Genomic DNA, 144,179 nt, shown 5'->3' on the forward strand with positions numbered 1-144,179 from the left:
TCAACCAAAATGTTGAATTTTGCATTGGCAATAGGTAAATTAGTTTAAATATCATCAACATACCACATTTTGCATTTTAAACTTGTTGGTATTGGTTACCATTACCATTTCTAAGCTTAAAGTTAATTGAGCAGAATTTTCAGTTTTCATACCTTACCTTTACTGTTCCATTATTTACTGTTGCAGTGGGAATTTGGAAAAATGATAAACATGAAATTTGTTCCTTATTTTGTCTAGTTGAATTTCATTTTTTGAATCACTCCATTTGGAGTTTTGTAGCTGAAGTTATGGTCCAAAAACCACAACTGGTCGGATTGAAAATTTTCAGAGCTGACCATATCTAGAGTGCAGTGAATAGTGACTGCAACTCAATTGTTGGATAGGTTTTGGTCATAATTTGGGGTAGGTTTCTTCATGAAAGTTTTTTGTCTATATCTCACCTTATTGCTGGTAAAATTTCAGGTCAATTGGACCTTTCTACATTGAGTTATGGCCAAATGAATAATCACTATTCATTTGGTCATTCTGCAGAAACAGCCTCCAGGTCATCCAGATTTGAGCAAGTTTTTGATCCACTTGGTTTAGTTTTATGGGCATGGTTTCTTCACCAAAGTTGTGACATTTTGTGTCTAGTTTCATGTCCAATTGTCCAAACACCAATTGAACCTCTACAATTTATGTTATGGTAGTCCAAACAGGCTGGACTCAGATCCAAACCTGCAGGTCACCATGGGCAGCCCACCCATACACAAATGCCAAGCCTCAACTCATCTTATTCCCTCCTCACACACATTAAAATGGTCACTAATTGACCATTACAATGTTCATATACCATTTCATGAGCAAACCCTAATTTTGTTCAAGTCTCCAAGTTCTCAAAGTTCAATATATGCATTAAATTTATAATTTCAACTTAAATCATGTCCTTAAACATGAATTGAGTGAGAGAGAATAAATTGGGCACTAACCTTAGGAGGGCAGAATTTTCCCTTCAATTTCCTTCACTTTCTTTAGTTTTCTTGGGAGCCAAATACTTTCCCAAGAGGTAAAATCAAGCTTTTGTGAAGAAGACTAGAGGTTTTATGGTGATTTTTCAAGAGAATTTCTAGTGAGAAGTTTGGAATAACAATGGTGAAGGGAGAGGAAAGGGAGAAATGGCTGAAGAAGATGATGAATGCAGAAATTGTTTTCTTTTTTTTCTCATTTTATCTCTTTTTAATTTGGCTTGTTGAGTTGTGATTGGTGGAGGCCTTCCTTATGACATCATGTGATGTCATATTTGGGTATTTCTTTCATTTTCTTTTCTTCTTTTCTCTACTCATTTTCAATTTAATTTTTAGCAATATTTATTCATATTTTAGATCATAATAATTATTTACTTAACTGGACAAGTCGGCCAAAAGTCACTTCTGAAGTTGAAATGACCAAAATGCCCTCCGTTTGGCTTAACAGACTAAAATTGTCTATACCGATTGAAAAATTTTTCTAAACTTTTTCTTGGCATTCTAATGCCATAGAACCCTTAATAACCCTTCTCTGGAGTCCCAAAAATTATTTTATGAATTTTCTCTTGGGTCTAGGGCTCCTAGTTGCGAGAACCGCAACTTCCCACTAGGTTACCCATCGCTTGGGCATCGGCTCATTTAACTTGGTTGTATTTTATTTCTAAAATATTTTTAAAATTTTTCTTATTAATATTTGAGTTAATTATGGTTCTTCACTTTAGTTTAAATATTTTTCCGGAGGTTCTAGCTATCTGGACCGACATTGGTCACCGGAACAGTAGAATGTACGGAGTTGCTAGCGGAAGGGTGTTACAAATTTTGGGTTGCCTCCCAAAAAGCGCTTGTTTATAGTCTTTAGCTAGACTTTGCTTGTTTATGGTCTGTCAGTAGGATGGTCGACGGTGTAATTGACTCCCATTTCTATGGGTTCTCCCTGAAAGTAAGGCTTCAGCCTCTGCCCATTGACCTTAAATGCTCTTGAGGTGTCACTCCATACTTCTACTGCTCCATGTGGGAAGACTTGGGTGACCTTAAAAGGTCCAGACCATCTTGATTTCAGCTTCCCTGGAAAGAATTTCAATATAGAGTTGAATAATAGGATAAGGTCTCCTTCTTTTATTTCTTTCCTTGCTATGCACCTGTCATGCCATCTTTTGGTTTTATCTTTAAAGATTTTAGCATTTTCGTATGCATCCTGTCAGATTTCTTCCAACTCATTCAGTTGTAGGAGACTTTTTTCACTAGCAGTTTTGAGGTCAAAGTTTAGGATCTGAATTGCCCAATAAGCTTTATGCTCAAGTTCAATAGGTAGATGATATGATTTTCCATAAACTAGTCGGAAGGGTGTTGTGCTAATTAGGGTTTTATATGCAGTGCGGTATGCCTACAGTGCATCATATAACTTCATGCATCAGTCCTTCCTAGATCTGTTAACAGTTTTCTCTAGAATCCACTTTAGTTCCCTGTTTGAGATTTCTACTTGGCCATTGGTTGAGGATGATAAGTTGTGGCTACCTTGTGAGTCACTCCATACTTTTTCAGTAGAGTCTCGAATTGCTGGTTGCAGAAGTGACTTCCTCCATCACTGATTATTACTCGCAGCGTGCCAAATCTTGTGAATATATTCTTCTTAAGGAACCTTGTGAACACTCTAGCATCATTGGTTGGTGTGGCTATTGCTTATACCCATTTTGACACATAATCAACACCAACCAGAGTATACTTGTTTCCATGGTAAGAGGGGAATGGGCCTACGAAGTTTATCCCCCATACATCAAACAATTCTACCTCAAGTATACCATGCAGTGGCATTTCATTCCTACTTGAAGTGTTCTGTTCGTTGGCATTGATCACAAGCTAGGACAAAGGATCTCACATCTTTAAACAAACGTGGCCAGTAAAATTCTGCTTGCAAGATCTTGGCTACTATTTTTGAGGTGCCAAAATGTCCTCCATATAGTGATGAATAGCAGTGATGAAGGATACTTTCAATATCTTCCTCTGGTATACATCTTCTTATCAGCCCATCATTACATCTCTTATACAGTAGAGGTTCCTCCTATGTGTGTCACACCTTACCCCTCTGTAAGGCATAACATGATCCCATACTATATCTAATGAATTACCGACTCCATCTACCAATAACCCATTAAGTACACTACAATGGATTTATAATAATTTTCTTACTTTTTGAAAGTGGTGAGCTTTTGTAGCAGGTATTAAAAACATTTACTTAAAGTTTAAAGACTAGTTAAAATTTTTGTCCATTTTTATTTTTATGAAAATATTGGAAAAATTTTCGGCAGAGTGTCGTCTATATTTGGGAAAAATAGTTCTTCAAACACCTGTAAAAACACTTTTAATAATTCATTTCATCAAAATCAACCACTACCACAACACAAATCAACATCATTTCTCCCAACTCCATAATTCAAAACAATTCTCAATTCAATTGTCTTTAAAAATAATATTAAATAACTTCATTCATTACAAAATTCAAAAATTAGTTTGAACATTACAATAATTTGCATTTCATTACATATCAAAATAATATTACAAGAGTTTTTGTACAACTGCTCAAACAATTTACATACATATAATTACATACATACATCAAAATCTAATGTAGAAGGTTATACCTCTAATATACCCAAAGTTAATCCCAATGAGTCTTCAAGGCGTAGCTATCGGCAATCTCACTCGACTGCTCTATCTTACTTTCATCTGCGACAGCATACAAAGCTATCGCTGAGTGGTGAACTCAGTGGTGCACAACCATGATTTAAAACATAATATACAATACCTTACCAAAATTTTAGCAAAGAATTTGGAAATCTTGAAATTCAATCAAAATTCTAAAAATCACAATATTCATTGCCAATAAAATAAATCATTTGTTAAAATAACTCTGGTCAAGAATTTCAATTTATCAAATTGTCAAAATTTTCATTGCCAATAATATTAGTCACTTGTTAAAATAACCTTGATTAAAATTTCAATTTGTCAAATCACAACTGAACAATAAAAATAATTCCTGCAATTATGAAAATAAACAATTATTTTAACAATTCCGTACATTCTACTGTTTCGGTGACCAGTGTCGATCCGGACAGCAAGAATGTCCGGAAAAATATTTAAACTTAAGTGAGGGACCATAATCAATTCAAATATTAATAAGAAAAATTTAATAAAAATTTTAGAAATAAAATACACCCAAATTAAACGAGCCGGTGCCCTAGCGAGGGGTAACCAGAGGGAAGTTGCGGTTCTCGCAACGAGGAGCCCTAGACCCGGGGAAAAAATTACAAAATAATTTTTGGGACTCCAGAGAAGGGTCATTGAGGTTCCTATGGCATTAGAATGCCAAGAAAATATTTAGGAAAAATTTTCAATCGGTACAGCCAATTTTGACCCGTTAAGCCAAACAGAGGGCATTTTGGTCATTTCGCCTTCAGAGGTGATTTTTGGCCGACTTGTCCAGTTAAGTAAATAATTAATATGACATAAAATATGAAGAAACATTACTAAAAATTAAATTGAAATTGAGTAGTGATGAAAAGAAAAGAAAAATCCATAAAAATGCCAAATATGACATCATTATGATGTCATTTGAAAGTCTCCACCAATTATAATTAAACAACCATATTATTAACTAATAAAAGAGACTAAATGAAGACCAAATTAACCAAAAATACAGCAGCCACCTCCTTCAAACCAGCCAAAACGTAGAGAGAGAGAAGATAGGGTTTCCACCATAGCCATTCTTTGCAAGCTTTCATTCTCATGCTTCCTCACCATATTTCCTCAAGACCCCAACACTAAAATGAATCCTTGGACCTAGAGGAAGTGTTTGGCAGCCAAGAGAGTACAAGAAAAGTGAAGATTAAACTTGGGAAAAAAGTGCCACTTAAAGGTTAGTGCATTAGATACCTAAAACTCTTTATTTTCATGATTAGTAACTTGAATTGAGTAAGAATTTGTAACTAAAATGAATAATAATTATGTGTATATATACCATAAATTTTGGCTGCCCTATTGAAGGAACAATAATGGAGTGTTTTGATGGACTTAAAGTGGATTAGAGATTATGTTAAAACCATATATGCATGTGGATAGTGAATGAGATAGTTAATTCAAGCATGTTGTGAAAACTCATATAGAAATTAGGGTTTTGAGAAGTGAAAATTTGACTTGGCTTAGGAAATTATTAGAGAACATTTTAATGGTCAATTAGTGACCATTTTAGGTAAGTTGACCACAATATGGACTGAAATAATGCATGGCAAAGTGAATGTGCAGGCTGCCTAAAGACAGCAGCAGGGTGACTGAAATTTCAGTCCACTTGGACTGCCATAGCTTTGGCTGTGCTGGTCCAATTGGTGTTTGGCTAATTGGACATGAAACTAGGCTTATAATGGCAAATTTTTGCTGAAGAAACCATACCCAAAAGACCAAAGCAAGTGGACCAAAACTTGGCCCCAATCCGGATACCCTGCAACAGCACCTGCAGAAATGACCAAATGAACAGTAACTGTTCATTTGGCCATTACTCACTGTAGATATGGTCAATTGACCTGAAATTTTTACAGCAACAAGTTAAGACATAGACAAACAACTTTCATGAAGGAACCTACCCCATATTATGGCCAGAACCCATCCAACCAAGTGACTTCAATTACTGTTCATGTTACTGTAGATATGGTCAATTCTGCAGATTGGCAATCCGGCCAGCTGTGGTTTTTGGACCATATCTAGAGCTACAAAACTCCAAATGGAGTGATTCAAAAAAGGAAATTCAACTAGACAAAATAAGGAACAACTTTTATGTTTGCCGTTTCTTCAAATTCCCACTACAACAGTGTCCAATGGAAAAGAAAAGTTGAGCTACAAAAACTGAAAATTCTGCTTCCCTTGGTTTGAACTTTGAAATGTTATAAATGCTTAATGCCAACAAGTTTTGAATGCCAAATGTGGTATATTGGGAGTGCCAAAGTCAATGTACATATTTTCTATCCAAAAGTCAACATTTTTGTTGACCAATGAGGTGAATAGTGACACTAAAAACTTGAAATTCACAAATTGAAGAATTTAAAGGTTTCAAATGCCCTAGTATACCTAACAAGATTGGTTTGGATAGTTTGGTATGCCAATAGGGTTCAGTTAGCAGTACTGCACATGGCAATATGCCATTCTGTGATTTTATGGCTTTTAGCCATTCTGACCTTGTATTGAGATTTGGCCTTGTGCCTGATATTATTTACACCTTGTTAGCTGTTCTGTTGCACACCGGGAGATGCATATGTGACCGATGGTGTGACGCCCCGAGGTACTTGATACCCAGTGCCAGTTTACCCGCTTATCCAGTCCAGTCGTCTAGTGTAGGTTATTTGGGCAACCAAATGAATGAAAATAGGCAAAGTAAAAGAAATAAATGAATGGATATACAAATACAAGACAAACAAAACATGCACATGCAATACATATTTATTTTCTGTTATTTCATGTTATTTTATTATTGCACTACTAAGCATTATTGCTTAGCGCGTTGCTTTTGCCACGCAGCGTGAGTACTGGAGAATCGATCGTGAGCCCAGTGGACCGTAGACTAGGTGAGTCCATCCTGCGATTGCACTTGCATGTGCATGTCACCTCACTACCTTCAGTGCATTGGTAGGGCACTAGGTGTCATTTTGTCATTTTGTAACTAAATTTTTATTTTCTCATATGCATTTGGATCTATGTAATGCACTTTGATGTTCATGTAAATAATGAAAGTTATGGTCATGAATGCAAAATTTGAGCATTTATTTGTTGTTTGTATATGAGTATTCTGAGAAATGGATGTTTGAGAAATGAAAAGGTTGTTGAGACCTGAAATTGAAAAATTGTTGAGATTTTGGATATTGGAGTTTGGGAATGATTGAATGTGAATATTGGAAGTGTTTTTTTTCAGGTTCCGAAGAACTGTTTTCTCCATTCTTAGCCGGTACTCTGCCGGATTTTCTTTAAAATTTTCGAAACCTCAAATAAATAATACTTTTGATAAATGGCTTAAATAAATTATATTTCACAAATTATATTCAAAAGCATGATATAAATTAATTAAGGTATATTAAAGTGTGCCGGTACACCGTGTGGCATTACTTACTCGGGTATACTGTACACGGGTAAGGGCATCACATTTAGTGGTATCAGAGCACGGTTTAGGCGTTTCTAGGCCTAGATTGAGTCCATACCATGCTTTGCATTTGTAAGAGTCGAGGTGACACTAATGCAGATCTGTTTGTTTTTTTTTTTTTCTTATTTTGAATAGGATATGGACCCTTCATCACAGAGAGCAGTCGAGGAAAAAGTGGAGAGTCATGCTCCACCTGCAATGGTGAGGCTGGGGCATGAGAGAATCTGCTCACGGCTCAAGCGAGCACCTTTCGGCCTCCACAGCCATGTTTGACAAATGGCCGATTTCTTGAGACAAATGGCGAGTAATGCCAAGCACCCCCACCACCACTGTTCCACAGAAATCACACTTGGAACGGCTAAGAAAGTTTGGGGCAGTGGATTTCTTCGGCAAGAGAGAAGATGATTCTGTTGCAGCCGAGAATTGGTTGAACAGAACAGGCAGAGTTCTAAAACAACTCCACTGCACTCCAGAGCAAAACCTGGAAGCTGCCATATCTTTGTTGCAAGATGATGCCTACGAATGGTGGGACACGGTGTCCAGTGAAGTGCAGCCAGAAGCTGTAACTTGGGACTTCTTTCTCTCCGAATTCAAGAAGAAATATGTGGGTACTGTATACCTGGAAGAGAGAAGAAGAGAGTTTATTAACCTGAGGCAGAGACAGTTGTTAGTAGCCGAGTATGAGAAGGAATTCGTAAGATTGAGCCGCTATGGAAGGGAGATAGTCCCTAATGAAGCTGAAAGATGTAAGAGATTTGAAGAGGGACTAAATGACAACATCAAGATCCAGCTCACTGCCTTGGGAATCACAGAATTTACCAAGTTAGTGGAAGCTGCAATAAAGGTTGAAAAAGTAAGAATCAGTGAGCAGACTAGAAGGGAAAGACAGTAGAAGAGGCGCCCAGGTCAGTCTAGTTCAGCTCCTGCATTTGGGAAGAAATTCAAGGGTCCTCCTGCACAGAGTTCAGGGCAACCACAAGGTCAGGGCCATTCTCAGGGGCCCAGGCCACAGTATACCCCTAGGAGAGGTCAGTCCACACCATCAGTGGGCAGCTCTCCAAGGATGGGGTTCAGGGGACCAGCCCCAGCAACTTCTGCATGTCCACACTGCTTGAAATGGCATAAGGGGGAGTGTTGGAGAGTGACTGGTGCCTGCTTAAGGTGTGGGTCAACAGAGCATCAATTGAAGAACTGTCCACGCAGAACTACTACAGCTGCTCCAACACAAGCAGACAGCACTGCTCTGCACCACGCAGAGGTAGGAAATGCGTAAATCGAGGCGGTTGGACCATCACGAGGCTGCATCGAGAGCAGCGAGAGGCTAGATAACAGACCACCTGCCAGAGCTTATGCCTTGAGAGCTCAGGAGGAGCAAGATGCCCCGGATGTCATCAGGGGTACGTTCTCCCTCTACAATACTCCTGTGCATGCATTGGTGGATCCAGGATCCACTCATTCATACATCTGCATCAACTTACCCATAGAAAGGGGGATACTAGTAGGGGAGAGTGACCAAGACATTCTGGTCACTAATCCATTGGGCCACAGTGTGGTAGTGAACAAAGTATATAAGGGTTGCCCGTTAAGGATTCAGGGGTATGAATTCTTGGCAGACCTAATTGAGTTGCCCTTCCATGAGTTTGACGTGATATTGGGAATGGACTGGTTGTCACGTCATCAGGCAATAGTTGATTGCAAATTGAAGAGAATTTCTTTGAAAACTTCTGAGGGTAATGAGATCACAGTTGTGGGGGAAAGGACAGATTTCTTATCCAATGTCATCTCAGCCACAGTTGCAAGAAGAATGATGAGAAAAGGCTGTGAAGCCTACCTAGCACATGTGGTGGATACTAGGCAGGCTAAGCCAAACTTGAGTGACATACCCACAGTAAAAGACTTCCTAGAGGTATTTCCTGAAGAGTTGCCTGGTTTGCCACCAGAAAGGGAAGTTGAATTTGCTATTGAGACAACGGATCTGACACCCATTTCCATTGCTCCTTATAGGATGCCACCCACTGAATTGAGGGAGTTGAAAACTCAGTTGCAAGAGTTGCTTGATAAGGGGTTCATACGCCCCAGTGTGTCACCATGGGGAGCTCCGGTCTTTTTGTGAAAAGAAGGATGGGACTTTGAGGCTATGCATTGATTACCGCGATTGAATAAAGTAGCGATGAAGAACAAATATCCGTTGCCTAGAATTGATGATCTGTTTGATCAGTTGAAGGGAGCAGGAGTATTTTCTAAAATTGATCTCAGGTCAGGGTATCATCAGTTGAGGGTGAAGGACGCAGATGTGCCAAAGACTGCATTCAGGACCCGATATGGGAATTATGAGTTTCTAGTGATGCCCTTTGGCCTAACAAATGCACCAGCGGCATTCATGGACCTTATGAACCGTATCTTCCATCCACACTTAGATTGGTTCGTAGTGGTCTTTATTGATGATATTTTGGTATATTCCAAGACCAGGGAAGAACATGATGAGCATTTGAGGATTGTTCTGCAAACCCTGAGAGAAAAGAAGCTGTATGCTAAGCTGTCCAAGTGTGACTTTTGGTTGAATGAGATTGCATTCCTTGGACACATAGTGTCAGCTGATGGGATTAGGGTGGATCCCAAGAAAATAGAAGCGATGATGGAATGGAAGCCTCCGGAAATACAATCGAGGTCGAAGCTTCTTGGGGCTAGCTGGGTATTACGTAAGATTTGTGAAGGATTTTCCTAATAGCCGCTCCAATGACCAAGTTGTTACACAAGAATGTCGATTTGATCGGAATGAGAAGTGTCGGACCAGTTTGAGAAATTGAAGGCTATGTTGACAGAGGCACCAGCAGTTAACAAAGGTCGTGAAATGACTTTGTGGTCTGTAGTGATGCCTCACATAATGGGTTAGGGTGTGTATTGATGCAAGAGGGGAAGGTGGTCGCTTATGCTTCCAGACAGCTAAGGCCACATGAACAGAACTACCCTACCCATGATCTAGAGCTTGCAACAATTATCTTCGATCAAGATATGGAGGCATTACTTGTATGGTGAAAAGTGCTACATTTACACATACCACAAAAGCCTGAAATACTTGCCAACCCAGAAGGAGCTCAACCTTAGACCGAGGCGATGGATTGAGTTCCTGAAGGACTATGACTGTGTAATTGACTACCATCCTGGGAAGGCAAATGTAGTTGCTGATGCTTTGAGCAGAAAATCCATGACAGCCTTGAGATCATTGAATGCCTGTCTATCTTTGATTCGAGATGGAGCTATTTTGGCTGAGTTACAAGTGAGGCCAATCCTGCTACAGCAGATTTTAGATGGGCAAAAGGCAGATGAAAAGTTAATGGCTATTATGAGCAAGATCTCAGAGGGAAAAGCAACTGATTATGGGGTGAAAGCAGATGGGTGCCTGTACTACAAAGGAAGACTGTGTGTACCAGATGATGGGGAATTGAAGACCAGTATTCTAAAAGAGGCACACCCTAGTGTATATGCTATGCACCCAGGAAGTATAAAGATGTATCATGATCCAAGCTTGATATTGGTGGCACAGTATGAAGAGGGACATAGCTGACTATGTGACTAAATGCTTGACATGTCAGCAAGTCAAGGCAGAACATCAAGTTCCATCAGGTTTGCTACAGCCTATACGCATACCTGAATGGAAATGGGATCGGGTCACCATGGATTTTGTAAGTGGTCTACCTCTCACCCAGAAGAAACATGATGCAGCATGGGTGATAGTTGATAGATTGACAAAGTCAGCACACTTTCTCGCCGATTAGGACCGACTACTCACTAGAGAGGTTAGCGATTGTATATCAGTGAGATAGTTAGACTGCATGGAATTCCACTTTCCATCATATCTGATCGAGACCCAAGGTTTATATCGAGATTCTGGAAGAAGTTGCATGAGTCCTTGGGTACACAACTCCATTTCAGCACAGCTTTCCATCCTCAGACGGATGGGCAATCAGAAAGAGTAATCCAGGTAAACAATTGAAACCAATGATATTGATACAAATATTGAATTAAAATGATAACAATAACGTGAAATATATGTCAGGTCCTTGAGGATATGCTGAGGAGTTGTGTCATTGAGTTTGAGGGAAGTTGGGACAGATACCTCCCACTGGCAAAATTTGCATATAACAATAGCTACCAAGCTAGCATTCAAATGGCCCCATATGAAGCACTGTATGGAAGAAAATGTAGAACTCCAGTGTGCTGGACTGAATTGGGCGAAGATAAACTGGTAGGGCGGACACGGTGAAACAGACTGAGGACAAAGTAAAATTGATCAAAGCTAATCTGAAGGTTGCCTCGGACAGACAGAAATCTTATGCTGACCTGAAGAGAAAAGAAATAGAATATGTTGTTGGCGACAAAGTGTTCCTCAAGGTGTCACCGTGGAAGAAGGTATTGAGGTTTGGAAGAAAAGGTAAGTTAAGCCCTAGGTTCATTGGCCCATATGAAGTCATTGAACGCGTGGGTCCAGTAGCCTATAGGCTAGCTTTACCACCAGAGCTGGACAAGATCCACAATGTGTTCCACGTGTCCATGCTCAGAAGATACCGCTTAGATCCTTCACATGTCATCTCCAGGGAAGAAATTGAAATACAACTGGATTTGACATATGAAGAAGAACCTCTACGGATCCTAGCTCGGGAAGTTAAAGAGTTGAGGAACAAGCAGATTCCACTGGTGAAAGTGCTTTGGAGGCATCACAACACCGAGGAGGCAACTTAGGAAAGTGAAGAGATGATGAGGCAATAGTTCCCTCAACTGTTTGCATCAGGTAAATTTCGAGGACGAAATTTAAATTAGAGGGGAAGAGTTGTAACACCCTCCCGGTAGCAATTCCGTACATTCTACTGTTCCGGTGACCAGTGTCGATCCGGACAGCTAGAATGTCCGGAAAAATATTTAAACTTAAGTGAGGGACCATAATCAATTCAAATATTAATAAGAAAAATTTAATAAAAATTTTAGAAATAAAATACAACCAAATTAAACGAGCCGGTGCCCTAGCGAGGGGTAACCAGAGGGAAGTTGCGGTTCTCGCAACGAGGAGCCCTAGACCCGGGGGAAAAATTATAAAATAATTTTTGGAACTCCAGAGAAGGTTCATTGAGGTTCCTATGGCATTAGAATGCCAAGAAAATATTTAGGAAAATTTTTCAATCGGTACAGCCAATTTTGACCCGTTAAGCCAAACGGAGGGCATTTTGGTCATTTCGCCTTCAGAGGTGATTTTTGGCCGACTTGTCCAGTTAAGTAAATAATTAATATGACATAAAATATGAAGAAACATTACTAAAAATTAAATTGAAATTGAGTAGTGATGAAAAGAAAAGAAAAATCCATAAAAATGCCAAATATGACATCATTATGATGTCATTTGAAAGTCTCCACCAATTATAATTAAACAACCATATTATTAACTAATAAAAGAGACTAAATGAAGACCAAATTAACCAAAAATACAGCAGCCACCTCCTTCAAACCAGCCAAAACGTAGAGAGAGAGAAGATAGGGTTTCCACCATAGCCATTCTTTGCAAGCTTTCATTCTCATGCTTCCTCACCATATTTCCTCAAGACCCCAACACTAAAATGAATCCTTGGACCTAGAGGAAGTGTTTGGCAGCCAAGAGAGTACAAGAAAAGTGAAGATTAAACTTGGGAAAAAAGTGCCACTTAAAGGTTAGTGCATTAGATACCTAAAACTCTTTATTTTCATGATTAGTAACTTGAATTGAGTAAGAATTTGTAACTAAAATGAACAATAATTATGTGTATACATACCATAAATTTTGGCTGCACTATTGAAGGAACAATAATGGAGTGTTTTGATGGACTTAAAGTGGATTAGAGATTATGTTTAAACCATATATGCATGTGGATAGTGAATGAGATAGTTAATTCAAGCATATTGTGAAAACTCATATAGAAATTAGGGTTTTGAGAAGTGAAAATTTGACTTGGCTTAGGAAATTGTTAGAGAACATTTTAATGGTCAATTAGTGACCATTATAGGTAAGTTGACCACAATTTGGACTGAAATAATGCATGGCAAAGTGAATGTGTAGGCTGCCTAAAGACAGCAGCAGGGTGACTGAAATTTCAGTCCACTTGGACTGCCATAGCTTTGGCTGTGTTGGTCCAATTGGTGTTTGGACAATTGGACATGAAACTAGGCTTATAATGACACATTTTTTCTGAAGAAACCATGCCAAAAAGACCAAAGCAAGAGGACCAAAACTTGTCCCCAATCTGGATACCCTGCAACAGCACCTGCAGAAATGACCAAATGAACAGTAACTGTTCATTTGGCCATAACTCACTGTAGATATGGTCAATTGACCTGAAATTGTTACAGCAACAAGTTAAGACATAGAAAAACAACTTTCATGAAGGAACCTACCCCAAATTATGGCCAGAACCCATCCAACCAAGTGACTCAAGTTACTGTTCATGTTACTGTAGATATGGTCAATTCTGCAGATTGGCAATCCGGCCAGCTGTGGTTTTTGGACCATATCTAGAGCTACAAAACTCCAAATGGAGTGATTCAAAAAAGGAAATTCAACTAGACAAAATAAGGAACAACTTTTATGTTTGCCATTTCTTTAAATTTCCACTGCAACAGTGTCCAATGGATCAGTAAATTTGAGCTACAAAAACAGAAAATTCTGCTTCCCTTGGTTTAAACTTTGAAATGGTATAAATGCTTAATGCCAACAAGTTTTGAATGCCAAATGTGGTATATTGGGAGTGCCAAAGTCAATGTACATATTTTCTATCCAAAAGTCAACATTTTTGTTGACCAATGAGGTGAATAGTGACACCAAAAACTTGAAATTCACAAATTGAAGAATTTAAAGGTTTCAAATGCCCTAGTATACCTAACAAGATTGGTTTGGATAGTTTGGCATGCCAATAGGGTTCAATTAGCAGTACTGCACATGGCAATATGCCATTCTGTGATTTTATGGCTTTTAGCCATTCTGACCTTGTATTGAGATTTGGCCTTGTGCCTGATATTATTCTGACATTGTTAGTTACATTTGCCTGCCGAGATGCATATGTAACCGATGGTGTGACGGCCGAAGGTACTTGATACCCAATGCCAGTTTACCCGCTTATCCAGTCCAGTCGTCTAGTGTAGGTTACTTGGGCAACCAAATGAATGAAAATGGGCAAAGTAAAAGAAATAAATGAATGGATATACAAATACAAGACAAACAAAACATGCACATGCAATACATATTTATTTTCTGTTATTTCATGTTATTTTATTATTGCACCACTAAGCATTATTGCTTAGCGCGTTGCTTTTGCCACGCGTAGGTACTGAAGATACTGATCGTGAGCCCAATACACTGCAGACTGGGTGAGTCCATCCTACAGTTCTGCACAGTGTCCATGTCACCTCACTACCTTCAGTGCATTGGTAGGGCACTAGGTGTCATTTTGTCATTTTGTAACTAAATTTTTATTTTCTCATATGTATTTGGATCTATGTAATGCATTTTGATGTTCATGTAAATAATGAAAGTTATCGTCATGAATGCAAAATTTGACCATTTATTTGTTGTTTGTATATGAGTATTCTGAGAAATGGATGTTTGAGAAATGAAAAGGTTGTTGAGACCTGAAATTGAAAAATTGTTGAGATTTTGGATATTAGAGTTTGGGAATGATTGAATGTGAATATTGGAAGTGTTTTTTTCAGGTTCCGAAGAACTGTTTTCTCCATTTTTAGCCGGTACTCTGCCGGATTTTCTTTAAAATTTTTGGAACCTCAAATAAATAATACTTTTGATAAATGGCTTAAATAAATTATATTTCACAAATTATATTCAAAAGCATGATATAAATTAATTAAGGTATATTAAAGTGTGCCGGTACACCGTGTGGCATTACTTACTCGGGTATACTGTACACGGGTAAGGGGCGTCACAAGTCAAGCATCTATAATGAGATATAAAACCATATCATGCATTTCTTTGTCCTTTTTGTGAGCATAAATCACAACACAATACTAATTCAAGATCAATTCCAATATTCCATAATTTTTTTATGCTCGTCACAATCCAAAACAAAATTTTGTATTTTATTTATGCAAATTGCCAGTCACAATTCAAAACATAATTCCAACGCAATTTTCCAAACATAATTTATCTAGTTCAAAGCAATATTCAATAATTGTTGAAATAATATTTCACAAAACTAAACTCATGCTTGCTATACCAATTTCAATAATCATTGAAATAAATCCCATAATTGACAAACATAGTGCATAAGGAAAAATAAAATCATTTAATTACATAAAATATTCAAAACAAATTCAATTAAAAACTAGTTGTGCATAAACCTCTTTTGTCAACTCAATTTGCTCAAACTTTCGTTTCTCCTTCGAATATCCATTTCCAACTGAAACACATAAATTTAAAGTGCTTCAATATCCATTTCTAATACTTAAATTCCAACAATTTCTTTACAGACTTATCCTACTTATTACGGTTTACAAATTTCAGGTCTTTCACATTTTTATGTATGGTGGCACTATTTTTGGCACTGTTCAAGACAAAATGTTGACTTTGTAACATCCTCACTTTAGCTTGTCTGTACAGTCTACTGTTCCGGCGACCAATATCGGTCCGGGCAACTTGTAACACTCCTATGTTCGGTAATGCGTTCTACTGTTCCGGTGACCAGTGTTGTCCGGACAGCTAGGATGCCTAGTACTACACTTCGATATGAGTGAGGAGACATTAAATAATGAAATACAAGAAAAGAAAATACAAGAAAAATAAAAAAAAATAATAGCAAAGAAATGTAACCAAGTTAAGCGAGCCGAAAATCCTAACGACGGGTGACCGCACCGGGAAGTCACAGCGTGGACCGTTGACTAGCCCTGGACCGCAGGGAATCCTGGAAAATATTTTTAGGATTTAAATAGACACAAATTGAAGTACAAATACCATTAGAAATATCAAAGAAAAATTAAATAATTATGACAAAGAAAAGTGAGAAATCAAAAAACGGACAAAACCTGGTGTTACCGAAAAATCAAAAATGCAACCCGAACAGGGGCATTGTGGTCATTTCACATCTCGAATTGTCTTTTGACCTAAATTTCCATTAAAAATAAATAATATTACACTTGAAAAATATAATGAAAATGTAACACCCTCCCGGTAGCAACTCCGTACATTCTACTGTTTCGGTGACCGGAGTCGGTCCGGACAGCTAGAATGTTCGGAAAAATATTTAAACTAAAGTGAGGAACCATAATTAACTCAAATATTAATAAGGAAAATTTAGTAAAAATTTTAGAAATAAAATACAACCAAGTTAAATGAGCCGGTGCCCAAGCGATGGGTAACCCAGAGGGAAGTTGCGGTTCTCGCAACTAGGAGCCCTAGACCCTGGGAAAAATTCATAAAATAATTTTTGGGACTCCAGAGAAGGGTCATTGAGGTTCCTATGGCATTAAAATGCTAATAAAATATTTAGAAAAATTTTTCAATCGGTACAGACAATTTTGACCCGTTAAGCCAAACGGAGGGCATTTTGGTCATTTCGCCTTCAGAGACGATTTTTGGCCGACTTGTCCAGTTGATTAAATAATTATTATGACATAAAATATGAATTAATGTTGATGAAATATTAATTTAAAGTTAGTAGAAAAGAAAAGAAAAGAAAAATAAGGAAAATTAGGGATAATGACATCACATGATGTCATTTACTTACTCCCAACCAATCAAATTTTAACATGCTATTAAATACCACTTAAAAGAGGATAAAATGAAGGAAAAAAATTAAAAAGCCATCAGCCATCTTCTTCCCTCATTCCAGCCGCACCACATAGCCATGAAAGCCCTCCATTTCTCTTTTTCATTTTAGCTTAAAGATCTCTCTAACCTTACCCCAAAACCCTTAGGTCCCTTCACTAAAATTGGCCACCCAACCTTGCTAAAGTGTTTGGCAGCCTAGAAAAGGAAAGAAAGTGAAGTTTAAGCTTGAGAAAATTCTGCCCCATTCAAGGTTAGTGCTTATTTATGTATATATCTCTCTTATTCCATGTTAGGGACTTAAAATGAGTATGAAAGTGTAACTTAAATGAAGTAAAACTTAGGTATATGTACCCCATGGAATTTGGCATCCTAGTGAGGGTCATGATTTTGATTGTTTTGATGGGCTTAGAGTGGACTAGAGAGGGTGTTTAAAGTGTATATATATATATGTAATGAATGAAAGTGTTTAACTAAGGTGTGTGGTGTGAATTGAAATGGGAAATTAGGGTTTTAGGAGAGAAACTTGGACTTTGCTTATGTAATGGTAAATGAACATTTTAATGGTCAATTAGTGACCATTTGAGGGAAGTTGACCACAACTTGAAGTGAATTATGGCATTGCAAACTGATTTGGTATGCTGCCTAGTGTAACCAGCAGGGTGGCTGTGAGTCCAGCCTGCTTGGACAGCCACAACTTTGGCTGTGTAGGTTCAATTGGTGTTTGGCCATTTGGACATGAAACTAGACACATAATGGCACAATTTTGGTGAAGAAACCATGCCCAAAAGTCCAAAGCAAGTGGACCAAAAACTGGCCCCAATCCGGATGTCCTGCAACCAGATTCTGCAGAATGACCAAATGAACAGTAATTATTCATTTGGCCATAACTCATTGTATAATGGCCCAATTGACCTGAAATTTTTAAAGCAACAAGTTAAGATATAGACCAACAACGTTCATGAAGAAACCTACCCAAAATTATGAGCAGAACCTATCCAACAAGGCAGTTGCAATCACTGTTCACTGCACCGTAGATATGGTCAGTTCTGCAATTTTTCAATCCGGCCAGCTATGGTTTTTGGACCATAACTAGAGATACAAAACTCCAAAAGAAGTGATTCAAAAAACGAAATTGAACTAGACAAAATAAGGAACAACTTTCATGTTTATCACTTTCTCAAATTCCCATTGCAACAGTAACTAATGGAATAGTAAAGTTAGGGTACAAAAACTGAAAATTCTGCTCCCTTAGTTTTAAGCTTAGAAATGGTATTGGTGATTAATTCCAACAAGTTTTGAATGCAAAATGTGGTACATTGGGAGTGTTAAAACCAATGTACCTATTTTCTATGCAAAATTCAACATTTTTGTTGACTAGTGAAGTGAATAGTGACACCAAAACTTAAAATTCAAAAGTATCAAATGCCCTAGTATACCTAACAAGATTGGTTTGGATAGTTTGGCATGCCAATAGGGTTCAGTTAGCAGTACTGTGAAGGAACGGAAGCGTGAAAAACACAAGTTTATACCATTGAATTCAAAAAATTTTCACCTAGGGTCACATGCACCATGCAAGATTTATTTTTATCTATTTGATTTCAATGATAAACAACATATTAAAACTCTTTTAATATGTTTTTGGATCTGTATTTGCCATTTAAGATTTTAAAATTAATCAGATTAATTTTAGAACCCTAGATTAAATCAAGAACGATTACACTAACCTCTTGATGTGCTGCAGCGTGTCTGTGCCTTTGAGATTCGTCTTCAGGACACCAGATGTTGTCCCTCTAGCTTGTCCACACCAAGAACACCTATGGCAGCCCTTGAACAGCTTCTAAAGCCTTTTCTATTAATTAGAAATTCAAGTTCTGCCTTTTAAGATATTAGAGATGTAAACAGGACACTAGAAACAATTTCTAGTGTTCTTAATTCAAGAGATTGATGGCTAATCTCTTTGAATTGATGAGAGATGAAGAGAAATAGCTGGAGAGGCTCAAAGTGGCGTGACAATTGAGAGGAGAGGCTGCTGGTTCTATTTTCTTTTCATAACCACACTTAAATAGCTAGGTTAACACATTAAACCCTAGCCACATGTCACCTTTTGATTAGCTCTAGGTTTAAGTGACCCAATCACATTGTGCCAAGTGTCAAACCTATATTTAATCTTGATTTTAATCATCTTACATGATTAAAAAACATTTGGCAAGCTTATGTGTAATCCCATGTCTCACCATCTCATGGTGTCACGTGTCACACTGTGAAATGACCAAAATGCCCCTGTGTCTTAATTTTGAGTTCTTAACCCAAAATAATTATTTTCTTCTTCTAATTAATTTATATCAAATATAAATTAATTAATTAATATCTATTAATTAATTTCTCATCAATTAAATTCATATTTAAACACTTTAAATATAAATTTAATTTATACTACACATCCAATAATCTAGATTTAGTTTCAAGTCATGCTAGGGACTTTGCAATTTAATTGCAAACCAAATCTATTTAATTAATCAATTAAACTCTTTAATTAATTAATTAAATCATATTTAAATAGGTGATAACTTGTATATGTGTGTGACTTACTAGGCTCATCACTAATTGGCAATGAGACATGATATCAACTCTTAATATCATCAGAATTATTTCTTACCATAAATGATTTCTCTAAATCATTTTATGAACCTCATAGACTATGGTTAACACCTAGCATAGCATGCTATGGCCACCCAATTAGTAATAAGATTTACCTTAAATGAACCTATAATCATATGTTACCATGCACTAGAATCTCTCTGTTACAAAATCCCAACTCAAGCTGGAGTCATGGTTTATGTCAACCTCCATTTGCTATGAATATTATGTTCTCTTTTAATTCCAGTTCTTGATTAAAAGATTTTTCTCATCAGAAACTCTTTTCTGAATAAATCTATCTGTCCTGGCCAGGAACTTGAAACATCAAGAACAATTAAATGAACATAGGATTTTAACTCTATTTACTTAGAGGAACAGATTCCATCTTGATCAACACCTACCTCCATATATAACTAGTAGGAGCCAACAGATGCCCATATACCCATACACAGTACAAGTATGAAAGCAGTATCAAACTCAAACTACCTATATACAAGATAAGCATGCTATCTCAGTCTAAAGATTATATGCACTGATATGATTTATGACAAAACATTGACAAGAGTAAACTCCATGTGCTTCTCATAAGTGTCACTGGTTCGGCCTACTTATCATGTATAAGTGCCTATCATGTTTGTTATATGGCATGAGACTCACCATTCCATCTTATTTATATCTCATATAAATAACTTGGGAACAAATATGAATACAATCTTTCTGGATAAGTCATGTCCTTATTATGAAGTATCCTTGATTGTGAACCTATTTATGATACTTTGTGCTAGAAATATTGTCACTCATATTCTTAACAACTTAAGAATAATATTTCTAACAAAATATCAATGGACCTTTTCTATTACACATAAATATATTATGTAAACGGAAAAGTGGAAATGCCTTTTATTAATAAAATATATACAAGATACATACTAAATGATATGCTCTAGGGCATACTACTAACAATCTCCCACTAGCACTAGAGCCATTCATTACAATACCTTAGACCCATCTTCTCAAGATGTCAGTCTAACTGAGCTTGTGACAAAGGCTTAGTGAATGAATCAGCTGGATTTTCAGCTGATGCTATTTTCTGCATGGCTATATTGCCTTGCCCAACTATATCTCTGATAATGTGGTAGTGCCTTTCTATGTGTTTGGATTTTGGGTGAGACCTTAGTTCCTTAGCCTATATGACTGCTCCATTGTTGTCACAGTGTAATGGAACTGCTGACTCAATGGAAGGAACTACTGTAAGTTACATCACGAACTTCTTCATCTAAGCGACTTCTTTTGCGACATCGATGCAAAGAATATACTCGACCTCTATAGTGGAATCTGTAGTCGTGCTCTGTTTGGAACTCTTCCAACTGACTGCACCTCCATTACAAATGAACACATATCCAGAGGTAGACTTTCTATCATCGATATCTGATTGGAAATCAGAATCAGTATAACCATCCAATTGCAAGTCTCCACCTCCATAAATCAAGAATAAATCCTTAGTTCTTCTCAAGTACTTAAGGATATTCTTGACAGCTATCCAGTGTTCCAAACCTGGATTGGATTGATACCTGCTAGTCAAACTAACAGCATATGCGATATCCGGCCTAGTACACAACATTGCATACATTAAACTTCCAATAGCCGAAGCATATGGAATCCTGGCCATCTTATCTCTTTCTTCAGGTGTCTTTAGAGACATCTCTTTAGAAAGGTAGATACCATGTCTCACTGGTAACAATCCTCTCTTGGAATCAAGCATGTTAAACCTCTTTAACGCCTTTTCCAAGTATAGACTTTGGGATAAACCTATTATTCTTTTCGCTCTATCTCTATAGATGCGAATCCCAAGAATATAGGTTGCCTCCCCTAAGTCTTTCATGGAGAATGTATTTGACAACCATACCTTTATAGTCGTCAACATACCTGTATCATTACCCATCAACAATATGTCATCCACATATAAGACAAGGAAAGTGATAGCACTGTCACTAACCTTCTTATATACACATGGCTCATCCTCATTTTTGATAAAACCAAAAGATTTAATGGCTTCATCAAAACGGATGTTCCAACTCCTCGAAGCTTGTTTCAACCCATAAATGGATCACTTTAGCTTGCATACCTTGGAACCATCTTGGGATTCAAATCCCCTAGGTTGTTCCATGAAAATGTTTTCTTCAATGTATCCATTGAGAAAAGCTGTTTTGACATCCATCTGCCAAATCTCATAATCATAGTATGCAGCTATTGCTAATAAAATCCTAATTGATTTAATCATGGCAACAGGCGAGAAAGTCTCCTCATAGTCTATTCCTTGCCTTTGGCGAAACCCTTTCGCTACTAGCCTTGCCTTATAGGTCTCTACCTTTCATCAGAACCAATTTTCTTCTTGAAAACCCATTTGTTCCCTATAGGTACAATACCTTCAGGTGGGTCAACAAGATCCCAAACTTGATTCTTATACATGGAATCAATCTCGGATTTCATAGCATCAATCCATTTTGAAGAGTCTATATCTGATATAACTTCTTCATAGGTAAGTGGATCATCTCTATGATCTACTTCTTCATGAGTAGACAACTCTTGTTCTTCTTCATGAAGAAAACCATATCTCACTGGTGGGTGAGATACCCTTGTTGTTCTACGAGCAGTGTAGATGTTTCATCAATGGGTATAGGTTGACTAGATGGATCTATATCCATCTGATCTGTTGGTTGGTCAGAATTCTCCAATTCTAACTCTATTTGCCTTCCTTTGCCTCCTTCTTGAACAAACTGTTGTTCAAGAAATGTGGCATCTCTACTTATCACAACCTTTTGAGAAGTAGGCAAATAAAAATAATATCCAAAACTATCTTTTGGATATCCAACAAATCGACCTCTTTCTGATCTAGTCTCCAATTTATCAGTGTTCAGCTTTTTTATATAAGCTGGACAACCCCAAATCTTAACATGCTTAAGACTTGGTTTTCTTCCATGCCATATCTCATAAGGTGTGGAAGAAACTGATTTTGATGGAATCCTATTCGAATATATAAAGTGATTCTAATGCAAATCCCCAAAGGAGATTGGCATATCGGTATAGCTCATCATACTACGTACCATATCCAATAAGGTACGATTTCTCCTTCGGATACACCATTCAAATTGTGGCGTTCTGGAGGAGTCGGTGAGAAACAAAGACATGCTCTCTCAATTATTCATCAAATTCAGTACTCAAATATTAAACTCCACGATATGATCGAAGAGATTTAATACTTTTTCCTGTTTGATTTTCTACTTCATATTTAAATTCCTTAAACTTTTCCAAGGATTCATGTTTGTATTTCATCAAATACAAATACCCAAACCTTGATTTATCATCGATAAAGGTAATAAAATAATGAAAGCCCCCTCTAGCCCTTTCTTTAAACGGACCACATACATCACTATGTATTAGTTCCAAAATATTTTCAACTCTTAGCCCTTGTCCAACAAAGGGTGATCTAGTCATTTTGCCCTGAAGGCAAGATTCATAAGTTGGAGTAGGCTCGAGCCCAATGAGGATAGAATCCCCATTTTCTCCAATTTTGCAATCCTATCTTCGCAACATGACATAACCTTTAGTGCCAAATATATTTTGAACTTGAGTTGGTTTTCACCATGGCATTGTATTCATTTAGATCACTTGCATTCAATTTGTGTTTGTCATTATTATCCAAATAATAAAGACCATCATTCATATAACCCGAACCAACATATTTATTTCCAAAAAAAATAATGAAAACATCATCTGTGATGAAATTCATAGCCATTTCTAGTCAAACTAGATATAGAAATGATGTTCTTAAAAGCATCAGGTACATATAAAATATTATCCAAACACAAAACATGTCCAAACATGTAAAAAGATTTAGATCCTATGGCTAAAGCTTCAACAGTTGAGCCATTGCCAATCCGGACTCTAATATCTTGAGAACGCATAGGCTACTCTTGTTTGCTAGTTCTGCATATCATTAGAAATGTGAGAACTGCACCAGATATCTAAAACCCAAGTCAGAGATGAACTATGAGTATCATCAGAATCTAAATAACAAGATATGGACATACCTTCCGAAGGTGTATCCTTCTTGTCCTTGGAGAAGCAAGATACTCAGGCGGTTCCTTTTCCGGTGCCCATCCTTTTGGCGGTGGAAACACTTTCCTTTGCCTCCATCGACTTTAGTCTTCCTTTTCTGTTTAGCTATTTTCTTGGAAGGACCGAGAATCGAGGTTTCTTTTTCTTATTGCCCTTCTTCTTGTTGGACTTTCCAGCAGAAGAAGATGCAACCAAAGCTACCTCTTTTCCTTTATTGCCTGGCATATTCTTTTGGGCAATAACCAACATGTTGAGTAATTCAGCTAAGGTGCATTCCTGTTTAGCCATATGGAAATTTGTCACAAAATTCCTAAAAGACTCAGGAAGGGACTGAAGGATCAAATCCGTTTTGTCACACCCTACCCCTCTGTAAGGCATAACATGATCCCGTTGTATACCTAATGAATTACCAACTCCGTCTACTGATAATCCATTAAATACACTACAAGGGATTTTAAAAACTTTTCTTACTTCTTTTACAGTGGAGAGCACTATTTACAGGTGTGAAAGACTTTGGTGAACTGAAGTGAAACAACTACCTCATTTGATTTATCTGGAATATCTGTAAAAATTTTGGCAAGGTGCCATTTGTATTTTGGACAAAACAGTTCTTCAGAAAACCTGTAAAAAGCACTTCAATATATTTTCAAATCTCAACTCCAACATTTTTATCAACACAACACATTTCTCAAGTCAAATCCACAGTGATTTTCAAAGACTAAGATACAAAGATATAACACAATTTTTACAAGCCAAATAACTCATAATTATTTTACAACTTTACTGTACAACTTAAATTTACAACTGCTCAAAACCAAGAACAAAATATACATACAGTAAATATACATTACAGTACAAAATGCCACATATGGTATACTCACTATACCCAAAATCTCTCGCTGGCGATTTAGCGACCTAGTCTGCGCCTGCCTATCTCTCTACTGCGACGGCAATAAAGCTATCATTTGAGACAATGTCTCAGTGGTGCACAACATTAACCAAATACAATTTTAAATCACAATTCATAAATCATATCATTAGTGGATACTTAAAACCATAGTTGATTTCAAGACAATGAATGTCATAAGGAATTTAAACTCCAATTCACAAATTATCAAAATTCATAATAACACAATTTAGTCAAATAGTTTAAGAATACCGTATTGCCAATTCATGCACAATTTGATCAAATAACTGAATAATACCTTTTTGCAAATCAATAACACAATTGATCAAATAACTGAATAATATCGTTTTGCAAATCAATAACACAATTCAATCAAATAACTGAATAATATCGTTTTGCAAATCAATAACACAATTGATCAAATAACTGAATAATATCGTTTTGCAAATCAATAACACAATTCGATCAAATAATTGAACAATACAATGTTGCCAATCAATAACACAATTTATGCCATGACACAATTTTTTTTCCGTACATGCCGTGTTGTACACCACGACAAGACATACTCACCCCAATAATCGAAATCAATGAGGGAGGAAGCTAGCTATCTAATGAGTACTCATCCATACTCACCTCAGACTGGGAAGTCAAAGAGGGAGGAACATAATCATACTCACCCCAGACTGATAAGTCAAAGAGGGAGGAATAATCACACTCACCCCATTAATGGAGGAGGAACATAGTATCGGTGTCATGCCAATTGTGAGTCAAAACAATTCGAAACATTTTATTCAAATGATCCGTAAGAATCCAATAAATTTCCAAAGTTATAATTTCATTCACAAAATGGCAACACAATTCGTAATTCACTTCAATTTCCACAAAAACCATTTACAGTGCTTTTCAATCAATAAGTATCCATCAAATACCATTCAAATAATTTTTCACAGTTTCAAACCATTCACAATGTTTTTCAATCAATAAGTGTCCACCAAACACATTTCCACAATTTAAAACAATGATATGCAAATAGTCAATATTTATTTCCATTGAAAATAATTCAAAAGAAACAGTTGTTGTGCACAAACACAATTTAAAACAATAATATACAAATAGTCAATATTTATTTCAATTGAAAATTCAAGAGAAATAGTTGTTGTGCACAAACCTCTGATATTTGTCTCCTGGTCTTGACTCGATTTCTTTCCCTTTTCTTTGAGTCCTTGTTAACTGAGAAACACAATTTGAAGTGTTTCAGTACCAAATTAAACTGTCTCTATCGATGGGGTTTGGTAAATAATGCACTGAACTCAATTATTCACTAAGTCACCTAATATACCGACCCTCATTGCGTTTTAGGTAAATTAGGTTTTAGTGTCATTAATATGTCACATTCGATAAGGTTTTAGATTTGGTATGTTTTACCAAAGTCACTTCCTTGCTTAGTGCATTTTAATGCAAATTCTTTGGATTCGAACACCTGGTTTGACCTAACCGGACGATCTAGTTCCCTCGGTTTTCGGGTCTCGGTCGAAACTACAAACTTGTAGATCTAGGTCTTATTGCACGCGGTGCAAAATTTCAGGTCAATCCGAGTTAAGTAGACCAAGTTATGGTCATTACACTATTGCTGGTCAAGTGGCACCAATTTAGTCAATTTTAGGTCAATTTGGTCAACTCTGGTTCGGCCAGTTTTTGGACCCGAACTTGTGCAAGCTGTTTGACTTGCTTATGGTCATTTCTGGGCTTTGGTGTCTTCATAAGACTTGTAGGTATGGGTCTTAACTATTCATGGTTAAAATTTCAGGTTTATTGGACCTGTTTTGAGTGAGTTATGGCCTAAACACTCACTGCTGCCCAAATGGTCAGTTTTCAGGTTTCAATTGCACTTAATCCGAATTGGTCATTTTTTTATGTCACCTTGCAAGCAGAATTTTGGTATGCTTTCTCAATGAAAGTTGGCACATTTTGTGCCTAGTTCCACCTCCAATTGGTCTCATACCAATTGGAGTCACACAATTCCATTTATAGCCTAAAACATATACTGCCCTTAACACATTTTAAAAGCATCAATCCAATTACACATTCAACAATTGCATCTTTACTTCCCAAACCATTTTGCACTTATACCATATCATGCTCATTCAATAGTTTACATTATAGCAACCTTGGGCAGAATACCATGAGCTTATATACACCATAGATAACTCCTAATTTACAATATCCAATTCTAAACAATTTTCCATATATTATTCCTAACCAATACATACAATTTACACTACCAATTTACCTACATTATCACCATTATTTCATATACATATGCTGCCATTTTTTTGTACCATAATTCAACCACTTTTCATGAACTTAAACATTACCAATCTTCACCATGAGGCTGCCCAAGTAACACATATACATCAAGCTTCCATTTTAACTTTTCAAACTTACAATTCAAACTATATACATGGTAAATCATTCCTATACATTTAAACACTTAATTCAACACCCCAAAACACCATTTACATGAAGAAATAATTCATTAACCTTGATATTCCATGGCTGCCAAAAACAGTACCTTCCAATAACTCATCAATTCTTCCAATTTCTTCCATAAATCAACTCCTCTCAACACTAACACAAACTTTAATGAAGCAAAATGGAAAACAAGCACTTACCTATCTTTGAAGCTTGTTAAATCTTCTTCAAATCTCCCCTTTTGCTCCCAAAATGCTGCCCAAGATGTGTACTTCAACTTTAGTGAAGACAACTTCCAAGAACTATGGCTAAAAATGGAGTGCATGAAGGTTGAGTGGGGTTTGGCTATGGAGTTTTAAATGGTGGTTCACTTGCCATGGATAACAATTTGAAGAATGAGATGATTTTTAGTGGAGAAATCTGTCCACAAGTTTTATAGGTGTCCCACAATTCATGGTTAGTGGAGCACTAACTTTGGATTAATGTTTAATTAATTTCAAGTTCCATAATTTGCAAATTTGCCACCAAACTTTCACTATTTATATTTCATTTCTATTTTTCATTTTTCATGCAGTTTTCAAACTTTAATTTCATTTATTTTTCATGGACATTTAGGTCAAAAACCAACTCGGGGTGTCAAATGACCACAATGCCCTGTTCGTTGCATTCCGATTTTTCAGAACACCGGTTTTGTCCGCTTTTTCGATTTCTCACTTTTCTTTGTACCAATTAATTAATTTTTCTTTGATCTTACTAATGATATTTATACTTCAATAATGTACTATTAAAGTCCTAAAATGTTTTCCGTGGTTCCCGCATCCAGTGGCGATCAACGGTCCACGCCGTGACCTCCTGCAAGGTCACCCATCGCTAGGTTTCCTACTGCTTAACTTGATCACATTTCTTTGCAATCATTTTTCCTTTGTTTTTCTTGTACTTTCTTTTCTTTTATTTCATTATTTTATGTCTCCTCACTCTCATTGAAGTGTGGTTCTAAGCATCCTAGCTGTCCGGACAACACTGGTCACCGGAGCAGTAGAACGCACTACCGAACTTTGGGGTGTTACAATTCTCCCCCCCTTAAATAAATTTCGTCCACGAAATTTTACCCAATAGCTATCTTACAATAGTCATACGTTTATTTTCTCCTGTCTATATGATCGTATAATCTTCTTTTCCTCAAATTTGTATAAGACTTTTAACAATCTAATACCACGTTTAATTTGTTTGTATAATACTAATCTCCTCTTACTATTGTGTTGTCTAATATTTCAGTTCACGTTCCTTCTTGAATGACCCTTGAGGTCATGTTAGAATCATTCATCAGTCATTGGTCCTCTGACCATTCTAGTCCATAGTCTTCCTCACATTTGCAATATTTCTTTGTTACACATGAATCAACTGTTCAATTCTCTACTTTCATAACTCTTTTTATCTGTCAATATTCTATAACTTACTTCCTTTTGTACTGAACTATAACCTTTCGATATTTTATCTTTTGAGTTTTAGATCCCTAAGTAGGATTTTCAAACTTATTTCTAATAATTAAATTATGTCCTGGCATAACTATGCCAAAACAGATGCAGTTGGAAACTATTAACATCTATGTGTACTAACGTTTAGTAAGTAGCTCTACACAATAATCTCAAGTTAGCATGTGAATCTGCGACTACAAGGTATAAACATCAAGAACATTGCATAGTTACTACGATACATCCCAATAGATCAAACTTGTTATCTTTTATTCTTTTTGAATTCACTGATATTCGAATCTTATTCTGATTACAATATCTATTAGCAATTTCTAACAGTAACCTCCTTGCCCTCATCTAGAGCAATTCCATTACTGCATCTTACATTTACATCCTCTTGCCTTACATTAAGTAGGCTCGCCAATTAGCTTATAATTTTATGGTGTGTCAGCAAATACTTTTCGCCGATAAACTCTTCCAAAACTAATTTCACTTCTTATCACAATCCTTATCCTAAAGGACTAGTCACTAATGCATCAAAATTTATTTCACTGACCTCCTCTACAATAATACAAGGAGATTTCATCCCGTTAGTGAATATTTATAATGTAATTTACTGTATGTATCATACATTAGATAAATTGTAGATAACGACATAAAGATTTCAAATTCATTCAGAAATTCACTTTAAAACCATTGCTCGATACCACTAAAACATGTCACACCCTACCCTCTGTAAGGCTTAAAATGATCCCGTTGTATACCTAATGAATTACCAACTCCGTCATCGATAATCCATTAAATACACTACAAGGGATTTTAAAACTTTTCTTACTTCTTTTACAAAGGAGAGCACTATTTACAGTGTGAAAGACTTTGGTGAATCAAGTGAAACAACTACCTCATTTGATTTATCCGAATATCAGAAAATTTTGGCAAGGTGCCATTTGTATTTTGGACAAAACAGCTTCTTGTAAAACTCAGTAAAAGCACTTCAATATATTTTCAAATCTCAACTCCAACATTTTTATCAACACAACACATTTCTCAAGTCAAATCCACAGTGATTTTCAAAGACTAAGATACAAAGATATAACACAATTTTTACAAGCCAAATAACTCATAATTATTTTACAACTTTATCAGTACAACTTAAATTTACAATCGCCAAAACCAAGAACAAAATATACATACAAGAAATATACATTACAAGACAAAATGCCACATATGGTATACTCACTATACCCAAAATCTCTCATTGCGATTTAGCGGCCTAGTCTGCGCCTGTCTATCTCTCTACTGCGACAAAGAATAAAGCTATCACGAGACAATGTCTCGATGGTACAACATTAACCAAATACAATTTTAAATCACAATTCATAAATCATATCATTAGTGGATACTTAAAACCATAGTTGATTTCAAGACAATGAATGTCATAAGGAATTTAAACTCCAATTCACAAATTATCAAAATTCATAATAACACAATTTAGTCAAATAGTTTAAGAATACCGTATTGCCAATTCATGCACAATTTGATCAAATAATCAATAATACCTTTTGCAAATCAATAACACAATTGATCAAATAATGAATAATATCGTTTTGCAAATCAATAACACAATTCAATCAAATAATCAATAATATCGCTTTGCAAATCAATAACACAATTGATCAAATAACTGAATAATATCGTTTTGCAAATCAATAACACAATTCGATCAAATAATTGAACAATACAATGTTGCCAATCAATAACACAATTTATGCCATGACACAATTTTTTTCCGTACATGCCGTGTTGTACACCACGACAAGACATACTCACCCCAATAATCGAAATCAATGAGGGAGGAAGCTAGCTATATAATGAGTACTCATCCATACTCACCTCGGATCGAAGTCAAAGAGGGAGGAACATAATCATACTCACCCTGCATCGATAAGTCAAAGAGGGAGGAATAATCACACTCACCCCATTAATGGAGGAGGAACATAGTATCGGTCATGCCAATTGTGAGTCAAAACAATTCAAACATTTTATTCAAATGATCCGTAAGAATCCAATAAATTTCCAAAGTTATAATTTCATTCACAAAATGGCAACACAATTCGTAATTCACTTCAATTTCCACAAAACCATTTACGTGCTTTTCAATCAATAAGTATCCATCAAATACCATTCAAACAATTTTTCACAGTTTCAAACCATTCACAATGTTTTTCAATCAATAAGTGTCCACCAAACACATTTCCACAATTTAAAACAATGATATGCAAATAGTCAATATTTATTTCCATTGAAAATAATTCAAAAGAAACAGTTGTTGTGCACAAACACAATTTAAAACAATAATATACAAATAGTCAATATTTATTTCAATTGAAAATTCAAGAGAAATAGTTGTTGTGCACAAACCTCTGATATTTGTCTCCTGGTCTTGACTCAAGATTTCTTTCCTTTCTTTGAGTCCTTGTTAACTGAGAAACACAATTTGAAGTGTTTCAGTACCAAATTAAACTGTCTCTATCGATGGGGTTTGGTAAATAATGCACTGAACTCAATTATTCACTAAGTCACCTAATATACCGACCCTCATTGCGTTTTAGGTAAATTAGGTTTTAGTGTCGTTAATATGTCACATTCGATAAGGTTTTAGATTTGGTATGTTTTACCAAAGTCACTTCCTTGCTTAGTGCATTTTAATGCAAATTGCTGGATTCCGGAACACTGGTTTGACCTAACCGGACGATCTAGTTCCCTTGGTTTTCGGGTCTCGGTCGAAACTACAAACTTGTAGATCTAGGTCTTATTGCACGCGGTGCAAAATTTCAGGTCAATCCGAGTTAAGTAGACCAAGTTATGGTCATTACACTATTGCTGGTCAAGTGGCACCAATTTAGTCAATTTTAGGTCAATTTGGTCAACTCTGGTTCGGCCAGTTTTTGGACCCGAACTTGTGCAAGCTGTTTGACTTGCTTATGGTCATTTTTGGGCTTTGGTGTCTTCATAAGACTTGTAGGTATGGGTCTTAACTATTCATGGTTAAAATTTCAGGTTTATTGGACCTGTTTTGAGTGAGTTATGGCCTAAACACTCACTGCTGCCCAAATGGTCAGTTTTCAGGTTTCAATTGCACTTAATCCGAATTGGTCATTTTTTTATGTCACCTTGCAAGCAGAATTTTGGTATGCTTTCTCAATGAAAGTTGGCACATTTTGTGCCTAGTTCCACCTCCAATTGGTCTCATACCAATTGGAGTCACACAATTCCATTTATAGCCTAAAACATATACTGCCCTTAACACATTTTAAAAGCATCAATCCAATTACACATTCAACAATTGCATCTTTACTTCCCAAACCATTTTGCACTTATACCATATCATGCTCATTCAATAGTTTACATTATAGCAACCTTGGGCAGAATACCATGAGCTTATATACACCATAGATAACTCCTAATTTACAATATCCAATTCTAAACAATTTTCCATATATTATTCCTAACCAATACATACAATTTACACTACCAATTTACCTACATTATCACCATTATTTCATATACATATGCTGCCATTTTTTGTACCATAATTCAACCACTTTTCATGAACTTAAACATTACCAATCTTCACCATGAGGCTGCCCAAGTAACACATATACATCAAGCTTCCATTTTAACTTTTCAAACTTACAATTCAAACTATATACATGGTAAATCATTCCTATACATTTAAACACTTAATTCAACACCTCAAAACACCATTTACATGAAGAAATAATTCATTAACCTTGATATTCCATGGCTGCCAAAAACAGTACCTTCCAATAACTCATCAATTCTTCCAATTTCTTCCATAAATCAACTCCTCTCAACACTAACACAAACTTTAATGAAGCAAAAATGGAAAACAAGCACTTACCTATCTTTGAAGCTTGTTAAATCTTCTTCAAATCTCCCCCTTTTTGCTCCCAAAATGCTGCCCAAGATGTGTACTTCAACTTTAGTGAAGACAACTTCCAAGAACTATGGCTAAAAATGGAGTGCATGAAGGTTGAGTGGGGTTTGGCTATGGAGTTTTAAATGGTGGTTCACTTCGGCCATGGATAACAATTTGAAGAATGAGATGATTTTTAGTGGAGAAATCTGTCCACAAGTTTTATAGGTGTCCCACAATTCATGGTTAGTGGAGCACTAACTTTGGATTAATGTTTAATTAATTTCCAAGTTCCATAATTTGCAAATTTGCCACCAAACTTTCACTATTTATATTTCATTTCTATTTTTCATTTTTCATGCAGTTTTCAAACTTTAATTTCATTTATTTTTCATGGACATTTAGGTCAAAAACTAACTCGGGGTGTCAAATGACCACAATGCCCCTGTTCGGGTTGCATTCCCGATTTTTCAGAATAACCGGGTTTTGTCCGTTTTTCGATTTCTCACTTTTCTTTGTACCAATTATTTAATTTTTCTTTGATCTTTCTAATGATATTTATACTTCAATAAGGTTCTATTTAAGTCCTAAAAATGTTTTCCAGGGTTCCCCGCAGTCCAGGGCCAGTCAACGGTCCACGCCGTGACTTCCCGGTGCGGTCACCCATCGCTAGGTTTCCCGGCTCGTTTAACTTGATCACATTTCTTTGCAATCATTTTTCCTTTGTTTTTCTTGTACTTTCTTTTCTTTTATTTCATTATTTTATGTCTCCTCACTCTCATTGAAGTGTGGTTCTAGGCATCCTAGCTGTCCGGACAACACTGGTCACTGGAGCAGTAGAACGCACTACCGAACTTTGGGGTGTTACACGTTTGTAGTTGGAAATCCATGTTGAAGTCAAGATGTTCCAACTGCTCAATCAGCCGAATCATCTTGTGGACATGATCCCCAACATTCTGTCCCTCAGACATCCTCATACGGAATAACTGTCTAGATATCTCATACCTAGCATTCCTGCTGTGCTCACCATACAACTCTTGTAGGTGAAGGAGGATCTCACTCGCACTCTGCATGTTCTCATGTTGCTTCTGTAACTCATTACTCATAGAAGCAAGCATGTAACACTTAGCTCTCATATCATGCTCCTTCCACTTGTCCAAAGTTTCATGTTCCTCTTGTGTGGCCTCTGGAGGTAAGGGACTAGGAACATTTGAATCTAGAACATATCCTATATGCTCAAGGTTCAGGACAAGTTTCAAATTTCTTAGCCAATCAGACAGATTAGGTCCTGTCAACCTGTTGTGATCAAGTATGCTTGCAAGGATATTGGATGGTGATGGTTGTTTTGTGCTCATTTTTATCAGAAAATTAACTGCAGAAAATAACCAGATTAATTAGTAAATGTATCATGTAATTAACCAAAATGATTATGGTCTTCTAATCAAATTGGTCCTCCCACTAACTTAGCGAATCCTACACTTCCAAAATAGAAAACGGAAATCCTAGTTGGATGGATTTCTAGTGGGTGATTGAATTCTTATAATTCTATTGATCATCCTCAGGTACATCCATTATTGGAATTACAATAAACTATAAGTGAGCAACTCCTTGCCCATCACATCTCATGTGAGGTTCAATCCTTTACCTAGCCCCTAATGCTCAAAATCTCAGGTACATCCATTATTGACTTATCTTGCATTAGTTAAGTTGATTCCATTGAGCCAGTAATTATGCAAATAATTTTAATGTCCTCAGGTACATCCAATATTGGCCACCAAACCATTTACATATTTACAACATCTCATGCTTAACAATTATTCTTAAGAAAATCTCTTAAATTAATTGCATCTCATGCAACTATTTAAAATTTCTTAAAATAATTGCCCCAATGGAGGGCTTATGTTATAATTACTTTAATTATAGCATTTCCAACTTAATCATTTGTTTGGAAGATTTTATAGCCATCCTAATTACTATTAAGGTCTCACTTTGCACATTATCCATTTAGCATGCATATATCATATAATTGCATACATTCTCATACATCTCATGCATTCATGGATAAGCAGTAAAATGGTATGATCATGGACTTTCTGAGGGATTCAATTATGAGCCACCAAGAATTGAATCAGGGCATTCCTAGGTGCATTTCATTCATTCATTTTACAAGAGTTGTTGAAGGAGTACATAATCAACACTTGATATTGAATTCCTCCCACTGGTCCCACCAATGCTCTTGACCTCCTTGAACTTCTTGCAATCCAATATTACATAGTAATCCTTGGCATACCAAGGCGAATTTACAAGAACTTAAATAAATGAAAATACAACCCAAAAATATTATAAACTTAATAATACATGCCCAAAATAAATTAAAATAAATTAATTAATTTACAATCCCAAAGAAACATAAAAGAAATAAATCCAATCACATTGGTCTTTTATAGTCCATGATCATCCATCATGCATATCACTATTTAACAATTAAATAAAACATACATACTTAAATTAAATTGAATATCTCATATTCAACTTAAAAATCCAGATTTGAATATGATTCAAATAAATTTAAAAATTCAGATTTGAATCTCATTCAAACAAATTTAAAAATTCAGATTTGAATCACATTCAAACAACTTCAAAAATTCAGATTTGAATCACATTCAAACATTTTTTAAAAAATCAGATTTGAATCACATTCAAATATTTTTAAAAAATTAGATCTGAATTTTATTGAATCAATTTTAAAATCAGATTTAAATATGATTCAAACAACTTTAAAAATTCAGATTTGAATCACATTCAAACAACTTTTAAAATTCAGATTTGAATCACATTCAAACAATTTTTAAAATTCTGATTTGAATCATAATTTAATTGTGTGATTAAAACAACTAATTAAACACTTTAATTAGTCAAAGAATAGGCCTTAGATCATACAACAATTGCAGAATTAAAAGCCAAACCTTGAACCACCCATGGAACCATTGTTGCATACCAATGGTGGCTCCACCATGTGTGCCACCACACCTCATGATCCAACCAGCAATGAATCTCTTGATCTCATGATCAAACACACAATTAAATTATATAATCAACAATCTAAATGGCAAATATAGTGGCTCGATACCAATTGAAGGCAGGCGTGAAAAACACAAGTTTATACCATTGAATTCAAAAATTTTCACCTAGGGTCACATGCACCATGCAAGATTTATTTTTATCTATTTGATTTCAATGATAAACAACATATTAAAACTCTTTTAATATGTTTTTGGATCTGTATTTGCCATTTAAGATTTTAAAATTAATCAGATTAATTTTAGAACCCTAGATTAAATCAAGAACTATTACACTAACCTCTTGATGTGCTTTGCGTGTCTACGCCTTTGAGATTCGTCTTGAGGACACGGATGTTGTCCCTCTAGCTTGTCCACACCAAGAACACCTATGGCAGCCCTTGAACAGCTTCTAAAGCCTTTTCTATTAATTAGAAATTCAAGTTCTGCCTTTTAAGAGATTAGAGATGTAAACAGGACACTAGAAACAATTTCTAGTGTTCTTAATTCAAGAGATTGATGGCTAATCTCTTTGAATTGATGAGAGATGAAGAGAAATAGCTGGAGAGGCTCAAAGTGGCGTGACAATTGAGAGGAGAGGCTGCTGGTTCTGTTTTCTTTCCATAACCACACTTAAATAGCTAGGTTAACACATTAAACCCTAGCCACATGTCACCTTTTGATTAGCTCTAGGTTTAAATGACCCAATCACATTGTGCCAAGTGTCAAACCTATATTTAATCTTGATTTTAATCATCTTACATGATTAAAAAACATTTGGCAAGCTTATGTGTAATCCCATGTGTCACCATCTCATGGTGCCACGTGTCACACTGTGAAATGACCAAAATGCCCCTGTGTCTTAATTTTGAGTTCTTAACCCAAAATAATTATTTTCTTCTTCTAATTAATTTATATCAAATATAAATTAATTAATTAATCTCTATTAATTAATTTCTCATCAATTAAATTCATATTTAAACACTTTAAATATAAATTTAATTTATACTACACATCCAATAATCTAGATTTGGTTTCAAGTCATGCTAGGGACTTTGCATTTTAATTGCAAACCAAATCTATTTAATTAATCAATTAAACTCTTTAATTAATTAATTAAATCATATTTAAATAGGTGATAACTTGTATGTGGGTGACTTACTAGGCTCATCACTAATTGGCAATGAGACATGATATCAACTCTTAATATCATCAGAACTCTTTCTTACCATAAATGATTTCTCTAAATCATTTTATGAACCTCATAGACCATGGTTAACACCTAGCATAGCATGCCATGGCCACTCAATTAGTAATAAGATTTACCTTAAATGAACCTATAATCATATGTTACCATGCACTAGAATCTCTCTGTTACAAAATCCCAACTCAAGCTGGAGTCATGGTTTATGTCAAACTCCATTTGCTATGAATATTATGTTCTCTTTTAATTCCAGTTCTTGATTAAAAGATTTTCTCATCAGAAACTCTTTTCTGAATAAATCTATCTGTCCTGGCCAGGAACTTGAAACATCAAGAACAATTAAATGAACATAGGATTTTAACTCTATTTACTTAGAGGAACAGATTCCATCTTGATCAACACCTGCCTCCATATATAACTAGTAGGAGCCAACAGATGCCCATATACGCATACACAGTACAAGTATGAAAGCAGTATCAAACTCAAACTACCTATATACAAGATAACTGTGCTATCTCAGGTCTAAAGATTATATGCACTGATATGATTTATGACAAAACATTGACAAGAGTAAACTCCATGTGCTTGTCATAAGTGTCACTGGTTTGGCCTACTTATCATGTATAAGTGCCTATCATGTTTGTTATATGGCATGAGACTCACCATTCCATCTTATTTATATCTCATATAAATAACTTGGGAACAAACATGAATACAATCTTTCTGGATAAGTCATGTCCTTATTATGAAGTATCCTTGATTGTGAACCTATTTATGATACTTTGTGCTAGAAATATTATCACTCATATTCTTAACAACTTAAGAATAATATTTCTAACAAAATATCAATGGACCTTTTCTATTACACATAAATATATTATGTAAACGGAAAAGTGGAAATGCCTTTTATTAATAAAATATATACAAGATACATACTAAATGATATGCTCTAGGGCATACTACTAACATACTGCACATGGCATTATGCCATTCTGTGATTTCATGGCTTTTAGCCATTCTGACATTGTGTTGATATTTGGCCTTGTGCCTATTGTTATTACAGTTTATTAGATGTTCTGTTGCACACCGGGAGATGCATATGTGACCGATGGTGTGATGGCCCTAGGTACTAGATACCCAGTGCCAGTTTACCTGTTTATCCAGTCCAATCGTCCAGTATAGGTTACTTGGGCAACCAAAAATGAAAGTGGATAAATTTAATGAAATAATGAATATACAAGTACAAAACAAGTAAGACATCGATACATTCAATACATATTTATTTTCTGTTATTTCCTTTTATTTTATTATTGCACCACTAAGCATTATTGCTTAGCGCCTTGCTTTTGCCACGTGAGTTCCGGAGATCTTGAGAGCCCAGCAGACCACAGACTGGGTGAGACCTCCTGCAGCTCTGCATAGTATCCGTGTCACCTCACCATCTACAGTGCATTGGTAGGACACTAGGTTTCATTTTGGTATTTTGTAACTAACTTTTATTTGCTCATATGTAATTGAACTTATGTAATGTATTTTGATGTTCATGTATATAATGAAAATTGTGGTTATGAATGGAAAATTCGAGTATTTATTTATTATTTGTATATGAGTACCATGAGAAATGACTGTTTGAGTAATGAAAAGGTTGTTGAAAATCATATTGAGACTTTGTTGATGAAATGGAGTTGGGATTGTTTGGAAATGATTTTGGAAGTGTTTTCACAGGTTCTGAAGAACTATTTTCTCCATTTTTAGCCGGTACTCTGTCGGATTTTCTATAAAATTTTCGGAACCTCAAATAAATTATAATTTCAATAAATGACTTAAATGAATTATATTTCACAAGTTATATTCAAAACTATGATAAAATTTAATTAAGATAAAATAGAGTGTTCCGGTACACCGTGTGACATAACTTACTCGGATATACTGTAGACGGGTAAGGGGTGTCACATTTAGTGGTATCAGAGCACGGTTTAGGCATTTCTGGGCCTAGATTGAGTCCATACCATGCATTGCATTTGTAAGAGTCGAGGTGACACTAATGCAGATCTGTTTGTCTTTCTTATTTTGAATAGGATATGGACCCTACATCTCAGAGGGCAGTTGAGGAGGAAGTGGAGAGTCATGCTCCACCTGCAGCAGCTGAGACTGGGGGTATGGGATAACCTACTCCGCCAGCTCAAGTAGAGCCTGCTTAGCCTCCACAGGCTATGTTCCAACAAATGGCCGAATTCTTCAGACAAATGGCCGGGGTAATGCCAGCACCACCACCACCACCTCAACAACCAAAATCACATCTAGAAAAATTGAGAAAGTTTGGAGCAGTGGACTTCTTTGGCAAGAGAGAAGATGATTCTGTTGCAGCCGAGAATTGGTTGAACAGAATAGGCAGAGTTTTAAAACAACTCCACTGCACCCCAGAGCAAAATTTAGAGGCTGCTGTATCTCTGTTGCAAGATGATGCATATGAATGGTGGGACATGGTATCCAGTGAAGTGCAGCCAGAAGTTATAACTTGGGACTTCTTCCTCTCCGAATTCAAGAAGAAATATGTGGGTAGTGTATACCTGGAAGAGAGAAGAAGAGAGTTCATTAATATGAGGCAGAGACAGCTGTCAGTGGCCGAGTATGAAAAGGAATTTGTCAGATTAAGCCGCTATGGAAGGGAGATAGTCTCTAATGAGGCCGAAAGGTGCAAGAGATTTGAAGAGGGATTAAATGACAACATAAAGATCATGATCACTGCCTTGGGGATCACCTACTTCACCAAGTTAGTGGAAGCTACAATAAAAGTTGAAAAAGTAAGAATAAGTGAGCAGACCAGAAGAGAGAGACAACAGAAGAGGGGCCCAGGTCAGACTAGTTCATCTCCTGTATTTGGGAAGAAGTTCAAAGGTCCACCTTCACAGAGTTCAGGTCAGCCACAAGGTAAGGGTCAGTCTCAGGGGCCCAGGCCACAGTTTACCCCTAGGAGAGGTCAGTCCACACCATCAGTGGGCAGCTCTCCAGGGATGGGGTTCAGGGGACCGGCCCCAGCATCTTCTGCATGTCCACATTGTTTGAAATGGCATAAGGGAGAGTGTTGGAGAGTGACTGGTGCCTGCTTAAGGTGTGGGTCAACAGAGCATCAGTTGAAGAACTATCCACGCAGAACTACTACAGCTGCCCCAACACAAGCGAGCGGACACGCTCTTGCACCACAAAGAGGTAGGAAATCGCAAATCGGCGTAGTGGGACCATCACAGAGGCTGCATCGAGCCAGCGAGAGGCGATAATGGACCACTGCGGAGCTTATGCCATGAGAGCTCAGGAGGAGCAAGATGCCCCGGACGTCATCAGGGGTACGTTCTCCCTCTACAATACATCTGTGCATGCATTGGTGGATCCAAGATCCACTCATTCATACATCTGCATCAACCTACCCGTAGAAAGGGGATACTAGTAGGGAGAGTGACCAAGACATTCGGTCACTAATCCATTGGGCCACGATGTAGTGGTGAACAAAGTATACAAGGGTTGCGTTAAGGATTCGAGGTATGAATTTTTGGCGGACTAATTGAGTTGCCCTTCCACGAGTTTGACGTGATTTTGGGAATGGACTGGTTGTCACGTCATCAGGCAATAGTTGATTACAAATTGAAGAGAATTTCTCTGAAAACTTCTGAGGGTAATGAGATCACTGTTGTGGGTGAAAGGACAGATTTCCTGTCCAATGTTATCTCAGCCATAGTTGCAAGAAGAATGATGAGAAAAGGCTGTGAAGCCTACCTAGCACATGTGGTGGATACTAGGCAGGCTAAGCCAAACCTGAGTGATATACCCACAGTAAGAGACTTCCCAGAGGTATTTCCTGAAGAATTGCCCGGTTTGCCACCAGAAAGGGAAGTTGAATTTGCTATTGAGACACTGCCGGGTACAGCACCCATTTCCATTGCTCCTTATAGGATGGCACCCACTGAATTGAGGGAGTTGAAAACTCAGTTGCACGAGTTACTTGATAAGGGATTTATACGCCCCAGTGTGTCACCATGGGGAGCTCCAGTGCTGTTTGTGAAAAAGAAGGATGGGACTTTGAGGTTATGCATCGATTACCGGCAGTTGAATAAAGTGACTGTGAAGAACAAATATCCATTGCCTAGAATTGATGATTTGTTTGATCAATTGAAGGGAGCAGGAGTATTTTCTAAAATTGATCTCAGATCAGGTTATCATCAGTTGAGGGTGAAAGATGCAGATGTGCCAAAGACTGCATTCAGGACCCGATATGGGCATTATGAGTTCCTAGTGATGCCCTTTGGCCTAACGAATGCACCAGCAGCATTCATGGACGTTATGAACCGTATTTTCCATCCATACTTAGATTGGTTCGTAGTGGTCTTTATTGATGATATTTTAGTGTATTCCAAGACCAGGGAAGAATATGATGAGCATTTGAGGATTATTTTGCAAACCCTGAGAGAAAAGAAGCTGTATGCTAAGTTGTCCAAGTGTGACTTCTGGTTGAATGAGATTGCATTCCTTGGACACATAGTGTCAGCTGATGGGATTAGGGTGGATCCCAAGAAAATAGAAGCAGTGATGGAATGGTAGCCTCCCAGAAATACAACTGAGGTCAGAAGCTTCTTGGGGCTAGCTGGGTATTACAGGAGATTTGTGAAGGGATTTTCCTTAATAGCTGCTCCAATGACCAAGTTGTTACACAAGAATGTCAGATTTGACTGGAATGATAAGTGTCAGACCAGTTTTGAGAAGTTAAAGGCTATGTTGATAGAGGCACCAGTGTTAACACAGCCAGTGTCAGGAAAGGACTTTGTGGTCTACAGTGATGCCTCTCATAATGGGTTAGGGTGTGTATTGATACAAGAGGGGAAGGTGGTCGCTTATGCTTCCAGGCAGCTAAGGCCACATGAACAAAATTACCCTACCCATGATCTAGAGCTTGCAGCAATTATCTTCGCACTGAAGATATGGAGGCATTACTTGTATGGTGAAAAGTGCTACATTTACACAGGCCACAAGAGTCTAAAATATTTGCCAACTCTGAAGGAGCTCAACCTTAGACAGAGGCGATGGATTGAGTTCCTGAAGGACTATGATTGTGTAATTGACTACCATCCTGGGAAGGCAAATGTAGTTGCTAATGCTTTGAGCAGAAAATCCATCGCAGCTTTGAGATCATTGAATGCCCGTCTATCTTTGGTTCGAGATGGAGCTATTTTGGCTAAGTTGCAAGTGAGGCCAAACCTGTTACAGCAGATTTTAGATGGGCAGAAAGTAGATGAGAAGCTAATGGCTATTATGAGCAAAATCTCTGAGGGAAAAGCAACTGACTATGAGGTGAAAGCAGATGGGTGTCTCTACTACAAAGGAAGAGTATGTGTACCAGATAATGGGGAATTGAAAGCCAGTATTTTGAAAGAAGCACATACCAGTGTTTATGCTATGCACCCAGGAAGTACAAAGATGTATCATGATTTGAAGCTTCAGTATTGGTGGCCTGGTATGAACAAAGACATAGCTGACTATGTGACTAAATGTTTGACATGTCAGCAAGTCAAGGCAGAACATCAAGTTCCATCGGGTTTGCTCTGACCTATCGCATACCTGAATGGAAATGGGGTCGGGTTACCATGGATTTTGTAAGTGGTCTACCTCTCACCCAGAAGAAACATGATGCAGTATGGGTGATAGTAGATAGATTGACTAAGTTAGCACACTTTCTACCAGTTAGGACTGACTACTCACTGGAGAAGTTAACAGAATTGTATATCAGTGAGATAGTTAGACTGCATGGAATTCCACTTTCCATCATATCTGATCGAGACCCAAGGTTTACATTGAGATTTTGGAAGAAGTTGCATGAGTCCTTGGGTACACAACTCCACTTCAGCACAGCTTTCCATCCTCAGACGGATGGGCAATCAGAAAGAGTAATCCAGGTAAACAATTGAAACCAATGGTATTGATACAAATATTGAATTAAAATGATAATAATAACATGAAATATATGCCAGGTCCTTGAGGATATGCTGAGGGGTTGTGTCAATGAGTTTGAGGGAAGTTGGGATAGATACCTCCCACTGGCAGAATTTGCATACAACAATAGCTACCAAGCTAGCATCGAAATGGCCCCATATGAAGCACTGTATGGGAGAAAATGTAGAACTCCAGTGTGCTGGACTGAATTGGGCAAAGACAAACTGGTAGGGCCAGACCTGGTAAAGCAGACTGAGGACAAAGTAAAACTAATCAAAGCCAATCTGAAGGTTGCCTCAAATAGACAGAAATCTTATGCCGACCTGAAGAGAAAATAAATAGAATATGTGGTTGGCGACAAAGTGTTCCTCAAGGTATCCCCATGGAAGAAGGTATTGAGGTTTGGAAGGAAAGGTAAGTTAAGCCCTAGGTTCATTGGCCCATATGAAGTCATTGAACGTGTGGGTCTAGTGGCCTATAGGCTAGCTTTACCACCAGAGCTGGACAAGGTCCACAATGTGTTCCACGTGTCTATGCTAAGAAGATACTGCTCAGATCCTTCACATGTCATCTCCATAGAAGAAATTGAAGTACAACCGGATTTGACATATGAAGAAGAACCCATACGGATTCTGGCTCGGGAAGCGAAAGAATTGAGGAATAAGCAGACTCCACTGGTGAAAGTGCTTTGGAGGCACCACAACACCGAGGAGGCAACTTGGGAAAGTGAAGAGACGATGAGGCAACAGTTCCCTCAACTGTTTGCATCAGGTAAATTTCGAGGACGAAATTTAAATTAGAGGGGAAGAGTTGTAACACCCTCCCGGTAGCAACTCCGTACATTCTACTGTTCTGGTGACCGGTGTCGGTCCGGACAGGTAGAACGTTCAAAAAAATATTTAAACTAAAGTGAGGAATCATAATTAAATCAAATATTAATAAGAAAAATTTAGTAAAAATTTTAGAAATAAAATACAACCAAGTTAAATGAGCCGGTGCCCAAGCGATGGGTAACCCAGAGGGAAGTTGCGGTTCTCGCAACTAGGAGCCCTAGACCCAAGGAAAAATTCATAAAATAATTTTTGGGACTCTAGAGAAGGGTCATTGAGGTTCCTATGGCATTAGAATGCCAAGAAAATATTTAGAAAAATTTTTCAATCGGTATAGACAATTTTGACCCGTTAAGCCAAACGGAGGGCATTTTGGTTATTTAGAAAAATTCAATTGAGTAAATAATTATTATACATAAAATATGAATTAATGTTGATGAAAAATTAATTTAAAGTTAGTAGAAAAGAAAAGAAAAGAAAAATAAGGGAAATTAGGGATAATGACATCACATGATGTCATTTACTTACTCCCAACCAATCAAATTTTAACAAGCTATTAAATACCACTTAAAAGAGGATAAAATGAAGGAAAAAAATTAAAATGCCATCAGCCATCTTCTTCCCTCATTCCAGCCGCACCACATAGCCATGAAAGCCCTCCATTTCTCTTCTTCATTTTAGCTTAAAGATCTCTCTAACCTTACCCCAAAACCCTTAGGTCCCTTCACTAAAATTGGCCACCCAACCTTGCTAAAGTGTTTGGCAGCCTAGAAAAGGAAAGAAAGTGAAGTTTAAGCCTGAGAAAATTCTGCCCCATTCAAGGTTAGTGCTTATTTATGTATATATCTCTCTTATTCCATGTTAGGGACTTAAAATGAGTATGAAAGTGTAACTTAAATGAAGTAAAACTTAGGTATATGTACCCCATAGAATTCGGCAGCCTAGTGAGGGTCATGATTTTGATTGTTTTGATGGGCTTAGAGTGGACTAGAGAGGGTGTTTAAAGTGTATATATATATATGTAATGAATGAAAGTGTTTAACTAAGGTGTGTGGTGTGAATTGAAATGGGAAATTAGGGTTTTAGGAGAGAAACTTGGAGTTTGCTTATGTAATGGTAAATGAACATTTTAATGGTCAATTAGTGACCATTTGAGGGAAGTTGACCACAACTTGAAGTGAATTATGGCATTGCAAACTGATTTGGTATGCTGCCTAGTGTAACCAGCAGGGTGGCTGTGAGTCCAGCTTGCTTGGACAGCCAAAACTTTGGCTATGTAGGTTCAATTGGTGTTTGTACAACTGGACATGAAACTAGACACATAATGGCACAATTTTGGTGAAGAAACCATGCCCAAAAGACCAAAGCAAGTGGACCAAAAACTGGCCCCAATCCGGATGTCCTGCAACTAGATTCTGCAGAATGACCAAATGAACAGTAATTGTTCATTTGGCCATAACTCATTGTAGAATGGCCCAATTGACCTGAAATTTTTACAGCAACAAGTTAAGATATAGACCAACAAATTTGATGAAGAAACCTACCCCAAATTATGACCAGAACCTATCCAACAAGGCAGTTGCAGTCACTATTCACTACACTGTAGATATGGTCAGTTCTGCAATTTTTCAATCCAGCCAGCTGTGGTTTTTGGACTATAACTGGAGCTACAAAACTCCAAATGAAGTGATTCAAAAAAATAAATTCAACTAGACAAAATAAGGAACAACTTTCATGTTTATCACTTTCTCAAATTCTCATTGCAACAGTAACTAATGGAACAGTAAAGTTAGGGTACAAAAACTGAAAATTCTGCTCCCTTAGTTTTAAGCTTAGAAATTGTATTGGTGATTAATTCCAACAAGTTTTGAATGCAAAATGTGGTACATTGGGAGTGTTAAAACCAATGTACCTATTTTCTATGCAAAAGTCAACATTTTTGTTGACTAGTGAAGTGAATAGTGACACCAAAACTTGAAATTCAAAAATTGAAGAATTCAAAAGTATCAAATGCCCTAGTATACCTAACAAGATTGGTTTGGATAGTTTGGCATGCCAATAGGGTTCAGTTAGTAGTACTGCACATGGCATTATGCCATTCTGTGATTTCATGGCTTTTAGCCATTCTGACATTGTGTTGATATTTGGCCTTGTGCCTATTGTCATTACAGTTTATTAGCTGTTCTGTTGCACACCGGGAGATGCATATGTGACCGATGGTGTGATGGCCCGAGGTACTAGATACCCAGTGCCAGTTTACCCGTTTATCCAGTCCAGTCGTCCAGTGTAGGTTACTTGGGCAACCAAAAATGAAAGTGGATAAATTTAATGAAATAATGAATATACAAGTACAAAACAAGTAAGACATCGATACATTCAATACATATTTATTTTCTGTTATTTCCTTTTATTTTATTATTGCACCACTAAGCATTATTGCTTAGTGCATTGCTTTTACCACGCGTAGGTTCTGGAGGTACTGACCGAGAGCCCAGTAGACCGCAGACTGGGTGAGACCTCCTGTAGCTCTGCATAGTGTCCGTGTCACCTCACCATCTACAGTGCATTGGTAGGACACTAGGTTTCATTTTGGTATTTTGTAACTAACTTTTATTTTCTCATATGTAATTGAACTTATGTAATGTATTTTGATGTTCATGTATATAATGAAATTTGTGGTTATGAATGAAAAATTCGAGTATTTATTTACTGTTTGTATATGAGTACCATGAGAAATGAATGTTTGAGTAATGAAAAGGTTGTTGAAAATCATATTGAGACTTTGTTGATGAAATGGAGTTGGGATTGTTTGGAAATGATTTTGGAAGTGTTTTCACAGGTTCAGAAGAACTGTTTTCTCCATTTTTAGCCGGTACTCTGCCGGATTTTCTATAAAATTTTCGGAACCTCAAATAAATTATAATTTCAATAAATGACTTAAATGAATTATATTTCACAAGTTATATTCAAAACTATGATAAAAAGTAATTAAGATAAAATATAGTGTTCCGGTACATCGTGTGACATAACTTACTCGGATATACTATAGACGGGTAAGGGGTGTCACAAAAAAATTAATTTAGGGGTACCTAATGTAAATAGCAAAAATGGAGGGTAAATGGAGTAATTATCAATTAAAACATATAATATGATTTGATTAAGGTGAGTGGACCACTAAGGGAATTAAAAATTCACTAAGTGGGCAGATTACTCCACTAATGTCTTCTTCTTCCTCTCAAATCCTCACTTTGCCGAATTGAATTTTCTCTCCATTTTCCACCATGGCCACACCTTGCATGCAAGCTCCACTCCTAATGATCAAGCCACAATTTCTCCAATTGTTCTTCATTAAACTTGTTCTACACATCATGGGCAGCATGTAGGAAGCAAGAAAGAGAAGTTTTGGTGAGGTTTTGAAGAATTTCCAAAGTGTTAAGTTTGTGTTTTTGATTATTGTTTAATTAAAGTTTGTAAGGATGTTATGGGTGTTTGAATTATGGAGAAATTTTTGAGGTTTGATGTTTAGATGGAGAAGTGTACTTTTGGCAGCCATGGAAACACTTTGAAAGCAGTTTTATTTGTGCTTGTAAATGGTGAATTAAATGATTGATTAAATGTATATTGTGTAGGAAATTGTTTAGGTGATGTATACTTAGTATATGTAAATGTAAAATGAAATTTAAAGCTTGGAAAGTAATGGAATGTAAGTGTACCATTGTGGCAGTTTGCTAACCCTTGAAGAATGCTGGAATTCATGCTTGGTTTATGGAATAATAATGTTAAAATGTGTTGGTTGTTATGGCAGTTTGAATGTATGTATAGTGGTGTGAAGGTTAGACATGTGAATGAGCTTGGTTATGGAGTTAAATTGTTGTAAATTGAGTTGGGCAAATTCTGCACTTGTTGGTGCACATTGAATGTAATTGTAAGCTACCAAAATGACCTATAATGTGTTGTGAATTATGTTTAGGTCATGGTACAACCAGAATTAGTTTGAATGTTAAGTTTGGTGAGTGTTAAAAATGATGTTTGATATGTATGCAAGAATTGCAATAAGGCAGTTTGTGTTTTAGGGCTATAACTTTAAGTGTGTGGCTCCAATTGGTATGAGACCAATTGGAGGTGAAACTAGGCACAAAATGTGCCAACTTTCATTAAGGAAGCTTGCCAAAATTCTGCTTGCAAGGTAGCTTGAAAAATGACCAAATCCGGATTAAGTGCAAATAAGGCCTGAAAATTGACCATTTGGGCAGTAGTTAGTGTTTAGGCCATAACTCACTCAAAACAGGTCCAATTGACCTAAAATTTTGACCATGAATAGTTAAGACCCATATCTACAAGTCTTATGAAGACACCAAAGCCCAGAAATTACCATAAGCAAGTCAAACAGCTTGCACAAGTTCGGGTCCAAAAACTGGCCGAACCAAAATTGACCTAAAATGACCTAAAGTGACCAATTTCGATGCAATTTGACCAGCAATAGTAAAATGACCATAACTTGGTCTACATAACTCAGAATGACCTGAAATTTTGCCCCACATTCCATAAGACATAGATCTACAAGTTTGTAGTTTTGACCGAAACTCGAAAACCGAGGGAACTAGGTCGTCCGGCTAGGTCAAACTAGTATCCCGGAGTCCAGCAAATCGCAAGAAAATGCAGTATACACGGAAATGAATTTGGTAACATGTACCAATCCTAAAAGACTATCAAATCTGCCATATTAATGTCATCAAAACCTAAATTACCTAGAATGTACCAAGGGTCGACATAGTAGGTTGACTAAGCGAATAAATGAATTTAGTGAATTAATTATCAAGCATTATCATTAGAGACCATTTAAATGAGTACTGAAACACTTCAAATTGTGTTTCTCAGTTAGCAAAGACTCAGGGAAGGGAAGGAAACACTGAGTCAGAGCTAAGAGACAGTTATCAGAGGTTTGTGCACAATAAGTATTTCTTTTGAATTTTTCAATTGAAATAAATTACGATTATTTATATGTTATTGTTTTAAATTATGTTTGTGCATAATAGTTATTTCTTTTGAATTTTTCAATTGAAATAAATTATGATTATTTGTATGTTATTGTTTTAAATTGTGTTTGTGCACAATAGTTATTTCTTTTGAATTTTTCAATTGAAATAAATTATGATTATTTGTATGTTATTGTTTTAAATTGTGTTTGTGCATAATAAGTATTTCTTTTGAATTTTTCAATTGAAATAAATTATGATTATTTCTATGTTATTATTTTAAATTGTGTTTATGCACAATATTTATTTCTTTTGAATTTTTCAATTGAAATAAATTATGATTATTTGTACGTTATTGTTTTAAATTGTGTTTGTGCACAATAATTTTGACTTCTCATTTTCTACTTAAAAATTTAATTGAACATTATAGTTTTAAATTGTGTCCGTGCATAATAATTTTATATTCACTGCTTTTACTAGCAAATTTATTTGGAGAAATGAGTTATGAATAATTTTTGATTGCTTTGGTTTTGGGAATATTATTTGGAAATTATTGTGTTGCCAACTTTGCAAATGGAAATTTTGAGATAAAATGTGATTTATGGTTTGTGTGAAATATTATGATTTGAAATTGTTTTGATTCACACTTGGCATGACACTGTTACTATGTTCCTCCTCCATTTATGGGGTGAGTGTGTAACACCCTCCCTGTACCAACTCCGTACATTCTACTGTTCCGGTGACCGGTGTCGGTCCGGACAGCTAGAACGTCCGGAAAAATATTTAAACTAAAGTCGGGAATCATAATTAACTCAAATATTAATAAGAAAAATTTAGTAAAAATTTTAGAAATAAAATACAACCAAGTTAAACGAGCCGGTGCCCTAGCGATGGGTAACCAGAGGGAAGTTGCGGTTCTCGCAACGAGGAGTCCTAGACACAGGGGAAAAATTATAAAATAATTTTTGGGACTCCAGAGAAGGGTTATTGAGGTTCCCATGGCATTAGAATGCCAGGAAAATACCTAGAAAAATTTTTCAATCGGTACAGACAATTTCGACCCGTTCAGCCAAACGGAGGGCATTTTGGTCATTTCGCCTTCAGAGGTGATTTTTGGCCGACTTGTCCAGTTGAGTAAATAATTAATATGACATAAAATATGAATAAACATTACTAGAAATTAAATTGAAAATGAGTAGTGGAGGAAAGGAAAGAAAGTGAGGAAAAAGCTCATTTATGACATCATGGTGATGTCATTAAGAAAACTATGACCAATCACAATTAAGCCATCATTTGACTAACTAATAAAGAGACTAAATGAAGACCAAATAACCAAAAATTGCAGCAGCCATCTCCCTCCCCAAAAGCCAGCCGAAACATGCCCTAGACCCCTCCATTGATTTTTTTTCAATCAAGCTTAATTTCTCCCTTTGTTACACCACTAAACCCTAACCCCTTTCATTAAACCTTGACCATATCACTTGGGGAAGCTTTTGGCAGCCAAGAAGAAGAAGGAAAGTGAAGTTTTGAGCTTGGGAAAAATCTCCCTACAAGAGGTTAGTGCATATATGTAGTTAAAACTCATTAATTCCATGCTTGAGGCTTGTAATGGATGAGAAATTGTGAAATAAATGAAACAAATTCAAGTGTATGTCCACCATAGAATTCGGCAGCCCTAATAGAGGAATGGTTTTGATTGTTTTAATGGACTTAAAGTGAGCTAGAAATGGTGTTTAAGGTATGAATATGCATGGATGTTGAACTAGTGTGCTAATTGAGGTTTATGGGTAAATTGAGTTGGACATTAGGGTTTTGAGAAGTGAAACTTTGACTTGGCTTATGAAACTGTTAAAGAACACTCTAATGGTCAATTAGTGACCATTTGAGGTATGTTGACCATAAATTGGACTGAAAAATGGCTTGGCAAAGAGAATGACTATGCTGCCTAAAGACAGCAGAATGGGGACTGAGAATCCAGTCCAATTACACAGCCATAACTTTGGCTGTGTTGATCCAATTGGTGTTTGGCTAATTGTACATGAAACTAGGCTTATAATGGCACATTTTTGCTGAAGAAACCATGCCCAAAAGACCAAAGCAAGAGGACCAAAAGTTGGCCCCAATCCGGATACCCTGCAACTGATTCTGCAGAATTGACCAAATGAACAGTAACTGTTCATTTGGCCATAACTCACTGTAGATATGGTCAATTGACCTGAAATTTTTACAGCAAAAATTTAAGACATAGACAAACAAATTTCATGAAGGAACCTACCCCAAATTATGGCTAGAACCAATTCAAAAATGCAATCACAATCACTGTTCATGTTACTATAGATATGGTCAATTCTGCAGATTGGCAATCCGGCCAGCTGTGGTTTTTGAGCCATATCTGGAGCTACAAAACTCCAAATGGAGTGATTCAAAAAAGGAAATTCAACTAGACAAAATAAGGAACAACTTTCATGTTTGTCATTTCTTCAAATTCCCACCACAACAGTGTTTAATGGAACAGTAAACATATGCTTCAAAAACTGAAATTTTCTGCCCTCTTGGTTTTAAGTTAGAAATGGTAAATGTGACCAATCCCAACAAGTGTAAAAAGCAAAATGTGGTATGTTGGGAGTGCCAAAACCAATGTACCTAATTTCTACCTAAAATTCAACATTTTAGTTGACCAAAGAGGTGAATAGTGACACCGAAACTTGAAATTCAAAGATTGAAGAATTTTAAAGTATCGAATGCCCTAGTATACCTAACAAGATTGGTTTGGATAGTTTGGCATGCCAATAGGGTTCAGTTAGCAGTACTGCACATGGCGATATGCCATTCTGTGATTTCATGGCTTTTAGCTATTCCGACTTTGTATTGAGGCTTGGCCTTGTGCCTGATATTATTTACTGACATTGTTAGCCATTTGCACACCGGAGATGCATATGTGACCGATGGTGTGACGGCCGAGGTACTAGGTACCCAGTGCGGTTACCCGTTATCCATCCGATGCGTCACAGTAGGTTACTTGGGGCAACCAAATGAATAAAAGTGAACAAAGTTAATGAAATAATGAATATACCAACACCAAACAAAGAAAGCATACACATTCTATACACATTTATTTTCTTGCTATTTTCTTTTATTATATTATTGCACCACTAAGCATTATTGCTTAGCGCGTTGCTTTTGCCACGCGTAGGTACTGGAGATCCCGATCGTGAGCCCAGTAGACCACAGACTAGGTGAGTCCATCCTGCAGTTCTGCACAGTGTCCTTGTCACCTCAACTTCTGCAGTGCATTGGTAGGACACTAGGTGTCATTTTGATATTTTGTAGCAAATTTTTACTTTCTCATATGTATTTGAACTTATGTAATATATTTTGATGTTCATGTAAATAATGAAAGTTATGACTATGAATGCAAAATTTGAGCATTTATTTATTGCTTGTATATGAATATTATGAGAAATGGATGTTTGAGAAAAGAAAAGGTTATTGAGAACTGAAATTGAGAAATATTGTTGAGATTTTGGATATTGGAGTTTGAGATGATTGAATACAAATTTTGGAAGTGTTTTTAACAGGTTTCGAAGAACTGTTTTCTCCATTTTTAGCCGGTACTCTGCCGGATTTTCTATAAAATTTTCGGAACCTCAAATAAATTATAATTTCAATAAATGAACTATATTTCACAAACTATATTCAAAACCTTGACAAAAATTAATTAAGGTAAAATAGAGTGTGCCGGTACACCGTGTGGCATAGCTTGCTCGGCTACACTATAGACGGGTAAGGGGTGTCACAGAGTGTGATATATTCCTCCCTCTTTGACCTATCAGTCTGGGGTGAGTGTGATTATGTTCCTCCCTCTTTGACTTGCTAGTTTGAGGTGAGTGTGGATGAATACTCATTATTCAGCTAGCTTCCTCCCTCATTGATTTCGATTATTGGGGTGAGTGTGTCTTGTCGTGGTGTACAACACGGCATGTGCGGAAAAATTGTGTCATGGCCTAAATTATGTTATCGATTGGCAACATTGTATTATTCAGTTATTTGATCAAATTGTGTTATTGATTTGCAAAACAGTATTATTCAGTTATTTGATCGAATTGTGTTATTGATTTGCAAAACGGTATTATTCAGTTATTTGATCGAATTGTGTTATTGATTCGAAAAATGGTATTATTCAATTACTTGATCAAATTTGTGTTAGGTGAATTTTGAAAAGTGTGAAATGGAATTGTGAATCATTTGATTTGTGAACTGTCAATAAAAGATTTATATATCGCATTTCAAATTGTTATTGTGCACCACTGAGTAAATTTTACTTAGCGATAGCTTTTCATTCTTTATCATGAGTGAAATGGTAGAGCGTGAGACTAGGCTGCTAGTACTACATTGAGAGATCATCGGGTATATTGAGTATACCACATTTTGCATTTTGTTCTGTAATGTATGTTCACTGTATGTATATATTGTTCTTGGTTTTGAGCAGTTGTAAATTAAAATTGTACATTAAAGTTGTAAAATAAATTATGAGTTATTTGGACTTGTAAAAAAAAAAAAATATATTATATTTCTTGTATCTCAGTCTTTGAAAAATTATTGTGGATTTGTGTTGAATTATGCTAGAGTTTGAGATTGAGAAAAATATTGAAGTGCTTTTTACAGGTTTTTGAAGAACTGTTTTATCCAAAATACAGATGGCACTTTGCCAGAATTTTTACAGAAATTCCAAATAATTCAAATGTGTTAGTTCTATCGCTTCAGTTTAAAAAGGTTTTTAACACCTGTAAATAGTGCTCACCACTGTAAAAGAAGTAAGAAAAGTTTTTAAAATCCCTTGTAGTGTATTTAATGGGTTATCAGTAGACGAAGTTGGTAATTCATTAGGTATACTATGGGATCATGTTATTACTTACAGAGGGGTAGGGTGTGACACAACTAGAATGTTTGAAATTATAATTAGACTAGAGTGGGGAGTTATAAAGAAACCAAATAATGCTCATAAAAATAAAGGAAAATTTTTAGGAATGAAATACACTAAGGTTAAACGAGTCGAAACCCAGTGATGAGTAACTCGAAGGGGAAGTGATGGTGAAGGCCGTTAACAACCCTAAACCCGGGAGAAAATTTATAAAATAATTTTTGAGACTCCAGAGAAGAGTCATTGAGGATTCTATGGCATCAGAGATGATTTTTAACCAACTTATCCATTTATGTAAGTGAATTATATGACATAAAATATGAATAAATATTGATGAAAAATTATTTAAAAATGAATAGCAAGAGAGAGGAAAGAAAATGGAAATAAATGGGATTTATTACCTAATGCTTATGTAAGCATGAGGTAATTAAAGTTTATGGCCAATCAAAATAAAAAAGCATAATTAAAATACATTAAAAATAGAGAAAAGGAGGCAGAATTCTAGAAAAAAGTAGCCATTCTCTTCTTCTTCAAAATGTCCCACACCTTCTCCCTCACTCCTCCATTAACAAACTTTCCAAACCTTCATTTTCCTAGTTTTCTTTCAACAAAAACCCTAAGTGTCAACACAAAACCTTGATATTTCATCTTGGTGAAGCTCTTGGGAGCAAAAGGAAGTGTAAAAGAAGAGTTCTTGCAAGTTTGAGATTAGCCCCATTAAAGGTTAGTGACCAAACTTGTTTTATCTCTTTCAATTCATGTTGAAGGAATGGTATTTAATGCAAATTTGCATGAAAATTGAGTAAATATCATGTGTATGTCTTGCTTAAAATTCTAGCAGCCTTGAACTTGGTAGGTTTTTGAAGATTTCTTAGAATTAAAATGGTATTGCGGCTGCCCTTAACATTAATCTATTGCTTAGGATAGTGAAAGGTAAGTGAATGCAAGTTTTGAGATGGTTGAGCTAGGGTTTGGGTATGAAATTGAGACTTTGATCATTCAATGGTGAAAGTAAGTTTTAATGGTCAATTAGTGACCATTTAGTTATGTGTGAATGAGAATTGAAGTGGTTTGTTTAGTGGAAATTGAAGTTAGTGTTGCTGCCCTTGGTGACCTGTAGGATTGGGCATGTGTCTAGCAGGTTTGGGCAGCAATAACAGGAGTTGTAGAGGTTCAATTAGTTCAAGGCCAATTGGACATGAACCAATACACATAATGTCATAACTTTAGTGAAGAAACCATGCCCAGAAAACCAAACCAAGTTGACTTAAAGATTGCCCTAATCCGGGTGACCTACATTCTGCCTGGGCAAAATGACCAAATGAACAGTGTTTATTCATTTGGTCATAACTCAGTGTAGAAAGGTCCAATTGACCTGAAATTTTAACAGCAAATATCTGAGACATAGATGTAAAACTTTCATGAAAAAACCTAACTCAAATTTTGACCATAACACATTCAAAAGGTGACCTACAGTCACTATACAAAACACTATAGATTTAGTCAGTCCAGATAATCTGGGTAGTTGGCAATCCGGCCAGTCATGGTATTTAAGCCATAACTTGAGCTATAAAACTCCAAATGGAGTGATTAAAAAAAGAAATGTAAGTAGATACAGTAAGGAACAACTTTCATATTGGCAACTTTTCCAAATTCCCACTGCAAAAATGATTAATTGAACAATAAATACAAAGCTTGAAATCTAAAAATTTTGAACAATTAACATTAAGCTTAGAAATGGTATTGGTAACCAATACCAACAATTTTAGAATGCAAAATGTGGTATGTTGGGAGTATTAAAACCAATGTACCTATTGTCTATGCAAAAGTAAACATTTTTATTTACTAAATGAATGAATAGTAACACCTAAACTTAAATTTCAAGAATTGTACAATTTAAGAGTGTAACATGCCCTACTACACCTAACAAGATTGGTTTGGATAGGTTGGCATGCCAATAGGGTTCTGTTAGCAATACTGCATATGGCTTCATGCCATTCTGTGTTTTATGGCCTCACATGCCATTCTGTGATAAAATAGCCTTTGGCTATGTTGATTGAGTTATTATACTTGGGTTTTATCCCTGATAATTATTACAGCTTATTAGCTATTCTGTTACACATCGGGAGGCACAATGTGACCGATGGTGTGATGGTCCGAGGTACTTAGTACCCAGTGCCAGTTTACCCATTTATCCAGTCTAGTCGACTAGTATGGGTTACTCGAGCAATGATAATAAATTTTACCAAAATTTAATTGAATAATACTGTGATAAATGCCAGAAAATAAGTCTATCAAAGATGTAAACATACATTCTGCATATTTACTTTATTTTAGCTATTTTATTTTATATTGTCACCACTAAGCAGAATTGCTTAGCGCGTCGCTTTTGCCACGCGCAGGTACTGGAGACATAGCTGGGGAGTCCAGCAGACCTCATACTGGGTGAGCTTTCAGATCTGCATAGAGAGTCCAGAGTCACCTCACATTTGCAGTGCATTAGTAGGACATTAGGCTACTTTTGGTCTTTTGTATTTTGTAAACTTTTGTAATGTATATTATAAACTCATGTAATTATGCTTTTGATGTTATTATTTATGAACCATGTTCAGTAAAATAATTTGAGTATTTCTTCTTAAATTAAGTAGATATGAAATGAATTGAAATTTGAGATAATGAAGTTATTTGAGAAATTGTTGGAAATATCTTTGTATTTCTAGGCCTAGATAGAGTGCATACCATTGCATTGCATTTGTAAATGTTGAGGTGAAACTGATGCAGATCTGTTTATTTCATTATTTTGATTAGGATATGGATCCTACTTCTCAAAGAGTAGTTGATGAAGAGGTGGAGAGTCGTGCTCCACCAAAAGTTGAATCTCGAGGCAAGGGAGAATCTGCTCCACCAGTAGCTGAGGCACCTGCCCAACCTCAGTTTGCATTATTTCAACAAATGACCGAATTTTACCAGCAAATGATGGGGGCAATTCCACCACCACAACCACAGCCACAACCTCAACCAGGACCACAGAAGTCCCATTTAGAGAAACTGCAAAAACATGGGGCTGTGGATTTCTTTGGAAAGAAGGAGGATGACCCTATGACAGCAGAAAACTAGTTGGATAGAACAATCAGAGTGCTGAAACAGCTTCATTGCACCCCTGAGTAGAACCTGGAGGGTGCTGTGTCCGTACTTTAGGATGATGCATACTAGTGGTGGGACACAGTAACCGGTGAGGTGCAACCAGATTAAATCACCTGGGATTACTTCCTAACAGAGTTCAGGAAGAAGTATGTCACTAAAGTGTATTTAGAAGAGAGAAGAAGAGAATTTATCAGTCTGAGACAGAGGCAACTATCAGTGGTAGAGTATAAGCTAGAATTTGTGAGACTGAGCTGGTATGGGAGGGAGATAGTCCCTACAGAGGTAGAAAGGTACAGAAGGTTCGAAGAAGGGCTCAATGACAATATCAAAGTCATGATAACAGCATTAGAGATCACAGATTTTGCCAAATTAGTAGATGCTGCATCGAAAGTAGAAAAAGCCCAAATAAATGAGCAAAATAGAAGGGAAAGACAGCAGAAGAGGGGTCTAGGTCAGTCCAGTTCATTCTCTGCTCCCAGTAAGAAGAGTAAAAGTCCTCCTGCTCAGGGTTCAGGACAACCACAAGGTTAGGGTTAGTCCAAAGGGCCCAGACCACAGTTTACACCTAGGAGAGGCCAGTCCACAGCATCAGTGGGCAGCTCTCCAGGGACGGTGTTCAGGGGACTAGCCCCAGCATCTTCTTCCTGTTGGTACTGCCAAAGTGGCATAAGGGGGACTGTTAGTGAGTGACTGGTGCATGCTTACGGTGTGGATCTACAAAACATCAGATCAAAAATTGTCCAAAGAGGACTACTACAGTTGCCCCAGCACAAGCTGATAGGCCTGCTCCTGCACCTCAAAAGGGTAGGAAGTCCAGTAAATCTGAGGCAGCCGGTCCATCACTAAGGCCTGTATCTGAGTCAGCTGAGAGGCCAGAGGTCAGAGTACCTGCTAGAGCCAATGCCATAAGAGCTCAGTAGGGGCAAAAGGCCTCGAACATCATTAGGGGTACATTCTCCCTCTACAACACATCTGTGCATGCATTGGTGGATCCAGGATCCACTCATTCATACATCTACATCAAACTACCCGTAGAGAGGGGAGTTTCAGTAGAGGAGAGTGATCAAGATATTCTGGTCACAAATCCACTAGGCCATAGTGTGGTAGTGAATAAGGTGTATAAAGGTTGCCCGTTGAGGATTCAGGGGTATGAATTCTCGGCAAACCTAATTAAATTACCCTTCCACGAGTTTGACGTGATTTTGGGAATGGACTGGTTATCACATCATCAAGAAATAGTTGATTGCAAATTGAAGAGGATTTCTCTAAAAACTTCTAAGGGTAATGAGATTACTATTGTGGGTGAAAGGACAGATTTCCTATCCAATGTTATCTCAGCCACAGTTACAAGAAGATTGATGAGAAAAGGCTGTGAAGCTTACCTAGCACACGTGGTTGATACTAGGCAGGCTAAGCCGAATATGTGTTATATACCCACAGTAAGAGACTTCCTAGATGTATTTCCTAAAGAATTGCCTGGTTTACCGCCAGAAAGAGAAGTCGAATTTGCTATTAAGGTAATACCGGGTATAGCACCAATTTCTATTGCTCCTTATAGGATGGTACCCACTGAATTGAGGGAGTTGAAAATTCAGTTGCTGGACTTGCTTGATAAGGGGTTCATACGCCCCAGTGTGTCACCATGGGGAGCTCCGGTGCTGTTTGTGAAGAAGAAGGATGGAACCTTGAGATTGTGTATTGATTACCGGCAGTTGAACAAAGTAACTGTGAAGAATAAATATCCATTGCCCAGAATTGACGTTCTGTTTGATCAGTTAAAGGGAGCCGGTATATTTTCAAAAATTGATCTTAGATCAGGGTATCATCAGTTAAGGGTAAAGGATACAGATGTGTCAAAAACTGTATTCAGAACCCGGTATGGGCATTATGAATTTCTGGTGATGCCGTTGGGTTAACATATGCACCAGCAGCATTTATGGACCTTATGAACCATATCTTCCATCCATATTTAGATCGGTTTGTAGTGGTCTTTATAGACGATATTCTGGTGTATTCCAAGACCAGGGAAGAACATGATGAACATTTGAGGATTGTTCTGCAAACCTTGCGAGAAAAGAAGTTGTATGCTAAGCTGTCCAAGTGTGACTTCTGGATGAGTGAAATCTCTTTCCCTGGACACATAGTATCAGCAGAGGGGATTAGAGTGGATCCCAAAAAGATAGAAGCAGTGATGGAATGGAAGCCTCCCAGAAATACAACTGAGGTCAGAAGTTTCTTAGGGCTAGCTGGATATTACAGAAGATTTGTGAAGGGGTTCTCTCTTATAGCTGCTCCAATGACCAAGTTGTTGCACAAGAATGTGAAATTTGGATGGAACGACAAGTGCCAAGCCAGTTTTGAAAGGCTAAAGGTTATGTTGATAGAAGCACCAGTGTTAACACAGCCAGTGTCGGGAAAAGACTTTGTGGCCTACAGTGATGCCTCGCATAATGGGTTAGGGTGTGTATTGATGCAAGAGGGGAAAGTGGTCGCTTATACTTCTAGGCAGTTAAGGCCACATGAACAGGACTACCCTATTCATGACTTGGAGTTAGCAGTAATTATCTTCGCATTGAAGATATGGAGGCATTATTTGTATAGTGAAAAATGCTATATCTATACAGACCACAAAAGTCTAAAATATCTGCCAACCCAGAAGGAGCTCAATCTTAGACAGAGGCGATGGATTGAGTTCCTGAAGGACTATGATTGTGTGATAGATTACCATCCTGATAAGGCAAATATAGTTGCTAATGCTTTGAGCAGAAAATCCATCATAGCTTTAAGATCACTAAATGCCCGTCTGTCCTTAGCTCAATATGGAGCTATTTTGGCTGAGTTACAAGTGAGGCCAAACCTGCTACAGCAGATACAAGATAGGCAGAAGGCAGATGAAAGATTAATGGCTTTTGTGGGTAAAATTCTAGAGGGAAAGGAAACTGATTATGAGGTGAAAGTAGATGGGTGTTTGTACTACAGAGGAAGAGTGTGTGTACCAGATGATAGGGAACTGAAGACTAGTATTCTAAAAGAAGCACATACTAGTGTTTATGCTATGCACCCGGGAAGCACAAAAATGTATAATGATTTGAAGCCTCATTATTGGTGGCCTGGTATGAAGAGGGATATAGCTGACTATGTAACTAAGTGTTTGACATGTTAGCAAGTTAAAGCAGAACATCAAGTTCCATTAGGATTGCTACAGCCTATAAGCATACCTGAATGGAAATGGGACCGGATCACTATGGATTTTGTTAGTGGTCTACCTCTCATACAGAAAAAGCATGATGCAGTATGGGTGATAGTGGATAGATTAACGAAGTCAGCACATTTTCTGCTGGTTAGGACTGACTACTCACTGGAGAAGTTAGCAGAGTTGTATATCAATGAGATAGTTAGACTGCATGGAATCCCACTTTCCATCATATCTGATCGAAACCTAAAGTTTACATCGAGATTCTAGAAAAAGTTGCAAGAAGCCTTGGGCACACAACTCCTCTACAGCATGGCTTTTCATCCTCAGACGGATGGACAGTCAGAACAAGTAATCCAGATCCTGGAGGATATGCTGAGGAGTTGTGTTATTGAATTTAAGGGGAGTCGGGATAGATATCTTCCACTGGAAAAAATTTGCATATAATAATAGCTACCAAGCTAGCATTCAAATGGCTCCGTATGAAGCACTGTATGGGAGAAAATGTAGAACCCCAGTGTGTTGGATTGAATTGGGCAAAGATAAGCTAGTAGGACCAAACCTGGTGAAACAGACTGAAGAGAAAGTGAAGATAATCAAAGCTAATTTGAGGGTTGCCTTAGATAGAAAGAAATCTTATGCCGACTTTAAGAGAAAAGAGATAGAGTAGGCAGTTGGAGACAAATTATTTCTCAAAGTCTCACCGTGGAAGAAAGTACTGAGGTTTGAGAGAAAGGGTAAGTTAAGCCCTAGGTTCATTGGCCCATATGAAGTCATTGAATGTGTGGGACCAGTGGCCTATCGGCTAGCTTTACCACCAGGACTGGATAAGATCCATAATGTATTCCATGTGTCTATGCTAAAAAGATACCGCTTAGACCCTTCACATGTCATCTCCATGGAAGAGATTGAAATCCAACCGGACTTGACATATGCAGAAGAACCTATACAGATACTAGCTCGGGAAGTGAAGGAACTGAGAAATAAACAAATTTCACTAGTGAAAGTGCTTTGGAGGCACCACAACACCGAGGAGGCAACTTGGGAAAGTGAAGAGAAGATGAGGCAACAGTTCCCTCAACTGTTTGCATCAGGTAAATTTCGAGGACGAAATTTTTATTAGAGGGGAAGAGTTGTAACATCCTCACTTTAGCTAGTTCGTACAGTCTACTATTCCGATGACCAATGTCATTCCGGGCAGCTAGAATGTTTGAAATTATAATTAAACTAGAGTGGGGAGTTATAAAGAAACCAAATAATGCTCATAAAAATCAAGGAAAATTTTTAGGAATGAAATGCACTAAGGTTAAACGAGCCGAAATCCCAGTGATGAGTAACTCGAACGGGAAGTGACGGTGAAGGCCGTTAACAACCTGAAACCCAGGAGAAAATTTATAAAATAATTTTTGGGACTCTAGAGAAGAGTCATTGAGGATTCTATGGCATTAGAATGCCAAGAAAAAGCTTAGAAAAATTATTCTATCGGTACACACAATTTTAGCTCGTTAAGCCAAACAGAGGGCATTTTGGTCATTTCGTCTTTAGAGATGATTTTTTACCAACTTGTCCATTTATGTAAGTGAATTATATGACATAAAATATGAATAAATGTTGATGAAAAATTATTTAAAAATGAATAGCAAGAGAGAGGAAAGAAAATGGAAATAAATGGGATTTATTACCTAATGCTTATGTAAGCATGAGGTAATTAAAGTTTACGGCCAATCAAAATAAAGAAGCATAATTAAAATACATTAAAAATAGAGAAAAGGAAGCAGAATTCTAGAAAAAAAAAAAGCAGCAGCCATTCTCTTCTTCTTCAAAATGTCCCACACCTTCTCCCTCACTCCTCCATTAACAAACTTTCCAAACCTTCATTTTCCTAGTTTTCTTTCAACAAAAACCCTAAGTGTCAACACAAAACCTTTATATTTCATCTTGGTGAAGCTCTTGGGAGTAAAAGGAAGTGTAAAAGAAGAGTTCTTACAAGTTCTTACAAACTTGTTTTATCTCTTTCAATTCATGTTGAAGGAGTGGTATTTAATGCAAATTTGCAAGAAATTTAAGTAAATATCAAGTGTATGTCTTGCTTAAAATTCCAACAGCCTTGAACTTGGTAAGGTTTTGAAGATTTCTTAGAATTAAAATGGTATTGTGGCTGCCCTTAACATTAATCTATTATTTAGGATAGTGAAAGGTAAGTGAATGCAAGTTTTGAGATGGTTGAGCTAGGGTTTGGGTATGAAATTGAGACTTTGATCATGCAATGGTGAAAGTAAGTTTTAATGGTCAATTAGTGACCATTTGGTTATGTGTGAATGAGAATTGAAGTGGTTTGTTTAGTGGGAATTAAAGTTAATGTTGCTGCCCTTGGTGGCCTGCAGGATTGGGCATGAGTCCAGCAGGTTTGGGCAGCAATAACAAGAGTTGTATAGGTTCAATTGGTTCAAGGCCAATTGGACATAAACTAGACACATAATGGCACAACTTTGGTGAAGAAGCCATGCCTAGAAAACCAAACCAAATTGACATAAAGATTGCCCTAATCCGGGTGACCTGCATTCTGCCTAGGCAAAATGACCAAATGAACAGTGTTTATTCATTTGGTCATAACTTAGTGTAGAAAGGTCTAATTGACCTAAAATTTTACCAACAAATAGCTGAGACATAGAACTACATCTTTGATGCAGAAACCTAACCCAAATTTTGATCATAACATGTTCAAAAGGTGACCTGTAGTCACTACAGAAAACACTATAGATTTGGTCAGTCCAGAAAATTTGGGTAGTTGGCAATCCGGCCAGTCATGGTATTTAAGCCATAACTTGAGCTAAAAAACTCCAAATGGAGTGATTCAAAAAAAGAAATGTAACTAGACACAATAAGGAACAACTTTCATGTTGACAACTTTGCCAAATTCCCACTGCAAAAATGATTAATGGAACAGTAAATACAAAGCTTGAAATCTGCAAATTTTGAACAATTAACATTAAGCTTAGAAATGGCATTGGCAACCAATACCAGAAATTTTAGAATGCAAAATGTGGTATATTGGGAGTATTAAAACCAATGTACCTATTGTCTATGAAAAAGTTAACATTTTTGTTAACTAATGGAATGAATAGTAACACATAAACTTAAATTTCAAGAATTGTACAATTTAAGATTGTAACATGCCCTAGTACACCTAACAAGATTGGTTTGGATACGTTGGCATGCCAATAGGGTTCTGTTAGCAGTACTATATATGGCTTCATGCTATTCTGTATTTTATGGCCTCACGTGCCATTCTGTGATAAAATAGCCTTTGGCTATGTTGAATGAGTTATTATACTTGGATTTTATCCCTGATAATTATTACAGCTTATTAGTTGTTCTATTACATATCGGGAGACACAATGTGACCGATGGTGTGATGGTCCGAGGTGCTTAGTAGCCAGTGCCAGTTTACCCGTTTATCCAGTCTAGTCGACTAGTATGGGTTACTCGGGCAATGATATTAAATTTTACCAAATTTTAATTGAATAATACTGCGATAAATGCCAAAAATTAAGTCTACCAAAGATGTAAATATACATTCTGCATATTTACTTTATTTTATTTATTTATTTTCTATTGTCACCACTAAGCAGAATTGCTTAGTGCATCGCTTTTGCCAAGCGCAGGTACTGGAGACATAGCTGGAGAGTCCAGCAGACCTCATACTGGGTGAGCTTTCAGATCTGCACACAGAGTCCAGAGTCACCTCACATTTGCAGCGCATTGGTAGGACATTAGGCTACTTTTGGTCTTTTGTATTTTATAAACTTTTGTAATGTATATTATAAACTCATGTAATTATGCTTTTGATGTTATTATTTATGAACCATATTCAGTAAAATAATTTGAGTATTTCTTCTTGAATTTAGTATGTTTTGAAATGAATTGAAATTTGGGATAATGAAGTTGTTTGAGAAATTGCTGGAAATATCTTGGTGGTTGACTGAGATGGATAATATGATTATATTGGAAGTGTCTTTAACAGATTTAGAAAAACTGTTTTTTCAAATTACAGCCGGCACTCTGCCGAACTTTTTATAAAATTTGCAAAAAGTTCAGATTAATAAAAAAAATTGTAAATAAATGAATTAAAAAAGTGTAAATTGTAATGGAAATGTAAATTGGTGCTCCGGCATACTGTGTGGCATATCTTGCTCGGCTACACTGTAGATGGGTAAGGGGTGTCACAGACTTTTCTATACTTAATAGGTTTATTAGTTCTAATTTCACCCATATTGCACAATTTGGGTGTCAATTTTGTTGGCATTGATTGCCAATTCAATTTCTAAGTCTCCTAAGAGAAATTACAATTTTTTAGTTTTGGTCCCTTGTATTCTACTATTCCATTGGCCTAGTTACTATAAGAATTTGGCTAAGTGTCCTTCATCAAAGTTGTTCCTTATTGTCTTAGCTTTAATTTGCTTTTTGAATCACTCCATTTAGAGTTTTATAACCTAATTTATGCCTATTTTTCTAAGGCTGGCCGGATTTAGTGTTACCCAGAATTCTGGGCATTTTCTAGATACTGGCAGTTTTGGTGTGCTGAATGTAGGTGACTTTTTGGATAGGTTATGATCAGAATTTGGGTTTGTGTTCTCCATAAAAGTTGTAGTACTATGTCTCAGCTTTCCATCGGTATAATATTAAGGTCATTTAGACCTTCCTAGATCAAGTTATGGTCATTTAGGTGACTACTGTTCATTTGGTCATTTTTGTATAGGGCAGTGTGCCCAAATCCGGAGTTCTTCCAATTCTCCAGGCCATTCCACCAAAAGGCACCTCTAGTTGTCTTAAGTGTGGCTCTAATCTCCTTAATTGTTCGGACTGACACCGGTCACTGGAACAGTGAAATATACCAGGCTATGCAAATGGGGGTGTTACAATTCTCTCCCCCTTAAATAAATTTTGTCTCGAAATTTTACCTGGTATTAATCTCTGAACAGCTGTGGTTATTGTCTCCTCATGTCCTCCTCTCGTTCCCAAGTAGCCTCTTGGCCCGAATGATGGTTCCACAGCACTTTTACCAATGGTATCTGCTTGTTTCGTAGCTGCTTCACCTCATAAGCCAGAATCTTTATGGGTTCTTCCTCATATGTGAGGTCTGGATTCACTTCAATTTCTTCCACTAGTAGTACATGAGATGGGTCTGATCGATACCTCCTCAATATGGACACATATAAGACATTATGTATTTTTTCCAACTCTGGAGGTAGTGCCAACTGATATGCCAAAGGACCCACTCTTTCCAGAACCTCATATGGCCCAATGAAATGAGGACTCAGTTTCCCCTTTCTGCCAAATCTCATAATTCTCTTCCAAGGAGAAACTTTGAGGAAAACTTTCTCACCCTCTGCATACTCAATATCCCTTCTCTTCAAATCAATGTAGGACTTCTGACGGTCTGATGCAGTCTTAAGTCGATCTCTGATCACCCTGATTTTCTCTTCAGTCTGCTTAACAATTTTGGGTCCAATCATCTTTCTTTCACCCACGTCATCCCAACACAACGAGGTTTTACATTTTCTGCCATACAAAGCTTCATATGGAGGCATCCCAATACTGGATTGGTAGCTGTTATTGTAAGCAAACTCAATCAAAGGCAAGTGTGTATCCCAACTGCCCTTAAACTCAATCACACAAACCTGTAGCATGTCCTCCAAGATCTGAATTACCCTCTCAGACTGGCCATCTGTCTGTGGGTGGAATGCAGTACTGAAGTTCAATCTAGTTCCTAGGGCTCTCTAAAGACTACCCTAGAATCTAAAAGTGAACCTAGGATCTCTGTCGGATACAATGGATACTGGCACTCCATGAAGTCTCACAATCTCATTGATGTACAACCTGGCCAATCTGTCTAAACTGTAGTCCATTCGAACTAGTAGAAAATGAGTAGACTTAGTCAGTCTGTCAACAATGACCCATACTGCATCATGACTCTTCTGTGTCTTTGGAAGTCCCATCACAAAATCCATCGTTATTCTTTCCCATTTTCATTCTGGCACTGGGAAGTTGCGGCGTGGACCATTGACTAGCCCTGGACTATGGGGAATCCTGAAAAATATTTTTAAGACTTAAATGAACATCTATTGAAGTATAAATGTCATTAGAAATATCAAAGAAAAATTAATTAAAAAGTACAAAGAAAGACGAGAAATCGAGAAAACGATAAAACTCGGTGTTACCGAAAAATCGAGAATGCAACCCGAATAGGGGCATTTGTGGTCATTTGATACTCCGAATCGTCTTTTGACCTAATTATCCATTAAAAATAAAAGATATTAAGCTTTGAAAATACCATGAAAAATTAAAATAGTGGTACATAATCTAAATAGTAAAAGAAAAGAGGTTAAATGTGGAAAATTAGAAATTTTAACATTAAAATAGATTTTTAATCAATTAGTGCTCCACTAACATCACTTAAGTGGACCTTTAATCAACCTTTGGACAGAAAATTCTATCATCTTCAACCTTGGGGCAAACCAGCTTCTCCATTCCACCTATGGGACAAAACCATGAGGCTCATGGCCAAAGCGGACAATTCCTCTAGTGGTTGGAGTTCGATCATTACAATTGGCATCAGAGCCGCTCGCGTGTCCTCTTGGGCGACAGTGGGGCAAACCTCAGCGAGGACGCTGAGTCCCAAAAGGGGGGGGAGAAAGATCCCTTGGGCAAATCCCACATCGGCAAAGCACAGAGATGGTCTTGGGTTCAAAAAGTAATGATATATAAAATGGGGAAACTAATCACTAGAAGCGCCTTTTGGTGGAATAGCCTGGAGAGTTGGAAGAACTCCAGGGTTAAGCGTGCTCGCTTGAGAGAAATCCTAGGATGGGTTACCTCCTGGGAAGTTCTCCATTCCACCTATGGGACAAAACCGTGAGGCTCATGGCCAAAGCGGACAATTCCTCTAGTGGTTGGAGTCCGATCGTTACAATGCTAGTAGTTGCTCATCAGGAAATGAGTCATCAATTGGCAAATCCTCAAAGTCTACCATGTACTCTAATTTTAATCTGGAAAGATGGTTAGCCACTACATTTTCGGATCCCTTTTTATCCTTGATTTCAAGGTCAAATTCTTGCAGGAGTAGAATCCATCGAATCAGCCTTGATTTTGCTTCCTTCTTGCTCAAAAGGTATCGGATTGCAGCATGATCTGTGAATACAATGACTTTTGACCCAATTAGGTAAGATTTGAATTTTTCCATGGCAAAAACCACTGCTAGGAATTCCTTCTCTGTGGTAGCATAATTGATTTGAATGTCATCGAGTGTCTTGCTAGCATAATAAATGGCATGGATCTTTTTATCTTTTCTTTGCCCGAGCATTGCTCCAATTGCAAAGTCACTCACATTGCACATCACCTCGAATGGTAGCTCCCAATTTGGTGGCTGGATTATTAGTGCTGAGATCAGGGCTTCTTTGATCCTATTAAAAGAAATAAGGCAATTTTCATCAAAATGAAAGGGAACATCTTGACTTAACAGGTTGGTAAGTGGCTTAGCTATTTTGGAAAAATCTTTAATGAATCTTCTGTAAAACCCTACACGTCCCATAAAGCTTCGCACTCGCTTAACTGATATTGGTGGTGGCATGTTTTCAATGATCTCAATTTTTGCCTTATCAACCTCAATTCCTCTTTCTGATATCAAATGTCCCAGAACTATACCTTCTCTTACCATGAAGTGGCATTTTTCCCAATTTTGGACCAGGTTTGATTCTTCACATCTTTTCAACACCTTAGATAAATTAGCTAGGCAATCATCAAAAGTAGTTCCATAGACAAAAAAATCATCCGTAAAAACTTTTATGATATTTTCAATATAATTAGAAAAAATAGCCATCATGCATCTTTGAAAGGTAGCAGGGGCATTACAAAGAACAAAAGGCATTCTCCTATATGCAAATGTTCCATAAGGGCAAGTGAATGTGGTCTTTTCTTGGTCTTCTAGGTGAATGGGAATTTGGAAAAATCTCGAATACCCATCTAGATAACAGAGATAAGAGTGTTTTGCTAACCTTTCTAACATTTGGTCATGAAAGGGAGAGGAAAATGGTCTTTTCTGGTGGCACTGTTCAATTTCCTTTAATATATACACATTCCCCAACGAGTTCATTGTTTGCATTTTAGTCATGAAAGGGAGGGATTAGTTCATTGTTTGCATTTTGGATAACAGTTGTCCCACCCTTTTTAGGAACTACATGTACTGGACTAACCCATTTACTATCAGAAATTAGGTATATGATACCTGCATCTAATAGTTTCAAAATTTCCTTCTTGACTACTTCTTTCACATTTGGGTTAAGTCTTTTTTGGTGCTCGATAGTGGGTTTACTATTTTCTTCCATGGGTATCCTATGCATGCAAATCGAGGGGTTGATTCCTTTCAGGTCTTCTATTTTATACCCTATGGCCTTGTTATGGATCCTAAGTTCTCTTAACAATTTTTCCTCTTCTAACTTAGGCAGGCTAGCTTTGATTATAACAGGATATTTAGAGTTTGAGTCCAGATATGCATACCTTAGTGAAGAGCGGAGAGGTTTAAGCTCTACCTATTTGGCATTTTCCTAGAGCTTGATCTTGGGTTGTTCCTCCTTTAACTCCTCCATCTCAAAGGCTTGAGCTAGGGGTGGTAGGGGTGGATGAGTTGCTAACTGCTGTACACAGGCTGTTATTTCTGTGTTTTCATTATTCATTGTGTGGCTGTGCACAATACATGCTTCAAGAGGATCTTTAGGATGTGTCTTATAAAATTCCTCTTCAACTTGTTTGTCAATTATGTCAACCTTAAAGCATTCATCAGGTTTGAATTTGTGTTTCATTGTGTCGAAAAGTTGAATTCCACTTCTTCTCCTACCTTGAGGGTTAGTCGCCCATTTTTTACATCTATGATGGCTCCGGCGGTTGCCAAGAATGGTATTCCCAAGATGATTGGGATCTGAACATCTTCTTCCATTTCAAGGACAACAAAGTCTATTAGAATAAAGAATTTGCCCACTTTGATAGGGATGTTCTCAAGTATGCCCACTGGATATTTAACTGATCGATCAACCAATTGCAATGAAATTGTCGTGGGCTTTAGTTCTCCGATCTTTAGCTTTTTACATATTAATAGGGGCATTAAACTCACACTTGCCCCAAGATCACAGAGGGCCTTGTCTATTTCTGGATCTTTCAACTTTGGAGGCAGTTTGTTTTACAGTATGGCACTGCATTCCTTTGTTAAAGCAACTGTCTTATAGTCTTCCAGTTTTCTTTTCTTTGAGAAAATTTCCTTAAGAAATTTGGCATAGGATAGCATCTGAGAGAGTGCTTCTGTCAAGGGAATGTTGATATAAAGTTTCTGTAAAACTTCTACAAACTTTCCAACCTACTTGTCCAATTTGGCATTTTGAAATCTCTGAGGAAAAGGTAGGGGAGGCTGGTATGGCTCTGGTAACTTCTTTTTTTCCCTACTTCCTCTTCCTGATCTTTCTTGGCTTCTCCCTCCTGTCACACCCAACCCCTCTGTAAGGCATAACATGATCCCGTAGTATACCTAATGAATTACCAACTCCGTCTACTGATAACCCATTAAATACACTACAAGGGATTTTAAAAACTTTTCTTACTTCTTTCACAGTGGTGAGCACTATTTACAGGTGTTAAAAACCTTTGTAAACTGAAGTGAAACAGCTAACTCATTTGGACTATTAGTAATTTCTGTAAAAATTTTGGCAGAGTGTTATCTATATTTTGGATAAAACAGTTCTTCAGAAAACCTGTAAAAAGCACTTCAATATATTTCCAAATCTCAACTCCAACATATTTCTCAACACAATATATTTCTCAATTCAAATCCACAGTAATTTTTCAAAGACTGAGATTAAAGAGATACAGTACAAATTTTAAAAGTCAAAATAACTCATAATTTATTTTACAACTTCAAGGTACAATGTTATTTTACAACTGCTCAAACCAAGAACAAAATATACATACAGTGAATATACATTACAGTACAAAATGCAAAATGTGGTATACTCATTATACCCGATAATCTCTCGCTGGATGTACTAGCAGCCTAGTCTGTTGCCCTGTCCGTCTATCTACCTGCGACAGCAATGAAAAGCTATTGCTTAGACAATGTCTCAGTGGTGCACAACATTTACCAAATACAACATTAAATCACAATTCATAAATCATATAAATAGTGGATACATAAAACCATAGTTAGATGCAAGACAATAAATGTCATAAGGAATTTAAACTCTATTTTACAATATCACAATAAATCTCAGAAATCAAAACATAGTTAAATTCAAAAGGCAGTGAATGTCAATAAGAATTTAAACTCCATTTCACAATCTTACAATACATATCAATAAATCAAGCACAGCTTAATCATGTTCCAAAGTTCAATTCGTCCCAAAAGCCGATGGCTAATGAGGTATTCACTTCGTCCCAAAAGCCGATGGCTAATGAGGAATAACATAGCTAGCTAGAAAAAATATGAGTACTCATTCTATTCATCCTCAACAGGCACACACCTCAACACTTCAGCCAGAAAGGGAATTCAATTCGTCCCACTAGACAAGCTAGCGAGGAATACAATCAATATACATGATAGTTATGGTTTTCAAATCATTTCCAGTGTTTTTCAATCAATAAGTATCCATCAATATCATTCAAACAATTTTTCACAGTTTCAAACCATTTACAATGCTTTTGAAGCAATAAATATTCATTCAAACACATTTCCACAATTTAAAACAATAATGTACAAATAGTCATAATTCATTTCAATTGAAAAATTCAAAAGAATTAGCTGTTGTGCACAAACCTCTGATAACTGTCTCCTGGTCTTGACTCATTGTTTCCTTCCCTTTCCCTGAGTCTTTGCTAACTGAGAAACACAATTTGAAGTGTTTCAGTTCTCATTTAAACTGTCTCTAACGATAATGCTCGATAATTAATTCACTGAATTCTATTATTTGCTTAGTCAACCTAATATGTTGACCCTAAATGCGTTCTAGGTAAATTAGGTTTTAATGTTACTAATTTGTCACATTCAATAGTCTTTTAGGGTTGGTACATGTTACCAAATTCATTTCCTTGTACATTGCATTTTCTAGTAATTTGCTGGATTCCGGGATACTAGTTTGACCTAGCTGGACGACCTAGTTCCCTCGGTTTTCGGGTTTCGGTCAAAATTATAAACTTATAGATATATGTCTTATGGAACGCGGGGCAAAATTTCAGGTCATTCTGAGTTATGTAGACCAAGTTATGGTCATTTTACTATTGCTGGTCAAAATGCATCAAAATTGGTCACTTTAGGTCATTTTAGGTCAATTTTGGTTCGGCCAGTTTTTGGACCCGAACTTTTGCAAGCTGTTTGACTTGCTTATGGTCATTTCTGGGCTTTGGTGTCTTCATAAGACTTGTAGATACAGGTATTAACTATTCGTGGTTAAATTTCAGGTCCATTGGACCTGTTTTGAGTGATTTATGGCCTAAACACTAACTACTGCCCAAATGGTCAATTTTCAGGCCTTATTTGCACTTAATCCGGATTTGGTCATTTTTCAAGCTACCTTGCAAGCAGAATTTTGGCATGCTTTCTTCATGAAAGTTGGCACATTTTGTGCCTAGTTTCACCTGCAATTGGTCTCATACCAATTGGAGTCACACACTTAAAGTTATAGGCTTAAAACACAAACTGCCTTATTGTATTTCTTTCATACACATCAAGGATCACTTTTAACACTCACCAAACTCAACATTCAAGCCAATTCTAGTTGTACCATAACCTAAACATAATTCACAACATATTATAGGTCATTTTGGTAGCTTACAATCACATTCAACATACACCATAAAGTGCAGAATTTGTCAAACTCAATTTACAATAATTCAAGCACCTAACCATAACACTTTTTTCATGTCCAACTTCACACCATCATATATACACACAAACTGCCCTAACATCCAACACAATTCAACATTAATATACCGTAAACCAAGCATGAATTCCAGCATTCTTCAAGAGTTAACAACCTGCCGCAATGGTACCTTTACATTCCATTAATTTCCAAGCTTCAAATTTCAATTCACATTTGCATATACGAAGTATACATCACCCAAACAATTTCCTACACAATATACATTTAATCAATCATTTAATTCACCATTTACAAGCAAAAATAAACTACCTTCAAAGTGTTTCCCTGGCTTCCAAAAGTACACATCCCCATTCAACATCAAACCTCAAAAATTTCTCCATAAATCAAACACCCATAACATCCTTACAAACTTTAACAAAGCAATAATAAAAAACACAAACTTACCTATTGTTGGGACTTGCTAAATCTTCACTAAAACTTCTTAAAATTGCTATCAAACTCTTCTTTGTGACGTGGGGATAAACTTTAATGAAGATAAGTAAAGAAAATGTAGCTTGAAAATGGGTGTAAAGAGCCATGCATTTGGGCGGCCATGGGAGGACTTTGGGAGCTCTTCATTTCGGCCATGGTGTTTGAATGAATGAGGAAGATAAATTTTTAGTGGAGTAATCTGCCCACTTAGTGTTTATTGAATTCCCATAGTGCTCCACTCACTTAAGAAAATAATTTAATATGTTTAAGTGCTAATTACTCAAATTATACTCCACTTTTGGCTATTTACATTAAGTACCCCTAATTTAATTTTTCATTATTTTTTCCAAGTGTAATATCATGTGTTTTTAATGGAAATTTAGGTCAAAAGACAACTCAGGGTATCAAATGACCACAATGCCCCTGTTCGTGTTACATTCCCGATTTTTCGGTAACACCGGGTTTTTGTCCGTTTTTCGATTTCTCACTTTTTTTTGTACTAATTAATTAATTTTTCTTTGATATTTCTAATGATATTTATACTTCAATAAATATTTATTTGAGTCCTAAAAATATTTTCCAAGGTTCCCCGTGGTCCAGGGCTAGTCAATGGTCCACACCGTGACTTCCCGGTGAGGTCACCTATCGTTAGGGTTCTCGGCTCGCTTAACTGGTTACATTTCTTTGCTATTATTTTTCCTTTGTTTTTCTGGTATTCTCTTTTCTTGTATTTCATTATTTTATGTCTCCTCACTCATAACGAAGTGTAGTTCTAGGCATCCTAGCTGTCCGAACAACACTGGTCACTGGAACAGTAGAACGCACTACCGAACATAGGGGTGTTACAATTCTCCCCCCCTTAAATAAATTTCGTCTCGAAATTTTACTTGGCATTAGTCTCTGAATAGTTTTGGGTGCTGTCTCCTCATATCCTCTTCACGTTCCCAAGTAGCTTCCTGGCCTGAATGATGGTTCCACAGCACTTTAACCAGGTGTATCTGTTTGTTCCTCAGCTGCTTCACCTCATATGCCAGAATTTTTATGGGTTCTTCCTCATATGAGAGGTCTGGATTTACCTCAATCTCTTTAACTGATAGTACATGAGATGGGTCAGATCTGTACCTCCTTAACATGGGCACATGGAAGACACTGTGTATCCTTGCTAACTCCGGAGGTAATGCCAACTGATATGCCAAAGGACCCACTCTTTCCAGAACCTCATATGGTCCGATGAAACGAGGACTCAGTTTCCCCTTTCTGCCAAATCTCACAATCCTCTTCCAAGGAGAAACTTTGAGGAATACTTTATCACCCACTGCATACTCAATATCTCTTCTCTTCAGATCAACATAGGACTTCTGACGGTTTGATGCAGCCTTGAGTCTATCTCTGATCAATCTGATCTTTTCCTCTGTCTGCTGAATAATTTCTAGCCCAATCATCTTCCTTTCACCTACTTCATCCCAACATAAGGGAGTTCTGCACTTTCTGCCATACAAAGCTTCATATGGAGGCATCCTAATGCTTGATTGGTAGCTGTTGTTATAAGTAAACTCAATCAAAGGCAAGTGTGTATCCCAACTACCTTCAAACTCAATCACACAAGCCCGTAGCATATCCTCCAATATCTGAATTACCCTTTCAGACTAGCCATCTGTCTGTGGGTGGAATGCTGTGCTGAAGTTCAATCTAGTTCCTAGGGCTCTCTGAAGACTACCCCAGAATCTAAAAGTGAACCTAGGATCTCTGTCAGACACAGTTGATACTGGCACTCCATGCAGTTTTACAATCTCATATATGTACAATCTGGCCAATATTTCTAGGCTATAGTCCATCCGAACTGGCAAAAAGTGAGCAGACTTGGTTAATCTGTCAACTATAACCCATACTGCATCATGACTACTCTGTGTCCTTAGGAGTTCTGTAACAAAATCCATAGTTATTCGTTCCCATTTCCACTCTGGTACTGACAAAGGATGTAACAAACCAGCTGGAACTTGATGTTCTGCCTTTACTTGCTGGCAAGTTAGGCATTTGGAAACAAATTCAGCTATATCTCTCTTCATACCCATCCACCAGTAATGCTCTTTCAGCCCTCTGCACATTTTAGTTCCACTAGGGTGCATAGCAAAAGAAAACTCATGTGCTTCCTTCATAATGATCTCTCTCAATTCCACATCACTAGGAACGCACATTCTGCCCTGATATAGCAATAAACCATCATCTCTCACAGAAAATTCAGGTTTCTTGCCCTGCTGGACTTCTTTCAGTAGCTTCTGATATTTAACATCACTCTGAGCAGCCATTCTAATATGATCAATCAACACTGGCTGTACATGCCATACAACTACTGTCTGTCCCTCATCATTAATCTCTAAACTGGCATGCTGTGCTTTCAACTCATATACCATGGACAAAGGAGAAACTCTGAGACTTGCCATAGTCTTGCGACTTAAGGCATCAACCACCACATTTGCTTTCCTTGGCTGATAGTCTATTAAACAATCATAGTCTTTAATCAGTTCTAACCATCTCCTCTGCCTCAAATTCAATTCCTTCTGGGTGCCCAAATACTTCAAGCTCTTGTGATCTGTGTAAATGTAGCATTTCTCCCCATACAAATAGTGTCTCCAGATCTTCAGAGCAAAAACAATAGCTGCTAACTCCAGATCATCTGTTGGGTAGTTCCTGTCATGCGGTTTCAGCTGGCGTGATGCATAAGCAATAACATTCTGATCTTGCATCAGTACACAACCTAACCCATTATGAGAAGCATCACTATAAACTGTGTATTCTTTACCCGGAGTAGGTAAAGTAAGGACTGGAGCTTCAGTTAAACACCTCTTCAACTCATCAAAACTTTGCTGGCATTTATCTGTCCACTGAAATTTCACATCTTTCCGAAGTAGCTTGGTTAGTGGAGAAGATAACATAGAAAACCCTTTCACAAATCGGCTGTAATATCCAGCTAAACCCAGAAAACTGCGAATTTCTGTGATGTTCTTGGGCGGCTTCCAATTAAGGATGGCTTCTACCTTGCTGGAATCTACCTTGATCCCTTCAGCTGACATAACATGTCCCAAAAAGGAGATTTCTTTCAGCCAAAATTCACACTTCGACAATTTGGCGTATAGCTGTTTCTCCCTTAAAGTCTGCAGTACAATCCGCAGATGTCTATCATGCTCCTCTGCATTCCTCGAATATATTAAAATATCATTAATAAACACCACCACAAATTGGTCGAGATATGGTCTGAAGATAGTGTTCATCAGATCCATAAAAGCAGCTGGAGCATTTGTTAACCCGAACGGCATTACTAGAAACTCATAGTGGCCATACCGAGTTCTGAAAGCAGTTTTTGGAATGCTCTGCTCTTGCACCTTCAACTGATAATAACCAGATCACAAATCAATTTTGGAGAATACAGCTGCACCCTTCAATTGGTCAAACAGATCATCAATGCGTGGCAATGGATATCTGTTCTTTATTGTCACCTTATTCAACTGCTGGTAATCTATACATAAGCGGAGAGTACCATCCTTCTTCTTAACAAACAACACTGGTGCTCCCCAAGGTGACACACTAGGGCGGATGAAGCCTTTTTCAAGTAATTCTTGCAACTGTATCTTCAACTCCTTCAACTCTGCTGGTGCCATTCTATATGGTGTTATGGAGATTGGATCCACACCAGGCATAACATTAATTTCAAACTGCACTTCTCTTTTCGGAGGTAATCTTGGCAATTCATCCGGAAACACATCTGGAAAGTCATGTACTGTAGGGATGTCTTTCAATGCTGGACTCCCCACTTGGGTGTCTACCACATGTGTCAAGTATGCTTCACACCCCTTTCTAATTATTTTTCTGGCTAGTGCAGTCGAAATGATGTTTGATGGCAATAACTGCCTCTCCCCATGTATTACCACATCATCAGCATCGAGGAGACCAAAAGTGATCGTTTTCACCTACAAATCAATCATGGCATGATGCCTGGCTAACCAATCTATGCCCAATATGATATCATAATCTCTGAAGGGCATTTCAATGAAATCAGACAGAAAAGTGTGTCCTTGGATCACCAAAGGACAATCTCTATACATTCTATTAACCCTAACCTCCTGTCCTAGCGGACTTGTTACTAGCACTTCAAAGTTCATTTTTGTACATAGAACAACAATGCAATCAATGATGCTAGCACTCACATAAGAATGGGTAGAACCCGGATCAAATAACACAAACACATCCTGATTAAAAGTTGAGAAGGTACCAGCCACAACATCAGATGTCTCGGCCTCTTCTCTCTGTCTCATTGTATAGATTCTGACTGGAGCACTATCTTGCTCTGAATGTTTTACTGTGCCTTGGTCGCTTGGGCTACCTCTACCCCGCTCTACCTCTGTGGGTGGTTGTGAACTCGTGAGTGGCTCAATCGACCTTCTGCAGAGTAGGAGGTGGTCCAACTTGCGACTCATCGTGCAGTCCTTGGTAAAGTGTCCTGTGCCTCCACAGCTTATAACAGCTCCAATAGCCTTGTAGCATATCCCACCATGATTTCTTCCACAAATTTCACATTGGCGGGAGGGTAGGAACCTCTGCACTCACGACCAGATAGGGAGGTTTCTATCCCGAATATCTTCCCTACTGCACTTCTTGCCACCTCTGCCGTGTCCCCATGATTCTTCCTCTTCCAAGAGGGACCACCGAACTCGTTCTACTAATTTTCCCTCTTTCTCTATCTTCTCTGATTTCTTTTTCTCAGGAGCTGCTTCAAACTCAATTCTTTCCAACTCAAGCTCTTGAGAAACAAGTTCAGATAAGTTAGTGTGTTTTAATCCGACCACTTGTAACTGACACTGGCTTCAAGCCAGTTTCAAACCTCTTGCATCTCTCCCTGCTGGTAGCAAGTAAACTTACTGCATAATGGCTCAGGCGAGAAAATTCTCTTTCATACTCAGCCACTGATCTGCTCCCCTATTTAAAACTTAGGAATTCTTGTAACTTCTGGTCTACATAAGCATCGGGGACATATTTTTGTCTGAATTCCCTGAGAAAGTCATTCCATGTTAACACTGCAGGTTCTACTGCATCGTGGGGAATGGTTTTCCACTACCATAAGCATCCTCAGAGCAAAGATACTGAGTATTCAAATCTGAGCTCCTCTGTACAATGTAGCTTCTTGAATACCCTATCCATCCTCTCTAACCACTGTTCAGCCTCTAGAGGATCTACTGTCCCCTTGAAATCTGTAGCCCCATATTTCATCAATTTGTCATACTGCCTAGCAGGAGACTGTGGTTCTACCACTGGTGTCTGTATTGGGACTTGAGTAGGCATATTTATTGGAACATTGCAGCCATTTGTTGGAACATTGCAGCCATCTGAGCCGAGAATCGAGCAGAAATCGCGATCTGCAGTGAGTGCGGTTGAACCATCGACATTGTGTAGGGTCAGCATCCTCGTACCTCAGCCTCTATAGATTGATCGACTGAACGATCACCCTCTTCCATAGTCAATGCGAGGATCTTAGATCTCCTGAACAAATAACACAAGGAGATTTCCTCCCGTTAGTGCATATTTATGGTGTAATGTACTGTATGTATCAAACAATGATATTGAGCAGTTGTACTATGAAGAAAGAATATTCAAATAATAGGTGAAAACAAAATTTGAAAACTAGCTCTGATACCACTAAAACATGTCACACCCTACCCCTCTGTAAGGCATAACATGATCCCGTAGTATACCTAATGAATTACCAACTCTGTCTACTGATAACCCATTAAATACACTACAAGGGATTTTAAAAACTTTTCTTACTTCTTTCACAGTGGTGAGCACTATTTACAGGTGTTAAAAACCTTTGTGAACTGAAGTGAAATAGCTAACTCATTTGGACTATTAGTAATTTCTGTAAAAATTTTGGCAGAGTGCCATCTGTATTTTGGATAAAATAGTTCTTCAGAAAACCTGTAAAAAACACTTCAATATATTTCCAAATCTCAACTCCAATATATTTCTCAACACAACATATTTTTCAACTCAAATCCACAGTAATTTTTCAAAGATTGAGATTAAAGAGATACAGTACAAATTTTAAAAGTCAAAATAACTCATAATTTATTTTACAACTTCAAGGTACAATTTTATTTTACAACTGCTCAAACCAAGAACAAAATATACATACAGTGAATATACATTACAGTACAAAATGCAAAATGTGGTATACTCATTATACCCGATAATCTCTAGCTGGATGTACTAGCAGTCTAGTCTATTGCCCTGACCGTCTGTCTACCTGCGACAGCAACGAAAAGCTATCGCTGAGACAATGTCTCAGTGGTACACAACATTTACCAAATACAACTTTAAATCACAATTCATAAATCATATAAATAGTGGATAAGTAAAACCATAGTTAGATTCAAGACAATAAATGTCATAAGGTATTTAAACTCTATTTTACAATATCACAATAAAACTCAGAAATCAAAACATAGTTAAATTCAAAAGACAGTGAATGTCAATAAGAATTTAAACTCCATTTCACAATCTTACAATACATATCAATAAATCACGCACAGCTTAATCATGATCCAAAGTTCAATTCGTCCCAAAAGCCGATGGCTAATGAGGTATTCAATTCGTCCCAGAAGCCGATGGCTAATGAGGAATAACATAGCTAGCTAGCAAAAAATGAGTACTCATTCTATTCGTCCTCAACAGGCACACACCTCAACACTTCAGCCAGAGAGGGAATTCAATTCGTCCCACTAGACAAGCTAGCGAGGAATACAATCAATATACATGATAGCTGTGGTTTCAAATCATTTCCAGTGCTTTTCAATCAATAAGTATCCATCAATATCATTCAAACAATTTTCACAGTTTCAAACCATTTACAATGCTTTTGAAGCAATAAATATTCATTCAAACACATTTCCACAATTTAAAACAATAATGTACAAATAGTCATAATTCATTTCAATTGAAAAATTCAAAAGAATTGGCTGTTGTGCACAAAGCTCTGATAATTGTCTCCTGGTATTGACTCAGTGTTTCCTTCCCTTTTCCTGAGTCTTTGCTAACTGAGAAACACAATTTGAAGTGTTTCAGTACTCATTTAAACTGTCTCTAATGATAATGCTCGATAATTAATTCACTGAATTCTATTATTTGCTTAGTCAACCTAATATGTTGACCCTAAATGCGTTCTAGGTAAATTAGGTTTTAATGTTACTAATTTGTCACATTCAATAGTCTTTTAGGGTTGGTACATGTTACCAAATTCATTTCCTTGTATATTGCATTTTCTTGCAATTTGCTGGATTCTGGGATACTAGTTTGACCTAGCCGGACGACCTAGTTCCCTCAGTTTTCAGGTTTTGGTCAAAACTATAAACTTGTAGATCTATGTCTTGTGGAACGCGGGGCAAAATTTCAGGTCATTCTGAGTTATGTAGACCAAGTTATGGTCATTGTACTATTGCTGGTCAAAATGCATCAAAATTGGTCACTTTAGGTCAATTTTGGTTCGGCCAGTTTTTGGACCCCAACTTGTGCAAGTTTTTTGACTTGCTTATGGTCATTTCTGGGCTTTGGTGTCTTCATAAGACTTGTATATATAGGTCTTAAATATTCATGGTTAAAATTTCAGGTGAATTAGACCTGTTTTGAGTGATTTATGGCCTAAACACTAACTACTGCCTAAATAGTCAATTTTCAGGCCTTATTTGCACTTAATCCGGATTTGGTCATTTTTCAAGCTACCTTGCAAGCAGAATTTTGGCAAGCTTTATTCATGAAATTTGGCACATTTTGTGCCTAGTTTCACCTGCAATTGGTCTCATACCAATTGGAGCCACACACTTAAAGTTATAGGCCTAAAACACAAACTGGCTTATTGTATTTCTTTCATACACATCAAGGATCACTTTTAACACTCACCAAACTCAACATTCAAGCCAATTCTGGTTGTACCATAACCTAAACATAATTCACAACATATTATAGGTCATTTTGGTAGCTTACAATCACATTCAACATACACCATAAAGTGCAGAATTTGTCAAACTCAATTTACAACAATTCAAGCACCTAACCATAACACTTTTTTCAAGTCCAACTTCACACCATCATATATACACTCAAACTGCCCTAACATCCAACACAATTCAACATTAATATACCATAAACCAAGCATGAATTCCAACATTCTTCAAGAGTTAACAACCTGCCGCAATGGTACCTTTACATTCCATTAATTTCCAAGCTTCAAATTTCAATTCACATTTGCATATACTAAGTATACATCACCCAAACAATTTCCTACACAATATACATTTAATCAATCATTTAATTCACCATTTACAAGAAAAAATAAACTGCCTTCAAAGTGTTTCCATGGCTTCCAAAAGTACACATCCCCATTCAACATCAAACCTCAAAAATTTCTCCATAAATCAAACACCCATAACATCCTTACAAACTTTAACAAAGCAATAATAAAAAACACAAACTTACCTATTGTTGGGACTTGCTAAATCTTCACTAAAACTTCTTAAAATTGCTATCAAACTCTTCCTTGTGACGTGGGGATAAACTTTAATGAAGATAAGTAAAGAAAATGTAGTTTGAAAATGGGTGTAAAGAGCCATGCATTTAGGCGGCCATGAAAGGACTTTGGGAGCTCTTTATTTCGGCCATGGTGTTTGAATGAATGAGGAAGATAAAGTTTTAGTGGGTTAATCTACCCACTTAGTGTTTATTAAATTCCCATAGTGCTCCACTCACTTAAGAAAATAATTTAATATGTTTAAGTGCTAATTACTCAAATTATACTCCACTTTTGGCTATTTACATTAAGTACCCCTAATTTAATTTTTCATTATATTTTCCAAGTGTAATATCATGTGTTTTTAATGGACATTTAGGTCAAAAGACAACTCGGGGTGTCAAATGACCACAATGCCCCTGTTCGGGTTACATTCCCGATTTTTCGGTAACACCGGATTTTTGTCCGTTTTTCGATTTCTCACTTTTCTTTGTACTAATTAATTAATTTTTCTTTGATATTTATAATGATATTTATACTTCAATAAATATTTATTTGAGTCCTAAAAATATTTTTCGTGGTTCCCTGTGGTCCAGGGCTAGTCAGTGGTCCACGCCGTGACTTCCCGGTGAGGTCACCCATCGCTAGGGTTCTCGGCTCGCTTAACTTGGTTACATTTCTTTGCTATTATTTTTCCTTTGCTTTTCTTGTATTCTCTTTTCTTGTATTTCATTATTTTATGTCTCCTCACTCATAACGAAGTGTAGTTCTAGGCATCCTAGCTGTCCGGACAACACTGGTCACTGGAACAGAAGAACGCATTACCGAACATAGGGGTGTTACACCTCCTTTTTCTCTGCTTGGCTTTTAGATTTTTCTAAGGTCTCATCTGTTGGTTCTTTCTCTGATTGTACTAGAGTTCTCCCACCCTTCAATGTAACTGCCTTACAATGCTCTCTTGGGTTCATCTCCGGTTGACTAGGCAGATTACCGGCAGCCTTACTTGAAGAACTTGCTTGCTGACCAATTTGATTCTCCAGCATCTTGTTATGCGTAGCAAGTTGGTCCATTCTGGAAGTCAGCTGTTTAATCAATTCATTCTGTTATTGTTGAACTGCTAGGAACCCTTCCATCATGGATTCCATGGTTATCTTTGGTTCAGGTTGCTGAGGTTGAGGAGGCAATGGTGGTTGTGCAAAGTTTTGGCCTCTGTTCTGAAATCCAGGACGTGCTGGTGGTTTGTACCTCTGTTGCTTATTTATTGGCTGGTTCTACTGATTGGACCACGAGAAATTTGGGTGGTTCCTCCATCCAGGGTTATAAGTGTTTGAATGTGGATTGTTGGACTGCCTCTGGTTGAAGTTTCCTCTATTATTCACATAGTTCATCTATTCTGTAGAGGGTTTATTAAAGCTGTTATATTCTGAATAACCTCCTCCATAGCTGTCCTTATGTTGACTATTCATCCCTACTGCATTGGCTTGCATTTTATCAATCCTCCTTGTGAGCTGATCAAATTGGGCATTTATCATGCTTAGGGCGTCCACTTCCAGGACCCCTGTTGTTCTCCTTGCATTTCCTCTTTCATTGGACCACTCATAATTATGGTATGCAACCCTCTCTAAAAGTTCACGTGCTTATGTTACTATTTTCTCCATTTGGTCACCTTCTGCAGCTGAATCAACTATGCTCCTGGTAGAGGGTAGTAACCCATTATAGAAGTTTTGCACTAGTAGCCAATCCTCTATGCCATGGTGTGGACATTCCCTCTGCAAGTCTTTATATCTTTCCCTTGCATCATAGAGTGATTCACCTTCCTTTTGTTTGAAGGTGTTGAGCTCAAGTCTCAGTCTTGCAGTCTTTCCAGGTGGAAAATACCTTGCTAGAAAAGGTTGTGAGAGGTTTGCCCAAGTGGTGAACGTTCTAGCTGGTTGAGAAAGTAACCACTTCCTTGCTCTGTCTTAAAGGGAGAATGGGAATGCTCTGAGTCTTATGGCTTGATTAGAAACTCCATTCATCTTGAATGTGTCACATAGGGCGAGAAAGCATTAGAGGTGATAGTGTGGATCTTCTGTTGGTGAACCTCCAAACTTGGTTTGTTAAATCATTTGAAGCTACGCTAGTTTTAACTCAAAGTTGTTGGCTTCCACTGTGGGTCTAGTGACACTGGGCTAAAATCCTTGGACAGATGGAGCTCCATAGTCTCTCAAGAGTCTTGGTCTGTCATTATTATCGGCCATGGTTGGAATTTCAGGATCTTTTTGATCGTGCTCTTAATGTTTCCTTTCCCTCCTGATGGCTCTCAGAGTTCTGTCTATCTCTGGATCATAGTCCAAAATTTCTTCTTATGGCCTTGTTCTGGTCATATACCAGATCGGGTACTTGAGAGAAAAGAAAAAAAAGAAATCAAATAAAATTAGATAATAAATATAATTGCCTAAATTAGCTAAATTGCCTATCGCTCGATATTACTAAAGCCAAAATCCCTGGTAACGGCGCCAAAAACTTATTTTCTGGTTTTACAACCACCGCAAGTGTACAGATCGCTAACAAGTAATAAAGTGATGAGTAAAGTATCGTTCCCACAAGGAATTTGATTAGTGAGTACCAATCTACACAATAATTTTGACTGTTTAGGCTATCAAACAATGAAGGAATGAAAGTTTTCTATTTTAAACACTAAAATGATAAACTTAAAATGAAGTAATCTATTTTGGAACAATTCCGGAATTAAGATTTCACACTTGAATCTTACTATGGATGTTATCTTGTTTATTTACTAGATTGAAAATCATTTGCCTTGATGGAAATCAGTCCTAAGGTATCCTGAGTCCTCTCTCAAGGCACCTAGGGTGAATTCTAATTAACTTAAACCCGACTTTCGTGGCGATCAAATTAATTAAAATCCTTTAAGATCTTTGACTAATTTTGAAATTCCACAAAGGTATCAGCCTATGTCTAGGTCAGAATTCCTAGGTTCAAGATCTTGATTTTCTAATATTAATCTTCACCTTTCAATCCTTTAATTAATATTTACAATCAATACTAAGTGGGTACCGGCACATAGCATGCATTAAGATTACAAGAAATTAAATCAAGGAACAAATCTCAAATCCAATAAATAAAACTTAATGTTTATCCATAACAATAATTACAAGCATTACTCTCCTAATTCTAGAATATGAAAAATACTAACTCATGAGTTCAGCAAACATCATGATAAAAAAGTAAAGACAGTAAAAAGAAATCATATAGAAGAAATAAAATAATAAAAATCCATTTAAGGGGATGGAATGAAGGAACTGAAGAGAGTTTGCAGCTTTGATCTTGTGGAACTTCAGCTGGAAAACTCCTCTTAATACTGATATTCTTTTCCTCAAGACGGCTGGAGAGAGTGCAGAATGCGAGTCTCTTTAAAACTCCTAAAAAGTATTATCAAAGGATCCTCTCTTCCTTTGGATGTTTTCTCTTTTTATTTATAATAGCTGTTCTAGGGTTAGGTCATTTTGAGTCCCAAAAACCTTAGGAGTCTGATTTGAATGTGTAAACAAGAGCGTTCGAGTTTGAAAACTGGCTACCGCAAGGTACACGACCCATGTGTCACTACATGGCCCAGGGCCGTGTAACTTACTGGAGTGGAATTGTGGAGTCTTGCATTGGCATAGAGACTTACACGGGTCTGCGCTGGCTACACGGGCCTAGTTACATGGGCTGTGTACTTTTGTTCTCAGAAAGTTCTTCAAGCATGTGCCTGGCAGAGACTTAATAGGGTCCTTGCAGATTACACGGATCCAATTACACGACTCGTGCACTTTTGTTTATCCATTGGCTCTCTGGCTTTCGTCTGGCAGAAGGTTACATGAGTCTATAACTTTGCTTACACGGCCCGTGTACTTTGTATCAGCAGAAATTCTGAGTCTTTTGACCTCTCCAAGCTTCCCTTTTGCACTCCTATACTCCGAGGCTTCACCCAAACACCTAAAATGATGAAGACATGGAATTAAGGGCTTGATAATAGAAATTACAAAAACTAATAAAATCAACTACAATGCATGAGATTACTTACCTAAATGCTATGAGATAGTATACAAATGTGCTTAAAAACATCTATACAATTCAAGTGTATCACCTGAGAGTGATCAATAAGACTATAAGAATTCAATCACCCACTAAAAATCCATCCAACTAGGATTTTCGTTTCCTACTTTGGAAGTGTAGGATTCGCCAATTTAGTGAGAGGACAATTTCATTAAAAGACCATAATCATTTTGGTTAATTACTTGATACATTTACTAATTAATCTTGTTATTTTCTACAGTTTATATTCCAATAAAAATAAACACACAACAACCACCACCATCCATTATCCTTGCAGGCATACTTGATCATAATAGGTTGACAGGACCTAATCTTTCTGATTAGCTTAGAAATTTGAAACTTGTCCTGAATTTAGAGCATATTGGATATGTTCTAGATTCAAAAATTCCTAGTCCCTTACCTCCAGGGGCCACTCCAGAGGAATTAGAAACTTTGGACAAGTGGAAGGAGCATGATATGAGAGCTAGATGTTATATGCTTGCTTCTATGACTAATGAGTTATAGAAACAGCATGAAAACATGCAAAGTGTAAATGAGATCCTCCTTCACTTGCAAGAGTTGTATGGTGAACATGAAGGAGTAGAAGCATGTAAATGGTTAGAATAAAGCATTGAATTTCAAAAATTTCTTCCAGGGTTTCATGCATCATGCCACATCCATTATGTGCCTAATTAATTTCAATGCTCAATTGCATATTAAAACACTTTTAATATGTATTAGGATCTATGTTTGTCATTTAAGATTTTTGAATTAACAAATTAATTCAATTGAACCCTAGTTTGAAAGAAGAATATGTGCACTAACCTTTTGATGCACTAGTGATGTAATTGCCACCTTTAGGAAGCACCTAGGACCCCAATTGTCGTTCCCCTAGCTTGTCCACACCAAGATCACCAATGGGCAGCCCCTAAATTAGCTTCTCAAGCCTTGCCAACCAATTGTAATTTAGGTTGTTTGCTTTTAGAGAGGTTATAGATGTGTATAGGAAACTAGAAACAATTTCTAGCAATTTTAATTCAAAGGAATTTGGGCAATTTTCTTTGAATTGATGAGAAAAGATGAAGAGAGGAGAGGGAGGGAGAGGTGCCGCCACACATAAAAGAGAATAAGAGTGTTGGCCGATTTTATTTTTCTTATAACATCACTTTATATAATTAGGTCATCACTTAAAACCCTTGCCACATGTCATCACCACATTGTATTTTAATTTTAATTGACTTAATCACATTAAGCCAAGTGTCAATGTCATGACCCAGGAATGGGGTTGGGACGTGCTTGCTCAACCAGCTATGTACTGGGGTGGATTCGTGTCCCACATTGGAAATGGGAAGGAAAGATTTGGGCTATATATGTGGGAGCCTTCCTCAACTGGTCAGTGCGCTTTTGGGAATGAAACCTCCCAAGGGACAAATCCATGAGGCCCATGGGCCAAAGCGGATAATACTGATTGGAGATGGATTGGGCTATTACATTGTAATGAAGAGAGAAGAAAGAAAAGAGAGGGAGAGGAGGTGTATGGGGGGCAACTAAATGAGGGAGGGAGGAAGATGGCTTCCTTTTATACTTATCTCAATTATTTATTTATTTAATTAATTTTTATTGAGTTGTCCAAAGCCCATTGGTCCTAAAATTTTAATTGGGTCAAAATGGACCTAAAATTCTAGATTTTTATTTCTTTTATTTTCCTTTCACTTTATACTTGTATTCTTTTCCTGAAAAAATTATTCCATAATTTAATTTATTAATTTTACTTAAATTAATTAACATTTTGGTCAAAAGTCAACTCTTGAGGTGAATTGACAAAAATGCCCCTCATCGGTTCATAATCCCTCTTTTTCAATATACCCGGTGAATCCTTATATTTTTGGGTCATTTGAATTTTTATTGTGTCTATCTCCATTAATTTTCTATTTATTTTTTATTTTCAGTAAAAAAGGAAGTTGGAATGGACAAGGAGAAGTAGGTAACAAGGAAGGAGAATTATTGAAGGTTTGTGCACAACTAACATTTTTTTCATTTTTAAACTTGTAAATTGCTTGAAATGTGTTAAATTGAATGAGTTTGCTTTGAACAAGTTTACTTTGACTGAAATATGGTTTTTCTCTTGCATTTAAGAAATTTGGGTGTTGCCACCTTTATATGGATATTATGATGAATTTAAATGTGTTTATTTGTTTATAAATGTGATTGTTGAGTGAGAAATTTTTAGAAACTGTTTTAAAACCATAATTAGCATGACAGTCCCTTTCGGAACTCTCCAGTAGTAACGACTACTTGGGGTTAATAATTGATATTGATTATGTCTCCCATTAATAACGGTTAGTGGGGTAAGACTACATGAGTACTCATTAGCTAGCTAGCCCTTCCCTCATTAATAACGGTTAGTGAGGTTGAGATTGCTTTGTCGTGGTGTACAACACGGCACTGATTATGAAATTTTGTGTCATGGCCTAAACTGTGTGTTGATGTTAGCAACACTAATGCTTTGTGAATTGTGATTTATGAAGTGTGATTTCTCATTTGAAATGTTTCCAATAAATGGCTCTTGTGGACTTAGAACTATTGTGAAGTTTTCATGTTTAAGAAAAATGTCATTTATTATGCTTTGACAAATTGTATTTTAACTTAAGTTTTAAAGTTATTACTTGTGCACTACTGAGTGATATACTCAGCGATAGCTTCTTTATGCTGTCGCAGGTAAGGGAAAGGAGAAGGCTACCGAGTGAGAGACTTGGAAGCAGCATTTGGTATTGATTGTGGGTATATATCGTAGGTATACCCCTATAATTTCCTTTTGATGTATTTTGTACCTATATATATGGATGTACGGATATTGAGCAGTTTGTATTAAAAAGTACTGCATTACTAAAGTATTTTGCGTTTGTAACTATTTATATTTTATTTTGAGACTTATGAAAATGTAACTTTTGTAATATTTAGTCTATCATTATTTCCAATGAATGTTTACATGGAATTCTAACTATTCTCATGCAGTTTTCCACAAAAGAATTGATAAGATAAAAAAGTTATGATTTGTTTTAAAATCCTTTGTAATATAACTAATGGGTTATCAGTAGGTGAAGTTTGGTAATTCATTAGGTATGCTACGGGAACATGTCATGCCTTACCAGGGATAAGGTGTGACAGTCAAAGCTAGACTTAATCTTGAGTTTGATCATCTTACATGATAGGAAGACAAATGGCAAGCTTATATGATGCCATGTGTCACCATCTCATAGTGTCATACGTCACCCTGTGAAATGACCAAATTACCCTTATGTTTTAATTTTGAGTTCTCAACCCAAAATCATTATTTTTCCTCTTCTAATCAATTTATATCAAATTTAAATTAATTAATTAATCTCCATTAATTAATTTCTCACAATTAAATTCATATTTAAACACTTTAAATATAAATTTAACTTATACTATACATCCAATAACCTAGATTTGGTTTCAAGTCATGCTAGGGACTTTGCAATCTTATTGCAAATCAAAACTATTTAATTAATCAATTAAACTCTTTAATTAATTAATTAATTCACATTTTACTTGGTGATTATCTTGTGTATGTATGTGACTCACTAGGCTCATCACCAATTGGCAATGAGATATGATATTAACTCTTAATATCATCAGAACTCTTTCTTACCATAAATGATTTCTCTAAATCATTTTGGGCATCTCATAGACTATGGTTGATACCTAACATAGCGTGCCATGGCTACCCAATCAGTAATAAGGAATACCTTAAATGAACCTATAATCATATATTACCATGCACTAGAATCTCTCTGTTATAAAATCCCAATTCGAGCTGGAGTCATGGTTTATGTCAAACCCCATTTGCTATGAATATTATATTCTCTTTTAATTCCAATTCTTGATTAATTAGATTTTCTTGTCAGAAACTCTTTTCTAACTAAATCTGTCTGTCTTGACTAGGAACTTGAAACATCAAGAACAATTAAATGAACATAGGATTTTATCCCTATTTACTTAGGGTAACAGATTCCATCTTGATCAACACCTACCTCCATATATAATAAGTAGGAGCCAACACATGCCCATATACCCATACACAGTACAAGTATGAAAATAGTATCAAACTCAAACCACCTATATACAAGATAACTGTGTTATATCAAGTCTAAAGATTATATGCACTGATATGATTTATGACAATGCATTGACAAGAGTAAACTCCATGTGCTTGTCATATGCGTCACTGGTTGGGCCTACTTATCATGTATAAGTGTCTATCATGTTTGTTATATGGCATGAGACTCACCATTCTATCTTATTTATATCTCATATAAATACCTTGAGAACAAATATGATTACAATCTTTCTGGTTAACTAATGTCCTTATTGTGAAGTATCCTCGATTGTGAACCAATTTATGATACTTTGTGCCAAAAATACTGTCACTTATATTCTTAACAACTTAAGAATAGAATTTTTAAATAAATATCAATGGACCTTTTCTATTACACATAAATACATTATGTAAACGGAAGAGTGAAATTGCCTTTTATTAATAAAATATGTATAAGATACATACTAAATGATATGCTCTAGGGCATACTACTAACAATCTTCCACTAGCACTAGAGCCATTCATTATAATATCTTAGACCCATCTTCTCAAGATGTCGGTCTAACTGAGCTTGTAACATAGGCTTCATGAATGGATCAGCTGGATCTTTAGCGAATGCTATTTTCTGCATGGCTACATCGCCTCGCCCAACTATTTCTTGGATAATGTGGTAACGCCTTTCTATGTGTTTGGAGTTCTGGTGAGACCGGGGTTCCTTAGCCAGTATGACTACTCCATTGTTATCACAGTGAAGTGGAACTGCTGACTCAATGGAAGGAACTACTGTAAGTTTTGTCACGAACTTCTTTATCCAAACAACCTCTTTTGCAGCATCTGATGCAGCAATATACTTAGCCTCTGTAATGGAATCTGCAGTCATACTCTGTTTGGAACTCTTCCAACTGACTGCACCTCTATTATAAATGAACACAAACCTAGAGGTAGACTTTCTATCATCGATATCTGATTGGAAATCAGAATCAGTATAACCATCCAATTGTAAGTCACCACCTCCATAAATCAAGAATAAATCCTTAGTTCCTCTCTAGTACTTAAGGATGTTCTTGATAGCTATATGGTGTTCCAAACTTGGATTGGATTGAAACCTGCTAGTCAAACTAACAGCATGTGCAATATCCAGCCTATTACACATCATTGCATACATCAAACTTCCAATAGCCGAAGCATATGGAATCCTGGCCATTTTATCTCTTTCTTCAGGTGTATTTGGAGACATCTCTATAAAAAGGTGGATACCATGTCTCACTAGTAACAATCCTCTCTTGGAATCAAGCATGTTAAACTTCTTTAACACCTTTTCCAAGTATAGACTTTGGGATAAACCAATTATTCTTTTCGCTTTATCTCTATAGATATGAATTCCAAGAATATCGGTTGCCTCTCCTAAGTCTTTCATGGAGAATATATTTGACAACCATACATTTACAGCTATCAACATACCTATGTCATTACCCATCAACACAATGTCATCCACATATAAGACAAGGAAAGTGACAGTACTATCACTAACCTTCTTATATACACATGGCTCATCCACATTTTTTATAAAACCAAATGACTTAATGGCTTCATCAAAATGGATGTTCCAACTCCTAGAAGCTTGTTTCAAACCATAAATGGATCGCTTTAGCTTGCATACTTTGGAACCATCTTGGGATTCAAAACCCCTAGGTTGTTCCATGAAAATGTTTTCTTCAATGTATCCATTGAGAAAAGTTGTTTTGACATCCACCTGCCAAATCTCATAATCATAGTATGTAGCTATTGCTAATCGAATCCCAATTGATTTGAGCATGGCAACAGACGAGAAAGTCTCCTCATAGTCGATTCCTTGCCTTTGGTGAAACCCTTTCGCTACTAGCCTTGCTTTATAGTTCTCTACCTTTCCATCAGAACTAATTTTCTTCTTGAAAACCCATTTATTCCCTATAGGTAAAATACCTTCAGGTGGGTCAACAAGATCCCAAACTTGATTCTAAAGGAGCGGAAGCATGAATATTATTAGGTTAGAACATTGAATTCAAAAATTTTCTTCTAGAGTTTAATGAATCATGCAATATCCATTATATACCTAATTGATTTCAATATTCAAATGCATATTAAAAAACTTTTAATATGTATTAGCATCTACATTTGCCATTTAAGATTTTTGAATTAATAGATTAATTCATTAGAATCCTAGATTAATACAAGAACATGTGCACTAACCTTTTGATGCACTGTAGATGTGATTGATACCTTTGGGAAGCACCTAGGACCCTAAATGTTGTCCCTCTAGTTTGTCCACACCATGATCACCAATGGCAGCCCCTTGAACAGCTTCTTAAGCCTTGCCAACAAATTAGAAATTAGGGATTTGCCATTAGGGAGGTTGTAAATGTATATAGGACACTAAAAACAATTTCTAGCAATTTTAATTCAAGAGAATATGGGCAATTCTGTTTGAATTGATGAGAGAAGAAGAAGAAGAGAGGAAGAAGGCTCTATGGGTGGTGGCACCTTTGAGAGAAATCAGAATGTTATATTTTAGTTTTCATTCTTTCCCTTTTATAATTAGGTTATCACTCAAAACCCTTGCCACATGTCATCTTCTGATTGCATCTTAGTTTAATTGACCTAATCACATTAAGCCAAATGTCAAAGCTAGATTTAATCTTGACTTTGATCATCATGCATGATTGGAAGACAAATGGTAAGCTTATATGGTGCCATGTGTCACCATCTTATGGTGCCACATGTCACCCTGTGAAATGACCAAATTATCCTTGTGTTGTAATTTTGAGTTCTCAACCCAAAATAATTATTTCTCCTCTTCTAATCAATTTATATCAAATATAAATTAATTAATTAATCTCTATTAATTAATTTCTCATAATTAAATTCATATTCAAACACTTTAAATATAAATTTAACTTATACTATACATCTAATTACCTAGATTTGATATCAAGCCATGCTAGGAACTTTGCAATATTATTGCAAACCAAACCTATTTAATTAATTAATTAAATTACATTTAATTTGGTGATTACTTGCGTATGTGTGTGACTCACTAGGCTCATCATTGTTTGCCAATATGATATGATATCAACTCTTAATATCATCAGAACTTTTTCTTACCATAAATGATTTCTCTAAATCATTTTAGGCATCTCATAGACCAAGGTTAACAACTAGCATAGCATGCTATGGCCACCTAATCAGTAATAAGGAATACCTTAAATGAAACTATAATCATATGTTACCATGCACTAGAATCTCTCTGTTACAAAATTCCAATTTGAACTTGAGTTATGGTTTATGTCTGTAACATCCTCCCGGTAGCAATTCCGCACAGTCTACTGTTCCGGTGACCGGTGTCGGTCCGGACAGCTAGAACGTCCAGAAAAATATTCAAATCAAAGTGAGGGACCATAATTAACTCAAATATTAATGAGAAAAATTTAATAAAAATTTTAGAAATAAAATACAGTTAAGTCAAATGAGCCGGTGCCCAAGGGATGGGTAACCGGAGGGAAGTTGCGGTTCTCGCAACGAGGAGCCCTAGACCCGGGGGAAAAATTATAAAATAATTTTTGGGACTCCAGAGAAGAGTTATTGAGATTCCTATGGCATTAGAATGCCAAGAAAATACTTAGAAAAATTTTTCTATCGGTACAGACAATTTTGACCAGTTAAGCCTAACGGAGGACATTTTGGTCATTTCGCCTTCCGAGGTGATTTTTGGCCGACTTGTCCAGTTAAGTAAATAATTATTATGACTCAAAATATGAATAAATATTGTTGAAAATTGAATTGAAAATGATTAGAAAAGAAAAGGAAAGAAAAATCCATAAAAAGCAATTTATGACATCTTTATGATGTCACTTACAAGTCTCCACCAATTGCATTCAAATAAGCATTATTAAAACACTTAAAAGAGTCAAAATGGACCAAAATAAATCTGCTCTTCTTCTTCTTCTTCAGCCAAAACATGAACTCCCCTCTCCCTCCATTGAAGCTCTTGTTTCAAGCTTGATTCCCTTCACTTCCCACCATAAAATCTCTTCTTCTTTTCATTAAAATTTGTCCACTCATCTTGGGAGAGCTATTGGCAGCCTAGAAAGTGTAGGAAAGTGAAGTTTAGAGGTGGGAAAAATCAGCCCTAATCAAGGTTAGTGCATTAGACACTTAAAACTTCTTATTTTCATGAATTGTAACTTGTATTGAGTGAGAATTTCAACTAAAATGAACAAGAATTATGTGTATACATACTATGAATTTTTGGCAGCCAAGGAAAGGAAGAAAAGTGGAGTTGAAGCTTAGAAAATTCTGCCATTAAAGAGGTTATTGCTTAATTATGCATGTATATCTCTTGTTCCATGTTAAGGACTTAAAAATGAGTATGAAATTGTGGAGTAAATGAATGAAACTTATGGGTATGTATGCTATGGATTTTGGCTGCCCTAAGGAAGGAACAAAGGTGGAGTGTTTTTGATGGTTTTAATAGACTTAGAATGAATTAAAGATTATGCTTAAGGTGTATATACACATATATAGTGAATGGAAGTGCTTAATTAGGTGTATGTGTGAATCATAAGGGAAAACTAGGGTTTTGAGAAGTGAAAAATTGAATTGGCTTAGGAAATTGTTAGAGCACATTTTAATGGTCAATTAGTGACCATTTTAGGTATGTTGACCATAATTAGAACTCAAAAATAGAATGGCAAAGTGAAGGTGAAATCGCTCTAGACAAAGATAGGGACTGAAAATTCAGTCCCTTTGCACTGCCATAACCTGGGCTGTGTTAGTCCAATTGGTGTTTGGCCAATTGGACATGAAACTAGGCTTATAATGGCACATTTTTGCTGAAGAAATCATGCCCAAAAGACCAAAGCAAGAGGACCAAAACTTGGCCCCAATCCGGACACCCTGCACAGCCCTCTGCAGAATTGACCAAATGAACAGTAACTGTTCATTTGGCCATAACTCACTGTATATTTGGTCAATTGACCTGAAAGTTTTACAGCAACAAGTTAAGATATAGACAAACAACTTTCATGAAGGAACCTACCCCAAATTATGGCCAGAACTTAACCCAAATGGAAATGGCAGCCACTGTTCAAACCTGCAACTCTGCAGATTTTGATTTGAGCAGCCATGTTTGGATGGTTATAACTCTCTCTAGAAAACTCGGATTTAGGCGATTCTTGAACCGATGGAAACCTAAGACATAGTAGAACATTTCATATGAAGAAAGTTAGACCAAATTATGAACTTAACTTGGTCAAATTACTGACCAAAGTTGGACCAGAAATCTGCCAGACCCAAAAATGCAGCATGAACAGTGCACGTGAACAGTAAACTTATTTTGGCCATAACTTGAGCTACAAAACTCCAAATGGAGTGATTCAAAAAAAGAAATTCAACTAGACAAAATAAGGAACAACTTTCATGTTTTATATTTCTTCAAATTCCCATAGTAACAAGGTCCAATGGAATAGTGAAGTTGACTTACCAAAACTGAAAATTTTGCTTGTGTGGGTTTACACTTTGAAATGGTATTAACACTTAATGCCAACAAGTTTTAAACACCAAATGTGGTATGTTGGGAGTGCCAAAGTCAATGTACATATTTGCTATCAAAAAGTCAACATTTTTGTTGACCAATGAGGTGAATAGTGACACCAAAACCAAAAATTGGCAATTTTGCCAAAATGACCTAAGCTTTGAGAAAGTGACCAAAACCAACAAGTTTTAAATGCAAAATGTGGTACATTGGGAGTGTTAAAACCAATGCACCTATGTTCTATGCAAAAGTCAACTTTTTAGTTGACTAATGAAATGAACAGTGACATGAAAACTTGAAATTCAAAAATTGTGAAACTTAAAAATGCAAAATGCCCTAGTAGGCCTAATGTGATTGGTTTGGATAGTTTGGCATGCCAATAGGGTATTGTGATAGCAGTACTGCGAAAGGAAAGGCTTTATGCCGTATTCATGGCTTTATGCCCGTATTCATGGCTTTTATGCCCGTATTCATGGCTTTTATGCCAATTATGTGATATCATGGCTTTTTAGCCATACTGACTGCATACGTGGTTGACGTTCTGCGTCCCATGGTATGACGGCCCGAGGCACCGCGGTGTCCAGTGCCAACGACCCGTTATCCATCGATCGTCAAAGATAGGTTACTTGGGCATGGAAAAGTATAACTGTAATTGAACTGATTATTGAAGAAAATACGAAAACTAAATATTAGGAATGATTACGATAGAATACAATGAAAACTTAAAATTCATGAAGAAGTTAATATCATAAAACGTAATTAGCCCTCGACTAAACACTAAGTTGGTAATTATTCAGTTCTTATGAACACAATGGCTAAGAAATTATGATTTTTATATTGCATATTATTTCTTTCTATTTTATTATTTGCACCACTAAGCTTTATGCTTAGCGCGTCGCTTTGCAACGCTGTAGGTAATCAAGATTTGGACAGAGGGCCCAGAGACCACAGATTCGGTAAGGCGTTCACGATTCGCATAGTGTCCGTGTCACCTCACCATCCACAGTGCATTGGTAGGACACTAGGTCCCATTTTGTATTTTGAGATTTTTGTAAATTTTGTAATTAAACTCTTATTTTATCATGTGTATTTGAAACAAATGTAATATAATTTTGTATTAATGTAAGTACTTGTAATTTGTGATTATAAATCACATGTGAGAATTTATTTATGATTTGAGTCTAATGATGATGTGAAATGAATGAATGACAAATAGAGGAATTGTTAAGAAAATTGTGTTTGTGAAAGGAAAAGTGAATACATAACTGTGACTTGTACATGATTATTACATGAGATGAATGATTGAGAAATGAATGGTGAAAAATGTTGAGATATTGATATTGAAGTTTGAGAGTGATGAGATGATTGAATATGATCATAGGAAGTGTTTTTCACAGGTTCCGAAGAACTGTTTTCTCTATTTTTAGCCGGTACTCTGCCGGATTTTCTATAAAATTCTCGGAACCTCAAATAAATTATAATTTCGATAAATGGCTTAAATAAATTATATTTCATAAGTTATATTCAAAAGGAAGAATAAAAATGAATTAAGATAAAATAGAGTGCTCGGCACACTGAGTGGCATAACTTGCTTGGCCACACTGTAGTCGGGTAAGGGGTGTCACAATGTCAAACCCCATTTGCTATGAATATTACGTTCTCTTTTAATTCTAATTCTTAATTAAAAAATTTTCTCATCAGAAACTCTTTTCTGATTAAATTTGTCTGTCTTGCCCAGGAACTTGAAACATCAACAACAATTAAATGAACATAGGATTTTATCCCTATTTACTTAGGGTAACGGATTCCATCTTAATCAACACCTACCTCCATATATAACTAGTAGGAGCCAACACATGCCCTTATACCCATACATAGTACAAGTATGAAAGCAGTATCAAACTCAAATCACCTATATATAAGATAGCTGTGTTATCTCAGGTCTAAAAATTATATGCACTGATATGATTTATGACAATGCATTGACAAGAGTAAACTCCACGTGCTTGTCATAAGTGTCACTGGTTTGGCCTACTTATCATGTATAAGTGCCTATTATGTTTGTTATGTGGCATGAGACTCACTATTCCATCTTATTTATATCTCATATAAATACCTTGGGAACAAACATGAATACAATCTTTCTAGATAAGTCATGTCCTGTGTGAAGTATCCTCGATTGTGAACCAATTTATGATACTTTGTGCTAGAAATACTGTCACTCATATTCTTAACAACTTAAGAATAGAATTTCTAACAAAATATCAATGGACCTTTTTTATTACACATAAATATGTTATGTAAATGGAAAAGTGAAATTGCCTTTTTATCAATAAAACATGTATAAGATACATACTAAATGATATGCTCTAGGGCATACTTCTAACAATCTCCCACTAGCACTCGAGCCATTCATTACAATACCTTAGACCCATCTTCTCAAGATGTCGGTCTAACTGGGCTTGTGACATAGGCTTAGTGAATGGATCAGCTGGATTTTCAGCTGATGCTTTTTTCTGCATGGCTACATTGCCTCACCCAACTATCTCTCTGATAATGTGATAGGCCTCTTTATGTGTTTGGATTTCTGGTGAGACCAGGGTTCTTTAGCCTGTATGATTGCTCCATTGTTGTCATAGTAGAGTGGAACTATGGACTCAATGGAAGGAACTACTGCAAGTTCTGTCATGAACTTCTTTGTCCAAACAGCTTCCTTTGCAGCATTTGATACAGCAATATACTCAGCCTCTGTAGTGGAATCTACAGTCGTACTCTGTTTGGAACTCTTCCAACTAACTACACCTCCATTACAAATGAACATATACCCAGAGGTAGACTTTATATCATCAATATCTGATTGGAAATCTGAATCAGTATAACCATCCAATTGTAAGTCAGTACCTCCATATATCAAGAATAAATCCTTAGTTCTTCTCAAGTACTTAAGGATATTCTTGACAGCTATCCAGTATTCTAAACCTGGATTGGATTGAAACCTACTAGCCAAACTAACAGCATATGCGATATCCAACCTAGTACACAATATTGCATACATCAAACTTTCAATAGCCGAAGCATATGGAATCCTAGCCATTTTATCTCTTTCTTCAGGTGTGTTTGGAGACATCTCCTTAAAAAGGAGGATACCATGTCTCGCTGGTAACAATCCTCTCTTGGAATCAAGCATGTTAAACCTCTTTAACACCTTTTCCAAGTATAGACTTTAGGATAAACTAATTATTCTTTTTACTCTATCTCTATACATGCGCATCCCAAGAATATAGGTTGCCTCTCCTAAGTCTTTCATAGAAAATGTATTTCACAACCATAGCTTTACAATTGTCAACATACCTGTGTCATTACCCATCAACAAAATGTCATCCACATATAAGACAAGGAAAGTGACAGCATTATCACTAACCTTCTTATATACACATGGCTCATCCTTATATTTGATAAAATGAAATGACTTAATGGCTTCATCAAAATGGATGTTCCAACTCCTCGAAGCTTGTTTCAACCCATAAATGGATTGCTTTAGCTTGCATACCTTGGAACCATCTTAGGATTCAAAACCCCTAGGCTGCTCCATGAAAATGTTTTCTTCAATGTATCCATTAAGAAAGGCTGTTTTGACATCCATCTGCCAAAACTCATAATCATAGTATACAGCTATTGCTAATAGAATCCTAATTGATTTAAGTGTGACACCCCGTACCCGTGTACAGTATACCCGAGTAAGTAATGCCACACGGTGTACCGGCACACTCTAATATACCTTAATTAATTTTTTTATCATAACTTTGAATATAACTGGTAAAATTATAACTCATTTAAGTCATTTATTGAAATCATAATTTATTTGAGGTTCCGAAAATTTTAAAGAAAATCCGGCTAAAAATGGAGAAAACAGTTCTTCGGAACCTATGAAAAACACTTCCAATAAACAAATTCATTCATTCTCAACTCCAATATCATCACAAAACTCAATATCAAGATCTCAACATTTCAATTTCAATTCTCATTCATCCATCACATGTGATGATCACATATAAATCACAAATAAACGTTTACTTTTCCATTCACAAATACAATTTTCATAATTTACATAAACATCAATATACATTACACAAGTTTAATTTCATATGAGAAAATTAAAATTTAGTTACAAAATGTCAAAATGACACCTAGTGTCCGACCAATGCACTGCAGAAGTTGAGGTGACACGGACATCGAAAGCGAATCTGCAGGATAGACTCACCCGATCTGCGGTCTCACGGGCTCACGATCTGTATCTCCGGTACCTACGCGTGGCAAAAACGCGCTAAGCAATAATGCTTAGTGGTGCAATAATAAAATAAAAGAAAATAGCAAGAAAACAAATATGTAGTGAATGTGTATGATTCATTTGTTTAGTATGGGTATATACATTAATTCATTAACTTTGTTCACTTTCATTCATTTGGTTGCCCAAGTAACCTACACTAGACGACTGGACTGGATAACGGGTAAACTGGTGCTGGGTACCTAGTACCTCAGGCCGTCACACCATCGGTCACATATGCATCTCCTGGTGTGCAACAGAACAGCTAACAAGCTGTAAATACATCAGGCACAAGGCCAAATCTCAATACAAGGTCAAAATGGCTAAAAGCCATAAAATCACAGAATGGCATATTGCCATGTGCGATCGCTAATCAACCCTATTGGCATGCCAAACTATCCAAACCAATCTTGTCAGGTATACTAGGGCATTTGAAACTTTTAAATTCTTCAATTTGTGAATTTCATGTTTTGCTGTTACTATTCACCTCATTGGTCAACAAAAATGTTGACTTTTGGATAGAAAATATGTACATTGACTTTGGCACTCCCAACATACCACATTTTATTTTTAAAACTTGTTGGCATTAAGCGTTAATACCATTTCTAAGCATTAAACCAAAGGAGCAGATTTTTCATATTTTGTACCATAACTTTACTGTTCTATTAGGAACTGTTACAGTGGAAATTTGAGGAATTGGTAAACATAAAAGTTGTTTCTTATTTTGTCTAGTTGAATTTCCTTTTTTGAATCACTCCATTTGGAGTTTTGTAGCTCCAGATATGGTCCCAAAACCACAGCTGGCCGGATTTCCATTCTGCAGAAATTACCATATCTACAGTAACATGAACAGTGACTATGACTGCATATTTGAATATGTTATGGCCATAATTTGGGGTAGATTTCTTCATGAAAGTTGTTTGTCTATTTCTTAGCTTGTTGCTGTAAAAATTTCAGGTCAATTGATCAAATATACAATGAGTTATGGCCAAATTCAAGTTACTAATCATGAAAATAAAGAGTTTTAGGTATCTAATGCACTAACCTTTAAGTGGCACTTTTTTCCCAAGTTTAATCTTCACTTTTCTTGTACTCTCTTGGCTTCCAAACACTTCCTCTAGGTCCAAGGATTCATTTTAGTGTTGGGGTCTTGAGGAAATATGGTGAGGAAGCATGAGAATGAAAGCTTGCAAAGAATGGCTATGGTGGAAACCCTATCTTCTCTCTCTCTACGTTTTGGCTGGTTTGAAGGAGGTGGCTGCTGTATTTTTGGTTAATTTGGTCTTCATTTAGTCTCTTTTATTAGTTAATAATATGGTTGTTTAATTATAATTGGTGGAGGCTTTCAAATGACATCATAATGATGTCATATTTGCCATTTTTATGGATTTTTCTTTTCTTTTCATCACTACTCAATTTCAATTTAATTTTTAGAAATGTTTCTTCATATTTTATGTCATATTAATTATTTACTTAACTAGACAAGTCGGCCAAAAATCACCTCTGAAGGCGAAATGACCAAAATGCCCTCCGTTTGGCTTAACGGGTCAAAATTGGCTGTACCGATTGAAAAATTTTCCTAAATATTTTCTTGGCATTCTAATGCCATAGGAACCTCAATGACCCTTCTCTGGAGTCCCAAAAATTATTTTATAATTTTTCCCCCGGGTCTAGGGCTCCTCGTTGCAAGAACCGCAACTTCCCTCTGGTTACCCCTCGCTAGGGCACCGGCTCGTTTAATTTGGTTGTATTTTATTTCTAAAATTTTTATTAAGTTTTTCTTATTAATATTTGAATTGATTATGGTCCCTCACTTAAGTTTAAATATATTTCCGGACATTCTAGCTGTCCAGATCGACACTGGTCACCGGAACAGTAGAATGTACGGAATTGCTACCGGGAGGGTGTTACAACTCGTCCCCTCTAATTTAAATTTCTTCCTCAAAATTTACCTGATGCAAACAGTTGAGGGAATTGTTGCCTCATCGTCTCTTAACTTTCCCAAGTTGCCTCCTCGGTGTTGTGGTGCCTCCAAAGCACTTTCACCAGTGGAATCTGCTTGTTCCTTAACTCTTTCACTTCCCGAGCTAGGATCCGTAGAGGTTCTTCTTCATATGTCAAATCCGGTTGTATTTCAATTTCTCCCCTGGAGATGACATGTGAAGGATCTGAGCGGTATCTTCTGAGCATGGACACATTGAACACATTGTGGATCTTGTCCAGCTCTGGTGGTAAAGCTAGCCTATAGGCTACTGGACCCATACGTTCAATGACTTCATATGGGCCAATGAACCTAGGGCTTAACTTACCTTTTCTTCCAAACCTCAATACCTTCTTCCACGGTGACACCTTGAGGAACACTTTGTCGCCAACCACATATTCTATTTCTTTTCTCTTCAGGTTGGCATAAGATTTCATGCATCGAGGCAACCATCGATTAGCTTTGATCAATTTTACTTTGTCCTCGATCTGTTTCACAGTGTCCAGCCCTACCGATTTATCTTCGCCCAATTCAGTCCAAAGACACCGAGTTCTACATTTTCTTCCATACAGTGCTTCATATAGGGCCATTTGAATGCTAGCCTGGTAGCTATTGTTATATGCAAATTCTGCCAGTGGGAGGTATCTGTCCCAACTTCCCTCAAACTCAATGACACAACTCCTCAGCATATCCTCAAGGACCTGACATATATTTCACGTTATTGTTATCATTTTAATTCAATATTTGTATCAATTTCATTGGTTTCAATTGTTTACCTGGATTACTCTTTCTGATTGCCCATCCGTCTGAGGATGGAAAGCTGTGCTGAAATGGAGTTGTGTACCCAAGGACTCATACAACTTCTTCCAGAATCTCGATGTAAACCTTGGGTCTCGATCAGATATGATGGAAAGTGAAATTCCATGCAATCTAACTATCTCACTGATATACAATTCTGCTAACCTCTCTAGTGAGTAGTCAGTCCTAACTGGTAGAAAGTGTGCTGACTTTGTCAATCTATCAACTATCACCCATGCTGCATCATGTTTCTTCTGGGTGAGAGGTAGACCACTTACAAAATCCATGGTGACCCGATCCCATTTCCATTCAGGTATGCGTATAGGCTATAGCAAACCTGATGGAACTTGATGTTCTGCCTTGACTTGCTGACATGTCAAGCATTTAGTCACATAGTCAGCTATGTCCCTCTTCATACCAGGCCACCAATATCAAGCTTGGATCATGATACATCTTTGTACTTCCTGGGTGCATAGCATATACACTGGTGTGTGCCTCTTTTAGAATACTGGTCTTCAATTCCCCATCATCTGGTACACACAGTCTTCCTTTGTAGTACAGACACCCATCTGTTTTCACCTCATAGTCAGTTGCTTTTCCTTCTGGGATTTTGCTCATAATAGCCATTAACTTTTCACCTGCCTTTTGCCCATATAAAATCTGCTGTAGCAGGTTTGGCCTCACTTGCAACTCAGCCAAAATAGCTCCATCTCGAATCAAAGATAGACGGGCATTCAATGATCTCAAAGCTGTGATGGACTTTCTGCTCAAAGCATCAGCAACTACATTTGCCTTCCCAGGATGGTAGTCAATCACACAATCATAATCCTTCAGGAACTCAATCCATCGCCTCTGTCTAAGGTTGAGCTCCCTCTGAGTTGGCAAGTATTTCGTGCTTTTGTGGTGCAGTGTAAATGTAGCACTTTTCACCATACAAGTAATGCCTCCATATCTTCGATCACGAAGATAATTGCTGCAAGCTCTAGATCATGGGTAGGGTAATTTTGTTCATGTGGCCTTAGCTGCCTGGAAGCATAAGCGACCACCTTTCCCTCTTGCATCAATACACACCCTAGCCCATTATGTGAAGCATCACTGTAGACCACAAAGTCTTTTCCTGACACTGGCTGTGTTAACACTGGTGCCTCTGTCAACATAGCCTTCAACTTCTCAAAACTGGTCTGACACTTGTCATTCCAGTCAAATCTAACATTCTTGTGTAACAACTTGGTCATTGGAGCAGCTATTAAAGAAAATCCCTTCACAAATCTCCTGTAATACCCAGCTAGCCCCAAGAAGCTTTTGACCTCAGTTGTATTCCTGGGAGGCTTCCATTCCATCACTGCTTCTATTTTCTTGGGATCCACCCTAATCCCATCAGCTGACACTATGTGTCCAAGGAATGCAATTTCATTCAGCCAAAAGTCACACTTGGACAACTTAGCATACAGCTTCTTTTCTCTCAGGGTTTGTAGAACAATCCTCAAATGCTCATCATGTTCTTCCCTGGTCTTGGAATACACTAAAATATCATCAATAAAGACCACTACGAACCGATCTAAGTATGGATGGAAGATACGGTTCATAAGGTCCATGAATGCCGCTGGTGCATTTGTTAGGCCAAAGGGCATCACTAGGAACACATAATGCCCATACCGGGTCCTGAATGCAGTCTTGGGCACATCTACATCCTTCACCCTCAACTGATGATACCCTGATCTGAGATCAATCTTAGAAAATACTCCTGCTCCCTTCAACTGATCAAACAGATCATCAATTCTAGGCAACGGATATTTGTTCTTCACTGTCACTTTATTCAACTGCCGGTAATCAATGCATAGCCTCAAAGTCCCATCCTTCTTTTTCACAAACAGCACTGGAGCTCCCCATGGTGACACACTGGGGCGTATGAACCCCTTATCAAGCAACTCTTGCAACTGAGTTTTCAACTCCCTCAATTCAATGGGTGCCATCCTATAAGGAGCAATGGAAATAGGTCTTTGTGCCGCGGTGTCTTAATAGCAAATTCAATCGCCCTTCTCGTGGCAAACCAGGCAATTCTTCAGGAAATACCTCTGGGAAGTCTCTCACTGTGGGTATATTACTCAGGTTTGGCTTAGCCTGCCTAGTATCCACCACATGTGCTAGGTAGGCTTCACAGCCTTTTCTCATCATTCTTCTTGCAACTGTGGCTGAGATGACATTAGACAAGAAATCTGTCCTTTCACCCACAACTGTAATCTCATTACCCTCAGGAGTTTTCAGAGAAATTCTCTTCAATTTGCAATCAACCATTGCCTGATGACGTGACAACCAGTCCATTCCCAAAATCACGTCAAACTCATGGAAGGGCAACTCAATCAAGTCTGCCAAGAATTCATACCCCTGAATCCTTAACGGGCAACCCTTGTACACTTTGTTCACTTCCACACTGTGGCCTAATGGATTAGTGACTAGAATGTCTTGGTCACTCTCCCCTACTAGTATCCCCCTTTCTACGGGTAAGTTGATGCAGATGTATGAATGAGTGGATCCTGGATCCACCAATGCATGCACAGGTGTAGTGTAGAGGGAGAACGTACCCCTGATGACGTTCGGGGCATCTTGCTCCTCCTGAGCTCTCAGGGCATAATTTCTGGCAGGTGGTCTGTTATCTGGCCTCTCTGCTAGCTCAGATGCAGGCCTCTGTGATGGTCCCACTGCGTCAGACTTACCAGATTTTCTACCTCTTTGCGGTGCAGGAGCAGGTCTGTCTGCTTGTGTTAGAGTAGCTGTAGTAGTTCTACGTGGGCAGTTCCTCAGCTGATGCTCTGTCGACCCACATCTTAAACAGGCACCAGTTACTCTCCAACACTCTCCCTTGTGCCATTTCAGACAGTGTGGACATGCAGAAGATGTTGGGGCTGGTCCCCTGAACCCCATCCCTGGAGAGCTGCCCACTAATGGTGTGGACTGACCTCTCCTAGGGGTGAACTGTGGCCTGGGCCCCTGAGACTGACCCTGACCTTGTGGCTGACCTAAACTCTATACAGATGGACCTCTGAACTTCTTCCCAGGTGCAGGAGATGAGCTAGACTGACCCGGGCCCCTCTTCTGCTGTCTCTCCCTTCTGGTCTGCTCACTTATTCTTACTTTTTCAACCCTTATTGCAGCTTCCACTAACTTGCTAAATTCTGTGATTCCCAAGGCAGTGAGCTGGATCTTGATGTTGTCATTTAGTCCCTCTTCAAATCTCTTACATCTTTCAGCTTCATTAGGGACTATCTCCCTTCCGTAGCAGCTTAATCGAACAAATTCCTTCTCATATTTGGCCACTGATAGCTGTCTCTGCCTCAGGTTAATAAACTCTCTTCTTCTCTCTTCCAGGTATACAGTACCCACATATTTCTTCTTGAACTCGGAGAGAAAGAAGTCCCAAGTTACAGCTTCTGGCTGCACTTCACTGGACACAGTGTCCCACCATTCGTAGGCATCATCTTGCAACAGGGATATGGCAGCCTCTAGGTTTTGCTCTGGGGTGCAGTGGAGTTGTTTTAGAACTCTGCCCGTTCTGTTCAACCAATTCTCGGCTGCAACAGAGTCATCTTCTCTCTTACCGAAAAAGTCCACTGCTCCAAACTTTCTTAGCCTTTCCATGTGTGATTTCTGCTGTGGAGCTGGTGGTAGAGGTGGTGCGGGCATTACTCCGGCCATTTGTCTAAAGAAATCGGCCATTTGCTGGAACATGGCCTGTGGAGGCTGAGCAGGCTCTGCTTGAGCTGGCGGAGCAGGTTCTCCCATGCCCCCAGTCTCAGCTGCTGCAGGTGGAGCATGACTCTCCACTTCCTCCTCGACTGCTCTTTGAGATGAAGGGTCCATATCCTATTCAAAATAAGAAAGACAAACAGATCTGCATTAGTGTCACCTCGACTCTTACAAATGCAATGCATGGTATGGACTCAATCTAGGCCCAGAAACGCCTAAACCAGGCTCTGATACCACTAAATGTGACACCCCGTACCCGTGTACAGTATACCCGAGTAAGTAATGCCACACGGTGTACCGGCACACTCTAATATACCTTAATTAATTTTTTTATCATAACTTTGAATATAACTTGTAAAATTATAACTCATTTAAGTCATTTATTGAAATCATAATTTATTTGAGGTTCCGAAAATTTTAAAGAAAATCCGGCAGAGTACCGGCTAAAAATGGAGAAAACAGTTCTTCGGAACCTGTGAAAAACACTTCCAATAAACAAATTCATTCATTCTCAACTCCAATATCATCACAAAACTCAATATCAAAATCTCAACATTTCAATTTCAATTCTCATTCATCCATCACATGTGATGATCACATATAAATCACAAATAAACATTTACTTTTCCATTCACAAATACAATTTTCATAATTTACATAAACATCAATATACATTACACAAGTTTAATTTCATATGAGAAAATTAAAATTTAGTTACAAAATGTCAAAATGACACCTAGTGTCCTACCGATGCACTGCAGAAGTTGAGGTGACATGGACACTGAGCAGAACTGCAGGATAGACTCACCCAATCTACGGTCTACTAGGCTCACGATCTGTATCTCCAGTACCTACACGTGGCAAAAGCAACGCTCTAAGCAATAATGCTTAGTGGTGCAATAATAAAATAAAAGAAAATAGCAAGAAAACAAATATGTAGTGAATGTGTATGATTCATTTGTTTAGTATGGGTATATACATTAATTCATTAACTTTGTTCACTTTCATTCATTTGGTTGCCCAAGTAACCTACACTAGATGACTGGACTGGATAACGGGTAAACTGGCGCTGGGTACCTAGTACCTCGGGCCGTCACACCATCGGTCACATATGCATCTCCCGGTGTGCAATGCAGCTAACAAGTCAGAATACATCAGGCACAAGGCCAAATCTCAATACAAGGTCAAAATGGCTAAAAGCCATAAAATCACAGAATGGCATATTGCCATGTGCAGTACTGCTAACTGAACCCTATTGGCATGCCAAACTATCCAAACCAATCTTGTTAGGTATACTAGGGCATTTGAAACTTTTAAATTCTTCAATTTATGAATTTCATGTTTTGCTGTTACTATTCACCTCATTGGTCAACAAAAATATTGACTTTTGGATAGAAAATATGTACATTGACTTTGGCACTCCCAACATACCACATTTTATTTTTAAAACTTGTTGGCATTAAGCGTTAATACCATTTCTAAGCATTAAACCAAAGGAGCAGATTTTTCAGATTTTGTACCATAAGGTTACTGTTCTATTAGGAACTGTTACAGTGGAAATTTGAGGAATTGGTAAACATAAAAGTTGTTCCTTATTTTGTCTAGTTGAATTTCCTTTTTTGAATCACTCCATTTGGAGTTTTGTAGCTCCAAATATGGTCCAAAAACCACAGTTGGCCGGATTTCCATTCTGCAGAAATTACCATATCTACAGTAACATGAACAGTGACTGTGACTGCATATTTGAATAGGTTCTGGCCATAATTTGGGGTAGGTTTCTTCATGAAAGTTGTTTGTCTATGTCTTAACGTGTTGCTGTAAAAATTTCAGGCCAATTGATCAAATATACAGTGAGTTATGGCCAAATGAACAGTTACTGTTCATTTACTGTTCATTTGGTCATTTCTGCAGGTGCTGTTGCAGGGGATCCGGATTGGGGCCAACTTTTGGTCCTCTTGCTTTGGTCTTTTGGGCATGGTTTCTTCAGCAAATATGTGCCATTGTAAGCCTAGTTTCATGTCCAATTGGCCAAACACCAATTGGACTAACACAACCAAAGATATGGCAGTCCAAGTGGACTGAAATTTCAGTCACTCTGCTGCTGTCCTTAGGCAGCCTACACACTCACTTTGCCATGCTATATTTCAGTCCAAATTGTGGTCAAATTACCTCAAATGGTCACTAATTGACCATTAAAAGGTTCTCTAATAATTTCCTAAGCCAAGTCAAATTTCCACTTCTCAAAACCCTAATTTCCATATGAGTTTTCACAACATGCTTGAATTAACTATCTCATTCACTATCCACATGCATATATGGTTTAAACATAATCTCTAATCCACTTTAAGTCTATCAAAACACTCCATTATTGTTCCTTCAATAGGGCAGCCAAAATTTATGGTATGTATACACATAATTATTGTTCATTTTAGTTACAAATTCTTACTCAATTCAAGTTACTAATCATGAAAATAAAGAATTTTAGGTATCTAATGCACTAACCTTTAAGTGGCACTTTTTTCCCAAGTTTAATCTTCACTTTTCTTGTACTCTCTTGGCTGCCAAACACTTCCTCTAGGTCCAAGGATTCATTTTAGTGTTGGGGTCTTGAGGAAATATGGTGAGGAAGCATGAGAATGAAAGCTTGCAAAGAATGGCTATGGTGGAAACCCTATCTTCTCTCTCTCTACGTTTTGGCTGGTTTGAAGGAGGTGGCTGCTGTATTTTTGGTTAATTTGGTCTTCATTTAGTCTCTTTTATTAGTTAATAATATGGTTGTTTAATTATAATTGGTGGAGACTTTCAAATGACATCATAATGATGTCATATTTGCCATTTTTATGGATTTTTCTTTTCTTTTCATCACTACTCAATTTCAATTTAATTTTTAGAAATGTTTCTTCATATTTTATGTCATATTAATTATTTACTTAACTGGACAAGTCGGCCAAAAATCACCTCTGAAGGCGAAATGACCAAAATGCCCTCCGTTTGGCTTAACGGGTCAAAATTGGCTGTACCGATTGAAAAATTTTCCTAAATATTTTCTTGGCATTCTAATGCCATAGGAACCTCAATGACCCTTCTCTGGAGTCCCAAAAATTATTTTATAATTTTTCCCCCGGGTCTAGGGCTCCTCGTTGCAAGAACCGCAACTTCCCTCTGGTTACCCCTAGCTAGGGCACCGACTCATTTCATTTGGTTGTATTTTATTTCTAAAATTTTTATTAAATTTTTCTTATTAATATTTGAATTGATTATGGTCCCTCACTTAAGTTTAAATATTTTTCTGGACATTCTAGCTTTCCGGATCGACACTGGTCACCGGAATAGTAGAATGTACGGAATTGCTACCGGGAGGGTGTTACATTAAGCATGGCAACAGGCGAGAAAGTCTCCTCATAGTTGATTCCTTACCTTTGGCGAAACCCTTTCGCTGCTAGCCTTGCTTTATAGGTCTCTACCTTTCCATTAGAACCAATTTTCTTCTTGAAAACCCATTTGTTCCCTATAGGTACAATACCTTTAGGTGGGTCAACAAGATCCCAAACTTGATTCTTATACATGGAATCAATCTCAGATTTCATAGCATCAATCCATTTTGAAGAGTCTATATCTGATATAGCTTCTTCATAGGTAAGTGGATCATCTCTATGATCTACTTCTTCATAACTAAACAACTCTCGTTCTTCTTCATGAAGAAAATCATATCTCACTGGTGGGTGAGATATCCTGGTTGATTTGTGAGGAATTACAGTAGATGTTTTATCAACAGGTGTAGGTTGACTAGATGGATCTATATCCATCTGATCTATTGGTTGGTCAGAATTCTCCAATTCTAACTCTATTTGCCTTCCTTTGGCTCCTTCTTGAATAAACTGTTGTTCAATAAATGTGGCATCTCTACTTACCATAACCTTTTGTGATGTAAGCAAGTAAAAATAATATCCAAAACTCTCTTTTGGATATCCAACAAATCAATCCTTTTCTGATATAGTTTTCAATTTATCAATGTTTAGCTTTTTGATATAAGCTCGATAACCCCAAATCTTAACATGCTTAAGACTTGGTTTTCTTCCATGCCATATCTCATAAGGTGTGGAAGATACTGATTTTGATGGAATCTTATTCCAAATATGCAAAGTTGATTCTAATGCAAATCCCCAAAAGGAGATTGGCATATCAGTATAGCTCATCATACTACGTACTATATCCAATAGGGTACAATTTCTCCTTTCAGATACACCATTCAGCTGAGGTGTTCCTGGAGGAGTCAGCTGAGAAACAATGCCATGCTCTTTCAAGTATTCATCAAATTCACTATTCAAGTATTCACCTCCACGATCTGATCAAAGAGCTTTAATACTTTTGCTGTTTGATTTTCTACTTCAGATTTAAATTCTTTGAACTTTTCAAAGGATTCATGTTTGTATTTCATCAAATACAAATACCCAAACCTTGATTTATCATCAGTAAAGGTAATAAAGTAATGAAAACCGCCTCTAGCCATTTATTCAAATGGACCACATACATCACTATGTATTAGCTCTAAAATATTTTCAGCTTTTAGTCCTTGTCCTACAAAGGGTGATCTAGTCATTTTGCCTAAAAGACATGATTCACAAGTTAGAGTAGGTTTAGAACCCAATGAGGATAGAATCCCCATTTTCTTCAGTTTTGCAATCCTATTTTCTGCAACATGACCTAACCTTAAGTGCTAAATATATTTTGAACTTGCTTGCATTCATTTTGTGTTTGTCATTATTATCCAAATAATGAAGACCATCATGCATATAACCCGAGCCTACATATTTATTTCCAAAACAAATATTGCAAACATCATCTGCGAACTGAAATTCATAGCCATTTCTAGTCAAACTAGATATAGAAATGATGTTCTTAAAAGCATCAGGTACATATAAGATATTATTCAAACACAAAATATGTCCAGACATGTAAAAAGATTTAGATCCTATAGCTAAAGCTTCAACAGTTGAGCCATCACCAATCCGGAGTCTAACATCTCAAGAACGCAAGCTGCTACTATTTGCTAGTTCCTGCATATCATAAGAAATGTGAGAACTGGCACTAGTATCTAAAACCCAAGCTGTAGATGAACTATGAGTATCATCAGAATCTAAATAAAAAGATATGGATATACCTTCCGAAGGTGTATCCTTCTTGTCCTTCAAAGAAGCAAGATATCCTGAGCAGTTCTTTTTCCAGTGCCCATCCTGCTGGTAGTGGAAACACTTTCCTTTGCCTCCATTAGCTTTGGTCTTCCCTTTCTATTTAGCTATCTTCTTCGAAGGACCAAGAATTTGAGGTTTCTTTTTCTTATTGCCCTTCTTATTATTGGACTTTCCAGCAGAAGAAAATGCAATCAAAGCTACCTCTTTTCCTTTATTGCTGGCATATTATTTTGGGTAATAACTAGCATGTTAAGTAAACCAGCCAAGGTATATTCCTGCTTTGTCATATGGAAATTTATCACAAAATTCCCAAATGACTCAGAAAGGGACTAAAGGATCAAATCCGTTCGCAGTTGGAAATCCATGTTAAAGTCAAGATGTTCCAGCTGCTCAATAAGCCGAATCATCTTATGGACATGATCCCCAACATTCTGTCCCTCAGACATCCTCATTCAAAATAGCTGCCCAGATATCTCATACCTTGCATTCCTGCTATGTTCACCATACAACTCTTATAGGTGAAGGACGATCTCACTCGCACTCTATATGTTCTCATGCTACTTCTGTAACTCATTACTCATAGAAGCAAACATGTAACACTTGACTCTCATATCATGCTCCTTCCACTTGTCCAAAGTATCATGTTCCTCTTGAGTGGCCTTTGGAGGTAAGGGACCAGAAACATTTGAGTCTAGAACATATTCTATATGTTCAAGGTTCAAGACAAGTTTCAAATTTCTTAGCCAATCAGAAAGATTAGATCCTATCAACCTATTATGATCAAGTATGCTCACAAGGATATTGGATGGTGGTGGATGTGGTGTGCTCATTATTATAAGAAAATTAACTATAGAAAATAACCAGATTAATTAGCAAATGTATCATATAATTAACCAAAATGATTATGGTCTTTTAATCAAATTGGTCCTCCCACTAACTTAGCGAATCCTACTGTAACATCCTCACTTTAGCTAGTCCATACAGTTTGCTGTTCCGGTGACCAATGTCGGTCTGAACAGCTAGAATGTCCGGAAAAATATTTAAACTAAAGTGAAGAACCATAATTAACTCAAATGTTAATAAGAAAAAATTAGGAAAAATTTTAGAAATAAAATACAACCAAGTTAAATGAGCTGGTGCCCTAGTGATGGGTAACCTAGTGAGAAGTTGCGGTTCTCGCAACTAGGAGCCCTAGACCAGGGGGGAAAATTATGAAATAATTTTTAGGACTCCAGAGAAGGGTCATTGAGGTTCTTATGGTATTAGAATGCCAAGGAAATGCTTAGAAAAATTTTGGGTACAGACAATTTTGGCCCGTTAAGCCAAACGGAGGGCATTTTAGTCATTTCATCTTCAGAGATGATTTTTGGCCAATTTGTCCAGTTAAATAAATAATTTATATAATATAAAATATGAACAAATGTTGTTAAAGATTTAATTACAATTAATTAGACAAGAAATGAAGAGAAAATGAAGGAAAATGGACGTATGACATCATAATGATGTCATTAAAGTTCTCCCACCCAATCGAAAGTTGACACATGGCATAAACTTATTTAAAAGAGACAAATGGGCTGAAAAATGAAACAAAAAATCAGATTTCTCTTCCTTATTTTTTCCTTGCCGTGAACCTCCACCATAGTTACCCATTTGCAAGCTTTTCAAAGCTTGATTTTCCCTAGCTTCCACACAACCAAACCCTAACCTAGCAACACAAAAAAGTGTTCTTACACCTTGGAGATTCTTTTGGGAGCAAAAAGAAAAGGAAAGAAAGAAATCTAGCAAGTGGAGAAACTTCACTCCCTAAAGGTTAGTGACCTAACCTTAATTTTTACTTTGAATACATGTTTAAGGACTTGAATGAGTGTAAATTACAAAGGAAATTTGTTAAATACCACTTGTATGCCATCGCTTATTTTTAGCAGCCATGGTTAGGGTTTGATTGTGATGAGTTTAATGAAATTAAAAGGTTATTATGGCTGCCCTTAATGTGTATCTCATAAGTGAATTGATAAATGCAATGATAATGCATGGTTTTGTAATGTTGAGTTAGGGTTTGGGTTGGAAAAAATGAGACTTTGGACATGTGATGATAGAAGTAGGTTTTAATGGTCAATTAGTGACCATTTGGTATTATTTGAATAAAAAATGAAGTGTATTGTGTAGTGGGATTGGAGCTTGGTGTGGCTACCCTTGGTGACCTGCAGAATTAAACATGAGTCCAGTAGGTTTGGGCAGTGATAACTTGAATTATAGAGGTCCAATTGGTGCAAGGTCAATTAGACATGAACCTAGACACATAATGGCGCAACTTTGGTGAAGAAACCATGCCCAGAAAACCAAACCAAGTTGACCAAAAGTTTGCCCTAATCCGGGTGACCTACAGTCTGCCTAGGCAATATGACCAAATGAACAGTGTTTGGTCATTTGGCCATAACTCAATGTAGAAAGGTCCAATTGACCTGAAACTTTACCAGCAACAAGCCGATATATAGACCAACAACTTTTATGAAGAAAGCTAACCCAAATTATGACAAGAACATATTCAAAAGGTGAGTTACAGTCACTATTCCTAACAATGTAGATTTGGTCAGTCCAGAAATTCTGGAAAAACTTTCAATCTGGCCAGTTGTGGTTTTTAGGCTATAACTTGAGCTACAAAACTCCAAATGGAGTGATTCAAAAAAAGAAATTCAACTAGACAAAATAAGGAACAACTTTCATGTTGATCATTTTGCCAAATTCCCACTACAAAAATAACCGATAGAACAGTAAAGATAAATCATGAAAACTGAAAATTCTGCCCAATTAACATTAAGCTTAGAAATGGTATTGGCAACCAATACCAACAAGTTTAAAATGCAAAATGAGGTATGTTGGGAGTATTTAAACCAATGTACCTATTGCCTAAGCAAAAGTCAACATTTTTGTTAACTAATGAAGAGAATAGTAACACCAAAAACTTAAATTTCAAGAATTGTGAAATTAGAAGTGTAATATGCCCTAGTATACCTAACAAGATTGGTTTGGATAGCTTGGCATGCCAATAGGATTCTGTTAGCAGTACTGCATATGGCTTCATGCCAATCTGTGTTTCATGGCTTGCCATGCCATTTTGTGACATAATAGCCTTTGGCTATGTTATTTGAATTGATATACTTGGGTTTTAACCCTGATAATTATTACAGCTTATTAGCTGTTTTGTTGCACACCGGGAGACACAATGTGACCGATGGTGTGATAGTCCGAGGTACTTAGTATCCAGTGCCAGTTTACCCGTTTATCCAGTCCAATCTACTGATATAGGTTACTCAGGCAATGATAATAAAACTTACCAAATTTTAATTGAATAATACTGCAAATAATATCAGAAATTAAGTCTACAAAAAAATGTAAACATACATTCTGCATACTTTGTTTTATTTTATTTTATTTTATTTTATATTGTCACTACTAAGTAGAATTGCTTAGCACGTCGCTTTTAGCACACGCAGGTACTGGAGGCCTAGCTGGGGAGCCCAGTAGACATCAGACAGGGTGAGCCTTCAGAGCTGCATCCAGAGTCCAGAGTCACCTCACCTCTGCAGTGCATATGGTAGGACATTAGGATTTTTGGTAGCATTTTATATTTTGCATTTTGTATTAGCTTTTGGTTGTAACTATAAACTCTTGTAATTATATAATGATGTAAATATATGAAATTTCATATTATTGGAATTTTTTGTATGTTATATTGAGAAATATTTATGAATGTGTTTCCAGCAATGAAGTAAAAAGAAAAATTTTTGAAAATAGTGTTATGATTTGAGATTGAGATTTTGAGATTGACTTGAATGTGTATAATGGAGTTTGGATTTGGAAAATATATTGGAAGTGTTTTTAAACAAGTTCAGATGAACTGTTTTTCCAATTTATAGCTGGCACTCTGCCGGATTTTCTATAAAATTTGAGAAAACATTCAGATTTATCAAAAATTGAAAATAAATGAATTAAAAGGGATAAGTTGTAATAGAAACATAAATTGGTGCTCCGGCACACTGAGTGGCATAACTTGCTCGGCTACACTGTAGACGGGTAAGGGGTGTCACATTTAGTGGTATTAGAGCATCGGTTTAAGCGTTTCTGGGCCTAGATAGAGTGCATACCATTGCATTGCATTTGTAAGTGTTGAGGTGACACTGATGCAGATCTGTTTGTTTTCTTATTTTGAAATAGGATATGGATCCTGCTTCGTAAAGAGCTGTTGATGAAGCGGTGGAGAGTCGTGCTCCACCCAGGGCTGAATCTGGGGGCAGGGGAGAATCTGCTCCACCAGCAGCTGAGGCACCTGCCCAACCTCAGTTTGCGCTATTTCAGCAAATGACCGAATTCTATCGGCAAATGATGGGGGCAATTCCACCACCACAACCACAGCCACAACCTCCACCAGTACCACAAAAATCTCTTCTGGAGAAACTGCAAAAGCATGGGGCTGTGGACTTCTTTGGGAAAAGGGAGGATGATCCCATGACAGCAGAAAATTGGTTAGATAGAACCATCAAAGTGTTAAAACAGTTAAACTGCACCCCCGAGCAAAACTTGGTGGGTGCTATGTTCCTACTTCAGGATGATGCATATCAGTGGTGGGACACAGTAACCAGTGAGGTACAACCTGAACGGATCACTTGGGAATTCTTCCTCATAGAGTTCAGGAAGAAATATGTGAGCAAAGTGTATTTAGAAGAGCGAAGAAGAGAATTTATCAGTCTGAGACAGTTGTCAGTGGTGGAATATGAGCGTGAGTTTGTCAGACTGAGTAGATATGGGAGGGAGATAGTCCCTACTGAGGCAGAGAGGTGTAGAAGGTTTGAAGAAGGGCTCAATGACAACATCAAAGTCATGATCACAACATTGGAGATCACGGATTTTGCTAAATTGGTAGATGCTGCATCAAAAGTGGAAAGGGTCCGAATCAATGAACAAAATAGAAGGGAAAGACAGCAGAAGAGGGGTCTGGGTCAGTCCAGTGCATTTTCTGCTCCCAGTAAGAAGAGTAAGGGTCCTCCTGCTCAGAGTTCAGGACCACCACAGGGTCAGGGTCAGTCTCAGGGGCCCAGACCACAATTCACACCTAGGAGAGGCCAGTCCACACCATCAGTGGACAGCTCTCCAAGGACGGTGTTTAGGGGACCAGCCCTAACATCTTCTGCTTGTCAGTACTATCAGAAGTGGCATAAGGGGGATTGTTGGGGAGTGACCGGTGCATGCTTACGGTGTGGATCGACAGAACATCATATCAAGAATTGTCCGTAGAGGACTACTACAGTTGCTCCAACACAAACTGATTGACTTGCTCCTGCACCACAATAGGGTAGGAAGCCCAGTAAACCTGAGGCAGCTGGTCCATCACTAAGGCCTGCATCTGAGTCAGCTGAGAGGCCAGACACTAGAATAATAGCCAGGGCCTATGCCATCAGAGCTCAGGAGGAGCAAGATGCCCCGAATGTCATCAGGGGTATGTTTTCCCTCTACAACACTTCTGTGCATGCATTGTTGGATCTAGGATCCACTCATTCCTACATTTGCATCAAACTACCCATTGAGAGGGGAGTTCCAATAGAGGAGAGTGATCAAGATATTATGGTTACAAATCCACTAGGCCACAATGTAGTAGTGAATAAGGTGTATAAAGGTTGCCCGTTGAGGATTCAGGGATATGAATTCTCGACAGACCTAATTTAGTTGCCCTTCCACGAGTTTGACGTGATTTTGGGAATGGACTGGTTGTCACGTCATCAGGCAATAGTTGATTGCAAATTGAAGAGGATTTCTCTGAAAACTTCTGAGGGTAATGAGATCACTGTTGTGGGTGAAAGGACAGATTTTCTGTCTAATGTTATCTCAGCCACAGTTGCAAGAAGATTGATGAAAAAAGGATGTGAAGCTTACCTAGCACATGTGGTTGATACTAGGCAGGCTAAGCCAAACCTGTATGATATACCCACAGTAAGAGACTTCCTAGATGTGTTTCCTGAAGAGTTGCCTGGTTTACCACCAGAAAGGAAAGTCAAGTTTGCTATTGAGGTAATGCCGCATACAGCACCCATTTCTATTGCTCCTTATAGGATGGCACCCATTGAATTGAGAGAGTTGAAAACTCAGTTGCAAGAGTTGCTTGATAAGGGGTTCATACGCCCCAATGTGTCACCATGGGGAGCTCCGGTGCTGTTTGTGAAGAAGAAGGATGGAACCTTGAGATTGTGCATTGATTACCGGCAGTTGAACAAGGTAACTGTGAAGAATTAATATCCATTACCCAGAATTGACAATCTGTTTGATCAGTTGAAGGGAGCCGGTGTATTTTCGAAAATTGATCTCAGATCACGGTATCATCAGTTGAGGGTAAAGGATGTAGATGTGTCAAAAACTGCATTCAGAACCCGGTATGGGCATTATGAATTTTTAGTGATGCCGTTTGGGTTAACAAATGCACCAGCAGCATTTATGGACCTTATGAACCGTATCTTCCATCCATATCTAGATCGGTGTGTAGTGGTCTTTATTGATGATATTCTGGTGTATTCCAATACCAGGGAAGAATATGATGAACATTTGAGGATTGTTCTACAAACCTTGCGAGAAAAGAAGCTGTATGCTAAGCTGTCCAAGTGTGACTTCTGGATGAGTGAAATCTCCTTCCTTGGACACATAGTATCAGCTGAGGGGATTAGAGTGGATCCCAAAAAGATAGAAACAATGATGGAATGAAAGCCTCCCAGAAATACAATTGAGGTCAGAAGTTTCTTGGGGCTAGCTAGGTATTACAGAAGATTTGTGAAGGGGTTTTCTCTTATAGCTGCTCCAATAACCAAGTTGTTGCATAAGAATGTGAAATTTGGCTAGAACGACAAGTGCCAAGCCAATTTTAAGAGGTTGAAGGCTATATTGATAGAAGCACCAATGTTAACACAGCTAGTATCAGGAAAAAACTTTGTGGTCTACAGTGATGCCTCACATAATGGACTAGGGTGTGTATTGATGCAAGAGGGGATGTGGTCTCCTATGCTTCCAGGCAGTTAAGGCCATATGAACAGAACTACCCTACTCATGATCTGGAGTTAGCAGCAATTATCTTCGCACTGAAGAGATGGAGGCATTATTTATATGGTGAAAAATGCTACATCTATACAGACTACAAGAGTCTAAAATATTTGCCAGCCCAGAAGGAGCTCAATCTTAGACAGAGGCGATGGATTGAGTTCCTAAAGGACTACGATTGTGTGATAGATTATCATCCTGGGAAGGCAAATGTAGCTGCTGATGCCTTGAGCAGAAAGTCCATCAGAGTTTTAAGATCACTAAATGCCTATCTGTCCTTAGCTCAAGATGGAGCTATTTTGGCTAAGTTGCAAGTGAGGCCAACCCTGCTACAGCAGATACAAGATGGGCAGAGGGCAGATGAAAAATTGATGGCCATTGTGGGTAAAATTCTAGAGGGAAAGGAAACTGATTATGAGGTGAAAGCAGATGGGTGTCTGTACTATAGAGGAAAAGTGTGTGTACCAGATGATGGGGAACTGAAGACTAGTATTCTGAAAGAAGCACAAACTAGTGTTTATGCTATGCACCTGGGAAGCACAAAAATGTATAATGATTTAAAGCCTCATTATTGGTGGCCTGGTATGAAGAGGGATATAGCTGACTATGTGAGTAAGTGTTTGACATGTCAGCAAGTTAAAGCAGAACATCAAGTTCCATCAGGATTGCTACAGCCTATAAGCATACCTGAATGGAAATGAGACCAGATCACTATGGATTTTGTTAGTGGTCTACCTCTCACCCAAAGGAAGCATGATGCAGTGTGGGTGATAGTGGATAGATTAACGAAGTCAGCACATTTTCTGCCAGTTAGGACTGACTACTCACTAGAGAAGCTAGCAGAATTGTATATCAGTGAGATAGTTATACTGCATGGAATCCCACTTTCCATCATATCTGACCGAGACCCAATGTTTACATCGAGATTTTGGAAAACGTTACATGAAGCCTTGGGCACACAACTCTGTTTTAGCATGGCTTTTCATCCCCAGACGGATGGATAGTCAGAACGAGTAATCCAGGTAAACCTAAAAACTAATTGAATTTTTGTAATTAATAAATTGAAATGATAATAACAACGTGAATTATATGATAGATCCTGGAGGATATGCTAAGGAGTTGTGTCATTTAGTTTGAGGGGAGTTGGGATAGATACCTCCCACTGGCAGAATTCACCTATAACAATAGCTGCCAAGCTAGCATTCAAATGGCTCCGTATGAAGCACTGTATGGAAGGAAATCTAGAACCCCAGTGTGTTGGACTGAATTGGGCGAAGATAAGCTGGTAGGACCAGACTTAGTGAAACAGACTGAGGAGAAAGTAAAGATAATCAAAGCAAACCTGAAGGTTGCCTCAGATAGACAGAAATCTTATGCCGACTTGAAGAGAAAAGAGATAGAGTATGCAGTTGGTGATAAAGTGTTTCTCAAACTCACCGTGGAAAAAAGTACTGAGTTTTGGAAGAAAGGGTAAGTTAAGCCCTAGGTTCATTGGCCCATATGAAGTCATTGAACGTGTGGGACCAGTGGCTTATCGGCTAACTTTACCACCAGAACTTGATAAAATCCATAATGTATTCCATGTTTCTATGCTGAGAAGATATCGCTCAGACCCTTCACATGTCATTTCCATGGAAGAGATTGAAATGCAACCGAACTTGACATATACAGAAGAACCTGTACAGATCCTAGCTCGGGAAGTGAAGGAACTGAGAAATAAACAAATTCCACTAGTGAAAGTGCTTTGGAGGCACCACAACACTGAAGAAGCAACTTGGGAAAGTGAAGAGATGATGAGGCAACAGTTTCCTCAACTGTTTGCATCAGGTACATTTCGAGGACTAAATTTTTATTAGAGGGAAAGAGTTATAATATCCTCACTTCAGCTAGTCCGTACAGTCTACTGCTCCGGTGACCAATGTCAGTCCGGACAGTAAGAACGTCCAGAAAAATATTTAAACTAAAGTAAAGAACCATAATTAACTCAAATATTAATAAGAAAAATTTAGAAAAAATTTTAGAAATAAAATACAACCAAGTTAAATGAGCCGGTGCCCTAGCGATGGGTAACCTAGTGAGAAGTTGCGGATCTCGCAACTAGGAGCCCTAGACCAAGGGTAAAAATTATGAAATAATTTTTGGGACTCTAGAGAAGGGTCATTGAGGTTCTTATGACATTAGAATGCCAAGGAAATGCTTAGAAAAATTTTTCAATCGGTACAGACAATTTTGGCCCGTTAAGCCAAACGGAGGGCATTTTGGTCATTTCGTCTTCAGAGATGATTTTTGGCGAACTTGTCCAGTTAAGTAAATAATTTATATAACATAAAATATGAACAAATGTTGTTAAAAATTTAATTACAATTAAATAAACAAGAAATGAAGAGAAAATGAAGGAAAATAGACTTATGACATCATAATGATGTCATTAAAGTTCCCCCACCCAATCGAAAGTTGACACATGGCATAAACTTATTTAAAAGAGACAAATGGGCTGAAAAATGAAACAAAAAATCAGATTTCTCTTCCTCATCTCTTCCTTGCCGTGAACCGCCACCATAGTTACCCATTTGCAAGCTTTTCAAAGCTTGATTTTCCCTAGCTTCCACACCACAAAACCCTAACCTAGCAACACAAAAAAGTGTTCTTACACCTTGGAGATTCTTTTGGGAGCAAAAAGAAAAGGAAAGAAAGAAATCTAGCAAGTGGAGAAACTTCACACCCTAAAGGTTAGTGACCTAACCTTAATTTTTACTTTGAATACATGTTTAAGGACTTGAATGAGTGTAAATTACAAAGGAAATTTGTTAAATACCACTTGCATGCCATCCCTTATTTTTAGTAGCCATGGTTCAGGTTTGATTGTGATGAGTTTAATGAAGTTAAAAGGTTATTATGGCTGCCCTTAATGTGTATCTCATAAGTGAATTGATAAATGCAATGATAATGCATGGTTTTGTAATGTTGAGTTAGGGTTTGGGGTGGAAAAATGAGACTTTGACCATGTGATGATAGAAGTAGGTTTTAATGGTCAATTAGTGACCATTTGGTATTGTTTGAATAAAAAATGAAGTGCATTGTGTAGTGGGATTGGCGCTTGGTGTGGCTGCCCTTGGTGACCTACAGAATTGGACATGAGTCCAGTAGGTTTGGGCAGTAATAACTTGAATTATAGAGGTCCAATTGGTGAAAGGCCAATTGGACATGAACCTAGACACATAATGGCACAACTTTGATGGAGAAACCATTCCCAGAAAACCAAACCAAGTTGACCAAAGTTTGCCCTAATCCGGGTGACCTACAGTGTGCCTAGGCAAAATGACCAAATGAACAGTGTTTGGTCATTTGGCCATAACTCAGTGTAGAAAGGTCCAATTGACCTGAAAATTTACCAGAAACAATCTGAGATATAGACCAACAACTTTTATGAAGAAACCTAACCCAAATTATGACAAGAACATATTCAAAAGGTGAGTTGCAGTCACTGTTCCTAACACTGTAGATTTGGTTAGTCCAGAAATTCTGGAAAAACTTTGAATCCGGCCAGTTGTGGTTTTTGGGCCATAACTTGAGATACAAAACTCCAAATGGAGTGATTCAGAAAAAGAAATTCAACTAGACAAAATAAGGAACAACTTTCATGTTGATCATTTTGCCAAATTCCCACTGCAAAAATGACCAATAGAACAATAAATACAAAGCATGAAAACTAAAAATTCTGCCTAATTAACATTAAGCTTAGAAATGGTATTGGCAACCAATACCAACAAGTTTAAAATGCAAAATGTGGTATGTTGGGAGTATTTAAACCAATGTACCTATTGCCTAAGCAAAAGTCAACATTTTTGTTGACTAATGAATGGAATAGTAATGCCAAAAACTTAAATTTCAAGAATTGTGAAATTAAAAGTGTAATATGCCCTAGTATACCTAACAAGATTGGTTTGGATAGCTTGGCATGCTAATAGGGTTCTGTTAGCAGTACTGCATATGGCTTCATTCCATTCTGTGTTTCATGGCTTCCCATGCCATTATATGACATAATAGCCTTTGGCTATGTTATTTGAGTTGATATACTTGGGTTTTAACCCTGACAATTATTACAGCTTATTAGCTGTTTTGTTGCACACCAAGAGACATAATGTGACCAATGGTGTGATGGTCCGAGGTACTTAGTACCCAGTGCCAGTTTACCCATTTATCTAGTCCAGTCGACTGATATAGGTTACTCGGGCAATGATAATAAACCTTACCAAATTTTAATTGAATAATACTGCAAATAATATCAGAAATTAAGTTTACAAAAAAATGTAAACATACATTCTGCATACTTTGTTTTATTTTATTTTATTTTATTTTGTATTGTCACCACTAAGCAGAATTGCTTAGCGCGTTGCTTTTGCCACGCACAGGCACTGGAGACCTAGCTGGGGAGCCTAGCAGACATCAGACAGGGTGAGCCTTCAGAGCTGCATCCAGAGTCCAGAGTCACCTCACCTCTGCAGTGCATATGGTAGGACATTAGGATTTTGGGTAGCATTTTATATTTTGCATTTTGTATTAGTTTTGGGTTGTAACTATAAACTCTTGTAATTATGTAATGATGTAAATATATGAAATTTCATATTATTGGAATTTTCTGTATATTATGTTGAGAAATATTTATGAATGTGTTTCCAGCAATGAAGTGAAAAGAAAAATCTCTGAAAATTGTGTTGTGATTTGAGATTGAGATTTTGAGATTGACTTGAATGTGTATAATGGAGTTTGGAATTAGAAATTATATTGGAAGTGTTTTTAAACAGGTTCAGAAGAACTGTTTTTACAATTTATAGTCGGCACTCTGCCGGATTTTCTATAAAATTTGCGAAAAAATTCAGATTTATCAAAAATTGAAAATAAATGAAATTAAAAGGGATAAATTGTAATAGAAACATAAATTGGTGCTCCGGCACACTGAGTGTCATAACTTGCTCGGCTACACTGTAGACGGGTAAGGCGTGTCACACCTACACTTCCAAAGTAGAAAACGAAAATCCTAGTTGGATGGATTTCTAGTGGGTGATTGAATTCTTATAGTCTTATTGATCATCCTCAAGCATATCCATTATTGGAATTACAATAAACTGTATGTGAGCAACTCTTTGCCTATCACATCTCATGTGAGGTTTAATCATTTACCTAGCCCCTAATGCTCAAAATCTCAGGCACATCTATTATTGACTTATCTTGCATTAGTTAAGTTGATCCCATTGAGCCAGTAAACATGCAAATAATTTTAATGTCCTCAAGCACATCCATTATTGGCCACCAAACCATTTACATATTTACAATATCTCATATTTAACAATTATTCTTAAGAAAATCTCTTAAGTTAATTGCATCATATGTAAGTATTTAAAATTTCTTAAAATAATTGCCTCAATGGAGGACCTATGATATAATTACCTTTAATTATACCATTTCCAACTTAATCATTTGTTTGGAAGATTTTGTGGTTGGCATAATTACTATTATGGTCTCACTTTGCACATTATCCAATTAGCATGCATATATCATATACTTGCATACATTCCCATACATCTTATGCATTCATGGATAAACATATAAATATGGTATGATCATGGACTTTCTAAGGGATTCAATTCTGAGCCACCAAGAATTGAATCAAGGCATTCCTAAGTGCATTTTATTCATTCTGAAGGAGCACATAATCAACACTTGATCTTGAATTCCTCCCACTGGTCCCACCAATGCTCTTGACCTCCTTGATCTTCTTGCAATCCATAGCATTATAATCCTTGGCATACCAAGGCGAATTTACAAGAACATGGACTTTAAAGTCCTCAAATAAATAAAATTACAACGCAAAAATATTACAACCTTTATAATACATGCCACTAAAATTAAATTAATTAATTTACAACCCAAAGAAAAATAAAAGAAATAAATCCAATCACATTGGTCTTTTATTGTCCATGATCATCCATCATGCATATCGCCATTTAATAATTAAATAAAACATACATACTAAGATTAAATTGAATATCTCATATTCAACCAAAAAAATCCAGATTTGAATATCATTCAAACAAATTTAAAAATTCAGATTTGAATCACATTCAAACAAATTTAAAAATTTAGATTTGATTCACATTCAAATAAATTTAATTATGTGATTATAATTCCTAATTAAACAATTTAATTAGTCATAGGCATAATTATGGGCATCAAAGCACACAACAATTGCACAATTGAAGTCCAATACAATGCGCACCATAGTGGTGTTCAAACCATGCACACCAAGGTGCACAATTAGGCATGCCGCCACACTCTTCTTTGCAACAAGCAATGAATCAATCATCTTAAGATCAAATCACACAATTAAATCATATATTAAACAATCTAAATGGTAAATATAGTGGCTCTAATACCAATTGAGGGAGCAGAAGCATGAATATTGTTAGGTTAGAACATTAAATTCAAAAATTTTATTATAGGGTTTCATGCGTCATGCAATATCCATTATATACCTAATTGATTTCAATGTACAAATGCATATTAAAACACTTTTAATATGTATTAGGATCTACATTTTCCATTTAATATTTTTGAATTAACAGATTAATTCATTAGAACCCTAGATTAATACAAGAATATGTGCATTAACCTTTTGATGCACTGTAGATGTGTTTGGTACCTTTGGAAAGCACCTAGGACCCCAAATGTTGTCCCTCTAGTTTTTATACACCAAGATCACCAATGGCAGCCCCTTGAACAGCTTCTCAAGCCTTGCCAACCAATTAGAAATTAGGGATTTTCCTTTAGGGAGGTTGTAGATTTATATAGGACACTAGAAATAATTTTTAGCAATTTTAATTCAAGAGAACATGGACACTTCTCATTGAATTGATGAGAGAAGAAGAAGAAGGAGAGAGGAAGAAGGCTCTATGGGTGGCGGCACCTTTGAGAGAAAATCAAAATGTTATATTTTAGTTTTCATTCTTTCCCTTTTATAATTAAGTCATCACTCAAAACCCTTGCCACATGTCATCTTCTGATTGCATCTTAGTTTAATTGACCTAATCACATTAAGCCAAATGTCAAAACTAAATTTAATCTTGACTTTGATCATCATGCATGATTGGAAGACAAATGGCAAGCTTATATGGTGCCATGTGCCACCATCTCATGGTGCCACATGTCACCCTGTGAAATGAGAAAATTACCCTTGTGTTGTAATTTTGAGTTTTCAACCCAAAATAATTATTTCTCCTCTTCTAACGTAATACAATCACTGTAACTATTTCGTACATTCTACTGTTTCGGTGACCAGTGTCGGTCCAGCCAGCTAGAACGTCTAGAAAAAAATATTTAAACTAAAGTGAAGAACTTTAATTAACTCAAATATTAATAAGAAAAATTTAGAAAACATTTTTGAAATAAAATACAATTAAGTTAAATGAGCCGGTGCTCTAGCGATGGGTAACCCAGTAGGAAGTTGCGGTTCTCGCAACTAGGAGCCCTAGACCAGGGGAAAAATTCATAAAATAATTTTTGGGACTCTAGAGAAGAGTCATTGAGGTTTTTATGGCATTAAAATGCCAAGAAAATGCTTAGAAAAATTTTTCAATCGGTACAGACAATTTTAGTCTATTAAGCCAAACGGAGGACATTTTGGTCATTTCGCCTTCAGAGGTGATTTTTAGCCGACTAGTCTAGTTAATTAAATAATTATTATGATCTAAGATATGAATAAATATTGCTAAAAATTTAATTGAAAATGAGTAGAAAAGAAAAGGAAAGAAAAATGAAAGAAATAGGGAATTATGACATCATATGATGTCATTAAAAGTGCTCCCACCAATCACATTTGAACAAGCTATTAAAAACCAATTAAAAAGAGGTAAAATGAGATAAAAATTAACAAAACACAACCTGCTCTTCCTCACCCCAAACCACACGTTTTCCTTTCCCAAACCCATTCCTCCATGGAAGCTTAATGAAAGCTTCAAACCTCACCTTATCTCACCTTGAAACCACTACTTTGCTTCACAAAAAAGTAATCTTGCATCTTGAATAACCTCTAGCCAGAAAAAAGAAGAAGAAAGAAGGAAGTTTTGGAGACTTGGAAGAGTGAGCAAAAGAGGTTAGTGTCCAATCTCTTAGCACTTTTACTTGATTCATGCTTAATGCCATGAGATAAGTAGAAAATATAAGAAAAACAAAATAAAAATTATGTGTATCCATCCCTATAAATTTCAGCAGCCTAGGGGTGGTTAGGGTTTGATGAATTTACTTGAAGTAAAGTGTTTATGAGCTGCCCATAGTATGAGATGAGTGCTTGAACATGATTGTGTAAGTGAAATGCAAGTACAGTGCATGAATGAACTTGAGAACTTGGACATTTGAATAACATTAGGGTTGTCACACCCTATCCCTTGTAAGGCACGACATGTTCTCGTAGCATACCTAATGAATCACCGAACTCCACATACAGATAACCCATTAGTTATGCTATAAAGGATTTTAAAACAAACCATAACTTTTTATCTTATCAATTCTTTTTGTGGAAAACTGCATGAGAATAGTTAAAATTCCATGTAAACATTCATTGGAAATAATGATAGACTAAATATTGCAAAAGTTACATTTTCATAAGTCTCAAAGTAAACTACAAAATAGTTACAAACTCAAAATGTGATAGCAATGCAATGCTTTTAAATACAAACTGCTCAATGTCCGTACATCCATACATATAGGTGCAAAATACATCAAAAGGAAATTACAAGGGTATACCTACAATATATACCCACAAACAATACCAAAATGCTGCTTCCAAGTCTCTCACTCGGTAGCCTTCTCCTTTCCCTTACCTGCAACAGCATAAAGAAGCTATCACTGAGTATATCACTCAGTGGTGCACAACTAATAACTTTAAAAAACTTAAGGTAAAACACAATTTGTCAAAGCATAATAAATCACATTTTTCTTAAGCATGAAAACTTCACAATAGTTCTAAGTTCATAAGAGCTATTTATTGGAATAACATTTCAAATGAGAAATCATACTTCATAAATCACAATTCACAAAGCATTAGTGTTGCCAACATCAACACACAGTTTAGGCCATGACACAAAATTTCATGATCAGTGCCATGTTGTACACCACGACAAAACAATCTCAACCTCATTAACCGTTATTAATGAGGGAAGGGCTAGCTAGCTAATGAGTACTCATGTAGTCTTACCCCACTAACCGTTATTAATGGGAGACATAATTAATATCAATTATCAAACCCAAGTAGCCGTTACTACTGGGGAGTTCCGAAAGGGACTGTCATGCTAACTGTGGTTTCAAAACAGTTTCCAAAAATTTCCCACTCAACAATCACATTTATAAACCAATAAACACATTTAAATTCATCGTAATATTCATATAAAGGTGGCAACACCCAAATTTCTTAAATGCAAGAGAAAAACCATATTTCAATCAAAGTAAACTTGTTGAAAGCAACTCATTCAATTTAACCAATTCCAAGCAATTTACAAGTTTAAAAACGAAGAAAAGGTTAGTTGTGCACAAACCTTCAATGCTCTCCTTTCTCTTTACTTACTATTTCTTGTCTGTTCCAACTTTTTTTTCTACTGAAAATACACAAATAGAATACCTCAATACCAATCTCAATTGCTGCCAAAAACTCATTACATGCATGTCTAATGCATCCCAAGTTAGCTTTGCAAATTTTAGAAAATTTTGGTTTTGGATAGCTTGGTGCCCCAATTTTTGAACCCAATTTTTACCTAGTTTCGATCATAATTTGGTGAGGTGTTCTCCATGAAAATTGTTCATCTAGGTCTTAACTTTATTTTTATTTTTGAATCGCCTAATTCGGAGCTGTGTAGCTCAATTTATGCCCAAAATAAGATTACTGTTCACATCACTATTCATTCTGCAGATTCAGTTCTGGCAGATTTATCAATCCAACTTCGTTGAGCAATTTGATCAAGTTAAGTCCATAATTTGGTCTAATGTTCTTCATACAAAATGTTCTACTATGTCTTAGGTTTCAATCGGTTCAAGAATTGCCTAAATAAGAGTTTTCTAGAGAGAGTTATGGCCATGCAAAATTTACTGTTCATATGATAAATCTGCAATTTTGCAGATTCGGTGATTCAATTTTGCTTAGCAATTTGATTGGGTTAAGTCCATAATTTTGCCTCAAGTTCTTCATATGAAATGTTCTACTATGTCTTAGGTTTCCATTGGTTCAAGAATTGCCTAAATCGGAGTTTTCTAGAGAGAGTTATGGCCATGTAAAGTTTACTATTCATATGGTCAAATTCTGCAGGTTCCAGAATTGTGTCTCTAAGTTCAAGCCAAGGTTTAGGCAATTTATGGGCAGTTTTTGGGGTCGGTCTCTTCATGAAAATTCCAGCTTGTGTCTTAAGTTTCATTTCCAATTGGTTTCACACCAATTGGAGTTGTGTAGCTGAATTTATGGGCTGTCAAACACACTGAACTCAGTGTGCAAATTCTGCCCTAGGTTTAAAATTTTCATTTCTTCAATTATTCCCTCTAACTAACATCAATTCACATTTAATTCACCCAAAATGACTATAATTTAGCATTGACACATCAATGGCACTTCCTAGCACAAAACCCACACTTTTCAAACACCAAAGTTTGCAATTTTCCCTAATCCTACCATTTCGTTACTTCCATTCATCAAACCAATGTCAATTCAAACTAAATAAACCTCAAATGATCATAATTTAACACTACACACACCAATTTCACTCTCTAGCACCAAAACCCAATTTTCCCATGAACCTTAATCTCCCATAATTAAATTTATACACATTTCATGCAATTTCTTTGCTCTAATCATGCATACTACTTCAACTAAGCTTGATTTCATCATCATTTTCATTGAAATATATCAAACCCTAATTTTTCTCTAATTTGGCCAAAACCCTAGTTTAGGTTCCATGCATGTTTCCTTTTATTTTCTTATGAAATTTCATCATAATCTAACTTAATTTAAGGTTTGTATAACAAAATGAGCATTAAAGAACTTACCTCTTGATGATGTCCTTCCAACTCCCCAAATCTTTAATTTTCTTCTAATCTCTTTATTTCCCCTTGCTTTTAATCTCTAAATCAAATATTAATTTGATGCTCTCTACCAATTAGATGCAAAACCCATAGAGAAAAAGCAACGAATTGAGTTTTGAGAATGGGTGTCAATGGAGAAAGAAGGAAGAAGAAGAAAGAAAGAACGAGAGAAGGAGAGAGAGTGGGTGTAACACCCCTATTTGTATAGCCTGGTACATTTCGCTATTTCGGTGACCGGAGTCAGTTCGGAGAATTAAGGGGATTGAACCACACTTAAGACAACTAGATAAGCCATAAACACAAATAATTAGTAATTGTCAATTAGTTAAGTATAAATAAGAAAAACAGAACATAAGAAGTTAAACGAGCCGAGAGTCACAACGATGGGTGGCCTTCTCGGGAAGGACTGCGAAGTCGATTTAAACTTAAATTTCGAGCCGTAAAATGTGACGCCGCAGTCCTTAAGACTATTACAAACACAGTGGAAAAGAGAAAATCACGAAAAAGAATTGTTAAGCCAGTCAAATAATTAGGTCAGGGAGCTGGAAGAAATATTGAATTATTTGCAAATCAGGTTGAACTGGCGAGGGGCAATTTAGTCAATTGACCTCGAGAGCTGACTCTTTACCTAACTGTCTAATAAAATCTGAGAAATAAAAATTTTGAAATATAGATTTAAATTAAAGAAGTATGAAAAAAAAATAAAGGAAAAAGAAAAGAAAAGAAAATTTGATTAATGATATCACATAGATGACATCATGCATGACCTCATAAATATTTTCCTATTTAAGTTATTTTTTACTAAGTCAAAATGGAGAGAAATAAACATAAAATTAAAAACAAAGTGGTCATCTTCTATACTCAATATGTCATTCACCTCTCCTCTCTCTCTCTTCACTCTAATTCCTCCAATTGAGCTCAAATTCAAGCTTTGGTAACTCTAAAATTTCCCCATAAATCATTTCTAAAATTTGTAGAAACCTTTAAATTGAACCTCAACAAGAAGTTGGGAGGAAGAAAATTAAAGAAAAGTGAAGGAAAATCAAGCTTGGCAATTCAAGAAAATTTGACAAATGAGGTTAGTACTTGTTTCCCTTTCTTTTCTTCTTTAAGCTTTGAAATTAAGTTGAGATGAGTGTAAATTGTATGAAAAATTAAAGAAAATGATAAGTTATGAAGGGACAAACAATTCAGCAGCCATGAGGGTTGGGGGCAAGTGATATGTTTCACTTCAATAAATCATGCATGCAAGTCAATCTAAGTGGGTAGGTGTTAGTGCTACACTTTAAATTCATGAAATTGTGTAAATTAGGGTTTTTGGACACTTAGGGTTTAGGAGTAAAAAATGTGAGAAATTGTGAAATGATGTGTTTGAGCTAGTTTGAGCTAAGAAATGGTCATTTGTGATCAAATGAAGTGTGTTGGAAGTGTTGGAATTGAGTTTAAATTCGGATTGAATGTGGTCATGCTGCTGGCAGCAGGACCAAAGTCCCTTTGAGGGACCAAAACTGAAAATTTAGAAGTCCAATTGGTATGAGACCAATTTGGAATGAAAATAGACACAAAATGACACAATTTTCATTTAGGAATCATGCCCAAAAAGTGACCAAAACCTAGTGAACAAATTGACCAAATCCGGATTTTCTCAATCTGACCTGTACAAAAATGACCAAATGAACAGTGTTTGTTCATTTGGCCATAACTTGAGCTAGGCAGGTCTAAATGACCTGAAATTTTACCAGTGGATAGTTGAGATATAGACCTAAAACTTTCATGCAGAATACAAACCCAAATTTTGCCATTAACTAAGTCATTTGGCCACCCAAATTTGGTGACCTAAAACTGCCAGAACCAGAATTTGCCCAGAAAATCTGGGTTAAGTCTAATCCGGCAACCATGATTCAAATGGCTATAACTTGAGATACAAAACTCCAATTGGAGTGATTCAAAAAGGAGAATACATTTAAGATAATAGGGAACATTTTCTATGCAGGAAGTTTTGCCAAATTCTAACAAAAAAATGACCAATGGAACAGTGCAACTTAAGACACCAAAACTAAAAATTTGCAAATTTGCCTAAAAGACTTAGAATTTGAGTAAACAACCAAAACCAACAAATTTAGTGACCAAAATGTGGTATGTGGGTGAAGTTGGAATTCCCATACCTATTAAGCCTTAGAAAGTCAACAAATTGACTTGAATAGTATAGTGAATAGTAATCCCGAAACACAAAATTTAAGGAACGTCAAGTTTAGCACATTAGAGCTAGGTAAAAGTGAATTTAAATTTATTTTTTGATTTATGCTAAGTAATGATACTGAAACACTGTGAAACTGTGTGTTTCAGCGGAAAAGAACACTAGGAAAGAACCCGAGGAATCCAGTCAAGGCCAAGAGGCGGCTCGCTTAAGGTTTGTGCACAACGTATATTTTCTGTAAACTTTCTCCTACATATTGTTTTGAATAATTTGAAATATTGAATTGTGACATTATTATGGTGCTTCTGATTTAAATTGTTGGAAGTTATTTGTGTATATTTGAAATGGCAATGTTTAGTAAATTGTTAAGATAAGTTTTGAAACCACAGTGTCATGACTATATATTTGAACACCTCACTAGCATGACTAGTGGGGGTAATCAGTTTTGAATTTTGATTCCTTCCCTGGCTGAAGTGTTAAGATGTGTGCTAGTAGAAGAAGAAATTGAATAGATATCCAAATATTTGAGCTAGCTAGCCTTGTAATGTGACTTCTCCTTAGCCTTTGGCTATTGAGATTATATTTATTTTGAATGGCATGATATAACTGTGGGTTTTATGAAATTTGTTTTGACACTTCGAAATGAACTTGTTTGGATTAAAATCTCATAATTCATATTTTGTATTTAATTCTCATGTTCAGTCCAATTTTTGAATAAATGTGATTTAAATTCTGCATAAAGATTATTTTAGTATGTTGTGCACCACTGAGTCTTAGTACTCAACGATAGCTGTTATTGCTGTCACAGATATAGAGACTAAAGGAGCAGCAGAGTGAGCTGCTGAGGATTGTGGAGCGACTTACCTTGAAGTTATATCGGGTATAAGTTATACCCTGACTGTAAATATTTATTTTGATGTATGTAATGCACGTAAATGTATGGACATGTAAAATTAGGTCTTGAGCAGCTTGTACAAAGTTTGTATAAAGTTTGTAATAAATTTTAGTTTGGATTTTCTTAATGTAAATTTTTAGTATGATGTATATATAAATTGTTTATCTTTAATGAAATATGAATGAATGAAATTGATTGACAGTATATTGATGATTACTGAATTTTTGGAAATTGAGAAATGAGGATTGTTGAATTTTGAAACTTGAGAAATTGGTTGGGATTGTTGTGGAGTTGTGGAAATTGTTGAGATAAATTATTAGAAGTGCTTTTTACAGGTATTTGAAGAACTGTTTTCTCAAAATACAAATGGCACTCTGCCGAAATTTTTATAAAATTTGCGAAAAAATAAAATGGGCCAAAAATTTTAACTGGTTTTCGACTTTAATTAAATGTTTTAATACCTATTAGAAAATGCTCACCACTTATAAAAAGTAAGAAATTTTTTTTAAAATCTCTTGTAGGGTACTTAATGAGTTATCGGTAGGTGAAGTGCAGTAGTTCATTAGGTATTCTACGAGATCATGTTATGCCTTATAGAGGGGTAAGGTGTGACATGTTTTAGAGGTATGAGAGCAAATTTTTGAAGTATGTTTTAACTTGAGAATTTGTGTCTTTCCTTGTTAAGTACAATTGCTCAATGTCCATATTTGTTACATACAATGCATTACATCATAAATATGAACTAACGGAGGGAAATCTCCATGTGTTATTTGTTCAGGAGATACCCTAACTTCAGATTGAAATGGAAGAAGGGGATCGCTCAGTCGAGCCATCTGTTGAAGCTGAGGCACAAGGGGAAGCCCCACTGAGAATGTCGAAGGACGTGAGCACCAGCCCCACAAATGCCGCAGCTTTCGCACGCTTGCAATGAGATGGCTGCGATGTTTCAACAAATGGCTGGGGGTATGCTTGCTCGAGCTCCACCCCAAACACCTGTGGTACAACCACTGCCTCCAGCCAGACAGTATGATAAGTTATTGAAGTATGGGGCTACATAATTTAAAGGTACAGTGGACCCTTTAGAGGCAGAGTAATGGCTTGAAAGGATGGATAGAGTATTTAAGAAGCTGCACTGCCAAGATGAATTGAAGTTTGAATACTCTGTGTCACTACTGCAAGGGGATGCATATGATTGGTGGAAGACCATCCCCCACAGCTTGGCTGAACCACCAGTACTGACCTGGGATGACTTCATCAGAGAATTCAAACAAAAATACGTCCTAGACGCATATGTGGATCAAAAGTTGCAAGAATTTTTAAGTCTAGAGTAAGGGAGTAAATCAGTGGCAGAATATGAGAGGGAGTTCTCCCGCTTAAGCCATTATGCTGGGAGTCTCCTTTCTACCAGCAAGGAAAGGTGCAAGAGATTTGAGACTGGTTTGAAGCCCAATTTAAGGATGCAAGTTATGGGATTCAGACATAGCAACTTCTCTGAGCTCATCTCTCAAGCTCTTGAGCTAGAAAGGATTGAATCAGAAGCAACACCTGTAAAAGAAAAATCAAAAAAAGTTGAGAAATCAGAGAAAGACAAGGGAGAAAAATCAGTTGAACCAAGTTCTGGTGGTTCTTCTGGGAAGAGAAAGAAATTTGGTGGACCTAGCAGAGGTTGAGGTGGAAGATTTGGAAGGGGCCGATTCTCTGGACAAAGACCACCTAGGTCTAGTCAGTAGTCGAGCAGGAGTTCATATCCTGCCCGCCCCTATGAGACTTGTGGCAAGATTCATGGGGAAGAATGCTATTGGGCTATGGGAGCCTGCTTTAACTGTGGAGGCAAGGGCCATTTAGCGAAAGACTGCACCAGTGCTCCTAAATATGGTCCAACTCCTACGACTGCAGAAGTATCTATTCAGAGTCCTGCTCCCAGAGGTTCACAATCAGTTGGTAGAGGAAGAGGCAGAGGCAGAGGCACTGCTTTTGGCAGTCAGGGCACTGTTGGTCAGTCAGCATAAGGAAGTGCGTCAACTAGAGTCTACACAATAAGACAGCGAGAAGAGGCTGAGACTTCTGATGTGGTAGCTGGTACATTTTCTATCTCTGATCAAGAAGTATTTGTGTTGTTTGTTCCGGGTTCAACCCACTCATATGTTAGTGCTAGCATAATCAGTTCACTTGCTGTTCTGTGTGTCAAAATGGATTTTGAAGTGCTAGTAACTAGTCCATTGGGACAAGAGGTTCGGCTCAATAGAGTTTATAGAGACTGTCCTTTGGTGATCCAAGGACATATTTTCCTGTCAGATTTGATTAAAATACCCTTCAGAGATTATGATATTATCTTGGGTATGGATTGGTTAGCCAGGCATCACGCCATGATTGACTGTAGACTAAAGACAGTCACTTTTGGTCTCCCTCTGTACGGTGATGTGGTAATACATGGGGAGAGGCATTTACTGCCATCAAACATCATTTCAGCTACACTAGCCAGAAGAATGATCAAAAAGGGGTGTGAAGCATACTTAGCACATGTGATAGACACCCAAGTGGAGAGCCCAGCACTGAGGGACATCCCTACTGTATGTGACTTTCCGGATGTATTTCCTGATGAATTGCTAGGATTACCTCCAGAAAGAGAGGTGCAGTTTGAGATTGATGTTATGCTTGGTGTGGACCCAATCTCTATAACACCATATAGAATGGCACCTGTAGAGTTGAAAGAGTTGAAAGTGCAGTTGCAAGAGTTGCTTGACAAGGGCTTTATCCGCCCTAGTGTGTCACCTTGGGGAGCGCCAGTGTTGTTTGTTAAGAAGAAGGATGGCACTCTCCAATTATGCATTGACTATCGACAGTTGAATAAGATGACAATAAAGAACAGATATCTATTGCCCTGCATTGATGACTTGTTTGATCAGTTGAGGGGTGCAGCTGTGTTCTCCAAAATTGACCTGAGATCAGGTTATTATCAGCTGAAAGTACAAGAGCAGAGTATTTCTAAAGCGCTTGTAACCTGCTATGGCCATTATGAGTTTTTGGTTATGCCATTCGGGTTGACTAATGCTTCGGCTGCTTTTATGGATCTGATGAACACTATCTTCAGACCATACCTCGATCAGTTTGTTGTGGTATTCATAGATGATATATTGGTCTATTCAAGGAGTGCAGAAGAATATGATAGACATCTGCAGATTGTACTGCAGACTTTGAGGGAGAAACAGCTATTTGCCAAATTGTCGAAATGTGAATTTTGGCTGAAGGAAATATCTTTCTTGGGCCATGTAGTATCAGTAGAGGGCATCAAGGTAGATCCAAGTAAGATTGAAGCTATCCTTAATTAGACACCACCCAGAAATATCACGGAGATTCGTAGTTTTCTAGGTTTAGCTGAATACTACCGTCTATTTGTGAAGGGATTCTCCATGTTGGCATCTCCATTGACCAAGCTACTTAGAAAAGATGTGAAATTTTAGTGGACGGATAAATACCAGTAGAGTTTTGATGAATTAAAGAAATGTTTGACTGAAGCTCCAGTCTTGACTTTACCTACACTGGGTAAAGAATATGCAGTTTATAATGATGCTTCTCACAATGGGTTAGGCTGTGTATTGATGCAAGATCGAAATGTCATTGCTTATGCATCACGCCAGCTAAAACCGCATGAGAGGAACTATCCGACACATGACTTAGAGCTTGCAGCTATTGTGTTTGCTCTTAAGATCTGGAGATACTATTTGTATGGGGAAAAGTGTTACATCTATATAGATCATAAGAGTTTGAAGTATTTGGGCACCCGGAAAGAGTTAAATTTGAGACAGAGGAGATGGTTAGAGTTAATAAAAGACTATGATTGTCTGATAGACTATCAGCCAGGGAAAGCTAATGTTGTGGCTGACGCCTTAAGTCGCAAGACTATGGCAAGTCTACGGGTTACTCCTTTGTCTATGGTACATGAGTTAAGATCATTGCATGCCAGCTTAGAGATTAATGATGATGGGCAGACAACAGTTGCATGGCATGTACAGCCAGTGTTGATTGATCAGATCAGAATGGTTGCTCAGAATAACCAGAAGTATCAGAAATTATTAGAAGAAATCTGGCAGGGCAAGAAACTAGAATTTTCAATAAGAGATGATAGTCTACTGCTACACCAGGGCAGAATGTGTATTCCTGATGATGTTGATTTAAGGCAGATTATTTTGAAGGAAGCACATGAGTCTCCTTTTGCCATTCACCCTGGTGGCATAAAAATGTATAAAGGGCTAAAGGAGCATTACTAGGGGATGGGTAAGAAAAGAGATGTGGCAGAGTTTGTTTCCAAATGCCTAACTTGTCAGCAAGTGAAGGCAAAGCATCAAATACTCGCTGGGTTGTTACATCCACTACCAGTACCAGAGTGGAAATGGGAGAGAACAACAATGGATTTTGTGATGGGACTTCCGAGAACACAGAAGAGTCACGATGCAATATGGGTCATTATTGATAGACTGACCAAGTCTGCTCATTTTCTACCAATCCGGATGGAATACAGTTTAGAAAGATTGGAAAAGTTGTACATTGATGAGATTGTGAGACTACATGGAGTGCCAGTATCCATCGTATCAGACAGAGATCCTAGGTTCACTTCTAGATTTTGGGGTGGTCTTCAGAGAGCCTTAGGAACTAGATTGAACTTCAGTACTGCATTCCACCCACAGACAGATGGCCAGTCTGAGAGGGTAATTCAGATCTTGGAGGACATACTACGGGCTTGTGTGATTGAATTTGAAGGCAGTTGGGACACACACTTGCCTTTGATTGAGTTTGCTTACAACAACAGCTTCCAATCAAGCATTGGGATGCCTCCATATGAAGCTTTGTATGGCAGAAAATGTAGAACCCCGTTGTGTTGGGATGACGTGGGTGAAAGAAAGATGATTGGACCCGAAATTGTTCAGCAAACTGAGGAGAAGATCAGGGTGATTAGAGATCGACTTAAGACTGCATCAGATCATCAGAAGTCCTACATTGATCTGAAGAGAAGGGATATTGAGTATGCAGTGGGTGAGAAAGTATTCCTCAAGGTTTCCCCATGGAAGAGGATTATGAGATTCGGCAGAAAGGGGAAACTGAGTCCTCGTTTCATTAGGCCATATGAGGTTCTGGAAAGAGTGGGTCCTTTGGCATATCGTTTGGCACTACATCCAGAGTTAGAAAAGATACATAATGTCTTCCATGTGTCTATGTTGAGGAGGTATCGATCAGACCCATCTCATGTACTACCAGTAGAAGAAATTAAAGTGAATCCAGACCTCACATATGAAGAAGAACCGATAGAGATTCTGGCTTATGAGGTGAAGCAGCTATGGAACAAGCAGATACCGTTGGTCAAAGTGCTGTGGAACCATCATTCGGGCCAAGAAGCTACTTGGGAACGAGAGGAGGACATGAGGAGACAGTACCCACAATTGTTCAGAGATTGATACTAGGTAAAATTTCGAGACGAAATTTATTTTAAGGGGGGGAGAATTGTAACACCCCTATTTGTATAGCCTGGTACATTTCACTATTCCGGTGACCGGAGTTGGTCTGGACAATTAAGGGGATTAGAACCACACTTAAGACTACTAGATAAGCCATAAACACAAATAATTAGTAATTGTCAATTAGTTAAGTATAAATAAGAAAACAGAACATAAGAAGTTAAACGAGCCGAGAGTCACAGTGATGGGTGACTTTCTCAGGAAGGACTGCGAAGTAGATTTAAACTCAAATTTCGAACTATAAAATGTGACACCGCGGTCCTTAAGACTATTACAAACGCAGTGAAAAAGAGAAAATCACGAAAAGGAATTGTTAAGCTAGTCAAATAATTAGGTCAGGGAGCCGGAAGAAATATTGAATTATTTGTAAATCGGGTCGAACCGGCAAGGGGAAATTTGGTCAATTGACCCCGAGAGCTGACTCCTAACCTAACTGTCCAATAAAATCTGAGAAATAAAAATTTTGAAATATAAATTTAAATTAAAGAAGTATGAAAAAAATAAAGGAAAAAGAAAAAAAAAAGAAAAAAAAAAAGAAAATTTGATTAATGACATCACATAGATGACATCATGCATGATATCATAAATATTTTCCTATTTAAGTTATTTTTTACTAAGTCAAAAAGGAGAGAAATAAACATAAAATTAAAAAAAAAAGTGGTCATCTTCTTTACCCAATATGCCGTTCACCTCTCCTCTCTCTCTCTTCGCTCTAATTCCTCCAATTGAGCTCAAATTCAAGCTTTGGTAACTCTAAAATTTCCCCATAAATCATTTCTAAAATTTGTAGAAACCTTTAAATTGAACCTCAACAAGAAGTTAGGAGGAAGAAAATTGAAGAAAAGTGAAGGAAAATCAAGCTTGGCAATTCAAGAAAATTTGACAAGCGAGGTTAGTACTTGTTTCCCTTTCTTTTCTTCTGTAAGCTTTGAAATTAAGTTGAGATGAGTGTAAATTGTATGAAAATTTAAAGAAAATGATAAGTTATGAAGGGACAAACAATTCAGTAGCCATGAGGGTTGGGGGAAAGTGATATGTTTCACTTCAATAAATCATGCATGCAAGTCAATCTAAGTGGGTAGGTGTTAGTGCTACACTTTAAAATCATGAAATTGTGTAAATTAGAGTATTTGGACACTTAGGGTTTAGGAGTAAAAAATGTGAGAAATTGTGAAATGATGTGTTTGACCTAGTTTGAGGTGAGAAATGGTCATTTGTGACCAAATGAAGTGTGTTGGAAGTGTTGGAATTGAGTTTAAATTCGGATTGAATGTGGTCATGCTGCTAGCATAGGACCAAGGTCCCTTTGAGGGACCAAAACTGAAACTTTACAAGTCCAATTGGTATGAGACCAATTGGGAATGAAAATAGACACAAAATGACACAATTTTCATTTTGGAATCATGCCTAAAAAGTGACCAAAACCTAGTGAAAAATTGACCAAATCCGGATTTTCGTAGTCTGACTGTACAAAAATGACCAAATGAACAGTGTTTGTTCATTTGGCCATAACGTGAGCTAGACAGGTCTAAATGACCTGACATTTTACCAGTGGACAGCTGAGATATAGACCTAAAACTTTCATGAAGAACACAAACCCAAATTATGTCATTAACCAAGCCATTTGGCCACCCAAAGTTGGTGACCTAAAACTGCCAGAACCAGAATTTGCCCAGAAAATCTGGGTTAAGTCCAATCCGGCAGCCATGATTCAAATAGCTATAACTTGAGCTAAAAAACTCCAATTAGAGTGATTCAAAAAGGAGAATAAATTTAAGATAATAGGGAACATTTTCTGTGAAGGAAGGTTTGCCAAATTCTAACAGAAAAATGACCAATGGAACAGTGCAACTTAAGACACCAAAGCTGAAAATTTGCAAATTTGCCTAAAAGACTTAGAATTTGAGTAAACAATCAAAACCAACAAATTTAGTGACCAAAATGTGGCATGTGGGTGAAGTTGGAATTCCCATACCTATTAAGCCTTAGAAAGTCAACAAATTGACTTGAATAGTATAGCGAATAGTAACCCCAAAACACAAAATTTAAAAAACGTCAAGTTTAGCACATTAGAGCTAGGTAAAAGTGAATTTAAATTTATTTTTGGATTTATGCTAAGTTATGACACTGAAACACTGTGAAACTGTGTGTTTCAGTAGAAAAGAACACCGGAAAAGAACCCGAGGAATCGAGTCAAGGCCAAGAGGTGACTCGCTTAAGGTTTGTGCACAACGTATATTTTCTATAAACTATCTCCTGCTTATTGTTTTGAATAATTTGAATTATTGAATTGTAACATTATTATGATGCTTTTGATTTAAATTGTTGGAAGTTATTTGTATATATTTGAAATGGCAATGTTTAATAAATTGTTAAGATAAGTTTTGAAACCATAGTATCATGACCATATATTTGAACACCTCACTAGCATGACTAGTGGGGGTAATCAGTTATGAATTTTGATTCATTCTCTGGCTGAAGTGTTGAGATGTGTGACAGTAGAAGAAGAAATTGAATGGATATCCATATATTTGAGCTAGCTAGCCTTGTGATGTGACTTCTCCTTAGCCTCTGGCTATTGAGATTATATTTATTTCGAATGGCATGATATAACTGTGGGTTTTATGAAATTGGTTTTGACACTTCGAAATGAACTTATTTGGATTAAAATCTCGTAATTCGTGTTTTGTATTTAATTCTCATGTTCAGTCCAATTTTTGAATAAATGTGATTTAAATTCTACATAAAGATTATTATAGTATGTTGTGCACCATTGAGTCCTAGTACTCAGCGATAGCTGTTATTGCTATCGCAAATATAGAGACTAGAGGAGCAGCAGAGTGAGCTGCTGAGGATTGTGGAGCGACTTACCTTGAAGTTATATAGGGTATAAGTTATACCCTGACATTAAATATTTATTTTGATGTATGTAATGCACGTAAATGTATGGACATATAAAAATTGGTCTTGAGCAGCTTGTACAAAGTTTGTAATAAATTTTAGTTTGGATTTTCCTAATGTAAATTTTTAGTATGATGTATATATAAATTGTTTATCTTTAATTAAATATGAATGAATGAAATTGATTGACAGTATATTGATGATTACTGAATTTTTGAAAATTGAGAAATGAGGATTGTTGAATTTTGAAACTTGAGAAATTGGTTGGGATTGTTGTGGAGTTGTGGAAATTGTTGAGATAAATTATTAGAAGTACTTTTTACAGGTATTTGAAGAACTGTTTTCTCAAAATACAGACGGCACTCTGCCGAAATTTTTATAAAATTTGCGGAAAAATAAAATGGGCCAAAAATTTTAACTGGTTTTCAACTTTAATTAAATGTTTTAATACCTATTAGAAAATTCTCACTACTTATAAAAAGTAAGAAAATTGTTTTAAAATCCCTTGTAGTGTACTTAATGAGTTATCAGTAGGTGAAGTGCGGTAGTTCATTAGGTATTCTACGGGATTATGTTATGCCTTACAGAGGGGTACGGTGTGACAGTGGGTGGTAACTAAATGGGAAAGAAATGGAGGGTTTTGTCTTCTTTTATACTTATTTATTCCTTTTTAATTCATTTAATGAGTTGTCCAAAGCCCATTGGTCCCTTAAATTTTAATTAGGTCAAAAATGAAATTTATATTCTAGATTTTTGCCTCTTTTATTTTTTTTTTATTTCTACTCTAATTTTTCCCTCAATATTTCTTCATAATTCAATATTTGATTTTTATTTAATTTAATTTACATTTTGGTCAAAAGTCAACTCTTGAAGTGAATTGACCAAAATGCCCCTCATCGGGTCATAATCCTTCTTTTTTTTTTTTTCTTAATACTCATTAAATCCTTAGGTCTTTGGTTCACTTGAATTTTTATTATGTCTATCTCAATTAATTTTCTATTTATTTTTGGTCCTCAAGGTGTCTTTGAATAGTACTTATCACAGAAAAAAAATGTTACTATTCATAACTCGGAGGTTTGGGGTGTTACAATTCTCCGCTCCTTAAAAATAAATTTCATCCTCGAAATTTACCTGGTCTCAGTCTCTGAATAGCTGTGGGTGTTGTCTCCTTATGTCCTCCTCACGCTCCCATGTAGCCTCCTAGCCTGAATGATGGTTCCACAACACTTTGACTAGAGGTATCTATTTGTTCCTCAGTTGTTTTACCTCATATGCCAAGATCTTTATGGGCTCTTCATCATATGTCAGGTCTGGATTTACCTCAATCTCCTCTACTGGAAAAATGTGAGAGGTGTCTGATCTGTACCTCCTTAACATGGAGACATGGAAGACATTGTGAATCTTTTCCAACTCCGGAGGCAATGCAAGTCTATATGCAAATGGACCTAATCTTTTCCAAAAGGGAGGACTTAGTTTTCCCTTTCTACCAAATCTCATGATCCTCTTCCATGGGGAAACTTTCAAGAACACCTTGTCACCCACACTGTACCGAATATCTCTTCTCTTTAGGTCAATGTAGGACTTCTGTCTATCCGTTGCAACTTTAAGTCTGTGTCTCCATTGCAACTTTAAGTCTGTCTCTAATGAGCTTAACCTTTTCTTCCATCTGCTGCACTAATTCTGGGCCAATCAACTTCCTCTCACCTACTTCATCTCAACACAAGGGAGTTTTACACTTTCTGCCATAAAGTGTTTCATATGGAGGCATCCTGATGCTTAACTGATAACTGTTATTGTAGGCAAATTTAATTAAAAGCAAGTGTGTGTCCCAACTCCCTTTAAACTCAATCACACAAGCTCGAAGCATATCCTTCAAAATCTGAATGATCCTTTCAGATTGGCCGTCTGTCTATGGATGGAATGCTGTACTGAAGTTCAATCTAGTTCCTAGGGCTTTTTGGAGACTACCCTAGAATCTTGTAACGGCCCGGCCCACTAGTGATATTGTCCGCTCTAGGTCGAAGCCCTCACGGTTTTAAAACGCGTCACTAGGAGTTACGAACCACCAACTTATAAACCCAACATCTCTCCCGTGTTTTGCCGATGTGGGATTTGCCTAGGGTGTTACAATCCACCCCCCTTATGGGACTCAGCATCCTCGCTGAGGTTTGCCCCACCATCGCTCAAGGTTGCACGCGAAGCGGCTCTGATACCACAAAACATGTCACACCCTACTCCCCCGTAAGATGTAACATGATCCCGTAGTACACCTAATGAATTACCGTACTTCGCCTACCGATAACCCATTAGATATACTACAAGGGATTTTAAAAACAATTTTTGTGAAATTTAAATCATCGATTAAAATCTGGTGTTATAAATTTTTTTTCAAAATTTCGGCAAAGTGCCGGCTGTATTTTGAGAAAACAGTTCTTCAATCCTGCAAAAGAAAATGTTCCCAATATGTTTTCTCAAATACAACTTCAATAACTTCATTTGCACTCATAATTCAAATCTCAATAATCAAATCAATCTCCTCATAAAAGAAACATTTCATTGATTACAAGACTCAAAATTAATATTACAAAACTATTTAGATAAATGAAATCCCAAACTTACATTTACAATAATTTACATTTAATTACATACCAAAATATTTTACAAGAGTTTTTATACAACTGCTCAAATAATTTACATACATATTATTACATGCATACATCAAAACCTATGTACATGGGTATACTTATAATATACCTAGAGCTGATCTGAAAGTGTCTTCAAAGAAACTTACTCACTACTCTATGCTCTTCTTCCCTGCGACAGCATACAAAGCTATCGCTGAGTGGTGAACTCAGTGGTGCACAACTATAATTTAAAATATAGTACAATATACATTGACAAAATTTACAGTAAATAATTTGGAAATCTGAATACTCATCAAATTCCAAAACTCAAAATATTCATTGCCAATAATGTGAATCATTTGTATAAAATGACTTCGATCATGAAATTCAATTTATCAAATCATAACTAACCATTTAGGTAATTCCAACAAAATCAATTATACATAAATCATAATTGAATTCACAATTCTTTACCATTCAAAAGCCATTCTTAATCTCAAAAATCATGATGTATCTCAAAAATCATTCTTTATCTCACTACCTATGCAAGACTAATCCGAAAGGGCCATATTCGATGTGATTCTAACTCCCTATGGTCGGGGAGGTCGAATCAGATTCTAACTCCCTATGGTCGGGGAGGTCGAATCATCGTGCACAGTACCATCACAATAATGAATCTTCCGCAAGGGCCATAACGATAAAAAACTTAGATCTAACCTCAAATCAGAGGAAAATCTAAGCCTGTGCATGTACCATGGTAATCAAAACACAACTAACTCCATTGTCTTCTCAACAAATGAGAGAGACGGGTAATAACCTAGTTAAGCATCTATAGTGAGATATAAAACAATATCACAATCCTTTTAGTGAGCATAAATCACAATACAATTCGATTCAAAGTCAATTCCAATATCTAATAATTTTTATGCTCATCACAATTCAAATCATAAATTTGCATTTTTCCATGAAAATTACCATCACAATTCAAAACATGTTCTATCACAATTTTCCAAAACATAATTTATTCAATCCATAACAATGCTTAATACTTGTGGAAATACCATTTCACAAAGCTAATTTCATACATACTATAAAAATTTTAATAATCATTGAATTAAATCCAATGCTTGTTAAACATAATACATAAGAAAAAATGTCATTTAATCATATGAAATATTCAGAACAAAATCAGTTAAAAACTAGTTGTGCACAAACCTCTGATAACTGTCTCTTAGCTCTGACTCAGTGTTTCCTTCCCCTTCCCTGAGTCTTTGCTAA

General features: G+C 36.9%; 1 non-coding gene across 1 annotated transcript; it reads left to right on the forward strand.

Moving 5' to 3' along the window:
- Positions 1-82,520: 82,520 nt before the first annotated feature.
- LOC131173522 (small nucleolar RNA R71) lies at positions 82,521-82,627 on the forward strand. Its single transcript, XR_009143838.1, has one exon. It is a non-coding gene; the product is annotated as a small nucleolar RNA R71 (small nucleolar RNA).
- The last annotated feature ends 61,552 nt before the right edge of the window (positions 82,628-144,179 follow it).

The sequence above is a fragment of the Hevea brasiliensis genome, chromosome 14, assembly GCF_030052815.1.
Source record: "Hevea brasiliensis isolate MT/VB/25A 57/8 chromosome 14, ASM3005281v1, whole genome shotgun sequence".
Classification (NCBI taxonomy): domain Eukaryota; kingdom Viridiplantae; phylum Streptophyta; class Magnoliopsida; order Malpighiales; family Euphorbiaceae; genus Hevea; species Hevea brasiliensis.